This window comes from Phodopus roborovskii, unplaced genomic scaffold (assembly GCF_943737965.1).
Source record: "Phodopus roborovskii unplaced genomic scaffold, PHOROB, whole genome shotgun sequence".
In the NCBI taxonomy this organism is placed as follows: domain Eukaryota; kingdom Metazoa; phylum Chordata; class Mammalia; order Rodentia; family Cricetidae; genus Phodopus; species Phodopus roborovskii.
The window spans coordinates 22,269,054-22,373,327 of record NW_026126558.1 but is presented as its reverse complement, the minus strand read 5'-3'; the positions used below and the strand labels follow the sequence as shown (position 1 = coordinate 22,373,327).

Genomic DNA, 104,274 nt, shown 5'->3' with positions numbered 1-104,274 from the left:
CTGGGCATCCCCTCAAAGTCATCCCAAGTTACCAGACTCCTAATCACACATAGGAATTTCAATACACTTCCCCAGAGCTACTCCCTTCCAAAAACCTCAGGGGAATGGCAGCACCCTTGCTTTCTTTGAAAGAGGTCTATTCAGCTGAGCCTTAAACTGAGTATTCTACAGCTGCTGAGGCTCAGTGGGAAATGTTTGTGTTCACTTAAGGTGAAGGAGTCACCTGTTCACATTTACTTCTGTTTGGGGCGGATTTTGAACCGTTCCATGCTCCTTAAAGATCTTATTTTCAGGAATTCATTTTGTGAATAGATGAGGTTCTCTTGTTGTGTTTTTCACATATTGATAGCTTTATTTATTTGTCCCCCCCCACTCTGCTGCACGCCTCACACTGAACTGCATATGCCTCCTAGGTGTACACTAAGCATTTGTGAACAGAACAAGTGCACAAGCCCAAGGCTGCTCAGTGCTTTCCAACTTTTCTTTATTGACTTTAATTTTTTAATTTTATGTGTATGGGTGTTTGGTCTGTACATATGTCTATGCACCATGTGTGTGCCCCTGGTGCCCACACAGGCTAGAAGAGGGCATCAGAGTTACAGACAGTTGTGAACCACCATGTGAGTACTGAGAATGGGATCTCTGTCCACTGGAAGAGCAGCCAATACTGCAGAGCCATCTCTTCAGCCCCCATTGATCCCAGTTCTGTCTGTATGATCCGAAGCAAATCCCTAAATTATCCGTTCATTATCTGCCTACTGTTAAATGGGCATATTAATAGCACACGTGGGGCTAACAGTTGCATGATATGTGGCTATGCTCAGCTCTTTTAGATGCTTCTTGCCATTATTTTGTCCTTTCAGAAACAGGTGGGCAGGCGCTGGTGGCATATACCTTTAGCCCCAGCAGAGGCCAACAGATCTCTGTGAGTTCCAGGCCAAACTGGTCTACAGAGCTAGTTCTAGGATGGGCTCCAAAGCAATACAAAGAAACCCTGTCTCGAAAAACCAAACCAAAACACCAAAACAAAAGAACCACCAGAAACAGCTGGGGCTGGAGTTAAAAGACACTAACCCCTATCCTCATCCTATAGCCCACAGCCCCACCTAACAGGGTTGACTAAGAGGATTAAGTGAGGGTACTTGTCAAGTACTGGGCCTCAAACATAAAAGTGCTTTTTAAAGTGCCCAGGCCTCGGACAAGTATGATGGGACACACTTGTAATTCTGTGCTGCGGAAGTTGTGGTAGGATTAGTCATCCTCCAACTACATAGTGAGCTTGAGGCCAGCCAGGGCTACATGACAGCTTGGCTCAAAACAAACAAAAATCCTAAATAAACGAATAATTAATCGTGTGATCCTCAAGTGAACAGGGTAAAACTTTGGAGGTGCTGTCCCACAAGAGCAGTTTGTGGGAGCGACCCACCCACTCCCGGCTGCAGTTACGTGTGCCTTCCCAGTGACCGCCAGGGGACGCTGGCGCACTACTGAGGGCTCCAGAGCCTCCGCGATAGAGCTGCAAGAGCCAAGCTTATCCAACATCCTCCGGGATTTTAATTTTAATTTCCTCATCTTCCTTCCCTCCTATAAGTGATCCTGGAATTTCACTTGCCCTCGTGAGATGAGCCGCCCTCAGCAGCTTCCATCCTGCTGTCCTATGCCAGAGAGGAAAAGACCCAGCACCCTGTAACAGTGTCCAAATCTTCGCCCCTGATAAGGAAAAAACAAAACAAAATGAGGCATACTCCACAGGTCCTTAGCACTCGGTCCTCTCTACACTTGGAATATTCTTCCCCAAAATGGTTTCCTCCGTAATCTTCAAGTCTTTGTTCAAATGCCAGCTTTTCAGCAAAGCCCCCCTCTACGGTATTCCCTCCATCACCAAATGATAACCTAAAAGTTATCAAGCATGGTGGGATTCATCTTTAATCCCGGCACTTAGGCATAGACAGATGGATCTCTGTGAGTTCAAGGCCGCCCAAGGTAACATAGTCCCTGTCTAAACGGAAAACAAGAACAAAATACTGTCACCTTCTGACATGCCATAGCTACTGTGTTTTCCATGTGTCTCCTCTGGCAGCCTAAAATCTGTAAGAATGAGGATTTTTTTCTCTCCAACACATCAAGTAAAACTTGCCACATGGCACAGTCACTGTCTTAGTTAAGGTTACTATTGCCATGAGGGAAAGCGTTTAATTGGGGGGGGGGCTGGCTTACAGTTTCAGAGGTTCAGCCCATTATCATCATGGCAGGGATGTGGTGATGTGAGTGCAGGCAGATGTGATGGAGCTCAGAATGCTGCATCTTACAGGGAGTAGGAAGTCAAGGGAATAGGAAGTCAATTGAAAGTTACAGTGAGCGAAGCTTGAGCAAAAGAGAACTCCACACAGCTGCCTCTTGCTGTTGCAGCTGACTTTCCCCAAAGTGGTGAGTTAGAGAGAGACAGAAAACCCAAGAAGAAAAAAGCAGCCATCTTTTCTTTGCCTAGTTACAAATGTGATGTACCTGTTTGTGGCAGACTGAATTTTGTACATCCTCCCCATTAAAGAAGCGCCTGACATAATTGCCACAACTTGTGAAGTGGGCTTCCATGGTGGGGGTGGAGGGTAGGTGGGGAGTGAGGGGTTGCTAAGTGAAGGAATTTGAGATGGGAAGAGTGTTCTGGACTGCACAGGTGAGCTCAGTGTTGTCATGAGGATCGGGAAGAGGAAGCCCAGGAGAATCAAGTGAATGGCAGCTGTGATGATGGGAACAGAAACTGGAGTGATGGGCTTGGAAGATGGAGGAAGGGACCATGAGCTAAGGCATACAAGCAGCCTCTAATTAGATGAATAAGCTAAGGAAACAAATTCTTCCCTGGAGCTTCCAGAAGAAGCAAAATCACACATCTGGAGAATAAATACAGGGCTTGGGTAGGGTGTGTGTCCAGAATGTTCAAGCCCTGGGTTTGAGAAGGAGAGAAGGAAGAGAGTAAGGGAGAAGAAGGAAAGATTGGAGGAAGGGAGGAGCCCTGTTGGTCCTTGATCCTAACTCAGGAAGATCCCATAGTTAAAGATTTTTAAATTTTATTTATTTATTTAGTTTGTTTTTTGAGATAGGTTTTCCTGTGTAATCCTGGCTGTCCTGGAACTAGCTCTGTAGACCACGCTGGCCTCAAACTCACAGAGATTTCCTCAGCCTCTGCCTCCCAAGTGCTGGGATTAAAGGTGTGCACCACCACCTCCCTGCTCAAAGCTACAGATTATTAAACTGTATTATTTTAAGCCATCATGCCTATAGCAATTTGTTATACCATCAGTAGAAAATGAGCAAACCAGCCTTTTTTAATTAGAAGTGAACTGCAAGTCCAGCTCACATTCACAGTGTTTGAACACACACAATTATTAGGAAGCATTTTAGAAGCTGTCCATCACAATGAATAAATTAACATGAGCCCCACTTTACAGGTAGATAAACTGAGACCCAGAGAAGTTAAATAACTTGCCTGAAGGCATGTAGCTAATGCTGTCAGAGTCAGTTCTGTCTGACACTTAGAATAAATTCCACAGTCCTTAAAAAAAAAGTTTTTATTGCATTGTGTTGGGGGAAGGGCCCATGTGGAGGTCAGAGGACAACTTTCATGTGGGTTCTGGGAATGTAATTCTAGTTGTCTGGCTTGGTGGCAGGCACTTTACCTGCTGAGCCACTTCACTGGCCCCCAAAATGCCTTTAAAATGTCTGTGAAGACCCCTAAGAGCTGGCCCAGCTTCCCTCCCTAATTTTAAACACCAAACACACTCTCACCTCAGCATTTTTAAACAGTCTGCCTGTGTGGCCCAGGCTGTCACCGAACTCAAAGCAATCCTCTCGCTTCAACCTCTCAAACACTGGGATATTCGAGAGCCACTGAGCCCAGCTCCACCGAGTCCGTACCTTTGCACTCGCTGTCTCCACCTCATCCTCAGGTCTCCACTCAAAGGCAAGCCAGGCCTTCCTGACCACCGCTGACAAACACAGTGACTTCCTATCTGTTCACCCCATTTAAATTTGTCAGATCACTTGCTGTCTAATGTCTGTTCCCACCACTCCCATGATGAAGCATTCAATCTGTATTTACTGGGTGAGTGCCTGTCTTTGTAAAGAGGTGCAACGGCGACACAAACTGTCCAACTCACTTCTCTGCACTAAGGAGGGTTAAAGAAGACTTAAAAAGGAAATGACACCTCGTAGAGTCATAGGGTATAGTTTTAACCAAAGAGTTTCGATTCTCCTACCAACCCACTGGACCCCGGGGGCACTGACAGGTTTGAGTTCTGACAGCCCTTTGTCTTCCCGCTCTTCAAGCTGGCAGAGGGTTGAGTAAATCACCAGCACCACTCTTGGTAATGCCTGATCTCTTCCCAGGCTGGTTCTGCTGGTCCCCACACCTTCCCACAGGTGAAAACTTAGCCAGAAACCACAGCTCTCCTAAGGCTAAAGTCACCGTTATTTATTGAGGGTGTGGCAGGCAGGGAAAACCCATCTTGAGACCGGTATGAAAGACTAAATTATGTCAGTTCACAATTCACCAACTCTGGCCTCAAAGACACTGTGTAGCCCAAGGCAGCCTCTGCTTCCCAGATGCTGGACCACAGGTGTGCACCACCGTGCCTGTCTCATGCATTTCTTTGCAGCCCTGTCTCTCTCCCTTTACTCTCCTCTGCCATGCTTATCGGTATCTTTGAGTTTTCATATGATTATGTAAAATGGGTGGTGTTGCTTTATATTACTGTGATTTTACTTAAAATTTTAATATGCATTTATTTCATATTTGTGCATATACACATCATGGAGGTGTGGAGGTCAGAGGACAACCATGTGGCTCCTACAGCTTGAACTCGGGTTGTTAGACCTGGACCAAGCACCTTTACACCCTAGGCCAGCTTGCCAGTCATAATTTTTTTTAACGGAGGCATCTTGTGTTACTAGTCAGCTGACTAGGGACCTCTGTTCTTCTCAGGTAGAAGTCACAGTTAGAGAGAAGTAGCTGTTCTAATGTTGGTAGACCTGGACCCTTGAGTGCCAAAGGCTTGGGCTTTGCTGATCGACTCAGAACTTTATAGCTTTAAGTCTTGAGAACTACAGAGTTATGGCTTGAGGATCTGGGGTCCAGAGAACTATGGCTGTAGGTGCTCAGGTCAGAGGCTTTTCACTCTGGCCCTTGCCCATAGCTCATCTCTCAGTAGTAGCCAGTGTAGTCTCTGACTCAGCAGCAGCAGCAGCAGCTGTCACCTGGTGTTGGAGCTCCCAAACCTCAGCTGTATGCCTCTACATCTTTGTGTTTTTTATATATATATTGGTGTTTTACCTACATGTCTGTGTGAAGGTGTCAGTTCCCCTAGAACTGGAGTTACAGACAGTTGTGAGCTGTAGGTGTTAGGAATGGGACCCGGGTTCCACTGAGCCATCTCTCCAGCTTCATGGATCTACATCTTATCTCTCTCCTGCCATGATGACATGGACCCTCAGCTCTTAAAGCTTAGCAGCTTCCTGGAACTCTTCTAGTCACTAGGACTCTCCACCCCTCCTCACCTTTGGTCTTTGCTAACTTTTTCTGTATTTCCAAGGTCCTTTATCATCTCTCCTTCTCCGCTGATCCTGGGAGCTCTGAGTGCCATCTCACCACAGCTACTGCTATCATGGCTGCTCTGCTGACTCTTCACATTATCAGCTCCACCTACATGTGACAGAAGTCAACAATAAGCAAAGAAGTGCAGTCTCAGCACTCAGGAGGCAGAAGCAAGGAACCTCTGTGAGTTCAAGACCAGCCTGGACTACATTATCTTCTAGGCTAGGCAGAGCTATGCAGTGAGCTGGGTGGTGGTGGCACGCGCCTTTAGTCCCAGCACTTGGGAGGCAGAGGCAGGCGGATCTCTGTGAGTTTGAGACCAGCCTGGTCTACAAGAGCTAGTTCCAGGACAGCCTCTAAAACCACAGAGAAACCCTGTCTGGGAAAAAACACCCAAAATAAATAGATCATAGATAGATAGATAGATAGATAGATAGATAGATAGATAGATAGATAGATATTAAAGAGAGACCATTTGTCTTAGGGTTTCTATTGCTGTGAAAAGAGACACCATGACCACAGCAATTCTTCTTAAAGGAAAACATTTAATGTTTTCTGCCTCCAGGGATTAAAGGCATGTGCCACCACCACCCAGCCACCAAGGTTTACCTTATTATTGATAGATTGATTTTTGGTGAGGGGGGTTAGACAGAGTTTATGTAGCCCAAGATGACTTGAAAATCACAGTAGAACCTCCTGTGCACATCTCCTCCTGGATCCTGGGATTACAGAACCATGCCTAGCACCCCCCCCCACAGTCCCTCTCTTGCATAGAGTGCTACTTTCTAAGCAGGCATTGTCCAGAACAGTCCCAACTGTTCTGTGTGCATGTGTTGTGGAGTGCTCTTGGCCACTGCTGATGAGTCCTCAGAGTACCGATGAAGTCCCCCAAAACAACCATGTGGGCAGTCCAGATAGGTACCAACTAAAGAGCTGCTAGGGTAACAGATCCCTGGCCAAGGCACCAGAGAAGGGCCTGTCCGACAGCCAACTCTCAGCAGTTTAGGCATTCCCAGAAGGCATTAAAAAGGGGTTGACAATAGACTCAGCAAAAGCTCAGAACAAACCATTCTAACAGCCTGTAATACTGTTTGGTAGTGCTTAATAATGCTTAGCAGTGCTTAACCCTGGACCTAGAGGTTGTCCCTGTCCTACCATCATAGGTCAGATCCAGGTCCTTCCTGTGACAGCCATCTTACAAATGTCTCCCAATGGGTCTCCTCATAGTCACACCTTTGAGTTCCATGTACAGAAAAATGTTTGCATCCTTACAAAAGGTATACATCAAAGGTGAAATAAATTGAATGGCTTTTGGAAACAGAGCCTTTGAGAGGTGGATTAGATTCGGATAAGGTCATAAGAGTGGGAACATGAGGGGCTCAGTGGTTAAGAGCATTGACTGCTCTTCCAGAGGACCTGAGTTCAATTCCCAGCACCCACATGGCAGCTCACACCTCCAGTTCCAATGCACATGAAATAAAATAAATAAAAATTAAAAAAAGAGAGTGGGAACATAATAGGATATATACCTTTTTGTTTATTTTCTATAAGACCCCAATTATCCAGACTGGCCTAGAACTCCTCCTCTCTATCCCATGGGTGCTGGGATTACCACCACACCTGGCTGCGAGTTTGTTCCTTTAGAAGAGGAGGCAGAGGGGAGGCAGGTGAAGAGCTGGCCCATGTAAGCATGAGGACCCGAGTTTCTTCTGCAAACCCACGTTAAGCCAGGCACAACAGTAGACACCTGTAATCCCAGCACTGACCAGACAGGATTCTTAGGGCTTGCTGGCCAGCCCATTTAGCTGAATCAGTAATCTCCAGATTCAAAAGGAGACCCTGCCTCAAAAAATAACGTGGAGAGTGATTAAGGACACCTGGCATCACCCTCTGGCCTTCACATACATGGGACACAGAAGTACATACAAGAGGGGGAAAGAAGGAAGAGTTGGGGAGGAGATGCCAGAGCGCACTGACTTTTACACACCAAGCCAAGGCCAGGGAGCACACAGAGACACTGGCCACCCACCCACAAGCTGGGAGGAGAGGCCTCAGAATAAATCTGCCTCACTGACCTTAAATCTCTCAGCCTCCAGAACAGGACATTCCTGTTGTTGAAGCCAGCTGACTGAGGGCATCTTGCTGTAACTAAGCAGCTGATTGTCGTCCCTTACCCCGCTCAAATAGAAAGCACGATTTAGAGAGAAGTAGCTATCCTTGAGTGCCAAAGGCTTGTGGGTTGGGCTGCAGACTTGGAGCATTACAACTGATCCTGAATGTCTCAATAAAAACAACAAAAAACAAAACCCAATTTTATGTTTATTTCTTTATTGGTTTTTTGAGACAGGGCTTCTCTGTATTGCTTTGGAGCCTGTCCTGGAACTCATTCTGTAGACCTGGCTGGCCTCGAACTCAGCCTGCCTCTGCCTCCTGAGTGCTGGAATTAAAGGCATATGCCACCACTGCCCGCCCCCCCCCCAATGTTTATTTTAAGCACTGAGTATGCTACAATTTCCTCTCTTCCTTTATTCCTTTTATATTATGTGTATGTATGTATGCCTGAATATATGCATATGTATGCTTCATTTAATTCTCACAAAACTCCATGAGCAGCTACGGTTATGCCCACTCTGCAGGTGAAAATAGCAAGGACTCTGAGGTTGTTGAGATGGCTCAACAAGGTGGTTTGAATGAAAAATGTCTTCCACAGCCTCACAAATGTGAATACTTGGTCCCAGGTAGGTGGCACTGTTTGGGGAAGCTATGGTATCTTAAGGAAGTGGAGCCTTGATAAGGAAGTGTATCAGTGAGAGCAAGCTTTAAGAGTTCATAGCCTGACCCCACTTCCAGTTTGCTCTCTCAGCTTTGTGTTTTCCTCAGCAGCCTTCGCCAGTTTCCTGCTGCCATGACACTCCACCGCTATGGACTGTCGCTCTGGAACTGTAAGCCCAAATAAACTCTTCCATAAATCAATTTTGGTCAGCTTATCATAGCAACAGGAAAACACTTAATACAGTGGGTAAAAGGCCCTTGCTGCCAAGTCTGGACACCTGAGTTGGATCCCCAGGACCCAATGGTAGGAGAAGAGAAGGGTTCCTGTGAGTGTTCTGATCTTCACACTCATACTGAGGCACATGCAGTTCCCCAACACACACACACACACACACACACACACACACACACACATACGAGAATACACCAGTACGTAAAAACAAGCAAGCTGAAACAACATGCCACACAGATGACTAGGGATCACCAGCTACAGAACAACTTCTGTTATTTTGTTTTGTTTTGTGTGTGTGTGTGTGTGTGTTTGTATGTGTGTGTGTGTGTGTGTGTGTGTGTGAGAGAGAGAGAGAGAGAGAGAGAGAGAGAGAGAGAGAGATCTTACTCCATTCAAGGCTGACTTCGAACTTATGATTCTGTCTCAACCTCCTGGAAGGTGGGATTTGAAGTGTGTGCCTACATCCTCAGCTGTTGCTGTTTTGTTTTTTAAGACACCATTTTTCTGTGTATCCATGGCTGTCCTGGAACTCACTCTGTAGAGCAGGTTGGCCTGGGACTCACAGAGATCCACCTGCCTCTGCCTCCCCAGTGCTGGGATTAAAGGTGTGCACCACCACTGCCCAGCTATTTTGTTTTTGTTCTTATATTTCCTAGTTCGTCTATCAAAGCCTACACAACTCACGAGTTGTAATGTTCACAGAACTGAGCAGTTCTAGGACATCCTCACCATCCCTAGAAGAAATGCTGTGCTCCTCAATCCTATCAGCCCCAGGCAACTGCCCATCCATTTTCTAGCTCAACAGACTTTCTTATTCTGGACATTACAATAAAAAAGTGAAAGCACACAGCACACAGGGGTACACAGGGCACAGCACACGGGACACAGCACACAGGGCACAGGACACAGGACACAGCACACAGGGCACAGCACACAGCACACAGGACACAGCACACAGCACACAGCACACGGACACAGGCACAGCACACGGGCCGCCACAGGACACAGCACAGCACACGGACAGCCACGGCATACCCAGGCCGCACACAGGACACAGCACACAGGGCACAGGACACAGCATACAGCACACAGCACACAGGGCACAGCACACAGCACACAGGACACAGCACAAGCACACAGGACAGCACACAGGACACAGCACACAGGACACAGCACACAGGGCACAGGACACAGCACACAGGACAGCACACAGGACACAGGGCACAGGGCACAGCACACGGGACACAGCACACAGGGCACAGGACACAGCATACAGCACACAGCACACAGGGCACAGGGCACAGCACAAGCACACAGGACAGCACACAGGACATAGCACACAGCGCACAGCACACAGGACACAGGACACAGCACACAGGACACAGGACACAGGGCACAGCACACAGCACACAGGACACAGGACACAGGGCACAGCACACAGAGCAGAGGGCACAGCACACAGGACACAGCACATAGGACACAGCGCACAGGACACAGCACACAGGACACAGCACACGGGACACAGCACACAGCACACAGGACACAGCACACAGGACACAGCACACAGGACACAGCACACAGGACACAGCACACAGGACACAGCACACAGGGCACAGGGCACAGCACACAGGACACAGCACACAGGACACAGCACACAGCAGGTTGTTCTTTGGTCTTTTCACTCAGTGTAATATTTTCAAGGTCCATCCATCCTGCAGCACATACAGACATTGTATTTCTTCTGAGACTGGAATATTATTCCCTTGTATGGATATAACACATTTTATTTATGCACATATCAGTTAATGGTATTTGTGTCCTTCGACTTCTAAAAGTGCCTTGTACTGAGTCTTTGGCAATTTTACATGTATATAACATTTCTTGATCACACCCACCCTTAGCATGTCCTCCTCCCATCTGCCTGAAGGAATGTTGACTTCACCTTTGCATGTGACATTAGCTGCAGTGGGTTCAGGATTGCAAAGGCGAGCCATGTAAAGATAACAGCATTTCACAGCCCTCTTCCCCATCCCTTTCTATCACAGTGTCATAAATAGAGCTCCTGTTCACTTCCATACATCATTTCTCTGGGAATTGGAGTTGCTAGGTCAAACAGTAATTATGTTTAACATTTTGAGGCAACACCTGTTTTTAATACATTCCAGTGGCTGAAAATGGTTTCTGCCATTAAAGATAATCAAAAGGATAATAACATATTATAACACACAAAAATGGCACAACGCTCCAATTCAGGGCACACAGAGCTGCCTTTATTCATCTGGGTATCGCCTCTGGATGCTTCACACTGACTAATGTGATGGAGGCCAATGGCCTGCAAAGTCTAAAATGTTCATTCTATAGAAAAGGTTTGTTAACCCCTGAAAAACTTCCTGTTGGTGTCACTGTTGACACTGTTGTTGAATTAGGGTCTCGTCTACTTCAGCTGGCCTCAGATTCATTATGTAGTCCAAGAATGACCGTCAGCTGCTGATACTCCTGCCTCCACCTCCCAAGTGCTTAGATCGCAAATGTGCACCACCATGCCACGTCGATGCAGTGCTGGGGGGCACACCCGGAGCTTCTGCGTGCTAACCACACACTTCACTAACTAAGCTCCAGCCCACCTCCTCATGATTCTTGTCAGCCCCTGAAGAAGCTTGGCTATGTCCTGCCTCCAGGCCGGATGGTAACGGGATCCAGGTCATCAGCTTCTCCCCAGTAGATGCTTACTACAGCATAAAGAAATGAATTTCTGGGCCAGTGAGCTGGCTCAAAACGTAAAGCATGAAAACATCTGATGGGAAACTAGGTATCTGAGTTAAATCCCTGGGACCTACACGATGGAAGGAGAAAGCCAAATCCTATAAGTTGTCCTCTACCACATACAAAAACTGGCACACATGTGTTCCCACATATAAACAGACACACACAGTCAAAAACAAACAAACAAACAAGAGCTGTGCGTGGGTCACACATCTTTAATTCCAGCACTCCAGAGGCAAATGCAGGAGGATCTCTGTGAGTTCAAGGTCAGGTATGTCTATTAAAGCAAGTTCCAGGCCAGTCAGAGCTACACAAGCAAACAAATGTGTTTTAAAAAAAGAAATGAAGATTCGTGTGTAGCCCATCTTCTGGATAAGAGTGTCAGCCCTGGGCTGGTTCATGTATACTGAGGGAGGATGAGTGAGACTTAGCTTTTCTGTCTTCATAGACAACTTCCTCCCCTCCAGCTGAAAAGACCTGACCCTGAATAATTCATGCCTGGGGTTTACAGAGCACTTTGACCATCATTAATTAGTAAGAACTTGGCTCTGGCTGTCACATGTTAAAGAAAAGCAGAAGTGGCTATAATGTCTCTGCCACTAAAACTGTAAGAGTCCATCTTCATGAGCTTCATGACAGAGCTCTGACCAGCAGGTCCTTCTCCCTACCCTCTGGCTGCTCCATTGCCTCCCTAGACCTGCTGGGAGGTTTTGTGGGTTTTTTTTTTCCTTGTGTGTGTGTGTGGGGGGGGGGGATTCTGAGACAGGGTTTCTCTATATTGCTTTGGAGCTTGTCCTGGAACTAGCTCTGTAGACTAGGTTGGCCTCACAGAGATCCGCCTGCCTTTGCCTCCAGAGTACTGGAATTAAAGGTGTGTTCCACCAACACCTAGCTAGCTGCATCCCCAATTTGCACTCATTGTCCTGTCTGAAAGGAGTGAAGACACCATCACTAGGCTTGTGAGGGTCACTGTCATTGAGTTTATGTTTACAAAGTGATCTGAAAGGAACCCTCATCTACAGGCTAGGACACCCAATGGCCCCACAGCTTTGGAAGGCAACCCAGCAGCTCCCCAAACAGTCAAACATCAAGTGACCAGATGTCCCAGAAGTTCTACACTTGGGCTGATAGCCAAGAATGATAACACATGCACACAAGGGCCTGTGTGCAGCATTGCAGTGTTACGATAATTCAGAAGAAGTAACGGGGCCAGAGCGATGGCTCAGCAGCAAGAGCACTTGCTGATTTGCAGGGGATGCAGAACCCACATGATGGCTCACAACCATCCATAACTCCAGTTCCAGGGCATCTGATGCCTTTTTCTCACCGCCAAAGGCACCAGGCACATACAAGGGCCCAAACATACCTACAGGCAAAACATTCATACACATAAAATCAATACATAGAAAACAAAAGATTCCAGTACCCATTTCAGATAGTGAGATGACAGATTTTGGGGGCTTTTTTGATTGTTTGGGTTTTTTTGTTTGTTTGTTTGTTTGTTTTGTTTGTTTGGTTGGTTTGGTTTGGTTTTCAGACAAGGGGTTTCTTTGTGTAGCCCTGGCTGTTCTAGAATTCTCTCTGTAGACCAGGCTGGCCTTGAACTCACAGAGATCCACCTGCCTCTGCCTGGGATTAAAGGTGTGCTCCCTCCATCATTGTCCCAGCTTGGTTTTCTCTTTCTCTACCAAAGGTAACTAGGGCGGTCCATAAATCTCCCTCACTTTAGTCTCCCAACTTGAAAATTTTTATGTAGATCTTTTAATCTCCCTCACCTGGTAATATATTTTGTTAATACAAAGATGCCCCTGAATCCTCCTAATTTAATGACCTAGTGTAACTGACCCGTTTTCCTTCATTTCCTTTGCACTGACCTTAAAACTAGTCAATCATGAAAGATTGTGACTTCAGACCCCAGCCAATGAGGCACACACACACACACACACACACACACAGAGAGAGAGAGAGAGAGAGAGAGAGAGAGACTGCCACAGCACATTTAGAATAAAAGCCGAGTGAACATCCTACCCCCGTGTGCTTACCCACACATCTGGATGGTAACACATCCTTTTTTTACAAGAAGAAATTGCCTTGCCAAGCTGCTTGCACTTTATTCGTTTCTAAGAACACCAAAATATCAGAATCTATAGGTTTTTTTTTAAGAACTCTTTAGGTGAGTCTGATAGTCGGGCTATTTTGAGAAAATGATGACCCAACTTGGAGCCATGTAGCTTATTTATACCCTTGCTCAAATCCCTGTCTTTTGTTGTTGCATGTTGACCTACTACAAGTGCCTGTATCTAAGAGCTCAAACTCCTAGCCTCAATAACAACACACAGCCTCTGGGAATTTATAATTTCCCTTTAGTTTAATTCAGAGTAAGGATTGATGATGTTAATAACAGCAATAGAAAACTAGAATGTGCTGGGCCCTCCGCAGGGCCCATGACTAATGAGTTTGGTTGTCGATACTTTGCTCAAGGATTTTGGGGAAGTTAAATGGCTGGGTCAGAATTGAGACCCAGTTTTGAATTATTTTAAATTTATTTGTTTGTTTGTTTTGAGACAGGGTTTCTTGATGTAGCCCTGGCTGTCCTGGAACTCTCTGTAGACCAAGCTGGCCTGGAACTCAGAGATCTGCCTGCCTCTACCTCCTAAGTACTGGGATTAAAGGTGTGAGCCACCACTGCCTGGCTGAATTATTTTAAATCTTATTTTTATTTATTTATTTAAATTTTATCATTATTTATTTATTTATTTAAATTTTATTTTATTTATTTATTTCTGACTGCCATGTCAGTGTGGTGCCCACAGAGACCAGAAGAGGGCACTGGATTCCCTGAAGCTGTAGTTATAGGTGGATATAAGTCTTTGTATTTGGGTACTGAGAGCCAAACCCAGGTCCTCTAAAAGAGCAGCAAGTGCTGTTAACTGCTGAGCCATCTCTCAATTCTGAAGACATAGTTTTAAATGACCCAATTGCCAGCCTAGTGAATCTTATACTACTTAATACCAGGTAATCTTTATTCTTCATGTGAGGAGGCTCAGAGACATCAAGAGAATTTTCAAAGAGCACACAGAAATTTCTAGACAAGCTAAAGCTGGGACACCGGTCTTGGTCTCTCCAGTCATGTATTTTCTCACATTGTTGTGCATAAGTCCTTCTCAATTACTTTATCAGCAAACAACCACAGCAAACAAACAAAAAGCAAAACATTGTGTCTGGGGGTCAGTGTACTATACTCCTGTTTTTACCACTAGAACTTTTTTTATTCAAGAAAATCCACACCAGCTGAGGGGTGTAATATCTCCAGCACAACTCAAGTAGCTCAGGAAAGGTAGATAAACATATGACTGTGTGTAGCACTTGCGTAAATACTGTAAGGAAAGAAGAGATTGTAAGACATAGGGCAGACCAAAATGGCTCATGTGGATCAAAGTTTTCTTGGAATTCCTTGTACTGCTCTATAAGTCTGAAATTATATCGACACTACCAATCATAAAGGGGAGAGTGTCAGTGAGATGGCTCGGTGGGTTAAGGCAATTGACACCAAGCCTGTTGACCTGAGTTCAAGCCCCAGGACTCACAAGATGGAAGGAAGGAACTGACCCTCTCAAGTCTCCTCTGACCTCCACACACGTAAGGCACATAAACACACACACACACACACACACACACACACACACACACACACACACACAATTATAAATGCATAGTTACATTTATTTATTGAGGTTTTTTTGAGATACAGTTTCTCTGTGTAACAGTCTTGGCTATCCTGGAACTCTCTTTATAGACCAGGCTGGCCTTGAACTCACAGATATCCACCTGCTTCTGCCCCCCAAGAGCTGGGATTAAAGGTGTGGACCACCACTGCCTGGCTCTAGCTACATTTTTTATTTTCAAAAAAAGTATATATGTTACTCAGGCAGTGGCGGTGGTAATGCACAACTTTAATCCCAGCACTCGGCAGGCAGAAGCAGGCCGTTCTAGAATGTTCTAAGTAGCCCATGCTGGCCTAGAACTCACACTCCTCCTGTCTCAGACTGTGAACCTCTGTAATTACAAATAGATCCCTCCAGGCCCACAAGCAAGTCATTTGTGTTCTCTGCCCATTTCCTAGCCTCACCTGTGCAGTGAGAATAGCAGTGTCCACACTGGGGTCTTCATGGGACCCCACAGTGTAAAACACATGTGGGGGATATGGGCATACACAGAGGCTCATACAAATATAAATGTGATTGTCACTGTCCTCTCAAGCTGATGAAATGTCAAGGAAAATAATCTGAATTTTTCAAACTCGGTAAAAGAAGATTGTCATATCAGCACCCAGGAGGTGGAAGCAGGGGGATGGGAGTTCAAGGCCAGCTCTAGAGGCCTGGGCTACAGGGGACCTTATCTTAAAAAACATCAAGTTTGCTGGGTGGTAGCAGCACACACCTTTAATCCCAGCACTCAAGATTCAGGGGCAGATAGATCTCTGTGAGTTCAAGGTCTAAAGAGTGAGTTCTAAGACAGTCAGGGCAACACAGAGAAGAAACCCAGAAATCTCAGAAAAACAAAAACAAAACGAACAAAAACCCATTAACTTCCATAAAGTGAACACAGAACACTTTTTAAGCAGACAATATAAAATTAAGTGAAATAGGTCATTGGTGTGATAGAGAAATGGTTCAGTGGGTAAGAGCATTTGCTATGTAAGTAACAGGTGGTGAGTTTGTATCCCCAGAACCATTGTGGAAGCTGGGCATGGCTGCATGGGTTGTAATCCCAGTGCTGGGGCTTCAGAACATGGGGATCCTAGGAATTGGCTGACTAGCCATCCTAGCTGAATCAGCCAGCTTCAGTTATAGTGGGAGAACTTGTTTTAAAAACATAAGATGAGCTAGGCATTGGTGGTGCACGCCTTTAGTCCCAGCACTTGGGAGGTAGAGGCGGGCAAATCTCTGAATTCAAGGCCAGCCTGGTCTACAGAGTGAGTTCCAGGACAAGTTCCAAAGCTATAGAGAAACCCTGCCTTGAAAAACCAAACAACAAACAAAACTTAAGGTGAAGCTGGGCACTGATGGTGCTCGCCTTTAATCCCAGGAGCACATGGGAAGTAGAAGCAGGCAGATCTCTGTGAGTTTGAGGTCAGCCTGGTCTACAAAGCTACACAGAGAAACCCTGTCTTAAAATTAAGATGAAGGGGCTGGCTGTTCCTGCAAGGGACATGGGTTTAGTTCTCTAAACCCATAGTCACAATCATCCTTAAGCCTGGTTCTTAATCCATCTTCTGAGCTCCTCTGGCACTGCACTCAGGTGGCACACATACATATACGCAGGCAAACTGCTCATACAAATAAAATAAAAATAAATCAATCTTTAAAAAGTAAGGTAGAGATTGATAAAGGAAAACATCCAATTCTCTGGGCTCTTCATGTGCATGTGAATGAACACATCTGTACACACATACACATGCATACACCACAGATGCACATACATGTGCATACAGCACAGATACACACATACATGCATACACCACAGATACACACACACACACACACACACACACACACACACATTTTTAGCACTTTGAGGAATAAAGGCGAATCTTTTCCAGTGGTCCAGCTCTTCTCTCTTGGGTCTCCCTCCATCTCCCTCTTCCTCTACCCTCCCCTTCCCCACCCCCCATGGCTTTCCTTACTCCTTTTCTCCAGAGATCTATAATTAAGTCCTTACTTGGTAATTGCCATTTCAGCTTTCCATGGAAATCAGCTCTCACCTGGCCTGTTTCCTTCTTTTTCTCAACCTTGGGAAGCAGAGGCAGAAGTCCAAAGTAAGCCCTGAAATTCATGAACATCCCCTGGGTGTGCCAGGCTGAGCACACCTGTTGGGTGTAAGCATTACAGCTCAAATGCAAAGGTATCCTGGCAGCGGGAGCCAAGGAATACCACACAGTCACACCACTGCTTACCTTGGGTCCTTGTGACAGCCCAGGAATGACCTTGAACTCATGATCCTCCTGCCGCTACCTCCCAAGTACTGGGAATACAGATGGACACCACCATTCCTGGTCTGTGAGAAAACTGAAGCTTGAGATCCTAAAGAGTCCTCTGAAGTAAGTGGCAGAACTAGGATTTGAATCGCATTCCATCTGGCTCCAATGCTGAAATTGTACTTCTCTCTCAATGAACTCCCCAGATCTGGATAAATGCTCTGGGAGTGTGATAGGAAAAAACCCATCCCTTTATCATCACCATCCATAATAAGCCGTTTATAACAATGACTTTGGAACTCTTCCTAAAAGATGCAGTCTTTTTCCCCCAGCCCTTTACTCTGGGCCGGCCTTGCTTTGGCAGAAAGATTGAGGCAGCAGTGATATGTGACAGGCTTTTTTGTTTTGTTTTTTGAGACAGCCCTGACTGTCCTGGAACTCACTGATAGTCTTCTACTCTGTCTCTTTGGACATGGACACTATCATGTAAGCAAGCCCAGACTTTACTACTGGAGTATTGTGGCCCACTAATTCTTGCCCCAGCCGATCGATTGCCAAATGCCAAACATATGAGTGTGGTCATCCTAGATGTGAGGGCTGTCTGTGGCTGTGTGATGAACTGGGCCTGCTCAGACCCACAGAACTGCCAGACTGACTCACAGACTCATGAGCAATTGTTGAAGCCACTAGATTCTGGGAGTGGCTGGGTTATATAGTGATGTCTGATGATGGGGCCCTCCCTAGAAGAGGCTTGGAGCAAGTGGGGTCAGAAAACCTCAAAAGAGGAGAAATACAGCTTACCTTCTGTCTACTCAGGGCTGGTGGAGCACTGACCTGGCTTGTAACCTGGCCCTGGTTCCTAACGCCAAAAACAATTATGACAATGATAACATCAACTTCTTACTGTACACCGAGCATTTTCATTGACTCCCTGTGAACATTTTATGAAGTGGGTATTGCTAAATATCCTTTATCCTAAATGCTTGGACCAGACTATCTTTGGATTTCTTTTTCTTTCTCTCTCTCTCTATTTTTTTATTTTTTCGTCAAATTTGTAATGTTTACTGATACATGATGAGGGATCTTGGGGACAGGACTGAAGTCTAAATCCAAATGTGATTTATTTCATATACACCTTATATTGCTTGAAGGCAATTTTAGCTTTTAGTACCCCTGAATTATTTTTATTTTGTTTTGTTTAAGACCATCGAGCCCTGGCTGCCCTGGAGCTTGCTATATAAACCAGGCCAGCCTTGCTCTGCCTCTGCCTCCCAAATTCTGAGATCAAAGATATTCTTCACCACACCCAGCTGTGCCCCTGAATTTGACTGCACCTTTTCACATAAGATCAAGTATAGAAACAGGTATATGAGCATGCACACACACACACACACACACACACACACACACACACTTCATCTAACTTCCTGGCAAATGATATGTCCCTCTGCACATCTCAGTCTTTCTGCATCAGCAGCTCATACTTACTGAGGCTCTGACTGTGCAGCCTGATTGATTGACCAGGCTTAAAAGGCCTGTACTTGAATTTGAGATCTCAGGCTTCCAGGCTTCATAGGTCAACAAAGACCAAAGGCCTGGCATAAACAGGAGGTTATTATTCACCCGAGAAGACATTAAAAAACCACAAGAACGCAAGGCCAGCATATAGGAATGGCCACCCAGCTCACCAGGCACACTGTGTCCTCATCCCTCTATCCAGCATGATCCATAATTAAATCTGCAGCTGGCAGGAGGCAAACGAGAGTTTCTTGCAAGCTGTCATTGGGGAAACACTAGGAATGCAATTGATTTCATTTTGTACCTCAGAGCTCTAGGACTGGACAAGATTGCAACATTGCAGTTAGAGCTCTTCCTCCTTAACCATGAGATCATGACCTGGATGGAGATGACAAAAACAGGTTTTCAGTCAATAGGTAAAATCTAGGGTTGGAAACTATGACAACAAAGATACATATGTCCAGATCCTATATTTGTTTCCAGTTAAATATATCACTAAAGAGAAGAAAAGAAAATAAAAGAAAAAGATAGAAAGAAAAACCAGTGTGTGGACATGGAACATTAAGAATGCATAGATGTAGCTGGAGAGATGGCTCAGAACCTCTTCCAGAGGTCCTGAGTTCAATTCCCAGCAATCACATGAAGGTTCACAACCATTTATAGTAGAATCTGATGCCCTCTTCTGGCATAAAAGTGTATATGCAGATAAAGCACTCCTATACAGAAAATAAATCTAAAAAGAAAAGAATTTATGGATGATGAAGCTGGGTATGGTAGGGCATTCCTTTAATCTCAGCACTCAGTGGGCAGAGGCAGGCTGAGTTCCAGGACAGCCAGGTCTACATAGTGAAATCCTGTTTAGAAAAAAAAAGAAAGAAAAAGAACAAGAAAAATGAAATTCATAGATGAAAGTAGTGAACACATTTACCCATAATTCTTGGGTTGTGCAACACAACTCCAGGGGGGCATAGAATTGTATTCTGTCTATAGAAATGTACAGTTTGAGGGCCTGTAAGACAGATTACACAGTCATGGATCATTGTAAGAGACCATTCAATAGGCAAGGTTTGAGTTCATGAAAACTAAACAAACTGGGCTCGCCAGTGAGTTTATCCCCTGCCTTACCTCAGCCTCCCCCCCCTATGGTCCCAGCTTTGACCTTCTCATTCCGATAACTGGACGCCACAGTCCAGCTGTCTACTTGATAATCCCCAGCTCCACATTCACCCTCCCAGTGTTCCAACTCGGGGAATTCTTTGGCTCCTTTGAGGCTAGCAGCCATCTGATCCCACAGCCCTCCCAGTGTCTCTTGCGCTTTCTTCCTCGCTTCCTTCCCTGTGTAGCTTCAGTTCTCTGGCCTGTGCTGTCCATGCTTAGCCTCTGTTCCTCTCTGCTGTGCCCACCCAGACAAAACCATCACGAACTACAGCGCTTCTGTGCCATCCACCACCGTGCAGCTGAGCGGCTGAGGAAAACACACACCCAGAGGACTCCCCAGCATGCCCAAGCGGTCTCATTATTTCTCTTAGGCCTTTTGCTACTCTACAGAAGGTTCTTTCGCCACTTCCCTTCCCTCTTCTAAGGCAAGCTCATCCTCCCTGTGCTCACCCTCGGCTGATGACTTCATCAGAGAACTTTCCAGAAGGTCCCCACCCAGGTGCATCTACTTACTCAAAGTCTGTCCCTAAACCCCACCTTGATTCCTGCAACTCCCTGCTTTATAAAGACCAACCGGTTTGCTTTTGCTTCCCACCTGGCCACTCCTTTCTCCTGCATCATCAGCTTCCTTCACTCATTGAACTCTTTCCATCAACTTTTAATTTATCAATTAAAAATAAACAAGCCGCCAGGAATGTGGAGGCACATGGTACACACCTGTGATCCTAGCACTTGGGAGGCTGAGGTTTCAGGAAGAGCATAAGTATGAGGTCAGCCTTGGCTACACTGTTCCAGGCCAGCCTGAGCTTCATGTCAAGATTCTGTTTCAAAAAAAAACAAAACAAAACAAAACAACAACAACAAAAAAAAAACAAACCCAACACTCTTTAATGCTTCCTGGGGATAACAGATGAAAGCATATGTCAAAAGTTAAATATAAATATTCATAAAAGTTATAGAACCCTGGTAGTGGATCTACATATGTTTTTTTGTACAATTCTTTCAACTTTTTGGTATATTTTGAAAACTTTTGTAAATAAAATACTAGCAAAACATTTCCTGTCTGGAAATAAAAATAAAAACAAAACCCACTCCAAACCTACTAACAAAAAGTTGTAGGGATTTCACATTTCACGCTAAGTGAAAGTCCTTCCAATAATGAGTCTTCTCCCCAAGGTCTGTAATCTTATCTTTTGCTTCTCTCCTTCCTCCATCTTGTTTGGGTTGCCTGTGTGTCTTGTTTTGTTTCTTGAGGCAGGGCCTCACTGTGTAGCTCTGGCTGTCCTGGAACTCACTCTGTAGGCCAGGCTAGCCTGAAACTCACAGAGATCCACCTGCCTCTGCCTCCGGAGTGCTGGAATTAAAGCTGTGTGCCACCATGCCCAGCAAGCCATAGCCTTTTTGGTTTTCCTAACTCATATCAAATGTTTTCCTGTGTCAACACTTAGTGCTTACTCTTCCCTCTTTGTCAGATGTTCTTCCATTAGATGCTTCTGTGTTTCTCTTCAAGTGTCTATCTGCTCAGGTGTCAGTTTATTGCAGAAACCTTCCTCCAAAGAGAGTTCCAATGAGGGGTATATACATTGGACTGGCCTGTGGGCATGTCTGTAGGGAATTATCTTAATTATGTTAACTGATGTGGAAGACCCATCCCACTGTGGATGGCACCGGTCCCCAGACAGGGGATCCGGATCCATACAAGAGTGAAGAAAGCAAGCTGAGTATAAGCAAGCAGCCGGGCAGGTAGACATGTATGCATTCATGCATTAATTTCTCTCTGCTATGGACTGTGGATATGACTAGCTGCTTCAGGCTCTCCCTTTGACTTCCCCACAATGATGGGGTGTATGCTGAAATGGAACTGTGAGCTAAAATAAACTCCATTCTTGCCCAATTTTGTGTTATCAGGGCAGCAGAAACAAAACCACGATGCTGTTCTCACATTCTTGACTGCGCTGGCCTTGTGACTTGCTTCACTAACACAATGTATAAGAATTTGTGAGAGTTTCAAGGCTTGTATTAGTTAAGCTTCTCTGAGAAATAGAGCCAATAAGCTATATAAGAAGGGATCTAGGAGCTAGAGACATGGCTCAGTGTTTGGGAGCATAGGCTGCTCTTCCAGAGTCCTGAGTTCAGGTCCCAGCACCCACATGGCAGCTCACTCCTGTCTGTAACTCCAGTTCCAGGGCTTCTGACACCCTCCCACAGACAGATACTGCAGGCAAAACACCAATGCACATAAAATAATAATAAATTATATATGATTGTATATCAGTTTATGTGTATAGATGTTATTTATATATTAATGTATTATACATGACTATTATATATATGTAAAGAAGAGATCTCTTATGGAAATCACATCATAGGTTCATGGAGGCTGAGAGTCTTATGATATGCTGAGATTCCTGTGACTGATTTAGACCCTGCCAAAACTGAATCAGGCTAAGGGCTGGGAGGGGAAGAGATGCTGGGGTAAATCCAAAATTTGGCCCTGAAATGTATGAGCACAGAAGATGGATGACCCAGCTCAGGATGAAGGAATTCTCCCTTCCTGGTAATTTTTTGTTGGTTTTGTTTGAGACAGGGTGTCACTATGTAACTCTGGCTGATCTGGAACTTACTATATAGACCAGACTGGCCTTGAACACAGAGATAATCTGCCTGCTTCTGCCTCTTAAGTGCTAGAGTTAAAGGCATGAAGCACTACACCTGGCTCCTTCCCTGACTTTTTGTTCCATTGACCTCTCAGCAGATTGAATGATGTCCACCAGTACTGGTAAGGGTGACCTTAGTGAGTATGTGGATTGATTGATTTCCAAATTGCTGGTAGCACCTCACAGTCACACTGAGAAATAGTGCTTGGTCAGCCAGCCCGGTACCCCTTAGCACAGGCAAGAAGGTATAGGAAGTGAACCACTACAATTAACCCTTCCAACCCTAGAATGTGAGAGACTATGACTTAAAGCAGGATGAGGAGGTGGGGTGTGTGCAATATATTTGTTATTGAGCCAACCAATCAACTCACTCATGCACAGCAGATTAAAAAGGAAGTCAGGTTCCTAAATTTTGGGAAATGCCCAAATTTCCAGAGGTGATAACTTTCAGTTCCATCTGGTAAGATTGATTGTTGATCTCAATTCAGCATGACCAGTCATGCCATCCCATGTGGACCCAACTTTGTTCTCCTGGAGTGTCTTCTCCTAGAGTTGTTACTGATTTTGTTAGCAGTTCTTATGTAAATTCAATTTCTTTTGTTTCTTAACCAGAAATCACTGGGCTCTGAAAGTCTCCTGGAAAGACATGTTAAGAAACTGGGTCAACATTTTGCTGGGCGGTGGTGGGGCATGCCTTTAGTCCCAGCACTCAGGAGGCAGAGACAGGTGGATCTCTGTGAATTCGAAGCCAGCCTGATCTACAAGAGCGAGTTCCAGGACAGGCTCCAAAGCCACAGAGAAACCCTGTCTTGAAAACCAAAAAAAAAAAAAAGAAAGAAAGAAACTGAGTCTGAGTCAAGAGTGCTGTCCATGGTGATGTGGGAAAAAGCCTTGGCTTTTAAATTTTTCTCCGTGTAGCCCTGGCTGTACTAGAAGTCTCTCTGTAGACCAGGCTAGCCTCAAACTCAGGAATCTACCTGCCTCTGCATGTAGCACCACTCCTGGCTGCCCTTGGCTTTTTAAAGAGTTTCCACTGGTATATGAAAAAGCCCTAGCTAGTCTTTCTGAGAAGGAAACTACATGGAAGAAGAAGCCTCCCCAAGAGCCTGCACTGACTACCAGATGGTGGGATAAGACTGTCAGGCCCTAGTCTACTACAAGATGACCTGGTACATGAGTGCCCCAAGATAAATGTAGCAGAAGAACCATCCCCCTTTTTTAAAAAATAATTTTTAAAATATTTTTTCTTATTTTACATATTGATCCCAGTTCCCTCTCCCTCCCATACTCCCATGTCTCCTACAGACCCCCATCTTATCCCCCATCCACTCCCCAGGGAAGGCCTTCCATGAGGAATCATCAAAATCTGTCAAGTCATTTGGAATAGGGCCTAGGCCCTCCCCGATGTCTCTAGGCTAAGGGAGTATCCCTCCATGGGGAATGGGCTCCTGAACTCCTTTTGTGTACCAGGGATACATCCTTGTTCCACTGTTAGAGGTCCCACAGACTTCCCAGGCCTCCTAACTGAGACCCACACGTTCAGGGTGTCTGTGTTGGTCCAATGCTGGTTTCCCAGCTATCAGTCTGGGGTCCATGAGCTCCCCCTTGTTCAGGTCAGCTGTTTTTGTGGGTTTCTGTAGCCTGGTATTGACCCCTTTGCTCATCACTCCTCCCTCTCTGCATCTGGAATCCAGGAGTTCTGCTCAGTGTTCAGCTGTGGGGGTGTTTGCCTTCTGTATCTGTCAGCTACTTGATGGCATATAAGGTAGTCATCAATCTCATTATCAGGGAAGGGCATATAAGGTAGCCTCTCCACTATTGTTTAAATTGTTAGTTGAAGTCATCCTTGTAGGTCTCCCTAGTGCCAGATTTCCCTTTAAACCTACAATGGCTCCCTCTATTATGGAATCTCTTTTCTTGTTCTCCTCTGTTCTTTCCCTGACTCAACCTTCCTGCTCTCTCATGTCCTCCTCTCCCTTCCTCTTCTCCCCTTCTTTTTCTCATAACTCCCTCTCCCCTCTCACCCTGTTCCCAGTTTGCTCAGGAGATCTTGTACCTTTCCCCTTCTGTGAGGGACAATGTATGTCTCTCTCAGGGTCCTCCTTGTTTCCTAACTTCTCTGGCGGTGTGGAATGTAGGCTGATCCTTTGCTCTATGTCTAAGATCCACACATGAGCGAGTACATACCATGTTCGTCATTTTGTGACTGGGTTACCTCACTCAGGATGGTTTCTTCTAGTCCATCCATTCGCCTGCCAATTTTAAAATTCCATTGTTTTTTTCTGCTGAGTAGTACTCCATTGTGAAAATGTATCACATTTTCTTCATCCATTCTTCAGTTGAGGAGCATCTAGGTTGCTTCCAGGTTCTGGCTATTACAAATAATGCTGCTATGAACATAGTTGAACAGATGTCTTAGTTGCATGATTGTGCATCTTTTGGGTATATGCCTAAGAGTGAAATTGCTGGATCTTGTGGTAGACTGATTCCCATTTTCCTGAGGAACTGCCATACTGATTTCCAAAGTGGCTGTATGAGTTTGCACTCCCACCAGCAGTGGAGGAGTATTCCCCTTTCTCCACAGCATAAACTGTCATTGGTGTTTTTGATTTTAGCCATTCTGATAGGAGTAAGATTAAGGTATCTCAGAGTTGTTTTGATTCACATTTCCCTGATGGCTAAGGATGTTGATCACTTAAGAGTCTTTCAGCCATTTTGGATTCCTCTATTGAGAATTCTCTATTTAGTTCTGTACCCCACTTTTTAATTGGATTATTTGGTATTTTGATGACTAGCTACTTGAATTCTTTGTATATTTTGGAAATCAGCCCTCTGTCAGATGTGGGGTTGGTGAAGATCTTTTCCCATTCTGTGGGCTGCTGTTTTGCCTTGTTGACTGTGACCTTTGCCTTACAGAAGAAGCTTCTCAGTTTAAGATCCCATTTATTAATTGTCGATCTCAGTGTCTGTGCTACTGGTGTTATGTTCAGGAAGCAGTCTCCTGTACCAATTCGTTCAAGGGTATCTCCCACTTTCTCTTCTAAGAGGTTCAGTGTGGCTGGATTTATGTTGAGGTCTTGATCCATTTGGACTTGAGTTTTGTGCATGGCGATAGAAATGAGTCTATCTGCAGTCTTCTACATGTCAGCATCCAGTTGTTCCCAGCACCATTTATTAAAGATACTTTCTTTTTTCCATTGTATAATTTTAACTGCTTTGTCAAAAAATCAGGTGTTTGTAGGTGTATGGATTAATATCAGGATTTTCTATTCAATTCCATTGATCTACCTGTCTATTTTTGTGCCAGTACCAAGCTATTTTCAGGACTATAGCTCTATAGTAGAGCTTGAAGTCAGGGATGGTGATTCCTCAGGAAGTTCCTTTATTGCACAGGTTTGTTTTGGCTATCCTGGGTCTTTTGTTTTTCCATATAAAGTTGAGTATTGTACTTTCAAGATCTGTGAAGAATTGTGCTGGGATTTTTGATGGGGATTGCATTGAATCTGTAGATTGCTTTTGTCGAGACTGCCATTTTTTTTTTTTTTTTAACATGTTGATCCTGCCTATCCAAGAGCATGAGAGATCTTTCCATTTTCTGGTATCTTCTTTAATTTCTTTCTTGGAAGACTCAAAGTCTTGCTATGTAGGTCTTTTACTTGTTTGGTTAGCATTACTCCAAGATATTTTATGTTATTTGTAGCTATTGTAAAGGGTGATGTTTCTCTGATTTTTTTTCTCAGTTCATTTATCGTCTGTATATAGTAAGATTACTGATTTTTTTTTTTTTAGTTAATCTTGTATCCTGCCACTTTGCTGGAGGTGTTTATCAGCTGTAGGAGTTGTTCCCTGATAGAGTTTTTTTGGGTCACTTATGTAAACTATCATATCATCTGCAAATAGTGAAAGTTTGACTTCTTTCTTTCCAATTTGTATCCCCTTGATGTCCTTTTGTTGTCTTGCTATTCTAGTTAGAACTTCAAGTATAATACTGAAGAGATATGGAGAAAGTTGACAACCTTGTCTTATTCTTGATTTTAGAAGAATCACAATTAGTTTCTCGCCATTTAGTTTGATGTTGGCTGTTGGTTTACTGTATTTTGCTTTTATTATGTTTAGGTATGTTCCTGTTATTCCTGATCCCTCCATGACCTTTATCATGAAAGGGTGTTAGATTTTTGTCAAAGGCTTTTTCAGCATCTAGTGAGATGATCATGTGATTTTTCTTTTTCAGTTTGTTTATATGGTGGATTACATTGATAGATTTTTCTATGTTGAACCATCCCTGCATCCCTGGGATGAAGTCTACTTGGTCATGGTGGATGATTTCTCTGATGTGTTCTTGGATTCCGTTTGCCAGTATTTTATTGAGTATTTTTGCATCAATGTTCAAGAAGGATATTGGTCTATAGTTCTTTCTTAGTTGTGTCTTTGTATGGCTTGGGTACCAAGGTAATTATAGCCTCATAAAAAGAGCTTAGTAATGACCCTTGTGCTTCTAATGTGTGGAACAATTTGAGGAGTATTGGTAATAGCTCTTCTTTGAATTTCTGGTAGAATTCTGCACTGAAGCCATCTGGCCCTAGGCTCTTTTTGGTTGGGAGACTTTTGATGACTGCTTCTATTTCATTAGGAGTTATAGGTCTATTTAAATTGCTTATCTGTTCTTGATTTAATTTTGGTAAATGATATCTATCCAGAAATTTGTCCATTTTCTTTAATATTTTTAATTTTGTGGAGTACTGGTTTTTCAAAGTGTGACCTGAAGAGTCTCTGGATTTCCTTAGTGTCTGTTGTTATGTCCCCTCTTTCATTTCTGATTTTGCTAATTTGCATGTTCTCTCTATGCTTTTTAGTTAATTTGGATAAAGGTTTGTCTATCTTGTTGATTTTCTTTGAAGAACCAACTCTTTGTTACATTGATTCTGTATATTGTTTTCCTTGCTTCTTCTTTGTTGATTTTAGCACTCAATTTGATTATTTTCTGACATCTACTCCTCCAGGGTGAGTTTGCTTCTTTTTGTTCTAGAGCTTTCAGTTGTGCTGTTAATTCTCTAATGTGACTATGCTCTAGTTTCTTCATGTGGGCACTTAGTGAAATGAACTTTCCTCTTAGCACTGCTTCAAAGTGTCCCATAAGTTCGGGTGTGCTGTGTCTTCATTCTCATTGAATTCTAGGAGTCTTTAATTTCTTTCTTTATTTCTTCCTTGGCCCAGGAATGGTTCAATTGTGTATTGTTCAGTTTCCCTGAGTTTGTAGGGTTTTTACAATTTGTGTTGTTGTTGAATTCTAACTTTAAAGCATAGTGGTCTGATAAGATACAGGTTGTAATTCCAATTTTTTTTTTTTTTTTTTTTTTTTTTTTTTTTGTATCTGTTGAGGTTTGCTATGTTGCCTAGTATGTGGTTGATTTTAGAGAAAGTTCTATGTGGAGGTGAGAAGAAGGTAATATTCTTTTGTGTTTGGATGGAATGTTCTATAGATGTCTGTTAAACCCAATTGGGTCATAACTTCTGTTAGTTCTTTTGTTTCTTTATTAAGTTTCTGTCTAGTGGTCCTGTCTAGTGGTGAGAGTGGCATGTTGAAGTTTCCCACTATGAGTGTGTGAGGTTTTATGTGAGATTTGAGTTTAGTTATTTTACAAATGTGGGTGCCTTTGTATTTGGGGCATAGATGTTCAGAATTGAGACTATGTGATGAATATGAAACGACCTTCTTCATCTCTTTTGATTGATTTTAGCTTGAAGTCTAATTTGTTAGATATTAGTATAGCTACACCTGCCTGTTTCTTGGGTCTATTTGACTGGAAAATCTTCTTCCAACCCTTTTCTCTGGGGTAGTGTCTGTCTTTGAAGCTTAGATGTGTTTCTTGTGTGCAGTAGAAGGATGAATTCTGTCTTCGTATCCATTCTGTTAGCCTGTGTCTTTTTATAGGTGAGTTAAGACTATTAATATTGAGGGAAATTAAGGACCATTGATTCTTAATCCTTGTTTGTTTTGGATTAGTTGGTGGTGGTGGTATTGTGAGTAGATTTACCTTGCTTTTTCTTTTGGCTTCTGGTAAAGTGGGATTACCTATTGCCTATGTTTTTGTAAGTGTAGTTAACTTCCTTAAATTGGAGTTTTCCTTCCAGAACTTTCTATAGAGCTAGCTTTGTGGATATATATTGTGTAAATCTGGTTTTGTCATGGAATATCATGTTTTCTCCATCTATAGTGATTGAGAATTTTGCTGGGTATAGTAGTCTGGGCTAGTATCTGTGGTCTCTTAGTGTTGGTAGAATATCTATCCAGGACCTTGTGGCTTTCAGAGTTTCTATGGAGAAGTCAGGTGTAATTCTGATAGGCCTGCCTTTATATGTTATTTGGCCTTTTTCTTCGATGCTCTTAATATTCTTTCTTTATTCTGTATGTTTGATGTTTTGATTATTATGTGGCTAGGGAACTTTTTTTTTTCTTTGTCCAGTCCCTTTTAACTCAGATTAGTGGCTGGTACACAGAATCACACAAGTGAATGATGTAGCCCAGGCTGGCCTTAAACTCTTCATCCTCCTGCCTTTAGCCTCCTAAGTGCTAGGTTACAGGTGACAACACCGACCTGACTGTCAGAGTTTTTTGTTTTGTTTTGTAGTTTCAAGTGATTTATTTTCATGTCCTAAATAAATACTAACTTAGGCACGTATACTTTTTAAGCATTTGTATATATGTGTATGTGTGCCTTAGTGTGCATATGGAAGTCAGAGGAAAACCTCCAGGGAGTTGGTTCTTTCCTTCCACCATGTGAGTTCAAGGGACTGGCAGCAAGCAACTTTACCAGCTGAACCATCCCACAGCCCAAGATTGCCTGTTCAAAACTGAATATTGTGGGAGGCATGGAGGTCCTTGTGATTGCAAATATGCACTAGGGGGGACAAGAATGTTGAACACACGCGGTTGTTCCTTCAAAGGAAGGGGTGCCTAGCCTATTAACCAGCTGCAAGGCTGAGCGTTGATATGATTAGTTGCCTGCTGACCTTTACACTATTTGTGTGGCCAAGACCACACTGATCCTTACATAGGCCTTTATTGTGAGCATGTCAATCTATAGAGACCATCTTTATGGAAGGTGTCACATGTCCTTTACAAAAAGTTTTGATGTAGTCATGTCTTAAGCTCTGTTGTGCACGCAGGATTGAGTTAATTATCACCAAAATGTGCTGTGCTTAAATATGCCTAAAACAAACCACTCGGGGTCAGACTCCTGAAGTTTGAGCCAGCACTGGCTACTGAGTTGTATTGAATTAAACTGTATTCTTGCCTCCCACAGATGAGTCATTGCTCTGCTGTCTGTGGTGGTCACAGAGATCCTCAAAACTGTACTTGTTTGTTCATGAAACTAGGATCTAGAGATGAATGAATGTATGAGTACCAGTTTGGACCCACAGAAAGAAACCAGGAGCTTCTTCCACCATGCCAGGTTCTGGAACAAAAATTCTTGCCCTTCTTGTGTTGACATGTGGGAAAGGCAGACATGAATTCGGGGAGGAGAGAACAGCAAACTCACAAAAGAGTATGTACTACTTGAAAAGGGCCAAGGTGAAAGATGAAACAGGAAGTGTGGGAGAGTGGTGTGTGACTGGGCACAGCTTTCCACTAGCACGTCAGGAGCGTGTCAACATGCACAAAGGCCTGCTTGGGCAGCTGACTAAGCCAGTCTGCAAGCCATTTGTCAAACAGTGGTTCTTCAGGCTGTGTCTTGCCATGGGTGACTTCATTTTACAAGCAGCATTTGACTCCACTTTTAGCATAAAAGCAACAGCAGGCTGAGCATTCGACATGTTGGCCTGTGAACACAACCAGTCAGCCACATCCTCGAGGCACAGGATGATGTGTAACTTATTTCTAAAAGTAAAAAGGTGCTACTTACTGAATGAGGGACTGGGGAGATGGCTCAGTGGTTGACACTTGCTATTGGTCTTAACTGAACTCAGTTCTGAGCATCCACTCCTTTTCCAGTGGATCCGGTGGCCTCTTCTGGCCTGTGAGGGCAACAGGGATGCACATGGTATGTATACACACATGCAGGCAAGCACCCATACACATAAAGTAAGACAAATCATTCTTAATTACCACATGAGCACATGAATATGTTAAAATTATAGCAGGAAATCCAGACCTAAGCACTTAAAGAGCACAACAGACTAAGGAAAGAGTTCAGTCCCCTCCCCTGGACCCTATAAGAAGGAGACACGTAACTCTGGGATAGTGATGATCCCCACTGATTGTCATCTGACCATCAGGTATACACATCAGGGGACTGACAGACAGACAATTCCCAAGTATTCCAGGACTTCAGCTGGTCTTTATCTGTCAATGGTGACACATGCCTTTAGTCCTAGCACTCAGGAGGCAGAGGTAGGTGGATATTTGTGGGTTCAAGGCCAGCCTGGTCTACAGAGCAAGTTTGAGACAGGCTCCAAAGCAACACAGACAAACCCTGTCTTGAAAAAAAAAAATGTAGTCTGTCCATCCATTCATTTGTCCATCTGGATCGGTTCCATACTTTGCCTCTATGCTCTTCATGGTCTCACACCTTACTTTGGCAGTTGAACTCAGCTCAGTTCAGACCTGTGACCCTGTGGCCTAACCCTGCTGCCATGCTTTCAATGGCTCTCCTACACGGTTCTTTATCTAAATCCCTCCCCTTCCCCCAGAGACTGTTTATATCTCTGTCAGCCTCTGCATCTGCCTCCAGCATGACCTCTTCAGAGTCTGCTGTGGCCTTTTTAACCCTTTTCTAGCCACCCTGTAATCTTCATATATCTTTATATGAATATAATTATTGTGTGCTGTGTAATATGTGAGCTGAAGAGTTCATATTAGTAATTAAGATTAGGATAAAAGAACCTGTGTTTGCCAGCAGCCAACCGTAAAGGGAAATTGGGACCACCAGACAAATCACAGCCGGCAAAACACAGAGCGTGTGAAATAAGTGCTATTTTCTAAATTCCTGCTGTAGGGGGAGGCGCTGACGACAGTGCCCAGTGAAGAAAAAGCAGGGTGTGGGGCATGAAATGGGGGTGGGGCAGGAAGAGCCTGACCAGCGGCCAATGTGAGAGCTCTGGACAGCGTGGGGCACAGGAGCGGCGTGGTCTAACTGCAGTGGGACACAGACTGGACAGAGAGGCAGAAGTGGGGAGGACAGGGCGGAGGCCACTGTCCTAACGTGGGAAAGCTGATGGAAGCTTGAGCCAGAAGACATTGAAAAGCTTTGTAGTTAGAGCCCACAACACTGGGTTGAAAGGTGAGAGGAAAGGCAGAGAGGAGATGGGTAGTCACTTCTAGCATTGTGAGCTAAGCAATTGCTCTGGGTTGACGTTGCTGAGGCAGGGGAGTAAGAACAGGAAAGGCTAACCCAGAAATCCCTGAGATTAGCTACAAGGGCCAGAGAGGTCTTCGAGTTGGACATAGACAAGACTATGTTAGAATGGATAATGTTTATGTGCTTTATGAAAACAAAACACAGGGCTAGAAAGCACATGCCTTACACACACACACACACACACACACACACAAGCTTGTATTGTATTCATTGCAGCATTATTCACTACAGCCAAAATGAAAATAACCTAAAAGTCCATCACCTAACTAATGGATAGACTTAATGTAGTATATTCTACAATAGCATACTACTTGGCATAAAAAGACATGAAATCCTAACACATGGCACATTGTGGATAAATCCCCAAAACATCATTCAAGCTGAGCACAGTGGGACACACATTACTCAGTAGGCTGAATTTAAGATCAATTTGGGTTCTAGCTTGAGACTGTCTCTCAAACAAACAAAATCATAATTCCAAGTAGGAAAAAAAAAAAAAGAATCACAAAAGACTATTGTAGCGAGGAGATGGGGGGAGGGAAGGACATGACTATAATCCCAGACTTGGGAGATGGAGGCCAGAGGATTAAAAGTTCAAGGCCATCTTCTTCTATGTGAGTTCCAGGCCAGCCCAGGTTATACACTACCCTGTCCCAAAAAATAACAGACAACAATAGAAAGACTACTTTATGATTCCAGTTTTACAAAATAGATGAAATAGGCAAATATATGAATTAGAAGATAGGCAAGTGGTTGATGCTGTCCAGAAAGCTTGGGAAGAGATGGCGATGGCATATCGTTAAGGAACAATGAAAATGTTCTAAAATTGACCGTAACGATGGCTATACAAGCCTGTGAATCTATGAAAACACAAAACCACATACTTTCAATTGGAGAATTGTGGGCCAAATTTTAAATAACACTGTTATTAATATTTTTCTGAAGAGCTTGAAAATAAAAAGCACACACTACAATTTCCCCGAGAGAGCTTCCCCTGCAGATTCCTCATGTGAATATGTGTCAGGGCAAGCACCGAGACCAATCAAACCACAACCGATTTCAACCAATTGCATTTGGCAATTTGCAGTCACACACTGGTCACACGGTACTGTCTGAACTCAATACTGGTCATGGGAGTTCACAATCCATTTTGTAGATGACACGCTGGAGCAGGCAAAGTGAGGTTCCCAAAGAATGAAAGGCAGTGGTTGGAAACACAGATTCATTCCGCATTGTGACAAGGCTGCCTTTGAACTCAGCTCTGTGCCATGGCCACTGCCTTGTTAGCCTCTCTATGTTTCAGTTCCTGGATGTGTAAAATATAGATAATGATACTTACTGTGTGAAATGATGAATGGATCAAGTGAACTACTGTTTGTAGAACACAGCTAGAGATGGGGGATCAGGAAGACAGCTGGCATTGTCCATTATAACACACATAGACCTCTGAGCAGTGTCTTCTAATACATGAGAAGGAATTATTCTATGAAGTGACAAAAGTGTGTACATATATAAAGTATCTACAACTCTATATATGGATAAAAGTGGGTATGTATATATGTCTATATATGGATAAAAGTGGTTATATATGTATATGACCAGACTGGCCTTGAACTTATAAAGATCCACCTGCCTCTGCCTCTGCCTCTGCCTCTTAAGTGCAGATATTAAAGGTGGAGTTTTGACAAGAGAAGAAATATTTTCCCTCCAAGGCATGAACTGAGTCAGGAGGCTAGGAAAGGAACTCAGTTTAAAAAAAAAAAAAAAGTACAACTGCTTTACACAGGAATTCAATGGCATTTCAACAGAAGAAAATCTGCTTATGTACTACTCCACCTTATCTGGTTAAAAGAGCAAAGTAGGATTATCTCAATGCCTGAAGGGAAAAGCCATGGATGCTAAAACTCGGGGCTCACTCATGATTAAACATGAATGAACCAAGTCAAAGGGACATTCCTGTTGCTGTTTTAAAATTGCATTTGTATATTATATACTGCAGTATTATACAACATTACGAGTGTCTCAAGCCATAACAAGCAACATAGTTAATGCTAAAAACAAGAGAAGTGCTTCCCAGGCGGCAGCAGCATGAGGGTGCTCTCCTATTATTTGATGTGACGAGATGAACATCTGGTTCTGAACAAGCCTGCCGGTTCATCTGACCGGGGAAGAAAGAATGTTGCCAGAGCAACCGGGTATCTGCATATAAATACTAACTAGACTCTTATACCCTAGTTTTAAAAAATTCTAAGTGGGCCAAACGTGTAAATATGAGAGGTCAGACTATAAAGTTCAGAGCATTTCTGACCTGGAGTTTGGGACCCCAGAGGGAGAGGCAGGCAGATCGCTATGAGTTCCAGTCCAACCTGGTCTACATAGTGAGTTTTAGGTTATCCAGGGCTATAGAGAGAGACCCTGATTCAAAAAAAAAAAAAAAAAAAAAAAAAAAAAACGCGATACAGAGACTGAAGACTGAACTGGCCATCTTCTGCAACCAGACAAGGCCTCCAGGGAAGGCACTGGGACACCAACCCAGCCACAAAACCTACAATTGTCCTGCCTGCAAGATGTGCTGGGGTAAGGGCGGTGCAGAACTTGTGGGAGTGGCAAGCCAATGACTGGTCCAAACTTGAGGTCCATGACATGAGACGGAGACCACACTTGACACTACCTAGATGGCCAAGAACCAGAGGTTATCCCAGAGACCTAGGATAGAACCAAGCTGGCCAAAAAAAAAAAAAAAAAAAAAAAAAAAAGAGTCAATGCAATGATTCTTAATGATTTTCTGCTATACTCATAGACTGGAGCCTAGCCCAATCGTCATCAGAGAGGCTTCTGCCAGCAGCTGATGGGAGCATATGCAGAGACCACAGCCAAAAACTAGGGGGAGCTCAGAGAACTCTGTGGAAGAGCAGGAGAAAGGATTATAAGAGCCAGAGTAGAGAGAACACCACAACAAGATGGCCCACAGAATGGACTAAGCAGGGCTCATAGAGACACACAGAGAGAAGCAGCAACCACCGCACGGGATGGGTCTAGGCACTCTGCATATATGTTACAGTTGTGTAGCTTGGTGTTCTTGTGGGACTCCTAACAGTGTGGGGGTGGGGGGTTGTTGTCTCTGACTCCTTTGTCTACTCATGGGACTCCTTTCCTTATCCAGCCTTGATATGAGGCTAGGTTCCTAGTGTTATTGTAACTTGTATGCTGTGTTTGGTTGATACCAAACACAGCATAGGAGGCTTGCTCTTTTATGGGGGGAAATGGAGAAGGAGTGGGTCTGGGGGAGTCGGGAGGTGTATGTGGGGAGGGGAGTGGAGGGCGGGGAAACTACAGTTGGGATGTAATACACTGGAGAAGAAGAAATAAATAACTAGCCAAAAAAGAGAGTGACAGTATGTCATAAACGTGCCTTAACTGGGAATAGTGTGGAGGTAAAGGCAGGAGGATCAGAAGTCCAAGGTTTTTCCTGGCTGTGAAGTGTTAGCAGTTGACCCACCATTTAAAAAAAAATCAAAATCAAAAGTGCTTCCAAGGAGCAAGAAGGGCATTGTGACGGTTAACGGTCAGGAAGCTTGACAGAAAGGAAGCAAGGCTCTGGGTACACCTGTGAGAGAATACTGAGATTAGGTTCACTGAGGCAGGAAGACCCACCCCTCCTTTCGAGGGAATGCCCTGGGCTAAGGGAGGGTGCAAAAGTATCAGTGTTCTCTGTTTCCTGGGTGTGGATGCAGTGTGACCAGCTGCCTCGGGCCCTACATTCCAGGCCTACATGGACTGCGCCTCCAAGCTGTGAGCCTCAAAACACACACACACACACACACACACACACACAAAACACTTTCTCCCTGAAGGTGCTTGTACCAGAGTATTTTGTCACAGTAACAGTAAAAGTAGTTAAGATAGATGCACTATTATTTAGACTATTGCCTGTGGACTCTCTCTGGTTCTTGCCTGGCCCCAAACTCACTATGTAGCACAGGCTATCCTTGAACTTCTGATCCTCCTGCCTCAACCTCCCAAATGCTGGGATTGCAAACACTTTCTACCGTGTTCTGCTAGAAAAAAAACCTGCCTCATTGGGGAAAAGCAGAAGGGGGGCGGGTGCAGCTTGGTTTCTGAGTTACTATGCCTTATTTTATTATGCAATAAGAGCACTAGTTATGTAATTTAGTTATCCTCTCATTTTCTTTGCTTGTTTGTGTTGATGAGTCTGACTGTAGTTCAAAGTAGCCTATAACACTCTTCAAATTTTCTACAATTCTGTCTCTACCTGCTTGGTGCTGGGGACGTAGTCATAAGCCACCATGCCTTGATGCTTTTTTTGAAGTATACATTAAAAAAAAAAAAAAAAGGACTGCCCTGTACCTCACCTGTGCAAAACAGTAGAGCAAGCCCTGGTGGTGTGGGTGAGCTGGCCCCTAGGGCATGAGAACAGAACGGGCCCCACTCCTTGCTGCCTGCTGCATTAGGTAAGCTAACCAGGGCAGTTCTGGAGAGCTCTCCCAGGTAGTGAAGATGAGGGAAAGCTAGCAAGCTGACCCACCCAGCTACCACCCAGGCCCAGAACCATTAGCCCACCCCAACATCCACTTTATCTATAAACCACTGGAGCATGCGAAGAAGCCAGACCTGAAGATCCAAAGCTGCAGGACCTTCATGACATAAATGACATAAGGCAACAAGATATCCAGGCAGAGTCCCAGTATCAATAGTGTAGCTAGAAGCTTGAACCAGACCAGTGGCTCATAGCAATGCACACTTGCAAGTAAAGATTTTGGGACTAAGCGGTAAACTGGGTGACTCACTGTTACACTACAGCTTCAGTGCCAAGACTTTTTGTTTGTTTGTTTTTCTTTTAAATTTTGTTTTATTTGCAAGGGCAGAGGGAGGATATGAAGGGACAGGAAATGAATGGAATTGGAATGCATGATGGGAAATCTACAAAGACTCAATAAAAAGTTAAAAGAAAAAAAACCTGACAGGGTCAGGGAAGATGGTTCAGTGGGTATAGTGCTTGGCTGAGCAAGCAGAGGACCTAAGTTCTCACACCTAGCACTCACATAAAAGTGGGTGCTCCTGAACTGGGGAAGGCGAAGAGTGAAAAGGGTGGATCCCCAGAGTCTGCTGAACAGTGAAAAGGGTGGATCCCCAGAGTCTGCTGGCTAACTGAATTGTGAGTTCCAGGTCCGGTGAGAGGCTGTGTTAAAAACTAAAGTGGAAAGTGACTGAGGAAGATATCAACGTCCAGCCTACACACACACACACACACACACACACACACACACACACACACACACACACTCTCCTTTTCTGGAACATCAGCCTGGAGACCTGCTACACCAGCCCTCACATCTCTCTGTCTGGAGGCAGGCAGGCTGGTGGAGCAGGTGATCATGTTGCGCCTGGCTGTGAGCTCTCTGGCCTCTTACTTCCAGGGCCCACCTATGCCCTCAGGTGGTTACATTCTTGCCAAGGCCTTAGGGCTCAGGCTTTAATCCTAAAATAGTTTCCAGAGCGTCAACTCATTAGTTTCACCCTGTGACAAGATGGGGCTTCCCCCAGCTCTAAGCAGACCTGGACCCTCAGGCCAGCTGCAGAAGACGGCTAGGGTTAAATGTTTGCACAGGTGGGCAGCCACAGAGGTACCTGCCAGAGGCGATTTCCTTCCCTAGCAGATGTGGAATGGAGGGCTTGATCAGGTCTTTAAATTTTTAAAGACTTTGGCTGGTGATGTTTTTGTTTTGCTGTCACCCTTTTATCAAGGGAGTGCTTTGGTGCCCTAACTATTGTGTCTGAGAGTGTGAAAGCCAACTCCTACCTGCTCTACAAAATGCAGATTAGTTGAGCAGGGGAGGCAGTGGGAGTCGGAAATTGTCAGCAACTCTGCAGAGATGTTCAGGAATCTTCTGCCAGTCCCTTTCCTGCCCTAGAAGTTGTCCTTTCCGGCTTGGATCAATTGGTTCTTTACTGGCAAATCCTAAAACCTGATCTCTGATAAAAATAAAAAAATAAAAATTAGAAAAACTATTTTTTAAACTCACAGATGACAAAATTTTTAAATATTTTAATTTTTTACATTGATTGATTGATTGATTGGTGTGTGTGGGTGCACTGGGACAGAGGACAACTTGTAAGGGCTGGTTCTTTCCTACAGTGTGGATCCTGGGAATCAAATTTGGGTTATCAGGCTGGCAAGTGTCTTAACCTGCTGAGTCATCTTGCTGGTCCAACAGTTTTTTTTTTTTTTTTTTTTTTGTTTTGTTTTGTTTTGTTTTTTTTTTTTGTGGAAAAGCCAATAGGAAAAATATATACAAATATTCTAAAAAGAAAATAAGAGAGGAAGACACAACTACTCATAATCGTGCCACTCACTGGCTTCTCTTCCAGAGGATCCAGGTTCAATTTCCAGCACCCATATGGCAGTTCACAACTGAAGGCGGGGTATTAATGAGTTCACTAGACCCAAGATAAATGATAAATGGGTGTTTTATTGGAGAACAATTTACACAAATAATAGTAATGAACCACCCTGGCGGTCCTGCTCCAGAAGATGCAATTTCTACCTTCCCAATGTGATCCTGAATCCAAGAAGACAGCCTACCCTGAGCTTCTCTACCTTGGGGTTATGTCCCTCAGCACCTGAAGCCACGCCCAAAGGGGTGTGACCACTAACACAAATTCACTGGCAAGATGAGATCCTACTACACATAACTGTCTGTAATTCCAGTTCCAAGAGATCCAACATGCTGACAGTGCCATACATGTGGCAAACACCAATGCACATGAAATAAAAATAAATAAATAAGACAAAAAAGGAAAGAAATGTGATTTCCAAACCAGGAGGTAGTAAGTAGTGCATGCCTTTAATCCCAGCATTTGGAAGGCAGAGGCAGGCGGATCTCAGTGAGTCTGAGGCCAGTCTGAACTACAGAGTGAGTGAGTCCCAGAACAGCCAGGACTGTTACACAAAAAAGCCCTGTCTCGAAAAACAAAAAAAGAAAAGAAAGAAGGAAATGTGATTTCCAAGTGGGTAGTCATGGCACACCCTTTAATCCCAGAATTTAGGAGGCAGAGGCAGCTGGATCTCTGAGTACAAGACCAGCCTGGTCTACAGCGTGAGTTTTAGGACAGCCTGGGATACCCAGAGAAATCCTATCTGGAACACAAAACAAGACAAGAAAAGCAGAAGAAAGAAGAAGGAGAAGGAGAAAGAGAAGGAGAAGAAGAATACATGTGGCTTCCAGCAGGGTACGGTACTGAAGGAGAAGGATGGAGACTTCAAGTACTGTGTGGGCTACACAGAGTTTGAAACCACTTGGAACTTGCCCAAGATGCCGTCCTGAAAGAAAAGAAACAGGGCTTTGCATCTATTCATCAGTTCAATGGGTAACTGCTGCACACCTTGTCATGTGCCAGCATCCATGCAGGGAATAAAGCGTGCTGAGCACCCACTCGGTCTCTCTTCATGGAGTTCACGATGAATGCAGAGCTTCATACTAATAAAACAAGTCACACAGAGAGAAATGCCAGTGTAAACAGTGAAGAAGACAATAGGCTCTCTTCTACAGATTTTATTTGTTTGTTTGTTTTTGTTTTTCCAGATAGAATTTCTCTCTATAGCTCAGGCTGGCCTGGAACTCAGAGATCTATCTGCCTGCCTCTGCCTCCTAAGAGCTTGGAACAAAGGTGTGCTCACCAAGCCTGGCTGCAACTGCTTTTTCTTCTCCTTCAGTTTCATTTTTTAATTTTTTTTACTTTATATGTATGGATGTTTTGCCTGCATATATGTATGTGTACTGTGTGTGTTGGATACCCTAGAGCTGCTTGTGAGTGCTGAGAACTGAACCCAGGTCCTCTGAAAGAGCAGTCAGGGCTTTTAATGGCCGAGCCATCTCTCCAGCACAATTTTTTATACAGATATATTTCTTTTTTATTTTTTTATGTGTATGAGTTCTTTGCCTACACAGATGTACATGTACCAAGTACATGCCTGGTGCCTTTGGAGACCAGAAGAGGACATCAGATGCCTTAGAACTGAAGTACAGAAGGTGGTGAGCTGCTATGTGGGTGCTGAGAACTGAACCCTGGTCCTCTGGAGGCACAGCCAGGGCTTTTAACCACTGAGCCATCTCTGCAGCTCCACACTTGGAACTCTTGATTCTCCTACTCTACCTCCCAAGTGCTAGGACTGTAGGCATATGACCCCATGCCCTGCTCATTTAGAGTTTTTGAGACAGGGTCACATATAGCCCAGGATGCCTTAAAACTATCTATGTAGCTGAGGCTAGCTTTGAACTCCTGATCTTCCTGTCTTGGCCTCTAGAGTACTGGTTTATTATTATCGCTGTTGTTATTTTGGCACAAGTTTTCACCAAGTTGCCAGGCTGGACTCAAACTGTGTATGTAGCCTGGGCAGGCCTTGAGCTTTCAATCCTTCCAAGGAGCCAGCTTTATAGGATCATGCTATCTGGCTCTGATACATTTTTAAGTCATTTTATTTTTACTGTATGTGTATAAGTGTTTTACTTGGATTGTATGTCTGTGCACTCCCCATGTGCCTTTGGAGGCCAGAAGAAGGAGTGAGATGCCCTGGAACTGGAGCTGAAGATATCTACGTGGGAGCCTTCATGTGGATACTGAGAACCAAACTCAGAGCCTCACAATAAGTAAATCAGCTGCTGAATCACCTTTCCAGCCCCGAAACCCAGCTAGGTTCTTCGTAGGGTTCTTTGTTTGAGATAGCCTTCTTCTGTTGCTTGGCTGGCCTTGAATGTGAGCCTGCCTCTGCTCCCCAGTGTTGGTATTCTCTAGGTGCACACCATAACACCTAGTTTTGATATTAGTTTTAATTAAATTATTTGATACTCTGGTTTCACTTCAGATCGTATAAATCTTTCACCTTTTAATTAAATTATTTGTTTATTTATTTACATTTTTTTGAGACAGCATAGCTGTGTAGCCCAGGGTGGCCTCAAGCTCACCGTTCTCCTGCTTTTGCCTCCCAAGTGATGAATACAAAGTGCACCATCCAACAGAACCATTGGGTCCAAATGTTATATTACAAATTATTTTGGAAAACTGAGGACATAGGCTGTTGGATAAGAGCAGTTGCTGCCCAAGAATGAGAACCTGAGCACAGCTCCCAGCACAAACATTAAAAGCTGGGTGTGGCTGTGCTCACCCCTGTAACCCCAGCACTGTTGGAGATGGAGATAGGAGGATTGCTTGCTCCTGCTTGTCACCAGCAGCCAGCCTAGATTCAGGTTCAGTGAGAGACCATGTGTCAATAGCATAGAGCAAAGAGCAATAGAGCAGGACACCTGCCATCCTCCTCTGACCATGCACACACCTGCATATGTAAGCACACTATACACAGATACACCACACTCACATACATATATAAACACAAAATTTTTGAAGGGTTAAAGAGGAAATATCAATCAGTAAAGTGCAAACCTTACAAGTATGAGGACCGAAGTTTGATCCTTAGAACCCATGTTAAAAAAAAAAAAAAACAGGTGTGAAATAGGTGTAATGATGCATCCTTGTCCTTAACACCAGGGGAGCATACACACACTCAGGACATGAACACACACACACACACACACACACACACACACGGGGGGGGGGGGAATTAAAATACACAAAAGAATGAAAGAATTGTACCAAAAGCATTCACAGACTACCACCTGGATTCTCCGAGTGACATTTTTGTATATTTGCTTTATCACTTATCTGCCTAGTTACTCATACTCTAGCCAGCCACTGACACAACTCTCTTTGTATTCAGCAGCATACCGTGCACATCTTTTCATAAAAGCAAACACTCTTCCACAATAGTGAGTTAGATGGCCTCTCCCCATGCTGTCACCAAATGTGGCACTTCTGTAACACCTGCAAGAACCTGCCTTACTGTAATTCTTTAAGGAGAATATCCAGGTTGGGATGTTTGACGGGGGCCGTGAGTACTCAACACCCGTATTAGAAAGCTGAGTTCTGAACCAAGAAGAAGACAAAGAAATCAGTAGGTGGGAACCAAATTGCACCTGCACTGCTGATAAAGCTGCTATTGGAAAACGGAGGTTCTGCCTGCAGACTAGTGGTATTATTAATTTCCCAGTACGAGAAAGCAAGCAAAGACATAGCTTGCACCTGAAGGAGCAGAGTAGAACATATTCTTTCATTCTTTTGTGTGTTTGAAGTTTTTCATAATGTTTAGGATTTTCTGTGGTTTGAATGCATCACCCAAATTGATGTGTTAAAAGCTTGATTCTCATTGTAGTGGTGTTAGGAGGTGAGAGCTAATGAAAAGTGGTTAGGTCATGAGGGTAGAGCCTTCAGGAATTATCCTTCTTGTGTCAGGAGTGAGTTGGTTATTGGGAGTGTGGGCTGCTTATAAGAGCAAACCTGCAGCTGTTGAGATAGCTCAGTAGTTAAGAGCCTGTACTGTTTGTTCTTAAAGAGAGGGTGAGTGGGGGTGGAGAGATGGCTCAGCAGATAAAAGCATTGGGTGTTTTTCCTAAGGATTCTGGTTTGATTCCAAGCACCCACATGGCTGTGGTGATACTTTGTTTATGACCTAACAAAATAAAGCTTGCCTGATGATCAGAGTATAAAGGTAGCATAAGTCAGCCATGCAGGCCAGGCGGTGGTGGCACACATCTTTAATCCCAACAGCCACATTCTTTAGCCATGGAGGCTAGGTGGTGGTGGTGCACGCCTTTAAAAGCAGCACTAGAGAGTAATATAAGGCAGGAGGAGACAGGAGTCAGTCATTCTGCAGTCATACTGAGGACAGGATTGCCCCCTTCAGTCTGAGGTAGAGGTAAGAACTCTCTAGTGGCTGGCTGCTTTGCTTTTCTGATCTTCAGTTTGAACTTCAGTTCTGATCTTCAATATCTGTCTCTGGATTTTTATTATTTGTGGTACATATGGCTGCTAACAGCCATCTCTAACTCCAGTCCCAACCCTCTTCTGGCCTCCATGGGCACTACATGCATAACACACACACACACACACACACACACATCAACCTCAAAAGTTTGCCAGGCAGTGGTGGCACATACCTTTAATCTCAGCACTCAGAAAAAGGAGAGAGAGAGAGAAGAAGGAGAAGGAGGAGAACGGGAACTTGGTTCCTAGCACTGAAGTCCAATGGCTCACAACCACTAATAGCTCCAGCTTCAGCTCCAAGGTATCCAATGTTGTCTTCAATTTCCAAAAACATTGCATTCATGAGCGCGTGTGCATGCACGCACGCGCACGCGCGCGCGCGCGCACACACACACACACACAATTAAAAATTAAATAAAATGAATAACGGCAATTCCAAGCCGAGTGTGGTGGTACACACCTATAATCTCCACACTCAGACTGAGGCAGACAGACTGGGAGTTCAGAGCCAGTTTGAGCTACACAGTAAGATGGTGTCTCAAGAGAGAAGAGGAAAAACAAAAAACAAAAAACAAAAAAGGCAAGTCCACCCCTGTACACCCTTCTTCATGTGGGTGCCCCTTCTATGCCTTTGGACATCCCCAAACTGTGAGCTAACCAAAATTTCCTTCTTCTTAAGCTCTGCCCCCTCCTTTTATGAGACAGCCTCTCAGGGCCTCTTGTTGTCCAGGACAGCTTGAGACTCGCTAAGTAACTGAGGGTGACCTTGAGAGCCTCCTCCCTCCACTTCCCAAGTGCTGGGGTTACAGGATTGTACCACCATGCCTGGTTCATAAGGTGCTAAAGATCAAACCCACGGTTCTTCTGTATGTGCAGTGCTATTCTTTCTACCAACTGAGCTTTGGAATGTGCTTGGGCTAGAGATAGTCTCAAATGTTTCTTTATAAACTACCAAGTCTGTGGTATTGTGTTATAGCATTAGAAAAGGGACTGAAATATTTTTAAATTGTTTTAAATAAAGGAGGCCCTGGGGAAGCCGATTTTTGATAGATGCTCCAAGGAGGTAATGTTAAGATGGAGATGACAGGTGATTCACTTAACCCTGGGTTCAGTCCCTAGCATCCTTGGTTAAGTTTTCCTGAGAGAAACACAAATAAATGACTACTCACCAACAGCTGACCAAAGTATGCTGTATGTATGTCTATGTAGGTGGTATGTGCTCCTGAGTGTAGTTGCATAGGAAGGCCAGAAGAGGGCGATGGATTTTTTTTTCCCCCTAGGGTCACAGGTGATTGGAATCAGTCCAATGTGAGTGACCAGAACCTAGTTCTCCAGCCCTAGTCTTAGCCTTTCTTTCAGTCAGAGTCACATCAGGTGTTTAACTGAGAGGAATTTAAGCAGAGTAATGGAGAGACAGAAACGAAAGTCAGAGATTAATTGGGATGAAGTCACAGGCTTTTCCTTTGGCCTGCCCTCCGGCCCCCAACAGTGTCTCTCCTGTCGGCTGTGTGTTGAAGGAAATCATTTCTGAAGCAACTAGAAAATAGTCTGCAGGAGCAACCCTGCTTTGCAGAGGGGAGTGAAGAATGGCTCTGAGAGCAGCTGTTATCATTTTATTGTTATTGTTATAATTTTCTTTAAGGTTTGGGGAGGCAGGGTAGAATTCTGAGTTTGTAGAGCTCAGCCTACCAGTGAGATTTGAGGCTTCCTGAGTGCTTTATTGATTATTTGCCCTCAGTGTATAGAAAAGTGTGCTTGGCTTCTGGACTCTGGAAGGTAATTGCTCAGGCCTTGGCAAACGTTCCTTAAACCCTGAAGTCAACACTGCCTCACCCACGATTCAGGGAAAGGGAAGTGAAGTAGAAGGGATTTCTCAATGAATGCAGAGAGCTTGTCTCAGCACCCAAAGGGTTCCAGGCATAAATGGAAAGTACTGGCTAATGATGTCACACAGCAAAAAGGAGGCTCCCAGGATGTTCAGGGATAGACTCAAAGAAGCGAGATTGTGAAATAGTGCCCAGAAATGGCATCACTCAGTTTTAAGGCCACTTCCTGGAAGACTGGGAAACATCTCTTGATCTTTGAGACAGCCCCATAAGTTGGGGCTCTGGGGGAGTTAAGCTCTAGGACTTTTACTACCAAAAATGGGAAGAAAACTTTTATCTAAATACTTCTCAGAAGACCCAGAGTTTAACCTTGAACCAAGGTCAAATATGTTTATTTTCAGAGTTGAGGAAAAGGACTGTGCAGTCGGAATGGAGCCGTATGCTCAGTCTTCAGTAAAACAGAAAAGTCTCTTCCTCATGCACAAAACATATTCTATTCTCCAAGCTCATTCTAGAAAATGCTTCTCAATGGCAGGTTGGCAATGAAGTTAGGCAATACATTTTGGCATACAGAGCTGGAGTAGACTGTGGCTTTGCATCTTGTCCTGGCTATTTAGCTGTGAGCAGGGGACAGAACCTCTTAGTCTTAAGACATATGACCAGGACAGCCAGGGCTATACAGAGAAACCCTGTCTCAAAAAGAAAGGAAGAAGAAAAAGAGAAAGAAATACAAATCATATGAACTACTTCATAGAATTGTATGATATAGAATAAACTCACATGTCAAAGTACATGGCTATGAGTCTGGTAAGTAGTGAGTAATACAGAATTGTGGTCACTCATTTTTTTATGATGTGCATGATTTGTGTGGCACTTTGCAAAAACACTTTCCCTTATGTGAATGTGCTGGAGTGCTGTTGTGTGAGGTCAGCCAGGGAAACAACATTGATTTTGCTTCTCCTGTGCATTTAGCACCCTGCCAGATGCTAACAGTTATTGTTTTGTTGGTTTCACTCATTCAATAAATATTTGAGTGTTTGAGTATTTGATGCCAGGCTGTTTTATGCACTAGGGATCTAGCAGTGAACAAAGAAGAAAAAAATCCCTGCCTGAGGTTGGAGCAATGGTTCAGTAGGTAAAGTAATTGATGCCCAAACAGGATCTAAGATTGCATCTCCAACACCTACTTAAAAGTCATGAGTCTGTAAGGATGGCCCCAGATAAAACTCTAAACAATAGTGGAGAGGGTGCCGGAACTGGCCTTCCCTGTAATCAGATTGAAGACTACCATAATTGTCATAAAAACCGATGTCATCAGTAACCGATGGAAGCAGATGCAGAGACCCACAGCTAAACACTGGGCTGAGCTCCCCGAGTCCACTGGGGGGGGGGAGGAGCAATAATATGAGCAAAGGGGTCAAGACCAGGATGGGAAACTCACAGAAACAGCTAACCTGAGCTAGTGGGAGCTTACTGATTCTGGGCCGATACCTGGCGAACCTGCAAAGGACGGAACTAGGCCCCTGAATGCAGGTGACAATGGATGGCTTGGGCAGTTTATGAGGCCACTGGCAGTGGGACTAGGATCTATCCCTAGTGCCTGAACTGGCTTTTTGGAGCCTGTTTCCTATGGAGAAATACCTTGCTCAGCCTAGACACAGGGGGAAAGGCCTTGGTCCTGTCTCAACATGGTGATGGGACAGACTTTGTTGCCTCCCCGTGGGAGGCCTAACCTTCTTTGAGGAGCAAATTAGGAGTGGGGTGAGGGAAACATGGGGGGGGGATAGGAAGAAGGGAGAGATGGGTGGCAGGGATTAGCATGTAAAAGTAAGTAAACACATAAAGTCATGTATCTGTAACCTTAACACTTCAAGCAGAGAGGTAGGTCCCCAGAGCTTGCTGAATAGCCAGCCTAGCTGAATCAGTGAGTTCTGGGCTCAATGAGAGACTCTGTCTCAAAAAAACAATGAAGTGGAGAGCCAAGTGAGGAAGACACCTGGCATGGGCCTCTGCAGTCAGTCACAGGCAAAGGTAGGAATGAAACAGGTTCCAGACCTTAGAACAACTGACTCCATGATGGAAGTACTGCTCAGGCTATAAAACTCGGCATGTAGACAGCACCACCTGCCAACACCGAAAACAAAAATCTAATCCATCAAAGTCCATCGTTCTGGGAAAGTCTCTAAATGTACTAACCTTGCTTTTTAGCTTCTGTAGTTCCACTCCTTGCTAACTGTTCTTGTTAACTGAAATATGTCCACCCAGGATATGATTTTTGTGCTTAAAAGCTCACCCTGAGAAAGCCTCAGCCTTACACTGGGATCCCAAACACCCAGTATACTTGCCAGCTTACTAATAAAGACTTTCTATTGGGTTACAGTCCTGTCCAAGCTGTCTTCTCTGGTGGATACCCCACAAGAGTGTACCTGCACAAGCACATGTACATATAAATATGTGCTCATACACAGACTGCACACACAGAAATAAAAAGTACTAATTAACAGATGTTCATTTGGACCAGGAAAGATTCCGTTAAGAGCACTGGCTGGCCAGGCATTGGTGACACACCTTTAGTCCCAGCACTCAGGAGGCAGAGTCAGGCAGATCTCTGTGAGTTCAAGACCAGCCTGGTTTACAAGAGCTAGTTCCAGAACAGCCTCCAAAGCCACAGAGAAACCCTGTCTCAAATAAATAAATAAATAAATAAATAAATAAATAAATAAATAAATAAATAAAAGAGCACTGGGTGATCTTCCAGAGCACCCATATCACAGCTCACAACCATCTGTAACTCCAGTTTCAGGAATCTGGCACTTTCTCTGGCCTCCACAGGTACCAAAAACATGCACAAATATACATGCAGGCAAAACACTCATAGACATAAAATAACTTAAAACTTTTAAAATGATATTTAGTTCCTCTTCAGTTTGCTCAGCTGAGAGTTGATTAAACTAGTTTTCTTTTGTCTTAATCCCTTTCGAACACAAGGAGTTCTCCCTATGTGGAGAAAGACAATAAGCACAATGTTGGGTTTGATGTTGTATAATGCTTTACAAGCACCCACTGTACAGATCACATTTGAGACACATCAAGATTTAAAGCCAGATAGCACGATTCTGAGTTCTGAATCCTAATCATTATGGTATGTTATCTTGACAAAAACAAAGCATCGAGGCCTTTTTATTTTTATTATTGTTATTTTGCCTTTTTGACAGGGTCTCTCTCTCTCTATCACTCTGGTTGTCCTAGAACTTACTATGTAGACCACTTTGTCCTCAAATTCACGGAAAGCTGCTTAACTCCAAGTGATGAGATTAAAGATGTATGACACTACCCCCAGCTCAATAACAGGAACAAAATTATATAGGTACTAACAAACCAAAATCCTGTAAGTGCTCTGAAAAGGGCAAAACAGAGGCCAGTGAGATGGGGGAGGCACTCACCACCAACCTGATGACCTGAGTTCTATCCTGAGACCCATGTAGGGGGAGAAGAGATGATTTTTACAGTTGTCCTCTGATGGCCACAGCACGTGTGTCCACACAAGATAAGCAAATAAAAATGTACTTTAAAAAAATTGAAGAGGGAATCCTCAAAGCCAGATGCAGGCATGTCTCTGTGAGTGCAAGCTCAGTCTGATCTACATAAAAGGTTCTAAGCCATCTAGGACTACATAGTAGTACTCTGTCTCAAAAAGGAATAATAATAATAAAATTAAAAGGCAAAAGAGGGAAATATGGGGTGTGTGTTTTCTATGCAGGGTCATCAGAAATGGCCCTTTTGATGAGTCAACCTGAGCAGAAACCTTCCAGGCAGGGGAAGGAGTCCAAGAGGTATTGTGGAACTGCAACCCTGGCTGATAGAAGGGCATGTGCAAAGGCCAGAAGTGAACCTCTGTGCTCTGGGGAATGATTTGGAAGCCAGTGTGGGAGGTGCCATGAGCCAGGGGTTCACAGATGGCTCAGCTCAAGCTGCTGACCAGATGCAGTTGTTTTTTGTTAAAGAAGATTGTGGGAGCAGGTTTGGATGGAAAGAAGAGGGTTTAGAACAATCTATGCCCCAGGTGGGAGTTATTAGCTCCATAGGCTTTAGAGGGATAAAGTAGCTCGACCCAGGCAGTCATTTTCCAAGACTTGATCCAAACTCATGTATGGTGGTACACACCTGTATTCTCAGCACTTGGCAGGCAGTGACAGAAGGATCAGGAGTTCAGGGCCAGCCTGAGTTATACCATCAAGTTTGAGATCAGCCCTGCCACAATAAAAACAAGGGCTAGGGCTAGAGCTCTGTTGCTGGAGTGCTTGCCTGGCATGCACAGGGCCCTGGGTCTGATCCTTAACATGGCAGAAACTGGACACAAGCAATCCTAGCATTTGGGAGATGGAAACAGAAGGATTAAACAGTCTAGATCATTCCCAACTGTTAGTGAGTTCAAAGCCCTTCTGGGCTACTTGAAATGCTGTCTAAAAACACTGGGGAGATGGTTCATTGGCTAAGTCCTTTTCATAGAAGCAACAGAACCAGAGTTCAGATCCTCTGAACTCATATAAATGCTGAGTGGATGTGGTGACTCACCTGTCACTTCAGCCTAGGAAGGTGGAGACAGAGGATCCCCAAAGGAACCTAGCTAGTAAAAGTAGCTGGCTGTATTGGGAAACTCTGGGTTTGATGAGAAACCCCACCCCAAAGGATAAAGTAGAAGAGCCATAGAAAAAGATTCCTGACTGATAGACAACATCAAGCCTCCACATGCATGCGTTTGTGTTTCACACCTGCCCACTACATATATACTATACTAGGAGTGTGTGTGAGCACACCACACACACACACACACACACACACACACACACACACACGCACATGCACACACCACACACACAAAATCACACAAAGAAAAGGAAAAGAAAAGGCAATCTCAGTCTGTGTATCTTGCCTTTAATCCCACTACCTGTGTGGGTGCTGTGGGGAAGTCTGACAGTTGATTCTGACAGCCTTAGCCTCTGTCCCCAAGAGGGTTTAAGGTGGGAGGAAGAGGGAGAAAGGTAGTAGGGAGTAAAGCAACAGAGACACTTTAGAAGGAAGCAGTGGTACCAGAGATTTTACAGGACTGTAAATGGAAGTATTTAGATACAAAATGCAATCAGGAGACACTGGGAAGGGATGATTCTCTGGAAAAGGAGAAAGAATGGAAGAGTTCCAGCCCTCTGTACCTGGAGGATGTCCAGGAGGCTATATACCCTGTTGGAAATGGTATTATAGTTTGGATCTTTTATTCCCAAAGGAGGCTGGGGAAATAGCTCAGTGGTACAATGCCTGCCACACACAAAGCCCTTGGCTTTATTCCCACAACACACACACATCCCATTACCTCCTCTTGATACCTTCTCCTCCTACCACTGTCCTTCTTCCTGCCTAGTCCACCCCACTTTCAGTGTGTCTGAGTGCAGGTATTTGTTTGTTTTTTGTTTTATTTTTCCTCGAGAACATGAATGGAAGCTTATTCATGAGCACTTCCCAATGGCGACAACACTAAAGAAAACGGCTCCCCATCCCATTAGGGACTAATCCTGAAGCACCAGGTCCATTCCTCCTCCATTCTTTGTTTCCTGGCTAGGAGGTAAGTGGGTTTTGTATCCCTTTATACCTCTGCCATGATATACTGCTTTAGCACAGGCCCAAAACTTTGGGGACTCTCAGCTGTGGACTGGAACCTTCAAAACTGAGAGCCCCATACGAAACTTTCTCTTCCTGGGTTGCATGTCTTGGGTATTTTCTTATTATGCCAGAAAACTAACTAATACTGACATGAAGGTTCCAGAAGCCCAGAGTCTGCCAGGCAAGCTTTCCACTATAAGGTGTCTTCCCATTGAGACCAGTGAGCATCCCCAGCCAGACATTACCTCTGAACCGGAGCACGAAACACGAAAGTCTCCTCACCACACCATGGCAGGCGTCTGAAACATCACCAAACAGAAACACTTGGTCTTTCTCCAATCCCAAGCTTGTTCTGCCCATGATGAGATTCCAAGAACCCAATCTTGAGATTATAAATCACATTCCTAACCTGGCACATCAAGAAGTGGGGAGGAACTGGTAACCAAGCTAACCAAGCGGGAGAAGCAAGATAAGGAAGGGCAAGAGGTGATGGGAGCACAGACCTAGTCCCCTAGAGGGTAGCATAGCCTGGTCCACAGGGAGCTCTATGATGCAATTACATCTTACGGTTTGTCTATCTGGAAGGAAAAATGATGGGCTGTCATCTACACCTACATCATTGGCTATGGGTGGAGGAAGCAAATTGTGGGCGTCTGTTTTGTTTTGTTTTTCCGAGACAAGAGCTGCTGACCTGACTACGCTATCGGTAAATTTAACTGAAACTCAAGACTGAAATTCATTCAGTTAAACGAATGAATTGATGAATGGCCAGCTGGGGAAGCTGCGCAGAAGGCAGAGTACTGTGATTCAGGCACGCAGAAGAGCTGAGTACCGTTTTCTCCGCTCGGCTCGCGCTCGCGGCCCCCCGCCGGAATGCTGAGTGCCCGGGAAGGAGGCGGAAATGAGCGCGCTCCACAGCTCTCCAGCCGAGTGTTTACTTAATTAGGGCCTGTATCCTGAGGCTCGTTTGTGTTTAACTGTGCGCCTAATGGCTTCGTCTGGCTCCAGGCCGGCGCGGGGAAACTTTGGGGGCCAGGATAGGTCGGGCCACCTTGTCCCCTCTGGGCCAGAGCAATTGAGCAATTCGGGCAAGCAAGCACCTAGGACATAGACAAGCGTCCCCAGCAGGAGAGCTGGGCCACTCACTAGCTAGCTGCCTTGGACTTTTCCTCCAAGTTGCCACCTCCCACCACGGCTGCTGGGGCTGTGCGGATCACTGAAGACTCCAGAGATGGCAGATGCCAGCTACTTTCAGCCGTGAAATTGAAGGATTCCGACACTGTTCATTCTCTTAGTTGTGGAAATGGGGGTTCGAGCCAGGAGAGGAACGGCTGGCTGATGAAGAAGAGAAAGCCAAATGGACCGCATCCTAGAGCCCTAATACGGAAAACACTGGGCTCTTGCTCTGTGCCAGCTACTGAGTTCAGCGCTTTTAACACATTAATCTGTTTAATCCTCATGTACACATACTCACTTAATCCTAATACAACGGAGTACAGTATGCATGTGGTGTTTGTGTGTGGGGGGTGGAGTGATGTGTGTTATGTGTATAAGCAGAGGTCAATGTGCATGACTGGAGGACAACCTCCGAGGTCGCAGTCCTATCTTTCACCTTGTGTGAGACAGGGTCTCTGTTTCTTGACACTGTATAAGCCAGGCTAGCTGGCCTGATAGCTTCCCTTGAATCTCCCATCCTCTCACCATCCCTCTATAGGAGGTTACAGAAGGGCCACTGCTTTCCATATTACATGGGTTCTGGGAACAAGAACATAGGACTTTACCAAAGCACATTACCTACTGAGCCATCTCCTCTCTTCTACCCACCTGTTTTGAAACACAGGCTCACTATGTAGTACAGGCTGTCCTTGAATTTGCAGTAATCTTCTTGCCTCCCCATCCTGTGTTGGGATTAAAGGCATATACCACCACTGGCTCTAGTAAAGGTACTTTAGAGGGTAGGTGTCAAAAATAGTTCCATACACCAATGCGTAGGTAAGGGTTCCATTCCAATAAGAGATGGAGTCCAAGCCTGAATCCATCCAGTAGAGCAAGCAGAGCCAGTGCTTGCCTAATTGTATCACAAGTTCTACTGCTCAGCCAGAGACTTGTAGTAGGAAGACAGGTAGTTTTGGGTAAATATGTGAAGAACAAAAAACTATGAGTAAACCTTTAATTTTGAGCTAGGTGGAGGAGAAGGCAGGGGAAGGGAGGCCATCATCCTGAGGTTCTCCAGGGAGAAATGGAAGAGAATATGGGCAAAAAAATAGGTTGGTTCAGAAAGCTCAGCTCCAGGGCTCAGTAGTGGAGCACTTGCTGGTGTGTGCAAGGCCAGCATTGCAGAGAGGAGGGGCCGGGCAGTGGGAGGCTGCCTTTATAGAGAAAGGGCATGTAGAGTAGGGCAGTTGGAGCCTATGCTTGCCCCAGTGTGCCTCAAGGACTGCTATTCCTGTTCAATATAGTAAAAGACCAACAGAGGAACAAGTCCCAACTCACCAGGAGAGGTATCTTGCAAGGGACAAGAACAGCAGGTAGTTTTCAGATCATATACAGTATTTCATGCTGATAAAACCTATATTTAAATTTGCCATTATTGGGACTGGGGCTGTAGCTCAGTTGACAAATGCTTGTCTATCATTCATGGAGCCCTAGGCTCAATTGCTATAATCGCTTAAACCAGGCATGGGGGCACATGCCTGAAATCCTAGTACTAGGAAGGTAGAGGTCAGAGAATCAGAAGTTCAAGGCCATTCCCATCGGTATATTGAGTTTAAGGCCAGCCAGAGATACACTAGATTTTTAAAAAATTGTCATTGTTAGGGGAAGCTCATGGACCCCAGTCTGATAGCTAGGAAACCAGCAGAGGACCCACCCAGACCCCCTGAAACGTGGGTGTCAGTTAGGAGGCCTGGGCAATCTTTGGGGCCTCTGACAATGGAACAGTATTCATCCCTAGTATACAAATAGACTTTAGGAGCCCATTCTACATAGTGGGATACTCTCTCAGCCTAGACACACGAGGTAGGGGTGGGGGCTACGCCAGGCTCCAAATGATGCGACAGACCTTGAAGTTCCCCATGGAAGGTTTCACCCTCCTTGGGAAGCAGAAATGGGGTGGGATAGGGGGTTGGTGATGGTCAAGGGCCGAGGGGAGAGAGAGGGAACTTGGATTGACATGTAAAACAAGATTGTTATTTACTTAAAAAAAAATAAAGAAGGAAAAAAATGTCATTATTACGCTAGTCATGTTGGATCCTGCCCTTGACCCCAGCAGTTAGAAAGAAGACTGAGATGGGAAATTTGCCATGAAGTCAAGGCCAGCGTGAGACTACAGTGTGAGATTTTACTTACCTCAATAAATAAATAAATGGACAAAGAAGATGCTTAGCAAGCAAAGCACATCCTACACAATTCTAATGCACTGAGTTCAATCCCCAAAACCCCTTTAAGGGTGGAAGAAGAGAACTGACTTCACAAAGTCCTCCCCTGACTTGCACATGTGTACTGTGGGCCCATATACACATCTAACAACAATAAATAAGATAAAAATCTCCTGCTGGGCGGTGGTGGTGCACGCCTCAAAGCCCAGCACTTGGGAGGCAGAGGCAGATGGATCTCTGTGAGTTCGAGGCCAGTCTGGCCTACAGAACTAGTTCCAGGACAGCCAGGGCTGTTACACAGATAAACCCTGTTTCTGAAACCGCTGCCCCCCAAAAGATAAAAAAATCTCCATTATTTGCATAAATAACATGAAAATGAGGAAAAAATTATATTGAGAGAAGAAAGCATTATATTAGGGGTGCTGAAAATAATGGGGCTAATAATTAATAACTGTCTCCCTACCTCAAGCCATTTGAAGTTACTATAGCTTCCAAATTCTGGGGCTTTCTCTACTTGCTTCCTTCCATTTGTTCAGCTGCAAACGGAAGTAACTATTCTCTCAAACGTATATCAGATCGTGTGCTGCAGTCCTTTGAGACCTCGATGCCAGTTTCAAAACCCCAGCGCTTCCAGTGTACTCCCGTGGGAGGGAGGTGGAGAAAGTGGCAGAGGACAGACCCCGCCTGTAGCTGGTGCGAAGACACGCCCTGCCTCCATCAAAGCTTTGAACACCATGCCTCGGGCAGCATGAATGGGGAGTCTCTGGGTTCCTCCCCCCCTCCCCCCGAGTTTCAGATGCGTCTCCACTTTTTTTCCGTTGCAGTTGCCAGCAATGGAATATTTGTCTTCCCGTACTGCGGAGACTGAAGTGGAGTGGATTAGGAGTTTTGTTTTGTTATACTATCTTCCAGCGAAGCCAGAACCTTCGAGAGCCACGGGGTACCTTTCAGGAGTAGTTCCAGAAGAGCAGGGAGGATGGAGGAGGGAAGCAGGGAGGAACCCTAGGGGCTTCACTGGTGCCTTTGGCAGGCGAGTCACGGCCCCACCTGCGAGGGGCGGGACCTTGTGACGTTTGACCAATCAGCAGCTACCTGAGCGCACCTGGCCTCCTCCCGCGGGCTCCAGCGAGCTGCGGTGCTCAAAGCTCTACCAGGAGCTTAGCGGAGTAGGTCCCTACCGTCGCGGCAGCCTCTTACTTCCCTCCAGGCATGGGACTCCTTTGTGGGCCACTCGCCTCCCTGCTCCTCCTGCTTCAGGTACCACAGTGCCTTGTCCTAGTCCTAACCCAGATTGCTCCCTGGAGGGCGGGCGGGGTTCTCCCGCTGCGGGTGTCGGGCGGGGGTGGTGGGGGTACGGACCTCAAGGCTGTGTTCCTTGGGGCCAAGATTGTCTCGGAACCCCACCGAGGGTGGACTCCCAAGGATGGGTGTGCAGAACCGGGCACGCCTGTGACTCAGCCTCCCTCTTAACCCTTCTGCTCTCAGACACAGGTTTGCTGGCTACCAAGCTTGGCCTCCGAGCCCTATCTGACGGACTTCGGGGAGGCTGAAGTGACCTTGAAGGTGGGAGGAACTGATCTGGAGCCCAGCCAAGCATTGGGGAAAGGTAAGACCCTCCTGGAGCCAGCCCGGATGGAACCTCTGTGCAGAAGACCACATTTGGTCTACTTTGCTGTGGCTCTCCGGTGGAGTGTCTGGACCGGAGCTGGAGACGTGTGGGGCCACCTCACATCCTGAGTAAGCGCAGAAAGCGGCTCCCGGGCTGAAATGGGCTCGAGAAGAATGAGGAACGGTGCACCCACTAATGCCCAGCTCCTCCTTGCCCCGCAGCCGTTGCTTGTCTTGACCTCTTAGAGCGTCGCGGCAGAGCCCCTCACCCAGCCCCGACGTGGAAAACCTCCCGCGCCCGCCACAGCTGAGGAATGCACAATGCACATTCTTCCCACAACCCCCGCGCAGGTGTGGGGATGAGCGGTGCCCCGGGCAGCCCCCTTCGCCCCTCTCGGGCCCCCTTTGTGAACCGAGCTTTGTGTCTCCGACAGACAGACCGGGTCTGTTTCTTTTCTCGGAGCTGCCCTCCCTGCCCCCCTTCTCCCCGGGCTGGAATGCACTTTTAACCCTGCCCTTCCCGGAGAGCCTGCGCCCCTGCAGCGGCCTGCGAATGGCCTGGCACACCTGGGAGAAGGCCACCACGCACGGGAGGCACACTAGGTGCTGCATTCCAAGCGTCTTGGAAGTAGGATGTTAGATCACTTGGGGGTTGGGGGTGCATCTGCGTCCCAAGCCGGCCGGAGACTGTGAGTGAACGATCAAAGCTCATTTTGATCTTTCTGTTGCACTTTTCTCCATTCAAGTTAAAGAAAACTTGAAAGTGGAGGGTCATTTGGTGCTGAGAACCCGCCGTGCCATGAGACCCGAGCTTCTACCAGCTGGTAGGGGCTCCTGACTAGAGAAAGGACAATGGAGTTGTCTCTGTAGATCAAACCCACGTTTTTAAACCAGGAGTAACTTGGGATCCTTGAATGAAGTTCCAGAGAACTTTTGCAAGCGTTTTTCTGGGGAGGGGATCTATAGTTAAAACTGCTTTCACAACACTTGCCACCTAGCATTTTTATAGTGCCCCCATCAAACACCCTGCATATACACATGTCCACAGTTTGAATCTGGGGCTGTCAAAGCTTAAGGGCAGAATGCCTCTCCTTTGTTTCTCAAAAAAATAAATAAATAAGTGAGGCTCTTGAGTCTGTAGAACTCAAAAAAAAAAAAAAAAAAAAAAAAAAACTTTCTCGAATAACTGCAGATTGACAAAATAATTAACGCCCAAGCTAGGCTAGGTTCCTTAAAGGCTTGGCTGTAGGGAGCCAGAGCCCAGGCATTAAGAGGCTATGCCTCATAAACTTTAAATTCTTGCACATGGGTTTATTACTGTCGGCCTAACAAACTGCAACTGAGCCAACCTGTAAAAATGTTAACTTGGGCAGGTCCCCAAATTCAATTCCAGTTCCCTGAGGAAGCTCTGTGGCTAACCAGACCTCTGCCAAATCCACCCCTCAACCCCACCCCACCATCACATTCTCTGCTATATTATTTCTAGAGCAGGTATGGCTTTGAGTTATGAATGTCTTCCTTACTGAAGCAATATACATACATATATACATACATATGTATATCTATCAGATTAGCTGTCACTTTTTTTGGCTCTAGGTTGTGAGGAAGTGCTGATCAGGTTTTTGATTACTTAGTTGAGTTGGCCAGTGCTTCCTGGTGATGTCACAAATTTTAACACTTTTTTTTTTTTCCTGAGGAAATTCTTCATTCTCGGATGTGGTTTATGATTGTGAAAATGGTAGATTTGTGCCAAGAATGCACCTGGTTTATAAAACAAAGAATGGGCTAATGTGCTTGGCATGGCCTGATTTTCCCTGCATACATTACTGACTCTTGGGGTAGACTTCCCTAGAAATAGGAAGTCACTGTGGTTTTTAAGTAAGAGCGAGGTTCTGGGCTGGTATGGTGCTAGTATGTTGAGACTCTCCAAGCTTGTAATCCTAGCTACCCCAGAGGCTGGGACAGGATCCTTCGGCCCTGGGAATTGAGGGCCAACATAGAAAATGTAGCAAAATCGCAACTCTCTCTTTTTTAAAATTAGTTTGGTGTGGTGGTGCATATCTCCAATATCAACACTCAGGAAGCAGAGGCAGGTGATCTCTAAGTTTGAGGCCAGCCTGGTCTCCAGAGTGAGTTCCATGCTAGCCAAGGTTAAACCCTATCTTAAAAAACGAAAAACCCAAAACAATATTATTTGTGGCCAAGGTGCATCCAGGAGTCTATTCTCTCCTTCCTCTATGGTTTCCGGAGATTGAACTCAAGTTTTCAGGCTTGCCCAGCCTGGTTTTTCATCTGCTGAGCCAACTCAGTACCCTTAGTGTGTGTGTGTGTGTGTGTGTGTTTGAGAGTGAGAGAGAGCCTGCATGTATGTATGTGTACCATATGTGTGCTCACAGAGGCCAGAAGAGGGCATCAGGTCTCTGGAACTGAAGGTACAGGGCTTGTAAGCCACCAGATACGAGTGCTGGGAGCTGAACCCAAGTCCCAGGAGCAACAGGTCTTAACCACCTGAGCCATCTCTCTAACTCAAGATTTCATATCGTTTGTTGTTTTGTTTTTTGAGATAGGGTCTCTCTGTGTAGCTCTCTGACTGTCCTGGAACTTGCTCTGTAGACCAGGCTGGCCTTGAACTCACAGATATCCACCTGCCTCTGCCTCCAGAGTGCTGGGACTAAAGGCGTACACCCCTCTCACCCCGCTCCTACTCCCTAAATCCCCCACCCCCGCAAGATTCCATCTCTTTGAAAAGAAAATAAAGACAGTTGTGGGTATAGCTCAGTGGCAGGATGAGGCTTTGGGTTTAATCCTTAGCACTGCAAACTACTTTTTCAATTTTTTATTTAACTTTATTTTATGTGCATTGGTGTGAAGGTGTTAGTTCTCCTAGAACTGGAGTTAACAGACAGTTATGAGCTGCCATGTGGGTGCTGGAGATTGAACCTGAGTCCACTGGAAGAGCAACCAGTGCTCTCAACTGCCAAAGCATCTCTCCAGCCCCTGCAAAACTAAAATTTGAAAATTGAAATAAATGAAACCCCCAAACAACAACAAAAATATGTAAGTCTTATTCCCCAGTGCTCCTCATGGTCTTCAGCTGCTAAGGTGTTCCTACTTAGCTGCCTTCACCCTAGTTCCCACTTTGAGAACATCAATGTCCCTGGATCTGACAAGGTTGAAAGGGTTATCCTGCGGGTACATACAAACCCTCAAGTTTGGCCGAACAAACAATACTTTCCATATTACAATTGTCCCTCCTTGCCCCTGGGTTAGGAATATTACAAGCAGCTATGAAGTTGAGCTCAAAGAAATGATCTGGTATAATTAACACCTTGTTTGTGCATGCCTTCTTCTTCAAAGTCCTACAGCTCTGAGCTTGCTTTACCCTCCTATCATTCCCTTGAAGCAGTGAAGGTGGATATTAAATACTTTGAGGTCTTAATCTCAGAGTTGGAACTTGAGAAACCCCATAGCCAAATCCTGCCAGAAGCTTTAAAGATGGAGAAACAAAGGTACAGCTTCCTGGTTTTAATTTGTTCAACAGTTCCTAAACATCTTTGAGGCTCCCAGACAGAATTTACTTCCTGTTACCTGCCCAAGACCCAGTAGGTCCACTGGAAAAAATCAAGACTGCCTTTGCCAAGGTCAGCATAGTTTTTGCCCCCCCCACCCCCGTCCCTCTTTTTTTTTCAAGATAAAGTCCATTATGTAGCCTTGGCTAGCCCAGAACTATGTAGATCAGGCTGTCTTTGGACTTGTAGAGATCTTCCTGCCTCTGTTCCCATACTCAGCTGGCCAACCCATTTTACAAAAGAAACTAATGGTTGTGACTTTATCACATTCATTGTTGCAGTGCCCAGCTAGGATTTGAAGAATTTTCTGACTCAGAGTTGTGTGGGAGGAAGAATCAGAATGAATGCTGGGTCTCCAATCCCTACTCCTATGAGCACTTAGTCTTTTGTTTCTTTGTTTGGTTGTTGTAGTTGTTGTTTTAGTTGTAAGCCTTGCCTTTAATGTCTCAGCCATCTCTCCAACCCTTGTTTTTTCAGTTTTTTTGAGACAGGGTCTTACTATGTAACCATGGCTGGCCTGGAATTCACTATTTAGTCCAGACTGACCTCACCAAGACCCACCTGCTCTGCCTTCTGCCTCTTGAGTGCTGGTACTAAAGGCTTATGTCACCATGCTCAGCTAGTCAGATCTGTTTTTATTGTAGGATTTTCTTCCAAAAATATTTCTCCATGGGGAGACAGTCTCTCAGGGTCCTAGTATTAGGAGTGCTCTAAAGAAGTTAATCTGGAAGGAAAGATAACAGGGCTGTGTCCCCTATTCTGGCCCCTCCCATTGGGGGCTCCCTAGTCCTTCAAGTGTGATCTGAGAGCAGAGATGAAGAAGTGAGAGGAGGAAACTTGTGGGGTGTGAGTGCAGTGGTCAGAAGTGAGGGACCACAGCCACCTACCCATATTTGATGTTGAGCCATTGAGAGAAACAGCTTCATGACGTTGGTAAAAGACACCCAGGTCCTAATTGTGACCCACTCGGCAGTATCAACCAACTCTTAGGAAGCCTTTTGGTGACATAGGAAGTTTCAACATTCACTAATGAACTTGACTGACCTGAGTTTAAGATGGTTGTGTTTAGCTCAGCTATTACTATAAAAAACCACCCTTTAGTTTGGACTTACAGTTTATTCTTTCAGTAAATGTGTAGTCAATATCTGCTTGTTTCCAGGTCTGTCCTAGAATTGCATCTAACAGTGAATGAATTAAATAGTCCCTGCCTTTGAGACGCTTACTGTCTGGTGTGAGCTGTTTTTTAGTGCTATGGCTGCCTTGCAAAGCAGGTACTGGTACCTTCCCCTTAGATGTAAAATGGAGTCTTTGGGGCAGTCAGCAGTAAGTCCAGAATGTAAATCCTGGTTGGCTCCTTCCATAGCCCAAGGGGATTCTGTAGTGCCCCATAAATCTGCCTCAGAGGAATGAATGGTAGGGAACTGGGGTTTGGAACCCCGCCAGCTGCCTGCCTGGCTTAGCAAGGGGGAGGGCTGGTTACTGAAGACTCTGCCCTATATCACCATCCATTGTGTCAGGGGAGCAGGTCTCAAACCTCTAGTCACCTCTCATAGCACTCTGTTCCTAGGTTACCCAGAATGAGTGTTCTTAACCTCCCTACTATATCAGGAAAGTGTCGCTTACGATGGACAGTGAGTAATTAGGGCCAGAAGCTTAAGTTCTGTAAAATGTTTGAACTGGGTATGACAGGAGGGTAGAAGGCCTCCCCTGTCAAGATCAAAAAAACTTCTGTCCTGATGCCAAACAGTCCCTATTAAGAGACTTGATGTTGAAGAGTAACATATATTGAGGATTGGCAAGATGGCAGCACATAAGGCACTTGTCTCCAAGACAAATTCAGAGACCTGAATTTGATCTCTGGGACCCACATGGTAGAAGGAGACAACCATTCCTTCTGGTTGTCCTCCTACTTCCATATGCATACCAGGTAATTTGGCTTTCTCTCTTCCTCCTGCCATAACTAACTAAATAAATGTAATGTGTTTATTTATTATTATTTTTTGGTTTTGGGGGACAGGGTTTCTCTATGTCCAGGCTGGCCTTAAACTCACAGAGATCCACTTTCTTCTGCCTCTCAAGTACAGAGATTAATGACATACACTACCAGCACACGGCTAATAAATGTAATTTAAAGAAAAGAATAAATTTGTAAAGGTAAGTGCCAAATTAATTAGCATTTTGGCATCACCAGCTTAAAATGCCTGTGTACCTAACACACAGACCAAGAAATGGCATCACTAGTAATTCAGATTACTACCAGCTAGCTACCTGTCTCTCAAGATGACTACTATTTTGATCTCTGATACTGTAGATAAATTTACCTGCATTAGAACTGTTTTATATACTCTTCCTGCAATCCCAGCACTTGGGAACTAATGGCAGGAAGATCAGAAGTTCTAGGTCACCCTCAACCTAGGATATATGGAACCTTGTCTCTTATATTTTTGGTTGTGAGCCTAGCCTTTAATGGCTGAGCCATCTCTCCAGCCCGAAACCTTGTCTCAAAAAACAAATGGGCCAACAAGTGATGATAGTGCATGCCTTTAATCCTGCACTTGGGAGGCAGAGGCAGGCAGATCTCTGTGAGTTCCAGGCCAGCCTGGTATATAAGAGTGAGTTCCAGGAGTGGCTTCAAAACTACAAACAGAAACCCTATCTCAAAAAACAAATGGGCCAATGATATGTTTTAGCAGATAAAGACACCTCCTGTCAAACTTGAGTTCAGTCCCTGGAATCCACATGGTGGAAAGTGAGAATCGACTCCTTCAAGTTGTCGTCTGACCTCCTGTGTGAACATGCTGTGATGTTCACACACAGAACTAAGTAAAAATCTAATAAGAAACAAACAGGAAAGGTCATATAAACTGGGAATGGTGATTCATGGCTGTAATTCTAGCATAGAAGGCAAAGGCAGGAGGGTCTTGAGTTAAGGCTAGCCTGGGCTACATAGTAAGACCTCGTGCTAAAGGAAAGGAAAGAAAGATATGAATGAAGTATATGCTCTTGAGTCTGGCTTCTTTCCTTGCCCATATTGAGATCCTTATGATTTGGGTGTGAGTGCACTTGATTCTCACTGTTATATTCCATTATGTGCCCATCTGTGGTTCTACAAGTCTGTCTTGATGGCCATTTGAATAGTTTCTATCTGTGCTTTGGATATTAGTAATAGTATTCTGTACACACACACACAGTTCTTACAGGAACTCAAAGTGCATGCTAGGCAGGTTTTTTGCCACTAAGATACATACCCCTATTCCCTCATGAACTTCATTTTTTTTTTTTTTTTCCTTTTTGAGACAGAGTATCATAATGTTGCCCTCACATAGTCTGGGCTGACCTTGAACTCACAGAGATCTACCTACCTCAACCTCCCGACTGCTAGGGCTAAAGATGTGTGTCACCATGCTCAGCCCATGAAGATTTTTGTTCCTATATTCTGTTAAACCTATGTCCCTTTCTGAACACATTTTCTGGGTTAACCCTGGATCTCCTGTGCATCCCAGTACTGTGTGGTATTGTTCTCTATTCTAACACAGCTGCTATCTTCTGGATGCTCTTACTCTCCTAGACTGGTTTTTCATATGGCTGAGTGCTAAGGAGACAGTAGCTTTTTAGTATGTTTTTGGTTCTTTACTTTGGGAGAGACTCTCATCCTATGTTTGCTATTAAGCTAAAGATTACTCTTTTTCCCTACATTAGGGAGAAAGCCTGTCTTAATCACTGTTCTATTTCCATGAAGACACACCATGACCAAGGTGGCTTTTAAAAGAAAGCATTTAATTAGGGTCTCTCTTACAACCTCAGAGGGTTAGTCCATGACCATCATGTCGGGGAGTGTGAGGGCAGGTAGACATAGTGCTGGAGCAGTAGCTGAAAGCCTACATCTGATCCATAAACTGGAGACAGGCAGACTGGGCCTGGTGTGACCCACCCCCCAGTGACACACATCCTCTAACAAGGCCACACCTCCTAATCCTTCCTAAACAGTTCACCAACTAGGAATCAGACATTCAAATATGAGCCTATGGGAGTCATTCCCATTCAAACCACTACAAAGCCTGACAAGGGCTATGGCTCTCTAGGCAAGGATTTATATGCTAGCCAGGGCAAGGAAGGGCAGCAGCTTTCTCATTTTGTCCTATGGTTCCAGTTCACCCCCTCATTATAGAAGCAGTGAAGTGTCTGAGAGCTAAAGCCGAGTTGAAATGGTCATTTGGCCCACCAGTGCCTGCACAGATACTTGGTGTAAGATATTCAGAGGTTAACAAGACCCATAGCTTCTTGTGAGCTCCCAGTTAGAAATACACACAGGTTAGTCTCCAATTATAATAGTTAATCCTCAATTCAACACCCACCCCATCCCTCACCCTACTTTAGACAGGCTCTCACTATGTAATCCAGGCTAGCCTCATAGTCATGATCCCTTTTCTCAGCCTCCTTAGTGCTGGGATTGCAGTATGTGCCGGGTTCTGATCTAGGTGCTAGGGATACATTAGTGAACAGATATACAAAACCCCCAAGCTTCAAAGACTACTTTGAAAAGTGGAGACAGGCAAAATAAGTATTGGGGCGGGTAGGAATTGAGATGACATTAGATGAGAATAAATACTAGGATGGGACCCGTAGGAAGTGATGTCTTAGAGGCTGGGAAGGAACTAGGCTAGAATGTTGGATGTGAGAGATGTCTGGGAGTGATCCTGCAGGTGGTCAGCATGGATTCCAGGACTAAATCATTTCATATGGCTGGGAAGGTGGGGAGAGCAAGTGAGAGCTGTTTAGGGTTGTCTGAGCCTCACCCAAGGCAGCAAGGTAATGTTCAGGAAAGGCAGGCCAGATGTTTAGGTACTGTCATAGCCTTGCTGAAGCCTTTCTCTGAGCCAGGATGCTGAACCCCCATGCTCAGTGACACCCCTTGCCTCTTGTCCCTGGCTTTCTTTAGATCAGAAGATGTTTCGTTCATTGACCCCTCACTTTATTTGGAAAGAGGAACTGGCAAGAAAAGGTTCAGAAGCCATCAGCCTAAATGTCTTCTCTTTTGTTTTTATTGCATTTATTTATTGTGTGTTCATGTGTATGCATGGATGTATGTGTGGAGGAAGTCAGAGGACAGCTTGTAAGAATCAGTTCTCTCTCTCTGCCACGTGGGATCCAGGCATCAAACATAGTTGTCAGGCTTCATGGCAAGCACCTTTATCCACTGACTCATCTTTCCAGCCCCTAAGTGCCACCTCTCAAGAGCTTACTGCTTTCCAGAGTCACACTTTGTACTTTCCAAGTAATAAGCCTCTTTAATCCTCCTAAAAGGGCCCATGGATGAGTGGGTGGAATTGGCCCCGTTTAGCTTGACTGGTAACCCATGTTTGTAATTTTGTAACTTACCCAGTGTCATCTATCAGAAAGTTGTGGAATCAGGCTTTGAAGCCCCCTAAGCATACAGTTCTAAGCATGTGGGAATCCAAGTGGTGAACACTATTGGGGGTCCTCTGACCCCAGACAAGCTTGGGGAAGATTGGAAATAGTTAACTTCTGACTCAGGAGCCTTGAATTCCTGTTCCCTCCCCTGGCCTCTGTTAATTACCAGGAACTGGAGTGGTGAGGGCGAACACTTCCGTCCAACAGCTCTGGCATCTCCTTTAGGATAGGGGAGTGGGGTTCAGATACCACGCCTGTTAGGGCTCAGGCTGACATTCTTAGTAGACACTGCCACTGGCTGTTCATCCTCTGCCTCTGCTTGACTCACCCCTGGCCCTGGACAGTAGAGCTGGAGAGACCCCACCCCCCTTTTTCTCCAAACCTCATGGTTCTGGGTTCCCAGGAGCTTTAGCAACGATGGTCTAGAAACTACAATACCTACCTAGTCTGCAGGCTGCAGCTACCACGGTCCTACTAAGAAATGCCTCATCCTAGGAAAGCAAGTCCAGGGAACAGCTTCCTTTCTCTGAGACCGCTTCTTTGAACTCACAGCTTTGGCCTTGTCACTGACTCAGCATCAGAGATGGCTCAGAGCCACACAGCCAGGTGGTGGGGGAACCTGACTCAATGAGAGAGATGGTGGGCCCTCTCAGGGCTTCAATAGAGCTCTGGACTGGGGAGGTGTAATCCCAGGCCTTCCTCTCCCCACTTCTTCCTCTCCCCTCAGGATTCCTTTGCTCATTTGAGAGTGCTTAAAGGGATAAGCATTGTGGGACTTGCTGGGGATCCTAGTACTTGAAAAGTGAGGAAGGAGAATAGAGGGAGGCTGGAAACTGGTGTGATGGTACATGCCAGTAATTCTAATACCCAAGAGTCTGAGGTAGAAGACTGGGTAGAGCAGCCTGCTCTACCCAGTAAGACTTTGTCCCGATGAATATATAAATAGACTGCCTAAGAGGGCTGGAGGTACAACTAGCTTAGTGGTAGAGTGCGTGATTACCAAGTCTTTGGTCCCCTAGAATTCTATGCATAGGGGTGCATGTACATATTTCTAAAAGTTTCTCTTAACTCTTGAGACAGAGTATTACTATGTAATACTGGCCTGGATCTGGAGACCTTCCTACTGCAGCCTCCTAATTGGAAGAATTGCATTCATGCCCTACCAAGCCTGGCTTTCGTTCTCAAACTTGAGGCCCATAGCCCTTTCCTTGATCTGTCTTTTGTTGTTGTTATATGTGTGCCATAGCAGGCACTTGACCTCTGGAGGTTTCCTTCCACCATGTAGATCCTGGGGATCAAATTCAGGCCAGCAAGCTTGGTGGCAGGCACCTTTACCCAATGACCCATCTCACCGTCCTTGGTCATTTTATAGAGAAATAAGAGCTACCATCTAAACTGAGCATGTAGCATAGGTGGAATCCTAGGGCCCAGGAGGCTGATGTGGAGGGGATCATTCCTTTAGACTCTCCAGCCAGAAGGGACAGACCTAGGGTATACACCTGAGCACTTAAAGGAAGGGGAAGTTTTCCATCTTGATGCTCACCCCAAACTATGTGACCTGAGACAAGTTCCTTTAAGCTCCACCGGGAGGCTCAGAATGCCTCCAGTGCCCTAGGGCTATGAGGAGATAAGGCTCTGCTCAGAAAATTAGAGACCGTTGGAGGGTCTGTGAAAGGTTCCGTGCCCCTGGGCACATCCCAGGTATCCTGTTTCAGACTGACTGCTGGCTGAGCTACCTTCACAGGACAAGCCCTGTCTTGTACCTTCAGGCATAGGGTAAATAGCTGCTTGTGAGCTCCCCATATACAAGCCAGAACAAGACACCAGTCCCACACCCTGCCCTCTCCCTATGGAGTCCCTCAGCCCGCTTCCCAACAGGCTCCCAGGCCTTTTTTTTTTCCCTTGTCCCTTATGATCTTTATTCTCATTCCAGAATTTTCTTGCATTCCCCAGTTTAGACTGAACTCTACTCCCACTGTTTCATCCCTGCCTTTGGCCTCTGAGCCAGTAGTTTGCAAGTTTATCTTATCTCTCTAACCCCTGAGATTTTTAATTAAGCTAGGTACACGTGCTCCCTATAGATAAACATTTTACACTTTCTATGTGACAGCCATGATTCTAAGCCCTTGATATGTCCTAGCTCATTAAAGTCTCAAACCTTGTTTGACTGTCACCCAGTTTTACAGGTGAAGGACTGAAGTCAGTTAAGTGCCCCCCCCCCCAGCACTCCTGACCTCACTGATCTTAGCAGACACAGAGTTTGAATTTAGCAGTCTGACTCTCTGTCAATAGCAGCAAATCATAAATAAATACAGGACAGATAGTTCTTTTTCTAGATCCTACTCACTATGGGCAAGCACAGTTAGTGGCTTAATATATCCCTATTTTGTGGACCTTTTTAATTTTTTAAAGCGTTTATTTATTTGTGTGTATGGACTCCTTGCTGGAGTCAGGTTTTCTCTTTCTGTGGTGTGGGTACCATTGATTGAATTGGGGTCATCAGTCATGGCAGCAAGCTTGTTTACTGCCTGAGCCGTCCTGATGGCCCCATTGTATAGAACTTTTTCTGTAAAAAAATGTGAGCATGCATGCAGGAATTTTTAACAACTGGACTATGTCATGTATATATGTTACTGTACAGCTTGCTTTGCTAGCTTAGAGATGTAGGCATCTTTCCAGATTGTGAAATGCACATCTATCTTGATTTTAACCACTCTGGGGTCTTCTAATGGTAGACGGGACATGATTTATTTGAGCCAGCCCTCTGTTTTTATCTTTTACAGATGTGGTGGTGGGAGGGAACTAGCACAAAAATTGTGAAGTGTTTGGGTTTTTAGAAATCTATCAGGAGTCGCCTTATTAGGAAAGACAGCAGCGGAAAAATGATGGAGTGAACTGTGCTTCTTAATCCCATCCAGACGAACTGAGCTTTTTATGGCCAAACTGTGCAGCAAGCCCAAGATAACGCATCTACACTATTTAAAAATCATTAGTTTTCACAGTAACATTTTTATGACTCCATAATATGAATATTTCCAAAGCATCTGAAATCACAAAGAATCAAGACAGTTTAAAATTGTATGACTTAGAAGTAAACTGCCAAATGTGTTCATGCCGACATTATTTTCTCAGCCACTCAGAGTTTGAAACAGGTTCAAACAGAACAAGAAAGAAAACACATTTTCCCCCTCAAATTTTTCTTTAGACTTCAAATTCTGCTAGCAGGTCTTTTGCTCACTAAAGTTAGTTTGCAGTCTTAAAGTAGACACTCACTTCTGATCTTATTTTCCCTTGAAAGAGGTTTATACATTCTTTCTTAATCCCCAGTTAGTGCTGTGGCAGACAGTCTTACACAGGGCACAGTTGCATTGATGTACAGGGTGCATTCCGGAAAACCTCAAATAATTCGTAACACCCGTGATTTGAGGCGTGTGTTTCCATATGAACAAATGTGAAGCGTGTGCATGGCTCCGGGCAGATGGGAGATTTACAGTTCCACAGCCTCTGCAGCTTAGCAATTGTGTGACTTTCTACATTTTTTTAATACGGGAAATTTGGGGTTTGGGTTTTGTTGGAGTTTTTTTTTTTTTTTTTTTTAAGATTTATTTATTTTCTATGTTGTTCTGCCTGCACGTATGTAAGTGCATCATGTGTGTGCAGAAAAGTCAAAAGAAGGCATGAGATCCCAGGAACTGGAGTTGTAGACAGTTGTGAACCACCGTGTGGGCTCTCGGAACCAAACCCAGGTCCTCTGAAAGAGCAGCCAGAACCCTTCACCTCTGAGTGATCACTCCAACCTCCTAATACAAGGGGGGCTTTGTAGAATAATTTCAAACTTGTTTTTTTATTATTATTATTTATTTTTATTGTGTGTTCAAATATATGTGTGTGTGAGGGGGTCAGATCCCCTGGAACTGGAGTTAGAGACAGTTAAACCCATATGGGTGCTGGGAATTGAACCCAGGTCCTCTGGAAGAGCAGCCAGTATTAACTGCTGAGCCATCTCTGCAGCCCCTCATTTCAAACTTCCACAGTTGAAGTTTGTATAAGGTTTACAAATAATGTGACATGTAGAGTGCTTGAGCTGAGCCTGTTTGCGCACTTATTAGCTGTGGCTCTTGGGTTAGACTCTTTATCTAATCACTGCACCTTAGTTTCTCATTTATGAAATAGAAGTATTAGGGACTGGAGAGGAAGCTCAGTGGTTAAGAACACTGACTGTTCTTGCAGAAGACCCAGGTTCAAGTTCCAGTACCCACATGATGTCCCACAGCCATTCTTAACACAGTTCTGGAGGATTCAGTGCCTCTTCTTACTTCCATAGATACCAGTCACACATGTGGTACACAGATATGCACACAGGCACAGCATTCATACACATAGAATAAAATCTTAAAAAAAAAATAATGTATTTTGAAAATAGAGATACTAGCTTGGCATGATAAGAAATAGAGGAAGGAGGATCAAGAGTTCAAGGCAAGCCTTGGATACATAGTGAATTTGAGCGCAGTTTGGACTACTGAAATACTGTCTCAAAAAATAATAATTAGCTGACTGTAGTAGTGCACACTCTTAATCCTCTAACCCTAACACTTGGGAGACAGAGGCAGGTAGATCTCTGTAAGAAAAACAAAAACAAAACCAAACAAAATAATAATAATTAGGCATGGTAGTTCATGCCCTTTTTTTTTTTTTTTTTAATGATCTCACTGTGTAGTCTGGCTGCTTGGAATTTACTAAGATTTTTTTTTTAGCTCTAGTGCTGAGATTAAATGTGAGCACTGAAAAAGATGAGTATCAGTTCAGGATCCCCAGACCAAGTTCTCTGCACAAAGATTTGTTTACCCCAGTAGGACAGAGGGCAGAGAATCAGAGACAGGAGACAGAGGATGAGGAAGAAGGGGAAAGGGACTGCCTCTGGGTGGAGAGGAGACAAAATGGTACACAGGAAAATGACAGTTTATAAAGGAGCATTAGGATGAGGTGTTTAATTTTAATTGAGCATATTAATTAGTGTAGCCAAAAGGAGGCTTTTGACTACTGGACTTTGATAGCTGGACTTTGGTAGTCATCTTCAGGAGGAGGAGGAGGAGGAAGTAGCTTGGTGGCTAGCTTTAGGGATGTAATCTGTGTAATCTAATGATTTTTAGCAAGGCAGAGGGATTTGGGGAGAAGGGCAATGCTTGCCAGGCCCAGGCTGGCTAGAGTCCCTTCATGCACCACCACACCTGGCTTTGACTCTTGCCTTTAATTCCACTATTTGGGAAGCAGAAGCAGTTGGATCTACATGAGTTCAAGCCCACTCTGGTCTAGTAGCAAGTTACAGGCTAGCCAGGGCTATAGAGTAAAACTTTTGTCTTAGAAAAAAGTTACTACTAATAATAAGCAAAGTAAAATTAGACTACAGTGAGAAAATTAAATAAGTTTGTGTATAAGACCACACGTAGCTACTGATAGGAGGACTCAGGAGATGAAGTTCTGAGGATTGTGAATTTGAGGCCAGCCTTGGTTACATAGTGAGATCTTGTTGTGGGGGGGGGGGAGTGAGGAGGAGTTAGAAAAAGAGGGGAGACAATGAGGCTGGGAAGTGGAGGCAAGGATTGTATATTAATGGTTTTGAGGAGGTTTGTTTGTTTTAAAGATTTACTTTTTAATGTGTATGTATTTGTTGTGCAACAAAAATAAGACAAAAACACCACCAAAGCCCACCCCAGCATGTGACAGCTCAAAAAAGCTGGGAACCTGGAGCTCACTGCATTGCTCATCGGGTTGGACAGTGTCCTTTCCAAGGGACTCTGGTCTAAACCTTACAGGCAGCCCAGCTGGTTTCTGCCTTCTCCAGACAGCTGGCCTGGTCTCAGTCTTCTTGGCAGCTCAGCAGTTTTAAGAGTCTTCTTTGCTGCTGGATTCTGTTTACTCTAATGGGGGGTGGGGGATGAATGTGGTCAGTTTCAGGTACTTCCTGATACTGTCTTGAGTTGTTTACCTTCCTTCTCAAGGAGCTTCCTTGCAGGATGGAATGATTGGCTCTCAAAGGTGACTGCTACAGTATCTATATGTGCCTATATGAGTGTATGTGCATCACGTGTGTGCGCGTGCTACTGCTGGTAGAAGCCAGAAAAGAAGGTCTGAATGGGAAACAGTTACAGGCAGCTGTGAGCAAGCCAGGGTTCTCTGCAGGAGAAATAAGTACTCTTAATCTCTGAGCCATCTCTCTAGCCCTTTTGTTTTTGTTTTCTGAGACAGTCTCAGGTAGATGTGGTTGGACCTGGACTGTACTCTGTGAGCACATGAACTTCCGGTCCTCCCACTATCTGGAGATGCACTGGAACCCCTAAGTGTGCTGGAGACTAACTGCAGTGAAGCTAGTATGGGGATGGGCCTTCCAGCATGCCATGGGATAGCTTCTGGGTTGACCAGAAGCACAGAGGCTCTCAGCCTGCATAGTGGGGTACATTCCCATCATGCTTTTCTGCCCTAAAGCCTCTCCCCATTGGTCTGCTCAGTTCTAGTCTTACTCAACACTGTTCCCTCCCTCTCTCCCTCTCTCCCTCCTCAGCCTTTGGCGTTGGTGTATATAAGTGTGTGCCATCACCACCCGGCATCTTGGTATCCCTTTGTTTAGAAGAAGCCTAGTGGATAGGTTCAAAGGCAGGGAGCCTTCTTTGTTCCAGGGCTTGCCATCCCTCCTCATTTGTGCAGTGTGAAGCTATTAATATTGTATAATTGTTGGACGTGTACTATAAATGACTCTTTGTGACCTTTTCTCTGCTTTGTAGAGCACTGTTTTTCCTTGGGTGGTTTTCTTTTTATAGTGTGTTAGGCTATAGTTTAGATATTTGAATGCCTGTAATACAGCCTAATTAAGCATTCCATTAGAAGGTTATTGAGCTTTTACTCCTAATTAACAGACTTGAGGATCCTCAAAGGTCTGTTTTTTGCCACATCTAGGATAATTTCTGGCACCATACCCAGGTCAAAGGGCTTATTTATGGATTTTTGTTTTGTTTTATTTTTGTTTTTTGAGACAGGGTTTCTCTGTGTAGCTTTGGAGCCTGTCCTGGAACTAGCTCTTGTAGACCAGGCTGGCCATGAACTCACAGAGATCTGCCTGCCTCTACCCCCACCTCAGTGCTGGGATTAAAGGTATGCACCATCAATACCTGGCATTATTTATAGATTTTTAATTAATAGAAGAGTGCTGGTTTACATCCCCACTCATCCCAGCCGTATATAGCAATACTTGGTTCCCCAGTAGTCCACAGTATTTAACCTCTTAATTAGTATTTCTCAGTGTGTTATTTATATATATACAGCTTATCTTAGGAAAATCCCAGCATCTTTCCAGCCAGTTCCACATCCCCCCCCCCCCCGCATGCCTCATGCCCTATCCTACCATTCTTCAGAAGCTTGTTAGCTCTGTAAGGCAGAAATGTCCCCAAACAAACTAGAATAGAGACTTGAAGGCAGTGTCCCCTGCCACTCTCACGGCTGCCATGTGGCCACACCCTGGTCAGGTAGATACTGTCCTTTTCTTCTAGTCAGACACCCAGTATCATCAGGGAGATTGGCCAGGACTGATCACTCTGATGGGTCTTTGATCCTCAGAGAGATCTTTTGTTTTTTTTTATGCCAGAACATGCAACATAATTAGACATTGGAGATATGTAGCATCTTCATATATTTTGCAGCTAAGAAGTCCAATCCCCCCTTTCAAGGGTTTCCTTGGGATTGGGAGGGAATATATCTGGGCATTTCTGACCTAAAGGGAAGCAGACATCCTCAGCACAATAACCATCAGTTTACATAAATCTATTTAAAATGCTTCCTTTCTTCCACAGCTCCAGAGCCTCAGAGACTAGAGTCCTTGTGCCTGAGGTTTACGGTGGTGCCAGTTTAAGATCTGAGGCCAGCCTTCACAGGATGGCTTTTAGAGAGAAGTTCTGAATCTAAGCCAGGGACCCCAGGTTCCATTGAGTGTGTCCTATCTAGAGCAGAAACTGGAGGCTCCAATCTTTGTTGTTGTTCTTGTTAGTTTCTATAGAAACAATCCCAGCTGAAAGCTGTCAGTTTCCTTGGGTCCTGCAGGTACTTCTTCCCTTGTAGGGAAAGCAGACTACAGCAGTCAAATGACTTGGAGGCCTTAGGTGGGTGTAGAAGTCAGAATTGTTTAGGCCTTTGTTTTCCAGCCTTAAAGTTTGAACCATTGCATCATGTATTCATTGGTTCTCATCAGCTCACCTCAGAAAGAGCGTTAACACAAGCCCATTCTTGCCCCCATGGGTTAGCCAAGATGTGTGGCCTTCAAAGCTACCACAGCCAGGAATGGACATCATCTCTCTTTGAGGAAGGCGAGGGCAAAGTAGGATGAGTAATGATGAGACCGGGTTTGGAACTCAGCTTTAGTCTGAGACAGTGGCTCAGACAAAGCTGCTGATTCCAGGATCCAGGAAGCATCAGGGAGGAAGTTGTAATGATCTGCCCCAGGGCTTAAACCCTCAGCAGTTTCTCTGTGATGACAAACTTACAAAGAAAATTACTCAAGTTCTCACAGATGCCCAGCAAGTTTCCCTAGAAAGGTCAGTGTGTCTGTGAGATCTCCATGCTCTACCTCCCCCAGGGAGCCACAGAGACCCCTCCCCCTACAGACAGCCCTTTCAGAGGCAGACTGAGCCAGTTTTCTTCTGTGTTCTTGGGTACTGCGCACCGGCTCTCTCCTGTACTCCACTCTTCATGTGTATTAGTCACAGATAACCTCTGTGCAGGTTGGGAGATTGTTTTTCTGTGGTCAAAAAAAAAAAAAAACAAAAACAAAAACAAAAAACTAGCTAGAGGAGGGTAGGTCCTGGAGAGATAGTCTAGTGGTTATGAGCACTGGCTGCTCTTACAGAGGCCTCAGGTTCAGTTCTGGATACCCACGTGACTGCTCACAGCTATCTGTAATTGCTGTTTCAGAGAATCTCTCGCCCTCTTCTGGCTTCTGAAGGCACTGCGTGACCATTGGGCAAAACACTCATAAAAATTTAAAAGTACACATAAATATTTTTAATTTTTTTTTTAAAAATAAAAAGGCCAGCTGGGTATGGTAGCACATAACCTGTTATCCTAGTACTTGGAAGGCCGAGGCAGGAAAATTACTTGTTTGATGCCAGCCTAGCCTACGTAGTAAGTTCAAGGCCAGCCTGAGCTACATAGCAAACCTTATCTTGAAAAGTTTGGGAACCAGGGAGATGGCTCAGTGGATAAGAGTGCTTGCTCTGCAAGCATGAGGACCTGGGTTTGAACCCCCACATAAAAGTCTGGTTTGGTTGTGTGTGTGTGCAACCCCAGCTAGCGTTGAGAGTGGACACTGGATGGTCCTGAGGGCTTGCTGTCCAGCCAACCTAGCTGGGGCAGGGAGGGGGATAGGGACAGAGGGACGACACAGGGATGAGGATGACACAGTAAGAGACTCTTTTTCAAGGCAATAAGGTAGAGATAGAGAAGACACTTGATATATTGATCTGGCCTCCACATGTGTGTTTATGAGCACACTCACATGTGTGTACCATACACATGTATGGCACACATATATACAGCATACAAAGGGAGCTGATAGAAACCAGGACTTAGATATAGACACTCTGGTTAATAATGCAGAATCAGATTTACCGTACCTTTTACTGAAGGCTTATCCTGGACCAGGCACACATTATTCCCATTTTTCAGATGAGTAGACTGAACTTCCAGGTGCTCACACCATTTCTTGGGCATACAGTTGACAGCCCAAGTCTGCTGGACCTCTAATCTTCACTGACTGCCTCCAAGATTTAAAGTCTGAGCCTGCTGGCTTCTAGCTCTTGGGATTTTCTCTCTCTGAAGCTGTTTCCTGGGGCAGTTCAAGGCAGCCTCCATCCCTTTACCTCCTACAACCTCTTATTTACTTAGTCGCTGGGTTGGAACCTGTAATACCTACCTTGCAGGTGATATTATTTCCCAGGACTGGGAAAGAAAGCACTTAGCTGAGTGTTTCCAGCAGAGTGGGTGTTTGAAGCATGTCCTTGCCTGCCTGAACTCCTGCCCCTTGGTTGTATTCTGCTTCCTGCTGAACGTGGGTTGGAGCTCATATGTCTGGAATATGCAGCCTGCAGGGGAGGCCAAGACACCCATTAATACGTGACTGCTGGCTGTTTGATTGTTGGCACTGTCCCCTCTGAGAATAGATGGACAGCCTAGATACTGAGACGCTAACATCCAGTACCATGTACTAGTGGGAAGTGCCAGGAGACAGAGCAGCAGGGTGTGCTGGCACTCCTTTGGGAGTAATGGGAGTAATTTAGATAATAGGAGGAGGTTTTGCTGGGTTACTGGCTCCTTGCCAGTATGGTGTATTTTAGAGTTGGGAAAGGGCTTAAGGCCTGTGAGTATTGGGGAAGTCATTCGTTCCCTACTGGGTAACCTGAAAAGATAGAGTAGGAGAGCTCCTGGACAGAATGAAAAGAAATCACTGGCACATTGGTGCTAGCTAGAGCCTCTTTTAGTTCAAGAATGGAAAAGAAATTGACTGTTGTGTTTCTTATATCATTTTGAGATAGGAGCTCATATAGCCAAGGATGGCGTCAAACTCCAGCTGACAAAGACAGTAAACTCCTGATCATCCTGCTCCTGCCTCCCACATTCTGGGGTTATAGGCATGTGACATAGTGTTTTAAGTCAGTGTTTTGAACAATACAGCTAGTAACCATGGGACTCCAGAAAGGGCTATGATAGTCATCTTTGTCCTAGCTGCAGGGTTCTTCGCCTAGGATCCTTTTTTTTTTTTTTTTTTTTTTTTTAATTGCTTTTCAGAGATATTAGTGTCAGTGTTTTATAGTTGTTTTTCCATTTTATTTATGGGGGGGGGGGCGGAAGAGGGCATCAGCTCCCATCAAGAGCTGGAGTTACATATGTTTGTGAACCTCCTGACTTAGCTGCTGGTATCTGAACTCCGTTCCTTTGATCAATCAGAAAGTGCTTGTAACCACTGAACCATTTCTCCAGCCCTCAAATGTAGTTTTTAAAGCATGCATATGGACCAGGGGTGTAGCTCATGGGCAGAGTTTTTGCCTGGTAAGGTCCTGGTCAATCCTCATTGTCACAAAAAAAAAAAAAAAATATATATATATATATATATAATAAAGTACAAAGATGAACAAATTAGTGGGAAAACAGATCACACTCTGCCTTTAAAATTTATTAACATTATATGGGATTGTCTCATAGGCTCAGAATAAGGACACCCTTACATCTCTTAGAGCTTATTTTTTTGAGCACTTACCCCTGAGCTAGATCCCTGCCAGCCATTTTCATAACATCTGGTTGGTATTTCGTTGCATGGGTGATGCGCATCTAGGCTGTCTCTGTCCTGTCTCTGTCTCGGCCATGCATTGTTGATTAGTTTATGAATGGTGTAGATGGCCGAGAAAAGTGACTTTGGAGCACCCTGTAGGAAGGAATTCAGACATACTTGTGGATAAGCACTTTTCGAGTGGTATCTAGGTTATGTCACAGATGCACGGGTTACCCCAAGGCAGTTTTTGAATGAATGCCTTGCTGAAGAATCTGACTTTCGACTCTGTCCATGCCTGGGTTCTGACTCTAATTCTGCTCTTTAGCAGTATGGATTTAGGCAAGTCATCTCACCTTGGAGATCAGTTTCCCCTTGGTGAGTGCTAGATGGAGCTGTGTGTGGTTGATGGAGTCATGTTTTGGAGTTTTGATTTGTGTGGTGTTTGTGATGGTTCTGTGAAGTTGAAAGGTGGTGTTCCAAATCTAAGCTTCTAATAAATTAATCCAAGTTCTGCATCAAGACATTGATGCTTACAACTAACAAATTTTTAAAAATAAGAATAATAGATGTCTACGGAGATGGCTCTGTGGTTAAGAGCATACAACGCTCTTGCTAAGGACCCATGTCTGGTTCCCAGCACCCACACTGGGCAGCTTGCAATCACCTATAACTCTAGTCTAGGAGATCTGATGCTCTCTTCTGGCCTCCCCAACACTGCACATGTGTGGTGTACTAACATACATACAGGCAAAACAGCCTTACACATAAGGTAAAAAACTGGCTTAAAAACTTATGTCTGAGCCAGGCGTTGATGACACACGTCTTTAATCCCAGGCAGAGGCAGGTGAATATCTGAATTCCAGGCCAGCCTGGTCTACAGAGCAAGTTCCAGGACAGGCTCCAAAGCAATATAGAGAAACCCTGTCTCGAAAAGCCAAAACAAACAAACAAAACTTATGTCTGCTATTTCTGTAGATGAGGAATAAGGGGAAATGGGAAAACTCTCAGGTGAAAAAGTCATTGTGACTGAGGTGGTTTTGGAAAAGACTCAGGTTTCAGATAGGTCTGGGAACTACTAGCATTTTCATTGCATAGTTAATGAATTTGTTTAACGTCTCAGTTTCCAAGTCCCAAAAATGGGCATTAAAATGTTTCTCATAAGTTGCTTCATGAAGGTGAAATAACAAACTATGAGCTGGAGGACATGATGGTACATGCCAATATTTAAGAAGATTTAGTATTTGTCTTATATCTGTCAATCCTGGTCTGTCTAGGATTAAGGAGATGCAAAATTTCTCAGAAGAGCCTACAAAGGTATGCAATAGAATAAAAGATAGGACCACTTCATGTTTCCTAGGGTCCTGGATCCCTGTGGAATAGAATCACGCCTGACTCCTTTCTTCCCTTTCTCCTCCAAGCCAAGTGTGTTAGCCCAGGACTCCTCAGAGAGGGTATTGTCATGGAGGCAAGGCCACCTCTAAGCAATCTTTGCTTTCCCACTCGTTCATTCCAGCTTTCCAGGAGGATCCTGCCTGGATCTGGGGGCTCTGGGGCTCCTGAAAACTGCACTGGACTCTGTGGACTGCAGGTGACTTGTAACGGTTGTTAAGCCCTGCTGATCCTTCTACTGACTTCATCCACCTCCATAAGCTCTGCCATGTTCCCAGCTTCACACGGTAGAATCATACTACAGAAACTGAAATATGTTGCCCCAGAAAATGCCTTGTGTATATAAATACTTTTGGGCAAAGAGGCAATTAACAAATACCAAAAGAAAAAATACTAAAAGAGCCAGGCATGATGGTATACACATTTAATCTCAGTGCTCCTAGGACAACAACTCTCTGAGTTCAAGACCAGCCTGGTCTACAAAGCTGTATAGGACAACTTTGCCTTAAAAAAAAAAAAAAGAAGACGAAGAAAGAAAGAAAGAAGGTAAGGGAAAATATAGACAGTGGCTGCAAGGCCTGGATTCAGTACCTAGCACAAAAAAAATAAGGATGGATGAATGGATACAGATGCAAATGTAGGGGCTGGAGAATGGTCAGGTTAGAGCAGAAAAGGGAGGAGGCTCCTTCTGCCCTCCCAGCTTTCCCCCTAGCAGGCTATAAATTCTCCTGTCTAAAAGCCACTCTGTCAGTAAAGAAACCTCTGCATCAGTTTGCTCCCTGGATTTACATCCACAGTTTCCTGCCTCTGTAAGTGCTTCCCTTTGTCTCGTCACTTTGAACTGCACTGTTCATTGTTGAGGAAGGCATGTAAAGTTCTTCTAAGCCACACGGAGGCTTTGCCCATGTGACACATACTGAATACGTTAATAAGCTTGTTTTTCTCCTCTTACTCTGTCTTTTATTACAGGGTCTGTCTCAACTATAAGCTTTGGCTGTTTGGGGGAGGGGACGGGAGGTTCTTCCCCCACAAGCATGCATCCTGCCTTCTTTCTGGCTTTGCTGCTCAGTCTTCTGCCCCTTGAAACCCCCCCCCCCACCTTGTGGCATGTCCTTGCAGTTGAGTCATTCCAAATGTGATGACACCACAGTGTTTCTGTCCAAGCAGCTTTCATGGACACCTACCATTTTCAGTTGTAGCAGTGTAGCAGTATCATGCACTTTTTGTTTAAAGGAAAAAGTGCTGGAGATTGAACTCAGGACTTTGTATATGTGAGACAGCACTCTACTCCTGAGCTACTTGTCCAGCCTGTAAATACATTTTAATTCTCTTCAAAGTTTATTATCTAATCTGTATGGGTGTTTTGTCTACACGTATGTCTGTGCACCACATGTATACTTGGTGTCCATGGAGGCCAGAAGAGGCTGTCAGATCTCCTAGAACTAGAGTTACAGATGTTATAAAGCCATCAGGTGGGTGCTTGGAATGGAACCCAGTCCTCTGAAAGAGCAGCCAGCACTCTTAAGTGCTGACCAGCTCTCCAGCCCCACTACCAGGCTCACACGGTGGCTGTTCACTTTCACGTTCCCACCAGCCATGCATGCCAGGTGTCTGGTTTCTCCCTATCCTCCCTCTGGATGTGCAACTTCATACCAAAACTCCTGCCTAGCCCTGAGCTTGCCCCCTGGCAACACAAGGTAAAAGGGTTGGGGCTAAGAGCTAGCTTAGAATTATGCTGGTGACTTGTAGCCAGTAACTCCGGTTGCCAGAGAGATGGCTTAGTGGTTAAGAGAACTGTCTACTCTTCCAAAGGACCCAAGTTCAACTCCCAGCAACCTTGTGGTGGTTCACAACCACCTGTAACTTCAGTTGCAGAGGAATCCAGTCCCCTCTTCTTGCCTCTTTGGTACACAGAGATACAAGCAGGCAAAGCACTCATGTAGAATAAATAAAACTTTGGCAGGGGAGGGGGCAGTAGCCTTTCAGGTAGAATTCAAAAGAAGTGTGACAAACTTAAATTACTAGAGGTTGCAGAAAGTGTCTGTGAGTAGCAGTGTCGAATCTTTGGATGCCTATTCTGTGTAGATAGCTTCCAGAAAATCATCTTCCTTTAGCTGTAACTCAATAAGGCTACCTGCATGCAACTAATGTCATGAATGCCCTCAACCTTGGATCTCCAGCCTGGTGAACAAAGGAGCTGGGCACACAAACTGATGGTGAGGTGGTCCTCCCTCCGCCAAACCAAATGTAGGGCCTGGAGAGATGGCTCAGGGGTTAAGGGCATGTACCGCCCTTCTTCCAGAAGGCCTGAGTTCAGTTCCCTACACTCCCATCGGGGGCTCACAAGCACCTGGAACTCCAGTTCCAGGGCATCGGACTCTCTCCTGGCCATCACAGGCCCCTGCACATGTGTGGCATATACTCATCCACATACAAATGGGAAAAGCAATGCTTAAAATGGTGGTAAGACTACTTGTAGAAAGGTCACCTGAGACTTGTAACCACACCCTGGACAAAGAGAATATCCTCAGGTGCCACCTCTTGGTAGTCCTGAGTCTAGTCGGGGACTGTTTTCAATTCCCTCCTTATCTCTTCCTCACATTAGCACTGACTGGAAGCACTGGACCTGAGATGCACGGTGCGGTGCATGGAGAAGAAGTCACTGTGCTGACCAGTGGGACAGTCCAGGTAAAATGCCATGTCTGTCTTGAGGGCAAAAAGAAGGTGCTGTGTTCAAATTACTGCTGGCCAGAGTCCCTGATTGCTATAGTAGTGCTCGATAAGTAAAACCTTAACACCCCCCCCCACCTTTGCCAATCAGTTGTGAGCATCCACTGCTAATGGGAGCGTGGAGGTGACTGAAGCTTCCCAGTAGGGGGGGCACTAGAGAGAGAGCCCACAAGGCAGAGAAGAGGCACTTAGCCATTCTTCCTGGTGTCTTCTCTATGTGGCTCTACCTGTCCTAGAACTCACTTCTGTAAACCAGGCTGGCCTGGAACTCACAGAGATCCACCTGCTTCTGCCTCCCAACTGCTGGGATTAAAGGCGTGAGCCAAGGTAACCCAGCTTCCTAGTGCATTTTAGTTTTTTGAACAGTCAGATGTTCAAAACAAAAATATTTAAAGCCGTATAACAGAAAATCTTTCTCTCCGTCTGCTTATATCCCTGCCCACCCTTCTTGAGAAGACACAGATAACCTCTGTGAGCAGGCTCTCACCCTTCAGTTTCCTTCTGTATGTCATAAACATTTAGAAAAATTATTCCGTGTGTATATACAAATAAAAAATAGACTTTTTCTTTTTTGTTTTTTTGGGGGGAGTTGTTTTTGTTTTTTGACATAGGGTCTCACAGGGTTTAGGCTGTCCTCAAATTGCCAGGTAGCTGAGGATGACCTTTAATTCCTGATCCTTGCCTGAGCCTCCTGGGCTCTGAGATTACAGGTATATGTCACCACACCTGACTCCTTCATATCCTTCCTTGCAGGGAGCAAAGGCTGCAGTGAGCTCCCTACCCAAACGCATCTTACGAAGACACAAGAGAGAGTGGGTGATGCCGCCAATATCAGTCCCCGAGAATGGCAAGGGTCCTTTCCCTCAGAGACTGAATCAGGTATGACTGTGCCTTCTGCTTGGGCAACACTGATGTCTGCAGGATTTATTGTCTGAGGACCTAAGTAGAAAGGCTTCTTGTTGCTGTTCAAGGGGCTGCAGGAAGCTCCTTGCTACCAAATGAGGCACCTGTCACTTTGTCAGCTGTCATTTTGTTTGTTTGTTTCCAGCTCAAATCTAATAAGGACAGAGGCACCAAGATTTTCTACAGCATCACGGGGCCTGGAGCAGACAGTCCCCCTGAGGGCGTCTTCACCATAGAGAAGGAGACAGGCTGGTTACTGTTGACTATGCCGCTGGACAGGGAGAAGATTGCCAAGTATGAGGTAAGTAGCCTTTAGACCCCAGGCAGAAGTCTTTTTTGGGGTAGACCCAAGTCCTGGTGAGGAGGGAACACCAGCTGACCCTAGAACTCTGTGCCTACAGCTTTCTGGCCATGCAGTGTCTGAGAACGGTGCCTCTGTGGAGGAGCCCATGAACATCTCCATCATCGTGACAGACCAGAATGACAACAAGCCCAAGTTCACTCAGGAGACCTTCAGAGGGAGGGTTTCTGAGGGGGCAACACCTGGTAAGACTGGGGAGGGGCTACTCTGGGCCAGCTGGGTCCAGATCTAGTCAGGGATCAGCTTCAGGAGGTCAGCCCAGAAATTAATGGTTGTGTGTCAGAGTCCCTCATCACACTGTCCATCTACTCCATGATCAAGCCTTCCCTGTAGTAGAGCTCTGGTATTCACATTTGAGAACTCCCCAGAAGCTCAGGGCTCAGCCAGACTTAGGAGCTGCAGGGACTCAGAGGAGTTAAGTCTGGATTTCGCCTCTTTATTGGCTATGACCTTGGGCATATCTGTACCTCTGAGCTTCAATCCTTGAATATAATAATATTCAACCCTGAAATATTAGGAAGTTTAGAAACAAACATGCCACTGAGGGTGTAGCTCATGGGTAGAACACACACTGGCTCTATGATAGGCTCTGGGTACCAGCACCACACAAAAGAGAAAAAGGGCATATGCATCATGTATGTACTTCTACATACTGTGGAGCTCCCAGCCGGGAGTTCTGCAGCCACAGGGCAAGCAGCCAGGACTAGGGGGTGTTAGTATGTGACGTATAGAAGCAAAAATAAGTTACCATCACTAGGGAGGAGAGGAATAGAAGACGAGGGAATAGATGCATGTTCCTAAGTTCAGTGACAGGTGCTGGGAATAGGGAGGGGGTTCCCTTCTTGTTTGGAGTAGTCTGCACTCATCACCTCTTGGCCTTCTGGCTGAGAGTTTCAGAGATGAGTTGATCAGAGATTACCAATAACAGAAATTCCCACCATTAAAATATTTGGTTGTTTTTATTTACTTGTTTTGATTTTTTTTTTTAAGACAAGATCTCCCCATGTAGCCTAGCCTCAAACTTGTGATACTCCTGCTTTAGCCTCCTGAGCACAAGCTTGCACAACACTGATAAAAATGTTGGCTTAAAACTCACCATGTAGATCAGGCTGCCCTTGGACTCAGAAAGCCACCTGCCTCTGCCCCCTGAGTGCTGGGGTTACAGGCATAAACCACCATGCCCAGCTTCTAAAAGTCTTTTTGTCGTTGTTGTATTATCAGTTTGTTTGGAACATGGTCTAACTATGTAGCCTCTGTGGCCTGGAACTTGTTATGTAGATCAGACTGGCCTAAACAGTCTTAGCAAGATGAAAATTTTGCTTTTTCCTTTCCTTATACCGAGGTGGCAATGGGGCTTTGTTAAAGGTCTAAGTTTTCTGTCTTACCTTATTATTCTACTGTTCCTAGGTTAGCTCTTATGGCAGATGGAACTATAGCCATTACATTTAGCAGGAGGCTGAAGAACAGCATGCTAATTTACCATTTGTTTGACACAGGGTCTTGACTCTGTGGTCAAGACTTGAACACATGGGTAGTCCTCCTGCCTCAACCTCCCTAAGTTCTGGGTTATAAGCTTGAGTCACTGGCTATGAATACATTATTTAAAAACAAAGCAACAAAACTTCCTCCAAATTTATCAGAAGTCACTACCAGTATCACAGCTGTGGCTGGAAGAATGGGAGGTATAAGATTTGTCCCCAATGGCTGTGACCAGCCTAAACTGAGGTGAGGGCCCACTTCCCAGGAAAGAAGGGCATGATGGCAGGTGGGTTCCAGGAAGCTGGCTGCCACTAATCAGGGGAGAGATCCTTCTGATGTGCAGGGCAGAACTTCATGGGGTTCTGGAGTAGGCGAGGCTGGCACCAGGCTGAGAGGGAAAGGAACTCAGTGGTCCCCTCCCCCTGCAGGCACTTCGGTGATGCAGGTAACAGCCACAGATGAGGATGATGCCATCAACACTTACAATGGAGTGGTGGCTTACTCCATCCATAGCCAGGAACCAAAAGAACCACATGACCTCATGTTCACCATCCACAGAAGCACTGGGGCCATTAGTGTCATCTCCAGTGGCCTGGACCGGGAGGTGAGTGGCCTTTGGGAGTGTACTGTGTGCCAAAGCCTGACTCAGAATCCCTGGGTCAAGGCAAGGAAGTAGAGACCTGGCTCAGCTGCCTTGTGTTGGCTGCTGCTGCTCTTACTTTTCCTGACCCACAGATCTTTGGGCTAGTGGCCTGCTGCCTAACCTGCTGGCTGGATCCCCTGGGGGTGAGGAGGCAGCTGTAAAATGCAGGCTTTTGAGCAGTTCTCATTTCCTGTCCGAATGGCTCATTTAGTTTACATGTTGCCCAGATTTGTCCCTTGTGTGCCACAAAGTAGAAATAGCTCCTTGGATATTGGAATTACCTTCTGTTTCCTAATTAATATCTTTGCCTAGATCCTTGTTCCAAGCCCCTGTGTGGAACAGCTGAGGGCTGGGCAGTGCTCGGGCTTCCACGGGCGAGGTGTTGGAGATGACACTCCGACCCTGCACCCCTGACCCCATCATATGTATATTTGTTCATTCCCTGGAAGTGGGTGAGGGGTGGGCCTAGGAACTGAACAATGGTGAAAGGGAGGACTCTCTCCTGCCTCCACAGCCCCAGGGGCTCCTGCCTCCATATCCCCAAGGCAGTTCCTTGCTGTCCATGTGAGCAACCCCTCACATTGTACTCAGAATAGACTTCCTCTTTGCTTCTTTCTCTCCAGAAAGTCCCCGAGTACACATTGATCCTCCAGGCCACAGACATGGATGGTGAGGGCTCTACCACCACAGCAGTGGCCATAGTGGAAATCCTTGATGCCAATGACAATGCTCCCGAGTTTGAGCCACAGAAGGTAACTTCTTCCTGCATTCCTCATCACATAAAGGACTGAGGTTGGCTGCTTCTCCAAAACCAACCAAGTCCCAAGTCTGTCACTTACCGGCTGTGTAACCTCTCTGTGCCCACTTTCTTAATCTATGAAATGCAGATTGTTCTGAATTTTTGGTGTAATGATCTGTTTACAGATCATGTCCAGACTACTGGTCGCACGGGGCTTGATGTCATGTGAAAACTTGCGCACCTCATGTCTATACTTGCCCATAAACTTACACAGCTTCTGGGACAGAAAACTCAATGCCAGACTGGAGGAATACAACAAATGACTTGTTTGATCCCAGGACCCCCATGGTGGAAGGAGAGAACTTGCCCTGTCCTTTGACTTCCACAAGCTTACCACACACATGCACCCCTCCCACCCCATACATAAATGTAATACAAAAATTAAAAGGGAAAAAAACATCATCAGTTGAAGTGCCACATACTCCCCTGCATTTGTACACAATCTCTAGCCTTGGACTCATCAAAAACTTGCCCTGTGGAGATGGCTCAGTTTGGCTGTGCAAACATGGAGACCTGAGTAAAAAGCCAGGTCATTGGAGAGGTGGAGATAAAATTCCTGGGGCTACCTGGCTTTCTCGGGAAACAAGGTGGACAACTCTGGGGAGCAATACCTAAAGGTGACCTCTCACCCCTGCAAACACATGAATGTGTGTGTGCGCGCACGCGCACATACACACACACACACACAGTCCTGAAGACTTAGGTACTTGTAATTACTGTATTTGGTAGGTAAATACAAGACAGGAGGATCAGTAGTTCAGAGTCATATTCAACTCCATATCACACTTTTTTTGTGTGTCGGAGACAGTGTTTCTATGTATTGCTTTGGAGCCTGTCCTGGAACTAGCTCTGTAGACCAGGCTGGCCTGGAACTCATGGAGTTCTGCCTGTCTCTGCCTCCCGAGTGCTGGGATTAAAGGTGTGTGTCTCCACCTGAGCTTAATCCCATCACTCGGGAGGCAGAGACAGGCAGAACTTCATGAGTTCCAGACCAGCCTGGTCTATAGAGTGAGTTCCAGGACAGCCAAGGCTACACAGAGAAACCCTATCTCCAAAAACCTAAAACTTAAAGCTAACTCCCTGTCCTTTGTTACCTGCACCCAAACTTCCTGGCCAGTCCTCCAGCACAATAAGGCACTGGTCTCTGCCCTAGAGTGGGTGGCTATGCACAGTAGGGGCTTGGGCACCCAGCCTGAGAGAGTCCTGAGCTTCAGGCCCTCATGGAGAAGGAAAGTGGATCCAGAGTGTGTGTGGCCTTGTCTCCACATCTGTGCTGATGCTTGGGATTCTCTCTGTGCCTGTGTATCCTGAAAATCTCTATGGGTTGGTGGTCCATAAATGTGAAAAGGCTGTGGGGCTTCCCAGCAGCAGACTGAGGATTCCCAGCTGATGAAGAGTGGAGCAGCTAGTCGGGATGCCTCCTTTCTCTGCTCCAATTACACTGTGTTCCCTCTACAGTATGAGGCCTGGGTGCCTGAGAACGCAGTGGACCATGAGGTGCAGCGTTTAACAGTGACTGATCTGGATGTCCCTGACTCACCGGCATGGCTTGCCACCTACCAAATCGTGGGAGGTGATGATGGGGACCATTTTACCATCATCACTCACCCAGAGACCAACCAAGGCATCCTGACAACCAAGAAGGTAGGTCTGTTTGGGCTTCTAGGGCAAAGGGACACCTCCTGCCTCAGGCCACTTCCCTTGGGCTGTTCACTGGGAACTTCACCAGGACAGTGGCCCCTGTACTGTCCCCTTGCTCTTGCTCTGAGAACCCCTTATTTAGGTTTTGAAATAGGGTCTGACTGTGGATTTTGTTTTGGGGGTTGGGAGAGTATGGTGGTACTGGAGATGAAGCTCAGGGCCTTTTTCTTATACAGCCTTGTTTTTATTTGTATATAGGGTAAGGTTAGACCTAAAAGTCTTTGGGAACAGAACAGGGTAGTTCACACCTGTGATCCCACAGTTGGGACATTGAGTCAGGAAGGCCAGGAGTTCAGGTTCATTCTCAGCTATGTAGCTAATCTGAGACCAGCCTGAGCTACTAAGCAACCTAAATAAGTAAATACTTGAACAAAATTGAGCCTTTAAGAGACAAGCATGTGACATGGTGTTATGTGTCTGTAATTCCAACATTTAAGAGGATCCTTAACTCAAGGCCAGCATGGTTTACCTTGTGAGTTCAAGACTAACCTGAGCTATACAGTGAAACTAGTTCAACAAAAAAGGTAATAATTGATGGTCCAAAAATATGGGCCTAGCCAGGCAATGGTGGTGCATGCCTGTGGTCCCAGCACTTGGGAGACAGATACAGGCATATCTCTGTGAGTTCCAGGCCAATTTCATCTACAAGAGCTAGTTTCAGGACAGCCAGGGCTACATAGAGAAATCCTGTGTCAAAAAAAAAAAAAAAAAAAAAAAAAAAACATGAATGAACCAATAATGGTCTCTGGTTTGATCCTAGGTTTCAGCACCATAAAAAAATGTAGGCCTGATTTAGGTATGGTGACACAATTACTTACTAGCACTTGGAAGGTACAGGCCAGCCTGGGCTACACAGCAAGACCCTATCTCAAAGAAAATAGAAAAAGAGTCTTGATTTGTCTTTGCTTTGTCCTTCTAGTTCACAGTAGAGAATGACTTAGTGTGAGAAGCAGTTGTTAGAGCTACCTCCTGGAGGCACAGTAGTACATACCTGTAATCCCAGTATTGGAGAGGCAGAGGCAGGGAGATTACTGTGGCCAACCTGGTCTACATAGCAGGCCATTCCACCCTCGCCTTAAAGCAAATAAGTAAATATATGAACAAAGGCTATTTCAAATACATTCTTTTTCTTTTTTTTCCCCTAAGCTCTGGGTTCAGTTAGGGACCTGTCTCAAAAAATTAAGTGGAGAGAGATAGAGGGAGATACCAGACATTGACCTCTAGCCTCTTCATGTGCATTCTAGACACACATTTGCATGCAATGGGCACCTGCACCTGCATGCAAGATATACACACTTGCATGTGGTGGGTCCCTGCACCTGCATGCAAAGACACACACTTGCATGTGATGGACAGATACATTCTTTTGAAATATTCATTGAAGTAACACCTCTTATGTTACAGAATGAAGTTCATATATAACACAATTTAGCCAACTTAGTACTTTCCAGAAAAATAGACTGGGGTTCTGGCTCAATGATAGATTATTTGCTTCGTATGTGCAAGGTCCTGGGTTTGATTCCTAGCAGCACCAAAAAAAATGAACCAGGTTCAATTCCCAGCACCCACATGGTAGCTCACATCTAACTCCAGTTCCAGGTTGTCTGACACCCTCACGTAGACATAAATGCAGGTAAAACACCAATGCACATGAAACAAAAAGTTAAAAAACAAAACAAAAAAAACTCTTGACTAAAGCTGGTATTAAATTAGAAGTAAAATGCAAAAAAAAAAAAAGAGAAAAAGAAAAGAAAACTTAAAGCTAGGTGGTGCATACCTTTAATCCCAAGAGACCTTTGATCTCTAAATTCAAAGACAGCCTTATCTTGTATATTGAATTACTGAATTCCAGGCTAGAGATTTCAAGACAGCTCAATATCAATAGTTAAGAGTTCCAGACAAAGCTGAATGGTGATGGCCCATGTCTTTAATCCCAGCATTTGGGAGACAGAGGCAGATGGATCTCTGTGAGTTTAAGGGAAGCCTGGTCTACAGAGTGAGTTCCAGAACAGCCAAGACTATACAGAGAAACACTTTCTTGAAAAACAACAAACAAGCAAATAAAAATTCCAAGACAGTCAAGATTATGTAGTAAAACCCTGTCTAAATAAATAAATAGGAGGAGAAAGAAAAATGTTTTATATATATATATTATGATACTATAGTATATATAGGAAGAGAATTATAAAATAAAAGGAAAGATTCCTAGATATTTTGATAGGTGAGCTGTGTTTGAGCATAGCCATACCAGAACGACACTGAAGTGGTCAGATAACTTGTATTTGTTTGTAGAACATTCCAAGTGCATTGGACCCTGTGTGTTGGACTAGTGACGAATTACCCCCACTGGTATTCAGAACAGTGAATAAACAACTAAAAACATCCTGAACAAATTAAATTACAAGCCCCTTTCAGAAGCTGCATTCCTTGAGAACTCAGTCTATATTAAAACCACACCAAAGCTTGCTTTATATATTAAACACATTCTTGGCTCTAATTATAAACAGGTTTCTCACTCCAGTGAGTATATGAGTGACTATGGGGACATTGGCAAGTCACAAGAGACACAGAGGTGGTTCTTTGTCCATAACATTGGTGTGGTGCAGCATCCTACCCAGGATAGTTACTGGAGGCACCCTAGTCACAACTAACATTCCCCACAGCTTCTCAGCTGTCCTAGGGAACAGTACCATCCCATTGGGAATGAACCTTCTAGGCCTCACTAAGCCATTGGGGTGGTCTGAGAGACCCCAGTAGGTTTCCCCTTAGAAACACAGGGGCTTTGGGGGAACATGGAGTAGCAGGTGGCAGGATTGTTGCTGGCCAGAACCCTTCACTGTGACCCTTCTGGTGTCCACAGGCCACCTCACAAAATGCTGCCTCGGCTTCCTCTTCTCTCCTAGGGCTTGGATTTTGAGGCTCAGAATCAACATACCCTATACATAGAGGTGACCAACAAGGCTCCCTTTGTGGTGAAGCTCCCGACTGCCACTGCTACCATAGTGGTCCATGTGGAAGATGTCAATGAGGCCCCTGTGTTTGTCCCACCTTCCAAAGTCATCGAGGCCCAGGAGGGTATCTCTATTGGAGAGTTGGTTTGCGTCTATACTGCACAGGACCCAGACAAGGAGGATCAGAAGATCAGGTACCTGGGACCTAGGCACCAGGTCAGCCAAGTACATAGGTACTCTTGGGTGGCTTGTTCCATTCACTGTAAAACTTGGTCAATACTGACACTGACATCCTTGTGCCTGACCCCTCCTTCCTGCCATCCTCAAGGCTGAAGGCTCTACGGTTGGTCTGAAGAGGCTCTAAATGATAACAGTAGAATCCTACCTATGCTAGCTGTGACCCTTCTCAACTTTCTGTCCAGCTACCACATCTTGAGAGACCCAGCTGGCTGGCTAGCCATGGACCCAGACAGTGGTCAGGTCACGGCTGCAGGCATCTTAGATCGTGAGGACGAGCGGTTTGTGAAGAACAACATCTATGAAGTCATGGTTTTGGCCACAGACAATGGTGAGAGCTTTAACCGAGTCCTTCCACAGGCAGGCCTGTGGTACCATAGGCATATGACATAGCATATTCCCTCCTTAGCAGGAGATGGTAGGAGGGAGGGGATTGACAAACCAGTCTGGATTTAAAGGCCTGACTGCTATGATCCTAATTTTTCTGACTCCCAAGAGATAGGCAAAGTACTGAGGACTCCCTTTTCAGCTTGTTTTTAGTTCACTGAATTGGCCTGTCAGTCTCTACTGATAGTTGACTGACAATGACGGCTGGGAATACAAGTGATTAGTGGTGTTGACCATAACCAAGGGGGATTATATTATTATGCCATCTTTTGACATTTAGTGAACCAAGGGCTTGAGGCAGGTTTCTCTGAAGCTTCAGGTTTCTTGAAGCTATCAGTAGACAACTGTACTAGCTCAAGGTCGCAAGTAGGTTTTACTCTGGGATCGATTATAATGACTGTCTGAATGTAGTAGCTTTTGCTGCACTGTGATTTGTTAGTAATGTCTGCTGTAGACACAAATTAGAATTATGGTATGATTGTCATGGATTTGCCATTGCCAATTTGATCTGCAATAGGAGGGGATAGCAGGGTGTGGTAACCAGGAGCTACTTGGAGGCTCATTGAGTAGGCCTTTAGAGAACTTCGCATTGGTTCATTCATCAACTAAGAACAAGAACAGAAGCTGAAAGGTTATGTGTGTCATTATCAACAGGGAGCCCTCCCACCACTGGCACTGGGACCCTTCTGCTAACACTTACCGACATCAACGACCATGGCCCACTCCCAGAACCCCGCCAAATCACCATCTGTAACCAGAGCCCTGTGCCTCAAGTACTGAACATCACGGACAAGGACCTGTCCCCCAACTCCTCCCCTTTCCAGGCCCAGCTAACACATGATTCGGACATCTACTGGATAGCAGAAGTCAGCGAGAAAGGTAACTCAGTGGCTGTAACAGGAGGCTGCCGGTTCAGCTGAGTGGGTCCCAGAATTAATGGTCTCAAAAATGGCCATAAAGTGCCCTTTCTTAGCTTTATATCAGCCTTTGAAATCCCTCAGGATCCCTAAAAGATGTCTTCAAAAATATAACAAACAAGATGAGGCAAGATTGTTCTTAATCCCAGTATTCATGAAGCAAAAGCAAGCAGGTTTTAGTGGGTTCAAGGCCAGCCTGATTTACTTAGTGAGTTCTAAAGCTATATAATGAATGAGACCCTGTCTCAAAAGAGCAAGCAAACAGCAATATCCACAATAAAAACACAAAAAAATTAGGTAGCCAGGGCTGGAGAGGTGTCTCAGTAGTTACAAGCATCTGTTTCAGGGGCTGGAGAGATGCTGTCCTTCCTTCCAGAGACTGGTTCAGTCTCAGTCATGTAGTGACTTGTAACCACCTGCAACTCCAGTTCCAGGGGATCAGATGTTCTTTTCTGGTATCCACAGCACTAGGTATGCATGTGGTACACAGATATATGTGCAGGAAAAACACCTGTACACATTAAGTAAAATTTCAAAATTATTAAAAAAAAAAAAAAAAAGAGCATGTGTTGCTCTTGTAGAGGACCCAGGACCAATTCCCAGCACCCACATGGTAGTCCACAACCATCTGTAACTTCACCATCAGGAATCTGGCATCCTCTTCTGACCTCCATGGGTGCCAAGCACACACATTATACACATACGTACACACAGGCAAAACACTCATAAACATACAATAAAATACTTGGTTAAAGATGGTAACAGGCTGGACAGTTGTAGCCTATATCCTTAATTCCAGCACTCAGGAGGCAGAAGTGGTGGATCTCTGTGAGTTTGAGGCCAGCCTGTTCTGCAGAGTGAGTTCCAGGACAGCCAGGACTACACAGAGAAACCCTGTCTCAAAAATGATAGGTAACCAGTTCATGTGAACCACAGTTCCAGGGGATGCAGCACCACCCTCTTCTGGCCTCCAAGAGCATTAGACACACACATGGTACACAGATGTATAGACACATACATGCAGGTAAAATACCCATATACATTACAAAGAGAAAAGAGATAAATTAATTTTGTGTGGTAGCAAGATTTCTCAGAGGGTAAAAGGGTTGCACAACTTGGTGGACCTGAGTTTGGTCCCCAAAACTCAGAGGTGGAAGGAGGAGACTGACTCCCGAAAAGTTTGTCTTCTGTTCTTCACTGTGCATCATAATACACATGTGCCTCAACCCACACACATGCCTCTGCGTCAAAAATGACACAACAATGATAGTAAGATGATAAAGGAAAGATAACTAAAAATGAAGGAATTTTTGTAGCCCAATACTCTTTCTCACAATGTTAAATTTTACTTTAGCCAGTTTTGGAGACATCTTGGTTTTTGTTTGTTTGTTTGTTTGTTTGTTTTGTTTTGTTTTGTTTTGTTTTTGCTCTGGGTCTTGAACCCAGAGCAATACTCTATCACAGGGCCACATTTAGACAAAGTCTGCCTCTGGTTCATCTGTGTGGGGGCTCTTCTCAATCCTTTATCATCTGGTACCCAGTGTCCACCACATATGACATCCCTAGACTAATAAATTATCTATCTCTCCAGGAGACACCGTGGCCTTGTCCCTGAAGAAGTTCCTGAAGCAAGACACATATGATCTGTACCTTTCTCTGTCTGACCATGGCAACAGGGAACAACTAACCATGATCAGGGCTAAAGTGTGTGACTGCCACGGCCACGTGGTGACCTGCCCTGACCCCTGGAAGGGTGGTTTCGTCCTCCCCATCCTGGGTGCTGTCCTGGCTCTGCTGAGTGAGTATCATATGCTTCCATTGTGTAACTGGGTAGTTAAGAGACCTGAATTTTCTCAAAATTTCTGAGACTAAGAGGATATCCAATATTCCTCAACTATTTCTTTCTCTTTTTAAGAAAGTTTTATGTGTATGCTTGTGCCTGAATGTATGTGCACTGCAGCATTGCATGTGTATCTGTACAAGCCATAATGGGTTTAGATAGCCTGGGAATGGAGTTATAGATAGCTTTGAGATCAAACCCACTATTCTGCAAGAGGAGCCAGTGCTCTTAACCACTGAGCTGTCTGTTTCCTTCCCAACTCACCCATTTCTTAAACTCTAAATTCTAGGAGTATCATTTAATCAGTAGATATTTACAAGACAGGGTAATGTCTTCCTGCCATGTCATTTTGAGGCATAAGCAGTAATTCTGGGTAGTCTAGGAATTTGGCAGAAAGGCAGACTCTCAGTAGTCAACCTCTTGTTACTCCAGCTGACTGTCCCTTCAAGTATACTCAATAAACCGGCTTTTAAAAGAACAGGCCATTCTGCAGACCTGCTAATCCAGAAACTTAGGAGTAAGACCTAGTTCCCCATGGTTTAACAAGCCCTGGGGACTTTTAAAACATGCCACAATGTAAGTAAGAATCACTGGACCAGCTGGGCAGTGGTGGCACACGCCTTTAGTCCCAGCACTTGGGAGACAGAGGCAAGCAGATCTTTGTGAGTATGAGGCTAGCCTGGTCTACAAGAGCTAGTTCCAGGACAGGCTCCAAAGCCACAGAGAAGCCCTGTCTCAAAAAAAAAAAAAAAAAAAAAAAAAAAAAATCACTGTACCAGACAGCAGAAATTTTTTATTAAAAACAAATTTCTTTGATGACAGTTACAGGAAAATGAATACAATTAATACAATTGGAAGTCATTATGCTAAATGAAGTAAACTAGACTCAAGAAGATGCTACCACATGTTTTCTCTCTCATATGGTACCCAGATTTAGAATTATATATGTGAATACATTTGTATGTGCATGTGCATATTTGTGTGTGTTTATATGTATGAAACTAGAATGGGGATTCCAAGGGGAGGAAGTGGAAAGAGATAGTAGATTACATGTAATAAGAAAGCAGAAGGGGCACTATGTGGGGAAAGAAAAGAGACCAACACATGCTAAACCCCTTACTTTATGTGTTAACTTAAAAAATAACATAGCTGGGTGTGGTAGCCGACACCTTTTATTTCAGCACTTTGGAGGTAGAGGCAGGCTAATAATCTCTTACGTTCAAAACCAGCCTGGTCTACAAAGCAAGTTTCAGAATAGCCAGAGCTGTTACACAGAGAAAACTTGTCTTAGAAAATAAATAAATAAAATAATGGTGGGTAGATAGATAGATAGATAGATAGATAGATAGATAGATAGATAGATAGATAGATGTTTCTAGACTAGGCAGTGGTGGTACATGTCTTTTATCTCAGCACTCGGGGAGCAGGTGGCTCTCTCAGTTTGAGGCAGCCTGGTCTACATAAGCTCTTAGCCAGCCAGAGCTTCACAGTGAGACTATCTCAAAAAGGGGATGAAAAGGGCTAGAAAGATGGCTCAGCAGTTAAGAGCACTGGCTGCTCTCTTCTAGAGAACCTGGGTTCAATTCTAGTACCTACATGGTGGCTCGTAATCATCTGCAACCCCAGTTCCAAGGGACCTAACACCTTCTTCTGGCCACTGTGGGCACCAGACATGTACATGACACCAGCCATGTAAGCACCCATACACATAAAATAAAAATAAAGGGGCAGAGAGACCGGATACATGCAAACTTCTGCTCACTCTCTTCACTCACTTACAGTTCAGCATCTCCTGTCTAAGAAATGGCACCACCCATAATGGGCAGCACTTTCTAGGTCAAGATAATCCCCCACAGCCATGCCCAAAGGCAAGCTTGATCTAGGCTATCCTTCCTTGAGTTTCTCTTCCTAGGTCATTCAAGATTGTGTTGTGTCAGCAATTGAAACTAACATCATGTTAGTGCTGGTCACATTTTAGAAATGTTTTGTTTGTTTGTTTTTTGTTTTTCAAGACAGAGTTTCTCTGTATTGCTTTGGAGCCTTTTCTGGAACTAGCTCTGTAGACAAGGCTGGCCTCGAACTCACAGAGATCCACCTGCCTCTACTTCCCGAGTGCTGGGACTAAAGCTGTGTGCCACCAACGCCAGCTACATTTTAGAAATTGTTAAGGACAAGCAAGACTTCATAAAACAGTCCACCCTCCACATCATCCATGTATGCAGACTAAGTTGAAATGAACCAGGAATCTCTGCTTTAAGAGAACTGGGCCTTGACAATGTATAAACTCCTGTAGACTTCACAAGAATTTATCTGTATTGATATTTGATTGTAGACTCTGACATAGAAATGCAGAAGATAGCATGTTGCCTTAGTTGAACAAAACTTTCTTTATTGAGTGAGTACCAAGCTATGCAACAATAACTTGGATTTTAGTAGAGAGTGCTTGCCTAACATGTGTGAGCCCCTGGGCTATATCTCCCAAACTACATAAAAAACTGGACATGGTGCTGAGTACCTGCAGTCCTGGCACTTGGGAAGCAGAGGCAGGAGAATAAGTAGCTCGAGTCATCTTTGGTTACATCATAAATTCAAGGCTAATGTGAATTATAAGACCCTATCTAGAAAAGAAAAACAAAAGGGAAATGCGTTTGGACTATGGTGGGGAGTTGGGGAGGAGGATGTGGAAATACAGTTTCCTTTGTCAGTTTGCTGTGAGAAGAGATATGCCTGGCCAGGCCAAATGGAGAAGTGTGTAGGCTATTCTTCTTTAGCCTTCCCCCAGACCTAGAGGGGAGGAAATAAGAAGAAAAGAAATTGCATCTAGTCCATTCCTGGATGTGCATCCTGAGAAGTCATGACCTCCCAAAGAAAGCAAGGTTTGAGATGGGTGGTGGTGGCCCATGCCTTTAGTCCCAGCACTAGGCAGGTGGATCTCTGTGAGTTCGAGACCAGCCTGGTCTACAGAACTAGTTCCAGGATAGCCTCCAAAACCACAAAGAAACCCTGTCTCAAAAACAAAACAAAACAAAACAAAACAAAAGCAAGGTTTATGTTGTGTATCTGAAGAGACCATGCTTCTGTCAGTGCCTATTAATAATAGTAGTAATAATAATAACAAAACCCAAACAGAGTTTGCCACAGCAGAGATGAGAGGTTATCCCATGACAGCTGAGGAGAACAGCCTGACCTTAGCTGCCAGCTGTCCCCAGGCAAACGCTTTGCCAGTCTCTCTAGCTGTGTCACTGGAAGCCGGTCCTTTCCTTAAAATTCCAATTTAGCATTTGCAACTACATCAGTTACTACGGTATATCAACATCACATTATTTTACCTTTAAGTCTATGGCTAACTTAGAGGATATCAAATGACTTAAGAGTCTCATGGAAAGTAACCAGCAGGAGGCGCCCCCTCAGTTCCACCATTGTGGGAAGTCTTACTTAGTAAGTGCTCTAGGAGTACAGGTGGTAGAATTGGAGTCGTGCTACCTTCAGGAAAAGGTGACATTAAGTGGAGACCTAAAGGTAGGCTATGAATGTGCATAAAGGACAGAGACTGGAGTGCTCTAAATCTAAATGGAACTGGATATGGTAGCACATTCCTGTGATCCCAGCATCTCGGGAGGTCTTGGAGGCAGAGTATCAGGGTTCTCTAGAGAAACAGAACTTATAGAATGAATATAAGTAAAGGATTTATTAGAATGGATTACAGACTGTGGTCCAGCTAGTCCAATACTGGGTGTCTACTAATGGAAGGTTCAAGAATCCAGCAGAAAAATTAATTAAAAAAAAAAAAAAAGAATGCAGTAGTTGTTCAGTCCATGAGGCTGGATGTCTCAGCTGGTCTTCAGTGTGTGCCAGAATCCTGAAGAAGTAGGCTCGAATGTCAGTAAAGGAATGGACTTGCGGGCCAGAGTGAGAGCAAGCAGGCAAAGAGAGTAAGCTTCCTTCCTCCATGTCTGTTATCTAGGCTGCCAGTAGAAGACATGGTCCAGATTAAAGGGGATCTTCCCACCTCAAAAGATCTGGAGTAAACATGCATCTTCCCTACTGGTCAGTGGTTGCCCACGCCTTTAATCCCAGCACTCAGGAGGTAGAGGCAGGCAGATCTCTGTGAGTTCCAGGCCAGCCAGGACTGTTTCACACAGAAATCCTGTCTCAAACAAACAAACAAAAAAGTGGGCTTCTCATTTCAAGTGATTTAATTAAGACAAAAATCCCTCTCGGGTGTACTGAGATGCTTGGGTTTTAGTCTAAATGTAGTCAGATTGACAACCAGGAATAGTCATCACGCAAGGGGATCAGTTCAAGACTAGTCTCATCTAGACAGTGAGACTAATCCTGGCTCCATGAGTCTCTCTCTCTGAAAAATCCATACATAAATAAATGCACTATGCTGAGGGCCTTGCCGGCTGCCTCATGGTGTGGGGGGGAGTACTCATGTTTCTCTACTCTTTCAGCCCTTCTGCTGGCGCTCCTCTTGTTGGTGAGAAAGAAGAGAAAGGTCAAAGAGCCCCTTCTGCTCCCAGAAGATGACACCCGAGACAACGTCTTCTATTATGGTGAAGAGGGTGGTGGCGAGGAGGACCAGGTATTTCACTAGAGGGTTTAGGAGGCAGATATGGATGCTCCCAAGGCCCGTGATGGAAGTATTTGGGCCCCCCAATGACTTCTGTTAGCTATGTTGACTAGCCCTGGCAGAGGCATCAGTCTTGATGCAGAACTGGCCACCAACTCCCTCTCCTGGGAGGGTGTCTAACCACAATCTCTTTGCCCCAGCTAAGTCTGCCTTAAATTAGGGAGGGGAGGGGCAGTTGAAATAAGGGATTTTTGGTATCTCTGGCCACTTCCAGAGCATCAGAGGGGTAAGAGGGGTAACTGGTGGGGAGCGTGGCACATTCTCAACCCAACGCTTCCATTTGTTTTCATAAAGGACTATGACATCACCCAGCTCCACCGGGGGCTAGAGGCCAGGCCTGAGGTGGTACTCCGCAATGATGTGGCACCAACCTTCATCCCCACACCCATGTACCGTCCCCGGCCAGCCAACCCAGATGAAATCGGCAACTTCATCATGGAGGTGAGGCATGGCAGACTGACTAGCCCACAGCAGCCCTGAGTCAGGTGCAGGCAGTGTGGGAAGACAAGCATGGGCATTCTGTGTTGACTCTGAGTTTAAACCCTGGCTCTGCCCACCAACTGTGTGACTTCTGAATACTCGAGTGTCTATGGGCTTTGCCTTTCTCCTCCATAAACTCCAAATTTGTAGAGATAGTTTCATCATTTGTTCAAATACTGAGTTATTAAGAAAGTATTCTGGAGTCAGACAACCTGGGTTTGATTTGGAGTTTTGGTGTGTAAGGTTCTCTCTTCCTCTCTGTGTGTGTTTGTTGTTTTTTGTTGCTTGTTTTTTAAATTCTTTTGTTTTACTATATGTATGGATGCTTTGTCTGCATTCAAATCTGTAAACCACATATGTACAGTGTCCCCAGAGGCTAGAAGACGGTGGATACCCTGGGACTGGAGTTGCAGACAGTTGTGAGCCCCCATGTGGGTGCTGGGGATTGAACCCCTCCTCTGGAGGAGCAGCCAGTGAGTGTTCTTTGCTGCTGAGCCATTGCTCAGGCCTTTGTCTGGTTTTTAAGACAGGATTTCACTATGAGGTTCTGGCTGTCCTGGAATTCTCGGTATAGAACAGGCTGGCCTCCACCTCACAGAGAGTCTCCTGCCTCTCCCTCCCTAGTGGCTACAATTAAATGCTTTCAATACTATTCCTAGCCTCTTGGTTTTTCGATTTTATTTCATACTTATACATTTTGTTTGTGTTTTATGTGTTTAATGTGTTTATGCGCTATGTCTGCCATGGTACACATATGACGATCAGGGGACAATTTTTAAAAATCTTTTAAATGTTTATTTTATTTTAAGTTTGTGTAAGTGGAGCTGGAGAGGCTTAACAGTTAAGAGCACTGGCTGCTCTTCCAGAGGACTAGGGTTTGAGTCCCAGCACCCACATAGGGACTGACAACTCTCTGTAACTCCAGTTCTGGGGCCTCCAGGGCCCTTTTGTGACTTCTGTGGGCTCTGTATGCACATGGTACACAGACATACATGCAGGCAAGACACCAATGCACATAAAATAAATATACCCTTTAAAAACAAAAGTAGTTTCTAGCTGGGAGGGGGTGGGGGGTGGCTTACGCCTTTACTTCCAGTACTCAGGAGGCAGAGGCAGGCAGATCTCTGAGACCAGCCTGGACAGCCAGAGCTACATAGTGATACCCTGTCTTTAAAACAAAACAAAACAAACATTAAAAAACAATAATAATAAACAATACATTTTAAAATTGAGTATGTGTTTGGGGAGGGACATGTACATGTGATGGAGCTGGAGTGACAAGCAGTTGTAATCCACTGAATGTGGGTGCTGGCAGCTGAGCTTGGGACCTCTGGAAGAGCAGCCAGTGCTCTTAACCTCAGAACCATCTCTCTAACCTACTTAAAAGTTTGTTTTTTAAAAAAAAAAAAAAAAAAAAAAAGGTTAGGAGATGGCAGGGAGGTTAAGAGCATTGCCTGCCCTTCCAGAAATCCTGAGTTCAATTTCCTCCAACCACCTGGTTGGTGGCTCACAACGTCTGTAATGAGATCTGGTGCCCTCTTCTGGCCTGCAGGCAAACATGCAGACAGAACACTGCATGCATAATGAATAAATCAATAAATATTTTTTTAAAGTCTTGTTAGATTTATTGATTTGTTTGGATTGTGTGTGTGTGTGTATGCATGTGCCTAAGTGTATGCATGTGCACCACATGTGTGTGTGCTTATGGAGTCCAAAAAAGGGCAACAGAACCCCTGGAACTTGAGTTACCTATGGGCAGTCGTGAGCCATTCCACGAGTGCCAGGCACTGAACTTGAGTCTTCAAAAAGAGCAGAAAGTAAACTGGGAAGTAGTGGTGCACACCTTTAATCCCAGCACTCGGGAGCAGAGAAGGCCAACCTGATCTACTTACTGATCGAGTTCTAGGACAGGCTTCAAAGCTACCGAGAAGCCCTGTCCCTGGGGTTAGAGAGATGGCAAAGATCACCTGCTGCCTTTGTTTGTTTGTTGCTTTTTTCAAGACAGGGTTTCAAGACAGTTCTGTAGGCCAGGCTAACCTTGAACTCACAGAGATCTGCCTACCTCTCCTCCTGAGTGATGGGATTAAAGACATGTGCTACTACTACCACCGGGAATAAATAAGATTCTGATGTGGAAAAAGTTGTGGAAGCTGTTGTGGATTACTTCAAGGATTGGATAGATGGGGACTGACAGAGGCCCCCAGACTTGGCTGGCACTGGAATCCTCTGGGGAACTTTCAAGATCACCGGAGCCTCTGGCAGCCTACACACACACTCTCTACGCCTGCACCTCCATTGATCTCATGTACCCAAATCCAGAAGTTGTCTTCTGATTTGTACACACACACACACACACACACACACACACACACACACACACGTGCGCGCCTCAGCCCTGACTTCCACCCACCTGTCTTCTGCAGAGATGGAAACAGACCTCTTGCCCTGCTTGTCTATTAGAAGTAGTCTAGCAGCAAGCCTCTCTACCTGAGTTTTGTTTGGAAGAGTGCTGCTTCAGACACACAGGTGCTCGAATCAGATGACACATGGTTGCTGACACCTGGAAATGTTGCTCAGGGTAGCTGGCTTAGAGAAGATGCTTTGAGCCTCTCCTTGGATGAGGACAGTTTCTAGATAGTTTGTAAATTGTCTTTTTTTTTGGGGGGGGGCTTCGAGACAGGGTTTCTCTGTGGCTTTGGAGGCTGTCCTGGAAATAGCTCTTGTAGACCAGGCTGGTCTCCAACTCAGAGATCTATCTTAATCCCCACATTTTGCACATATAAAGACCATGTCCAATTGCTGGGTATTAGCCTACTATGAGTTTTATATGTACTCAATTCCTCAAAAGCCATGGGCATCACTGTATTAGAGATAGGAAATGGACATTGAGCAGTTGAGAGGGTTGCCCAGTCTCAAAACTGGTGTGTGTAGTCTTCTGGCTTGATCTGTCTAACTTCAAAGTCATGGTCTTTGCCCACTGGTTTTGGTTACCCTGAGCCACTTTGTAAAATACTTCCTATTAATTCCAACTTTCAAAGCCTTGGGGGCAGAGGCCATGCTGGGGTGGAGGTGGAGGGGTGGGTATTGAGGTTCAGCAGGTGCACTGATTTACCAGAACCCAGGCAGCTGGCAAGGGTCACCATCCTGCCATTCCTAACTGCTGTTCTCTGTTGCCCTAGAACCTGAAGGCCGCTAACACTGACCCTACAGCCCCGCCCTACGACTCCCTGCTAGTGTTTGACTATGAGGGCAGTGGCTCGGATGCCGCCTCCCTGAGCTCCCTCACTTCCTCGGCCTCCGACCAGGACCAGGACTACAACTACCTTAATGAATGGGGAAATCGATTCAAGAAACTGGCTGACATGTATGGTGGTGGTGAGGATGACTAGGCTGCCCTGCCAAGCTGTCCAGCCAGGCAAAAACTGAAGATGAGGTCACAGCGGCATCTCCACTTAAGCCAAGGACTCTGGAGCTTGCCAGGAAGTGACGTGTAGCACACTGCTTCTGACTTGAAGGCTGGACTGTAAGCCTTTCAGATGGAAGGATGTGGTACTGACTTCAGCGATCCCCTCTCAGCCAAGGGCAGGGTCGCTTCAGACGCTGAACTTAAAGGTCTCCTTCCTGCCACACAATGCTCAAATGCTCGGCCCCAGGACCAACTGCTCTGATGCCCTTCCTGACTTTCCACTCACTCAGTGGTTCCCTCTCTTTAGAAAGAGGCCTCTTCCTGCAGCTTTTTTTTTTTTTTTTTTTTTTTTTATGCAGTTTTGAAAAAGTTAGAAGCTGCAGCCTGGTCTACAGAGCGAGTTCCAGGATAGGCTCCAAAGCAATACAGAGAAACCCTGTCTCAAAAAACCAAAAAAAAAAAAAAAAAAAAAAAAAAGTTAGAGGCTGTGTGGGGGGAGGGGTCTGTGTCCCCCTCAGGCCCTCCAGAAGATTCTCTGATCTCCCAGCCTGGAGGCCTCACACTGGGAAGGATCACTGCATTATTATTACTTTTTTTTTTTTAACTGAGTATGTCTAAATTGTCTTGCATCTTTTTATTTCCTCTGTTGTGTCCTGTAGATGGAGAGTGATGACAATCGTGTAAAAATGTTCTAGAATTTTTTTATTAAACGAATTTTTCCCAGAGGTGCTAGGAGAGTGAATTTGAAACAAAGTGCTTATCTAATCTATTTCTCATGCCATACCATGTACTTATGAGAAGGGTTCCATTTGGTGGGTTTTAGACTTTCCATAAACCCCCACTTCTCAGCTTCCCAACTCCCCGCTGGTGGTGTAGGTTGCCCAGGATTTATTGCCCCGTGGGCTCTGTTGATCTCAGGCAGGAAGGTAGAAGTAATGATGTAACAGGCAGGACGTGGGACACCCACCTGCCCTTCTGTAGCTTCAGAGCCCTGAGAGAACCCTAGTTAACCTCCTTCCCCTGGAGCTGAGTGGCCCAAGCCTGTAGTTAGAGCACTGGGAGGTGACATCAGGAATTGAGGTCACCCATTGAGGTGGGTGACTGGGGGGGAGAGGAAGAAGGATCATGGGTGTTGTGTGTCTGTAGATCCCAGCACGCAGAGGCTAGGGCAGTTCTCAAATTGGCTCTTGTCTCAGAAAATGCTTTCCAGGCTGGCCAGAACTTTGTGGTGAGACCCTGTGTCAAACAAACAAACAAACAAACAAACAAATGGTTGGATGGGTTGACAGCCTGCTGCCTGATAAGTGCAACCACTATTCAAGACTTCCCAAGCACCAGAGCTCTTAACTTTGCTGACTTCTTTAAACTTGCCTCACAGTCATCCTCTGAGGGACTTTCCTGCATTAAAGAGTGACTTCTTTGTGAGAGGTTTTTATTTTATTTTTTAACTTTTTAAAAAATGACATGTCAAAGGCAAACAAAATGGGAAATTGGGGAATTCACTCAGAGTGTTGATCAAATTAGAATAGATAAAGTAGAATTGTTCTGATACTGCCAGGGAGTCAGGATGATGTTTGTCATCTTTAAAGTCCAACATTGTTCTTTTGTTGTTGCTTCATTTTATGTATATGGGTGTTTCCCCTGCACGTATGGCTATACCATGTGTGTGCCTAGTACTCCCTTTGCCAAACCACAGAGGCACCAGAAGAGGGTGTTGGATCCCCTGGAACTGGGTGCCGGGAATCGAACCCAGGTCCTCATGAAGAGAAGTCAGTATCCTTTACCACTGTGCCAGCTCTCTCTCCAGCTCCCCCCAAATCTTTTCAGAAGAGACTGAGTAGTTAAATAAGGCCATCAACAAAGTTGTTCTTTTCAATGAATGAAAAGAATGAAGTGGGGTTGAAGAAACTGCTGAGGTTACAATGTCTGCTTCTTCCCCTGAGAGTAGCTTTTGGTTGTTTTGTTTCTTTTTGGAGAATGGCCTTAAACTCATGATCATCTTGCCTTAGCCTCCTAAATGCTGGGATTACATATTTGAGACCCCACACCTAATAGTGGTTAATTCTTTTCTGAGGTCTATTTTTATGTACGTGAATGTTTTTCTTGCATATATGTATGTACACCAGGTGTATGTGTGGTACCCAGGGAAGCCACAAAAGGGGATCAGATCTCTGGAACTGGAGTTACAGCATGTGGTGAGATGCCGTGTGGGTGCTGGTGCTATGGGGAGCCCACTAGAGAAGACCACGCAGATGCAGGCTATAGCCAATTGAAAGTCTTTATTCTACCTGATGTAGTACACTCAGGTATTGGGACCCAAATGTAGCCTCAAGCCTTTAGAGCAAGGGGCTTTTAAAGGCAAAAACAATATCCTGCTCTCATTTGGCAGCTGCAGAGGGAGGCTTTGTGCAACGGGTAGTTTAATAGAAGCTAAGATAAGCAGTTGGCTGCAGGGAGAGGTTTGCAAAAGCAGGCAGTTTAACAGAAGCCAAGATAAATTACCTGAGGTATCTTGACCCTTGGGTTCTTAGGATAGAGTTGGGTAATTTTTCATGGAATTCTTCATCAAGGTAGTCAAATAAGTTCTAGTCGAACCTAAAATGACCTCTGAAGGAATATGAGATGAAGGAAACACCACATGTTCTTGTTCTGTCACACGGAAACTGAAACCACTGGTCCTCTGCAGGAACATCAGTTGTTCTTAACTGCTCTCCAGCCTCAGGAGTGCTTAAATCTTTAAAGCACTTTAAAGTTCTTGGACTCAGAAGCCCCTGCTGTCACAAGGTGAATGGCATGTGGGAGGTGGAGCCAGCAGTGAGTTACACAGACCCCAGGTGATTTGGGTGCATGCTTAGGTTTGATAATCTAATGAAGAAACCAAATTATGGGGGAATTATGGGGCCAGTGCGATGATGGCTCAGCAGGTAAAGGTGTCTGCCACCAGCTCTAAAAACCTGAGTGTGATCGATGGAACCTACACGGTATAGTCTCTCTCCCGAGCTGTCCTGTGACAGCCACGGGTGCACCGGCACACTAATAAAAATGCATGAAGTAGTTAAGGGAATTATGTAGGTTTCTCACCTGTCCCTGCTCTGTTGTACGTTAGCCCTCTGACCAAGGCTGCTCCTGCCTGTTCTTTTGAGCCCCTTTGCCTCTGGTCCCCCTCTGCTCTTGTTGATAAGAAGGTGTAGAAGGGTAGGATGTCTCAGCCAGCCACACCTGCTACCCCTTATCTTTGTCTCCCCTCTCAGAGGCTGAATGAAGCAGGGAAATCCTATCTGCAGCTAGTCACAAACCGAACAGCCACTGTTTGGCCCTGCTCCTCCCCTGGGACTTATAGAGGGTGTCAGAAGAGAAGTGGCTTTTCACAGCCAAACCTGGCCTCGGTGAATGATTCCTTTGACTATGGGACAACCTGGGTATCTGGGAAGAACAGTCCTGGACTAGGCAGTTAGGGTGTGTGGTTAGGGTGTGAGCCACACAGTTCTCCTGTTTGGACTTGCTTCCCATTTGCATAATGAGGCCTTGGACCTGTGGTCATGGGGTTCTATAACAAGATCCAAGGGTTGGTGAGATGGCTCAGCAGGTGAAAGTGCTTGCTGCCAAGCCTGATGTCCTGAATTCATTAATCCCTGGGATCCAAGACAGTGGAAAGAGAACTCTCTTCCTGAAGTTGTTCCCAGACTCAACTCTCTCTCTCTCTCTCTCTCTCTCTCTCTCTCTCTCTCTCTCTCTCACACACAC

At 45.0% G+C, this 104,274-nt stretch overlaps 1 protein-coding gene across 1 annotated transcript; it reads left to right on the top strand.

Moving 5' to 3' along the window:
- Window positions 1–54,649: 54,649 nt before the first annotated feature.
- Window positions 54,650–100,703, top strand: Cdh3 (cadherin 3). The gene is made up of 16 exons (XM_051201336.1): window positions 54,650–55,034; window positions 55,263–55,383; window positions 79,669–79,751; window positions 80,547–80,672; window positions 80,842–80,997; window positions 81,098–81,242; window positions 82,965–83,140; window positions 83,803–83,931; window positions 85,437–85,622; window positions 88,583–88,824; window positions 89,053–89,198; window positions 89,909–90,133; window positions 91,763–91,969; window positions 96,466–96,596; window positions 96,939–97,085; window positions 100,304–100,703. The coding sequence occupies exons 1-16, from the start codon at window positions 54,987–54,989 to the stop codon at window positions 100,511–100,513; spliced, it is 2,478 nt and encodes an 825-aa protein (XP_051057293.1). The 5' UTR covers window positions 54,650–54,986; the 3' UTR covers window positions 100,514–100,703.
- Window positions 100,704–104,274: the final 3,571 nt, after the last annotated feature.

Excerpts from the sequence above, each read along its gene's own strand:
- Cdh3 (XM_051201336.1), top strand. The coding sequence starts at position 54,987 with ATGGGACTCCTTTGTGGGCCACTCGCCTCCCTGCTCCTCCTGCTTCAG. Across the intron at positions 55,384-79,668 it reads CAGCCAAGCATTGGGGAAAG|CACTGACTGGAAGCACTGGA; the intron begins GTAAGACCCTCC and ends TCCTCACATTAG. Across the intron at positions 83,932-85,436 it reads CCGAGTTTGAGCCACAGAAG|TATGAGGCCTGGGTGCCTGA; the intron begins GTAACTTCTTCC and ends TTCCCTCTACAG.